This window comes from Tenebrio molitor, chromosome 2 (assembly GCF_963966145.1).
Source record: "Tenebrio molitor chromosome 2, icTenMoli1.1, whole genome shotgun sequence".
In the NCBI taxonomy this organism is placed as follows: Eukaryota; Metazoa; Arthropoda; class Insecta; order Coleoptera; family Tenebrionidae; genus Tenebrio; species Tenebrio molitor.
Window position 1 is genome coordinate 21,093,465 of NC_091047.1, and position 136,167 is coordinate 21,229,631.

The 136,167-nt window shown below is 34.3% G+C and overlaps 11 protein-coding genes, 4 long non-coding RNA genes, 1 other non-coding gene and 2 pseudogenes across 21 annotated transcripts; 6 read left to right on the top strand and 12 right to left on the bottom strand.

Moving 5' to 3' along the window:
* Positions 1 to 2,798: 2,798 nt before the first annotated feature.
* LOC138124872 (uncharacterized) lies at positions 2,799 to 96,344 on the bottom strand. Of its 5 annotated transcripts, none has more exons than XM_069040057.1 (2): positions 95,483 to 96,344; positions 2,799 to 3,332 (listed from the first exon to the last, which is right to left on the bottom strand). In XM_069040057.1, exons 1-2 carry the CDS (start codon positions 96,278 to 96,280, stop codon positions 2,889 to 2,891), a joined length of 1,242 nt encoding a protein of 413 aa, XP_068896158.1. In that variant the 5' UTR covers positions 96,281 to 96,344; the 3' UTR covers positions 2,799 to 2,888. The 5 variants fall into 5 exon arrangements, with proteins under 5 accessions (XP_068896158.1, XP_068896154.1, XP_068896157.1 ...); XM_069040053.1 differs by lacking the exon at positions 95,483 to 96,344 and adding an exon at positions 3,385 to 4,209; XM_069040056.1 differs by lacking the exon at positions 2,799 to 3,332 and adding an exon at positions 11,094 to 11,615 and having other exon boundaries at positions 95,483 to 96,341.
* Positions 5,678 to 6,859, bottom strand: LOC138123879 (uncharacterized). The gene is made up of 2 exons (XM_069038708.1): positions 6,364 to 6,859; positions 5,678 to 6,312 (listed from the first exon to the last, which is right to left on the bottom strand). Exons 1-2 carry the CDS (start codon positions 6,790 to 6,792, stop codon positions 5,869 to 5,871), a joined length of 873 nt encoding a protein of 290 aa, XP_068894809.1. The 5' UTR covers positions 6,793 to 6,859; the 3' UTR covers positions 5,678 to 5,868.
* Positions 9,309 to 10,722, top strand: LOC138124876 (uncharacterized). Its single transcript, XM_069040061.1, has 2 exons — positions 9,309 to 10,161; positions 10,230 to 10,722. Exons 1-2 carry the CDS (start codon positions 9,373 to 9,375, stop codon positions 10,674 to 10,676), a joined length of 1,236 nt encoding a protein of 411 aa, XP_068896162.1. The 5' UTR covers positions 9,309 to 9,372; the 3' UTR covers positions 10,677 to 10,722.
* On the top strand, positions 14,856 to 18,861 carry LOC138123968 (uncharacterized). The gene is made up of 2 exons (XR_011156959.1): positions 14,856 to 15,711; positions 15,771 to 18,861. It is a non-coding gene; the product is annotated as an uncharacterized lncRNA (long non-coding RNA).
* On the bottom strand, positions 21,281 to 23,613 carry LOC138123630 (uncharacterized). Its single transcript, XM_069038396.1, has 2 exons — positions 23,330 to 23,613; positions 21,281 to 23,155 (listed from the first exon to the last, which is right to left on the bottom strand). The coding sequence occupies exon 2, from the start codon at positions 23,153 to 23,155 to the stop codon at positions 21,296 to 21,298; it is 1,860 nt and encodes a 619-aa protein (XP_068894497.1). The 5' UTR covers positions 23,330 to 23,613; the 3' UTR covers positions 21,281 to 21,295.
* Positions 25,375 to 27,598, bottom strand: LOC138123631 (uncharacterized). The gene is made up of 2 exons (XM_069038397.1): positions 26,671 to 27,598; positions 25,375 to 26,620 (listed from the first exon to the last, which is right to left on the bottom strand). The coding sequence occupies exons 1-2, from the start codon at positions 27,445 to 27,447 to the stop codon at positions 26,177 to 26,179; spliced, it is 1,221 nt and encodes a 406-aa protein (XP_068894498.1). The 5' UTR covers positions 27,448 to 27,598; the 3' UTR covers positions 25,375 to 26,176.
* LOC138124937 (uncharacterized) lies at positions 37,351 to 39,198 on the bottom strand. Its single transcript, XM_069040133.1, has 2 exons — positions 38,398 to 39,198; positions 37,351 to 38,345 (listed from the first exon to the last, which is right to left on the bottom strand). Exons 1-2 carry the CDS (start codon positions 39,166 to 39,168, stop codon positions 37,923 to 37,925), a joined length of 1,194 nt encoding a protein of 397 aa, XP_068896234.1. The 5' UTR covers positions 39,169 to 39,198; the 3' UTR covers positions 37,351 to 37,922.
* Positions 61,056 to 62,544, top strand: LOC138124878 (uncharacterized). Its single transcript, XM_069040063.1, has 2 exons — positions 61,056 to 61,992; positions 62,042 to 62,544. The coding sequence occupies exons 1-2, from the start codon at positions 61,195 to 61,197 to the stop codon at positions 62,471 to 62,473; spliced, it is 1,230 nt and encodes a 409-aa protein (XP_068896164.1). The 5' UTR covers positions 61,056 to 61,194; the 3' UTR covers positions 62,474 to 62,544.
* Positions 64,107 to 65,788, bottom strand: LOC138124880 (homeobox protein extradenticle-like; annotated as a pseudogene).
* Positions 74,813 to 76,373, top strand: LOC138124492 (uncharacterized). Its single transcript, XM_069039537.1, has one exon. The coding sequence runs from the start codon at positions 74,881 to 74,883 to the stop codon at positions 76,252 to 76,254; it is 1,374 nt and encodes a 457-aa protein (XP_068895638.1). The 5' UTR covers positions 74,813 to 74,880; the 3' UTR covers positions 76,255 to 76,373.
* LOC138124881 (uncharacterized) lies at positions 78,818 to 79,515 on the bottom strand. The gene is made up of 2 exons (XR_011157302.1): positions 79,392 to 79,515; positions 78,818 to 79,343 (listed from the first exon to the last, which is right to left on the bottom strand). It is a non-coding gene; the product is annotated as an uncharacterized lncRNA (long non-coding RNA).
* Positions 84,644 to 86,867, bottom strand: LOC138123835 (uncharacterized). The gene is made up of 2 exons (XR_011156920.1): positions 85,972 to 86,867; positions 84,644 to 85,920 (listed from the first exon to the last, which is right to left on the bottom strand). It is a non-coding gene; the product is annotated as an uncharacterized lncRNA (long non-coding RNA).
* LOC138124877 (uncharacterized) lies at positions 90,822 to 92,286 on the top strand. Its single transcript, XM_069040062.1, has 2 exons — positions 90,822 to 91,674; positions 91,742 to 92,286. Exons 1-2 carry the CDS (start codon positions 90,886 to 90,888, stop codon positions 92,186 to 92,188), a joined length of 1,236 nt encoding a protein of 411 aa, XP_068896163.1. The 5' UTR covers positions 90,822 to 90,885; the 3' UTR covers positions 92,189 to 92,286.
* Positions 96,345 to 97,622: 1,278 nt separating the features above from the next.
* Positions 97,623 to 100,599, bottom strand: LOC138124874 (uncharacterized). Its single transcript, XM_069040058.1, has 2 exons — positions 99,680 to 100,599; positions 97,623 to 99,630 (listed from the first exon to the last, which is right to left on the bottom strand). The coding sequence occupies exons 1-2, from the start codon at positions 100,475 to 100,477 to the stop codon at positions 99,187 to 99,189; spliced, it is 1,242 nt and encodes a 413-aa protein (XP_068896159.1). The 5' UTR covers positions 100,478 to 100,599; the 3' UTR covers positions 97,623 to 99,186.
* Positions 100,600 to 103,314: 2,715 nt separating this feature from the next.
* On the top strand, positions 103,315 to 105,047 carry LOC138123629 (uncharacterized). The gene is made up of 3 exons (XM_069038395.1): positions 103,315 to 103,565; positions 103,643 to 104,482; positions 104,548 to 105,047. The coding sequence occupies exons 2-3, from the start codon at positions 103,691 to 103,693 to the stop codon at positions 104,992 to 104,994; spliced, it is 1,239 nt and encodes a 412-aa protein (XP_068894496.1). The 5' UTR covers positions 103,315 to 103,565; positions 103,643 to 103,690; the 3' UTR covers positions 104,995 to 105,047.
* A 3,026-nt stretch (positions 105,048 to 108,073) lies between these two features.
* LOC138124879 (uncharacterized) lies at positions 108,074 to 109,528 on the bottom strand (annotated as a pseudogene).
* Positions 109,529 to 110,336: 808 nt separating this feature from the next.
* On the bottom strand, positions 110,337 to 111,889 carry LOC138124835 (uncharacterized). Of its 2 annotated transcripts, none has more exons than XR_011157290.1 (5): positions 111,211 to 111,889; positions 111,010 to 111,150; positions 110,806 to 110,946; positions 110,598 to 110,742; positions 110,337 to 110,537 (listed from the first exon to the last, which is right to left on the bottom strand). It is a non-coding gene; the product is annotated as an uncharacterized lncRNA (long non-coding RNA). The 2 variants fall into 2 exon arrangements; XR_011157291.1 differs by having other exon boundaries at positions 110,598 to 110,745.
* A 439-nt stretch (positions 111,890 to 112,328) lies between these two features.
* On the bottom strand, positions 112,329 to 112,491 carry LOC138125129 (U1 spliceosomal RNA). Its single transcript, XR_011157350.1, has one exon. It is a non-coding gene; the product is annotated as a U1 spliceosomal RNA (small nuclear RNA).
* Positions 112,492 to 136,167: the final 23,676 nt, after the last annotated feature.

Sequence of the window (136,167 nt, forward strand, 5' to 3'; positions counted from 1 at the left end):
TCCACACTCGATAACCTTTTGGATAATCTGAGTAACCAACAAATATTCCTTCAACAGTTTTCGAGTCAAATTTCCCTCGATTAGTTGATTAATCCAAAACGTAAGCTTTGCAACCAAATATTTGTAGATGACTAACATCTAGAGACTTCCCAGTCCAACGTTTATAGGGAATATCTCCGTCGATACTTTTGGAGATGCATCTGTTTCGAACGTGATTTGCTGTCATTATGGCTTCTCCCCAAAATGATGCAGGAAGACCAGATTCTAATAACATACATCTGGCAGTCTCTACCAGCGTTCTTTTCTTGCGTTCTGCCAAACCGTTCTGTTGAGGACTGTAGACCGTAGTCAAACGACGTTGAATACCAGAGTCTCGGAACAACTTGCCCATTTCCTTGTTGCAATATTCTTTTCCATTATCTGATTGAACTGCTTTGATTTTTCTTTCCAATTGTGTTTCCACAAAGTTCTTGTACTCTCTGAATTTTGATGCTACTTCGGATTTGTTCCGAATCAGATACGTCTGAGTCCAGCGACTGTAATCGTCTGTAAAAGTAACAAAATAACGAGCACCACCCTTAGACTCAATTCTCATAGGCCCGCATACATCTGTATGTACGATGTCCAGCAGATTTGAGGATCGATTAGGGCGTCTTGGAAACGGGGCATAGCAAACTTGCCAGAGATGCAAATTTTGCATGGGTTATTGGTACTCACAGCGCCTTTTAATTTCGCACCAGTAACGAGATTTTCCTTTATCATTACTTCCAAATCTTTGAAGTTTAAATGACCAAAACGTCGATGCCAATTGTTAAAAATGTCACATGTCATAGTGACAGATGTAGCACATGCTTTCTGGTGATTTTCTCGAAGATAGAATAGGTCTCCATCTCGATCTGCTATCATCTTGACACGTCCACGACGATCTTGGATGAATGCCCGATTCTTCGTAAAAAGAACTTCACGATTCTTGTCCACGATCTTCGCAATTGACAACAAATTTGTTCTAAAATCAGGAGCATAGAGAGTATTTTTCAATTCGATCTTCTTTGCTTGATTTCCAACGGAGGTTAGTATGTTCACGCTTCCTTTCGCAATTGCCTGAGTTGTTGCGTTACTTGCCAATTTCAGCTGGCATTGAGCTTTTTGTGAATCGATGACAAGTCCTTGTCGTTGCAAATGTGTGATGTACATCCGCTGTCCAAACACCACTTATCGTTAGTTTTCCCCGAAAAATAAGCTTCATGAACAAGTCCAGCCTTTTGGTTTTCTTCTCTCTTCCTTTTGAAGCAATCAGCAGCCTTGTGACCACGTTTACCGCAATAATTACACTTGTAGGTAATTTTGAGCTTCGAAGATTTTTCGTCTTGTTTCTTGTAGTTGTCTTTTGACGAGTTCGAATCCCTTGAGAAGTGTTTAGAGAACATGACACCGCCGGTTGAACTTCCGTCAAGTTTCTGATTCCGTGCGTCATTCTCCTCGACAATCTTCACCTTTAGATTTTCCACGTTAGGTAAGCTATCTCTCGACTCGATAGCGCATCGAAAATTCTCAAAACTACTAAGTAAACTGTATAGCAACATGATGGACAACAGATCACCATTTATCTCGATGTTCGTTCCTTGTAATTTATCGACTGTGTTCATAAATTTTGCTACGTGTTCACGAACGTCGTCATCTTCGCGCATCTTGTGTTGTATCACTTGCTTTAATAACGTTGCCTTGCGTGCCGGTCCTTTGGATTCATATATGGATTCTAGTTTCATCCATATCTCCCTCGAAGTCTCACAACTGCGAATCTGCCTAAGTTCCGATGCGTTCATGGCGAGGATTAAGTCTGATTTCGCCTTCCGATCGGCGGCGATCCATTTCTTTTGCTCCTCTTCTGTGACAGCACGAGCTTCACCTTCACCGGTAACTTGGGGTTTAGGCTTTTCGCCGGATACATACGACCAAGTATCATTCTTGATAAGGAGAGCTTCTACCTGGATCTTCCATGTATCATAATTGCTTTTGTTTAACATTTCAAATCTTGTTGAATTTGTGAAACTCATTTCCACTAAATTGCGTTAGATTTTGCGTGATAGCAGTCTTCAAATTTAAGTTAATCGTGAACCTGTTTGTACTGGGCCCGTAACCTGTGAGAGTTTCAATGAATCAGAAATACAGGTTCAGCGAACACGAAATTCTTTATTATGACAACTCGTTAAAAGTACAATTGTTTATTATTATGTGCCTACTATATAACACAACATATGGCAACACCAAAGGGTAAAATTGCCAAACTTCAACAATTAGGAATACAGAACTTTACAAAAAGAGAATGCGCCACATTATTGAATATGTTGTCAAGCATGACTTAATTTAATTATGGTGTTGTTTTTCTAGTTATTTTAGAATAAATAATCTGTTAATAAATGGTTACAATTTTTTTTTATAAACTCTATCTGCTCTAAACAAATCCAAATCAGCAGCATGACTGCTTCTAAATATGTATAGTAATGGTGTTGACATCGCATTCCTCAGAATTGTACTGTACCGTATTTTTTTAATTATAACTCTTCCTATGTAGGTAGTTCTAAATACAAAATATGGACGGCCCCAGTATAAAGCTGCATTTCCAAGAAAGAATTATTTACAAGTTACAACAATCTACATACAAGTGATCAAGTGAACCAAAGAAAAGACTGGATGCACAGAAAAGTGCTTTAAGCACATAAACTTAAAGACTTTTATTTCTTACACTGTACTCGCACTGTATATTGTTGTTGTTGTTATTATAAAATGATACTAGAATAAAACATAAAATAAAAATGTTTTGTATTTATAAGAAAGTAGTAAATAAGTACTTGTGCTTTTACATCTAAATAATTTAATATGATAATAAATTAGATAAGACCATTTTCTACCACATATTTTACAACATGTCTTGCTCTATTCTTATAACTGGTTTTGTCTTTAACATTGTACGAAAACACTGCACCAACATCTCCCCCATTTTCAGCAGCATCGGCGAAATCAATCACTTCGTCGGAATCTGTTGCACAAACCTTGAACGATAAATTACTCATTAAAGCACCAAATCTACCGAATTTCTTCCAGTCTTTTAAAAAGGTGTCCAGTGGATACAATTTCTTAGAATCAGCTCCCATTCTTTGTAAATGCGATGATAAAGATTTGTGATAGAGTCGTAAAATTTCATCTAAATCTTCTATGTCTTCTTTGGATATGCAAACGAACAAGAAGTATGACAGATCAAGAATCGGTGAGGAATACTTTGATATTTGCCAGTCCAACATTGCTACTTTAACCGGTTGAATTTCATTGTCAGCCTGAAAACTTAATAATTATTAGCAATATTTCAAACAGATTTTGTAAACTCACAGAGTATTTATACATGAAATTGTTATTCCAACAGTCTCCATGGAGAATTACTTTTTTCACGTCCGGTTGTTGGCACATTTCGGAGAAAATATAATTGAGTTGATTTCTAAAGTTTTTCCATGTAATTAAAGTTTCATCTTCGAGGTCACCTTTCAACAAGTCGCATACCTCGTCAAAACATTTTGAAAACATATTTTCGAAAGCAGATGACGATGTCATAAACTGCTTAAAAACATCCTGCAATTCACTATGTAATTCTTGAAATTTTTCTGGTTGCTGATCTTGCATCGCAAAGGAAATAGCATGAAATTTACCATATTCCTCCACAACCATATTTATATGTTTTCTCGTTAACGGATTCTTCTTATTCCACAAAGAATAGCCAACACTCTTCAAATTTTCAAAAACTAGAACTTCCGTATTTTCGTCGGTAAATTTGCCATAAAACTTTGGAACACTATCAAAGGGATTCTCAATTCCATGTTTGCGTTGAAACTGAGTAAAAACTGGCAACACTGTGTTGTACACGTAGATTTCGTTAGTAAAAGCTTCTTTGATTGGAGTTGTTTTTCTCAAGGTTTCACTTTGTTTGCTACATTTTAACACAAGATTGTATTCCTTTGGAGAATAAGCAATAGCACTGGTCAAACGTACGAAAACTACGTCTCCAGCGTATCCATCGCCTTTTTCAGAATTCCCCAGTATATTCATGGAAAAATCATCGAGAGTTTCTTCCGTTAAAACACTTTTTAACCAAAAACGAATTTCATCTTCGTTTCTAATCATTGCTTTTGCTGCCATCTAAAGACAAACTAGAATGAACTGTAATTTGGTTTAGTGAGCTGTATTTATACAGGTCGACCAGAACAGCTTGGCGAGTGACGCAGTGGACTGAAATCCCTTCCACTAGCGGAGCGCACTTGTCTGTTGGATCTGGAAGTGTTTAGATCGTGTACAAACGGGCGAAAATCAGCGCTTCAAGCTTCAAGTGAACAGCATGTCCGGGCTGTTTTGAGCAGATTTGCTTCGTTGGGTGTACCATACCTACAACCGTAGCCATATCCTTGTCTTACAGAGACTCGCTCGTTTTCTCTGGTGCGCATCTCATCCGCCAAGCTATTCTGGTCAAGCTGTACAAAATTAAAGATAAGATTTATTTAATGACGTACAGCTCACCAAACGTAGCTTGAGCTCTGTGACCTTGCTGCGCACTAGACGGATCCCCCTCTAAAAACTTTTCGTCACTTCTTTCGTGTAAATAATAAATTTTAATGTGTACTAGACTAACTGACTCAGACTACCTGACCCTTCTGAGAAATGTATTTGTTTCCTCTTACTCGAACAGCGATTCTCTTGCTTCCCGTTGTGCGCAGCTCGCGGCTCACGCTACGTTTGGTGAGCTGTAACGGAAGTCTGATGACTTGACATTTTAACCAATTCGGCAAGTCATTCTTTAAAAACTGAAGCTGATAATAATATTTTGACCATCTAATCTAAACTTGCAAATAATATTTATTACGTAATAATTTAATGCACGAGTCTTCAGAGATAAATGTTGTCTTGAATAAATTGTATTCTAATTCTTGTCTTTATGTTCACTACTCTCATATCGTAACTTTTTTCTCTGTATTAATTTTTTGTCATTTTCTCTAAAAGTTAACCAAAATTTTTCATTTCCTTTAATTAAATGTTTCCATTGCAATTTTATTTCTTTCTCTTTTTAGTTTGTTAGTCAACTTTAACTTGGGCATACCACTTTTATGCTTACTTAACATTGTTACAAATGATGCCAAGAGCCTTTAATGTCTTTAAAATTATTAATTATTAAATATTTCGTATAATTGATAAATTAATTTTGACAAATGCTTCAAATGACCTTACATTTGACCCGGTCAAGCCGCCTCTGGGACACTTCTACTCCTAGGATTTGATGTACTTCTACTCCGCTCAGAAAAAATGACAGTCTCTATGGAGATACACAAAGGCGCGATTTTCGACCGCTTGAAGATAAATAAAGATTTGTTGATCTATGACCTAAACATATGGTGATAATTGAACTCTTTATATAATACTTTTTAGTACGGTCCTGTCCACAAACAGTCGCTTCAGAAATTTTATCGAAACATAGACATAGATATTATAGTACAGTAGAAACTCGATGATTCGTCACGTCCGGGACCAGGTGGGTGACGAATTACGGAAATTGACGAATTATAGAAAATTCCAGGAAAAATAACTAAAACACATTCTGAAGTAGTGTTTTAATTTTAATTGACGTAACTACGTAACTTCTTCATCTGTATATAGGTACAGGGTATGTATTTTTTTAAAGAAATTTAACAATAATTTCTAACGAAAAAACTACAAACACTTAAATACGGTACGTCCATATGTACATACATACGACAGGCACAGGCTATTTCTTTCTCTATCAGTCTGACTGTCTGTCTCTGCATGTAGGTACATGATTTGACGTAATAAACATTATATAAGACCATTTTCTACTACATACTTTACTACATGCCTTGCTCTATTCTTATAACTGGCTTTGTCTTTAACATCGTACGAAAATGGTGAACTGACATCCCCCCCATTTTTGTTTGTTTCGGTGAAATCAATCACTTCATCTGATTCCGTTGCAGAAACTTTGAACACTAGACTGCTCAGTGCAGCACCGAATCTACTATATTTCTTCCAGTCTTGTAAAAACGTGTCCATTGGATATAACAAATTAGAATCAGCCCCCATTTTACTTAAATGCGACGTTAAAGATTTGTGGTAAAGTCGCAAAATCTCATCTAAATCTTCTATGTCTTCTTTGGATATACAAGCGAATAAAAAGTATGACAGATCGATAATCGGTGAAGAATGATTTGATGTTTGCCAGTCCAAAATTGCTACTTCTACTGGCAGGATTTGGTCGTCAGCCTAAAAAATTGGTATTTAGGAGCAAATTTCAAATATAAATGGTAAACTCACAGCGTACTTAAACATGTAATTATTATTCCAACAGTCTCCATGGATGATTACTTTTTTCACGTCTGGTTCTTTGCACATGTCATAGAAAATATAATCTATTTGGCTTTTAAAGTTTTTCCATGTGCTTAAAATATTGTCATCGAGGTCACCTTTCAACAAGTCAGATACCTCGTCAATACATTTCATAAACATACCGTCTAAACCATTTGATTTCAAAAACATTTTAAAAACTTCCTGCAATCCGCTACTTAATTCTTCGAATTGCTCTGGATGCTGGTCTTGCATCGCAAAGGAAACAGCATGAAACTTACTATATTCCTCGACAACCATATTTATATGTTTTCTCGTCCATGGCTTCTTCTTGTTCCACAAGGAATAACCAGCATTTTTCACATTATCAAAAACTAGAACCTCTATATTTTCGTTCATAAATTTACCGTAATATTTTGGAACACTGTCAAAAGGATTCTCGATTTGATTTTTGAGTTGAAACTGAGTAAAAACAGGGAACACTCTATCGTATACGTAAATTTCATTAGTAAAAGATTCTTTGACTGGAGTCGTTTCTCTGAAAGTTTTATTTTGTTTGCTGCATTTTAACACAAGATGGTATTCCTTTTGAGATTCAGCACTATTCAGACTAACAAAAACTATATCTCCAGCGTATCCCTCACCTTTTGCAGCGTTTCCCAATATATTCACGGAAAAATCATCAAGGTTTTCTTCGGTTAAGATATTTGTTAACCAGAAACGAATTTCACTCTCCTTCGCAATCATTGCTCTTGGTGCAGTCTAGAAGTACACAAATGTTACTGATACAGATGTGTGTCTCGTGTAATACTGTGGCAATACCGTGATATTAAGCGGTATTGCAACTAAGTCAGCGTGTGACCAACACAACAATGTACTTATCGGTAACATTACGTTTTTAATGTTTTTATACCTTAATTTTCTTTCGTATCATATTGTTTGTTGTAGGGTATAAAATTTCTTACAATAAAGTTGCAAATGCCCACTTTATAACTATAACTGCATTCTGCATTATAATAATGTAATTAGAACAGGACAGAAGTGAATACATGGTACTCAAAATTGAAAAATTATTTTATAGGTACATACTCGTATGTAAATGAATCTTCCTAGCTTTTTCCTCAAAATAAATATTTTCCTCAACAACACTTTTTGATGGAAATCTTTAAACAAAACTTATAACCCATGTATGGAAAAAGTGAAAAGAAAAATTAATTTTTCCTCTGAAATATTAGTTTTGAATAATTCAATTGAATATGACTAATAAAATATGATAAAATTATATACCATTCACGATTATTTCAAATTCGGACTATATATGAAAATCTGACATTTTAGTTCGCAGTATTGTGATTTGTCATGATAAATCTATTTTAGGTTATAATTCAACGGAACACTGCTCCCAGGTTGTTACATTTTTTACACAATTGAACGCATTAGGAACAATGATCGTAAAATTGTAATTGAAATGAAACATACATATTTGTAGGGCAGTTCTGGGTAAATTCTTATTAACTAAATTAATGACGGAATTGACAACAATGCGAATATTTAAAAACGAAATGTCATATGACAGAACCTGACGCCAATCTAACAAAAAAATATCATGGCCTGCTGCGTGTTTAAAATAATCGTGAACAGCATATAGGTAAAAATTCATAAATATTTAGAGCTCTCCGTTGCTATGAGAAATCTTTGGTGTTTAGAAAAAATTTCGATTTTACCTCTAATAATTTCAGCAACGGGAATAGTACTACAATCTCTTTTTAAAAATTTTAAAATTCTGGATTTAGGGAACACATTGATAGTTGAAATTCAAAAGGTATATTATTATACTCATACACAGAACATAAAACACAACAAAGTCAAAATGTGAATGCGAGACACCAGTAATTATGTTGATAAGCACTGCACTATTACGTGATAGTAGGTACATAGTAGCAAAATTGCCGTGCCGCCGGTTGGTGAAGGGAGGGTAAATGGATACAATTTTAGGGTTTTTATATTTCCTATGAACAATAACAGTTGTCACTATAATTTAGAGCACAAAATATCTACGTAGTACTATTAAACAAAGGAACTTTCATTTTGCGATAAATTAAACACAGGTGTTTGTCAGTGTTGAAAATCAAAACTGACTAGAAATTACTTAGAATTGGCATTAAAAATATGTTTCTAGGGTCGAGATAATGTGTGAACTTTTTTAGAATTTTTATTCACATCCCAATACTCACATTTAAACAATAATGGCTTCTGTTGTTATTTTTTCTCTTTTTGGTCTACTTTTAACTTATAAGTAGGTGTTTTATTCCTACTCTCTTAAAATTCCTTTTAACATGGTAACAATAGCCCTTGATGACTGTTTAAAATTAAATGGATAAGGGTTACTCATCTAAGATCAATGTAGATACTTAAAAAATAATAGTAATTCTTATCTAATCACGACTAAGTACAAATTAATATTTTCTCAACAATGCAACAGAAAACTGAAATTCCACACTTTTACAATTAGCAAAACACGTTATCTATTTATCAAAATTTATCAAAATTGTTAATTTAACAAAACAATAAAAATCAATTATTACGACATAGAATTTCATATTGTGTTAATTGTCCACAATTACACAATTCTCCAAATATGAAATTCTTTGAATTTAATCAACTAAATTAATAGAATTTCATATTTGGACAATCGACAATTATTATACAACTGTCGATTTTTAAAATTCTTTAAATTTAATTGAATTGTATGATCTTTTTAAATCACAATTGTAATAGTTTATCATTTTAAAATAGACACATGTCGTTAAATCATCCTTATTATCATCTAAGATTACTTATCCACCCAATAGAAAATGATCTGTACGAAGTCCCATCAAAATCAATGATGATATCTGATAATGAATAAAATTATCATTTAAAGTTACTTCAGTGAATTAGATGGTAACATTGGTTAGTGGTGTGAGCGTTTGAAAAGCTATGGCGTCTCAGAAAAGTGACATTAAGAGTGAAATAAAATCATGGCTGAAAGTAGCTTTAAAAAAAGAAAATTTAAAAGATATTGTCGTCAATGAGGTAGGAACTTCAGAAAAAGGTGATGGTTACATGGGAGACATCATCTTTGCTTCTGTATCTGGAAAAACTGAAGACCAATCAACAAAAGACTACGACTTGGTTCTAAAATGCAGCAAACAAAGTCAAGCTCTACGTGAAAATCCTCAAATGATCCTAATATACTTGAACGAAATTTTGATGTACGATCATGTATTTCCCACTTTCCTCAAATTTCAACAAGATAAGGGGATCAAGGATCCTTTTAATAGTGTACCCAAATGCTACGGAACTTTCAAGGGAGAAAACATAGAAGTTATCGTTCTTGAAAATTTGAAGAAAAACGGATACGAATTGTGGCCGAAAAAGAAACCACTAGAAAGAAAACATATTGACTTCGTAATAAAACAGTATGGGAAATTCCATGCCATTTCAGCTGCAATGAGAGAACAACAACCGGACAAATTTGAAGAATTAGTCAAAAGAATAGAAGAAAATATGAAAGGCATGGCGGCTGGTCCCATGGTCTCTCTTTTCGGAGGATGTATAGATGAGACTTGTGAGCTATTAAAAAATGAACTCGATGAAAATATTCTCTCAAAATGGAGAAGCTTCAAAGATCAAATTGAAACTGTAGTTGGTACCACATACAGCGAAGGATTCAAAGTAATAATTCATGGTGACTGTTGGAATAACAATTTTATGCACAAATTTGAAGTAAGTGATTTATTAAATATGTGCTGTTCAGATATTTTTTAAATTATCTTGTTTATTTTGTTCTTTAGAATGAAAACACCAAGGAACCTTTGAAAGTTGCTATGTTAGACTGGCAAGTATCTCGTTATGCGTCACCGATAGCTGATCTCTCATATTTCTTGTTTACCTGTATATCCAAAGAGGATATTGAAAAGTTGGATGAGATTTTAAGTACTTACTACTCGAGTTTTACTAATTACTTACGTAATTTAGGAGTAGAAGATCCGGATGTTTTATACCCCTTTCATAAGTTTTTAGATGAATGGAAACTTTACTGTAAATATGGTATCCTGATGAGTAGTTTACTCATGAAAATATGTTCCACTGAAAAAGATGAAGTTGTTGATATAACCGAATCTGTTGACAGTGGCAAAGATTTTTTCGACACATTTTCAGGAGGGATTAGGAATACAGAACTTTACAAAAAGAGAATGCGTCATATTATTGAATATGCTGTCAAGCATGACTTAATTTAATTATGTTTTATAATAAATAATCTGTTAATAAATGGTTACAACTTTATTTTATAAACTCGATCTGCTCTAAACAAATCCAAATCAGCAGCATTTCTGCTTCTAAATATGTATAGTAATGGTGTTGAAATCGCATTCCTCAGAATTGTACAGTAATTTTATTTTAACTATAACTCTTCTCATGTAGGTAATTCTAAAGACAAAATATGGACGGTCCCAGTATAAAGCTGCGTTTCCAAAAAAGAATTATTTACAACATTCTACATACAAGTGATCAAGTGGACTTAAGAAAAAGACTGGATCCACAGAAAAGTGCTTTAAGTACATAAACTTAAAGACTTTTATTTCTTATACTGCATTCGCACTGTATATTATTGTTGTTATTATAAAATGATACTAGAATAAAACATAAAATAAAAATGTTTTGTAAATATTTATAAGACAGTAGTAAATAAGTACTTGTGTTTTTACATCTAAATAATTTAATATGATAATAAATTAGATAAGACCATTTTCTACCACATATTTTACAACATGTCTTGCTCTATTCTTATAACTGGTTTTGTCTTTAACATCGTACGAAAACACTGCACCAACATCTCCCCCATTTTCAACAGCATCGGCGAAATCAATCACTTCGTCGGAATCTGTTGCACAAACCTTGAACAACAAACTACTCATTGAAGCACCAAATCTACTGAATTTCTTCCAGTCTTTTAAAAAGATGTCCAGTGGATACAATTTCTTAGAATCAGCTCCCATTCTTTGTAAATGCGATGATAAAGATTTGTGATAGAGTCGTAAAATTTCATCTAAATCTTCTATGTCTTCTTTGGATATGCAAGCGAACAAGAAGTATGACAGATCAAGAATTGGTGAGGAATACTTTGATACTTGCCAGTCCAACATTGCTACTTTAACCGGTAGAATTTCATTGTCAGCCTGAAAACTTAATAATTAGCAATATTTCAAACAGATTTTGTAAACTCACCGCGTGTTTATACATGAAATTGTTACTCCAACAGTCTCCATGGAGGATTACTTTTTTCACGTCCGGTTGTTGGCACATTTCGGAGAAAATATAATTGAGTTGATTTCTAAAGTTTTTCCATGTAATTAAAGTTTCATCTTTGAGGTCACCTTTCAACAAGTCGCATACCTCGTCAAAACCTTTTGAAAACATATTTTCGAAAGCAGATGATGTCATAAACTGCTTAAAAACATCCTGCAATTCACTATGTAATTCTTGTAATTTTTCTGGTTGCTGATCTTGCATCGCAAAGGAAATAGCATGAAATTTACCATATTCCTCCACAACCATATTTATATGTTTTCTCGTTAACGGATTCTTCTTATTCCACAAAGAATAGCCAACACTCTTCAAATTTTCAAAAACTAGAACTTCTGTATTTTCGTCAGTAAATTTGCCATAATACTTTGGAACACTATCAAAGGGATTCTCAATTCCATGTTTGCGTTGAAACTGAGTAAAAACTGGCATCACTGTGTTGTACACGTAGATTTCATTAGTAAAAGCTTCTTTGATTGGAGTTGTTTTTCTCAAGGTTTCACTTCGTTTGCTACATTTTAACACAAGATTGTATTCCTTTGGAGAATGAGCAATAGCACTGGTCAAACGTACGAAAACTATGTCTCCAGCGTATCCATCGCCTTTTTCTGAATTCCCCAGTATATTCACGGAAAAATCATCGAGGTTTTCTTCCGTTAAAACACTTTGTAACCAAAAACGAATTTCATCTTCGTTTCTAATCATTGCTTTTCCTGCCATCTAGACGGATACAAACTAGAATGAACTGTAATTTGGTTTAGTAAGCTGTATTTATACAAAATTAAAGATAAGATTTATTTCATGACGTAACGGAAGTCTGATGACTTGACATTTTAACCTATTCAGCAAGTCATTCTTTAAAAACTGAAGCTGATAATAATATTTTGACCATCTAATCTAAACTTGCAAATAATATTTATTACGTAATAATTTAATACACGAGTCTTCAGAGATAAATATTGTCTTGAATAAATTGTATTTTAATTCTTGTCTTTATGTTCACTACTCTCATATCGTAACTTTTATCTTTGTATTAATTTTCTGTCATTTTCTTTAAAAGTTAACCAAAATTTTTCATTTCCTTTAATTAAATGTTTCCATTGCAATTTTATTTCTTTCTCTTTTTAGTTTGTCAGTCAACTTTTAACTTGGGCATACCACTTTTATACTTACTTAACATTGTTACAAATGATGCCAAGAGCCTTTAATGTCTTTAAAATTAAATGAATAAGAGGTTATTGACACAAGATCAGAACATACTTAAATGATGATGGCCATTTTCATCTTATCAAGAACCAAATATGTTTACTTTAGTACATTAAAAAAAGAATTAAGATTACACAGTTTTGATTTTAGCAAAATACAATGTTATCAACTTTAAAAAATTGTATTTGATAAGAGACCAAATAAATATAATACTCCATCATGATAAGGATCAAGAGGTACACAATTTCATTCTTTTTCAAAATCTTGAAGCACTGAAATCATAAAAGGAACTAATATCAGTATTGTAAGAAATAACAGAGAATTGCTAAAGAAGTGTGATGAATATTTTTTAGGGTGAATTTTTTGCTCTACGGGCTGATTCACGTAGCCCGTTCATTAGAAACTTTCTGATTTCCCCAAATCATATTAATATGAAAATTAGTAGTTGACTATAATCGATTGCTCCAAGTTCAAATGAAATATTTTCAAAATGGTGGCACTTCCGGAAATACCGGAAATCGACGCCATTTTTATTTTTTTAAATGGAAAGGCGTCATTTTGACTTCACATTTCGATTCTACGTTAAATTTTGAGTTTAGAGCGTCTTTTTATCAACACTTATCTGTCATCGTTTTTGACCTTTCATCTTTTTTGCAAAAAAGCGAGGTTGCAGGGCTTTATTAACAAATTTATAACTCTTGAACCATCTGATAGATTTTTTTAAGTTGAATTCTTAAAGACCTGGCCGATCTTTTCCGCTATTAGTGAAATTTTTTTAATGTTTCATACGCCTACTGAAATTTTTCAAAATTGCTAATCAAAAAATGTCAAAAACTTTATTTTTTTAAATGGCAACCACCATTTGTGACACTAGATATAAATGTAAAATTTAATTCTAAGCCTACTTTTATTAACATTATGTATGCCGATTCCCAGCCGTTTTGGCGTAATTTCGATTTTTTGAGTAAAATATTGTTTTTTTATCAAATAATTGTGTTATTTGAATTTTTATTCAAAAATCACATGCAATAAACAGTAAATAACAACGAAATAATAAAAAATAAGCAAATTAACAAAAAAATATTTTCAATGAATTCATTTACATTAAAATATTTTTTTGTTAATTTGCTTATTTTTTATTGTTTTGTTGTTATCTAATATTTATTGCAATGCTATTTTTTAATAAAAATTCAAATAAAACAATTGATTATAAAAAATAATATTTTATTCAAAAAATTAAAATTACGCCTAAACGGCTGCAAATAGGCATACATGATGTTAATAAAAGTGGCCTTAAAATGTAATTTTACATTTACATCTAGTATCAGAAATGGTAGTTGCCATTTAAAAAAATAAAGTTTTCGACATTTTTTGATTATCAATTTTAAGAAATTGCAGTAGGCGTATGAAACATTAAAAAAATGTCGTTGATAGCGCAAAAAAGCGGCCAAATCTTTGACAAGTCAGTAAAGTAAAAATAAATTATTTATTTCTGATGGTTCAGGAATTATAATTTTTTTAATGAAGCCCTGCAACCTCACTTTTTTGCAAAAAAGATGACATAGGTCAAAAACGATGACAGATAAGTATTGACAAAAAGACGTACTAAACTCAAAAGTTAACGTAGAATCGAAATGTGAAGTCAAAATGGGGCCTTTCTATTTAAAAAAACAAAGATGGCATCGATTTCCGGTATTTTCGGAAGTGCCGCCATTTTGAAAATATTTCATTTGAACTTGGAGTAGTCTGTTATAGTCAACTACCAATTTTCATATTAATATGATTTTGGGAAATCAAAAAGTTTCTAATGAACGGGCTACGTGAATCAGCCTGTATAATATCTATGTCGTCATGTTCAACAACTTTGTTATCTTGTAAATTTGTTTTTATTTAGCTTCTTTTATTTTAAGAGATAACTCTGTAATCACTCATTTGATAACAACTGATAATGAAAAAATGTACGTAATAGGTGTATGCGAAGGTAATATTGATTAGTGATGTGAGCGTTTTAAAAGTTGTGACGTCTACAAATTTTGATATTAAGAGTGAAATAAAGTCGTGGCTGAAAGCAGCTTTAAAAAAACAAAGTTTAACAGATATTGTCGTAAATGAGGTAGAACCTCACAAAAAGATTATGGTTATATGGGAGACATAGTCTTTGCATCTGTATCTGGAAAAACTGAAGACCAATCAACAAAAGACTACGAAAAAATGTACAAATGGTTCGAATTTATTTGAATGAAATGTTTGTGTACGATCACGTATTTCCTAATTTTCTCAAATTTCAAAAAGAAAAAGGGATCAAGGACCCTTTTAACAGTGTGCCCAAATACTACGAACTTTTAAGGGAGATAACATAGAAGTTATCGTTCTTGAAAATTTGAAAAAAAACGGATATGAGTTGTGGCCGAAGAAAAAAGCACTGGAATGAAAACATATTGAAATGGTGGTGAAGCAGTATGGGAAGTTCCATGCGATTTCAGTTGCAATTCAACATCAACAACCAGATAAATTTGAAAAATTGGCTAAAACAGTACAAGAAAATATGAACAACTCCAGATTTGATTCCGTGACAACTATTTTCAAAGGATGCATAGATGAATCTTCTGAGCTGCTAAAAAATGAAGTCGAAGAAAATATTATCTCGAAATGGAGAAGTTTGAAAATCAAATTGAATCCATACTCGGTCACAAGAAGTTAAAAGGATTGAAAGTAATAAGTCATGGGGACTGTTGGAATAATAATTTCATGTACATATTTGAAGTAAATATACCTATGGTATTCAGTTATTTTTACATTGTTTTAATTATTTTGTTTTTTAGAATGAAGACCCCAAGGTACCTTCGAAAGTGGCTATATTAGATTGGTAAATATCTAATTATGTGTCACCAATAACTGATCTCTCATATTTCTTGTTTACCTGTGTATCCCAAGAAGATATTGGAGACTTAGATGACATTTTAGATACTTACTACTTGTTTTTTACTAATCACTTACGTAATTTAGGAATAGACGATCCGGATGTTTTATATCCTCTAGGGCAGTTGAGTAATTTACTATTGAAAATATGTTGTACTGATAAAGATGAAATTGTTGATGTAGCTGTATCGGCTCACAGTGGCAACGCCAAAATTTGTCAAGAGGGATTAGGAATGGCGAACTTTATAAAAACAGAATGCATCCCATTGTTAAATATACAGCATATTTAGCGTAACCTAATTTAATGGTGTTGTTTATTATTAAAGAATGCCTTTTTTGGAGCTCGGACTACTTTCAAACCTACAATAGCCAGTGAATATCCTGCTTCTTTGAGTAAAAATAACAAAATTAATATTACGAAGTGACAGCGTGTCTAGCACTCTACTATAGGGCTTTCATTACAGTGAAGGGTCGAGCTGTAAAACTATAAAATTCAAATTATCAACAAAAAGATAACGGTTACTTGTTACATATTTAGTCAGTAAATTTATTTGAAATACAATATTTTAACACAAGGGTCATTTTTCTATTTTAATCTATTCTAATGATATGGGGAGAGTCAGAAAATCGAAACTTCAGGTTTTAAAATGTTAGTCTATGAACCTTTACAAATAAGGATGCTCTTTGTTGCACAGTGACGTCATTGCGCAAGGGAATTCTGCGTCCTGTGAGACAACAAAGATGTTGACCGGTAGGTAAAAAACTTCGACGAGTTAAACCAATGGAAATAAGTGTAGCGGTCAACTGTTCTCTCACAATGCGCAGATCTTACGCCCATGTTTTCCATCTCTTATAAATGTAAAGGTCTATTCAGTCCCTTATATGCAACGAGCGGCACTTGCAAAATTTAAGTTTAGCTAAACTCACTACAGTAAAATGCGGTTTCGTTGATTTGGTAATTAAATTAATATAGGTAGTTCTATAGGTGGGCGTGTCAGAGCCACATGAAAACACTATTCGAATACCTCCTGGAAATTAGCAGAAAACAGTAATAATAAAATCTAAGGAATCAAAAACATAAAAGAACATTTATGATTAAAAATTTGAGATACAGATATTGCGTTCTCATTGCTAATTCTCAAATGAATTGCTATTTTAACCTATTTTATCTGAAATCACAGAAAAGGAATCACTTTCGGAAACAGAGGTACTAACATTAAGTAAGCTTCGTCCTGCGAGAGACTGGGAGATTTTAAATTGTATTAAATTAACCCAACACTACAAAATGCACTAGAATACATTAATTAGAAACTAGATCATAATTTCAGGGCAAAAATGCTACTGCTTGAAGGATATATTTCAAATTTTACGTGCGCTAGCTACTCCTTTTTCTACGTAGAATTTAGTGACTTTTATGTCAACCAATATTTCGCTGGACAAATTATATCTAATATAAGCGCATGCGCTGGCTACTTAAGGCCAGTCATGACTGAATAACGCCTCACCATATTCGTACGTATTTAGACCCACATCAAAAGTGGTGACCGCCCTTGTGCAAACATTAATTTTGCTTCATATTTGTTTATAATATTTGCTTAGGTCAAACGCAAATAAAAAAAAAATTGTTCAATAAAATTTAAATGTCTTACATAACTCTTCCAGTTGTGCGACTTAGGATAAATACATTTTTCTTTTCTTACAATCTTTACTTAGCTTTTTCTCGCAAAAATATTCGTTGCATATTACTAATAGTAAGTATAGTAATTTTTTTTTTAAATAGTAGGTACTGTTACGATTTAAATTTCGCGGTAAATCGTAAAGGCGAGAACGTTCTGGAACATTCCAGAACGGGCTCTCGGACCCCGACTTCCGGTACCGGCCGCGTCAATTCGGCGAGAGGAGGGGAACCGACGCCATGTTAGAGGTTCTCGACTAGTTCAGGTCAGAGGTTACGACCGATCCGTGTGTGAGTGTTGTGTTCAAAGGGGGAGATTAGGGGGTGTTTTTAGTGTGCAACAGGTGCTGGCGAACCCGTGGAGGAAGACCGAATCGGCTGGGAAATCATCCTAGAAGAATCCCAACCGAGACGTCGCGGCGGATAAAGGCTTCCTTCACGAGGGTCATCGACCCTACGCTCAAGCGGATTAATTTCGTCACCCTGTTGGACCGGCGTCATCCCCAAGGACCCCACCGGAGAACAGGACCTCACACCGGACTGTCCCTGGCCGAGGAACCCGAGTCCAGGAGCAACTAGTATCTGGCAAGGTCCTTCCGCGTCTTCTTTTTGTAGTCCGCCATCTTGGCTCATTTCTTTTACGTTGATTCACGTTATCAGACCGGGAGTGACCTCGCCAGAAACGACGCGCTCGCTGGCTCACAGAAGTCTTTTTTTTTTTTTTGTTATCATTTTATCACTTTACTTTATAGTTTTCCATTTTTTTCACCGGGGCTAAACCCGTTTAGTTCACGCTTACCCCTAGGAAGTGTCGAGGGGAGGAAGGACCCCGAGGACTATCCGAGGATACGGACGGCGTGATAGACCAGCGGCGGAAGAAGGACTCGGAGGACCTTCCTCCAGCTCCGCTCTTCCCAGGACTCTTCTTTTAGATTCCAAGTCCCAGGCCCGGTGTAAGGGAAGTTTTCGTTAAATTTTCATCGTTAATTAGTCACTTGTTAATTAGAAGTTTAGCCTGGTAGTACCGGCACTTTTTGTAAATTTCACTAGAGTTTAAGCGCCTTCAGCGTGTTAATTTGTGAACCTTCAGTTCGTCACCTACTTCATATTCATTTTGTTAACCTTGGCTAGATAAATTTAGTTACAAGGCCCATATCTTTAATTTGTTCATTTTCGAGAATACCACTTGGTTTATATCCTAGATTCACTTTACATAGACAACTGTGTTTCGCCCGCAGCGGCATCTAAGTTGGAGTTTGTTAATTAAGTGTCGTATGTAAAGGCTGGGAAAAACGACAAATTAAACACTGTTATAATTACACCTGTGTTTCTGTCCAACACCTGATACAACACCGTGTTTGTGAGAGATCATTCCTACTTCCGACAGTCTTGCTCTCGAGACGTAAGTGTGTTTAGTGCAGGACCTGGAACCAATCAGTCTCCGAAATCGTTATTTAAATTTCCCCCGGTGAAGTTGGGAGATTTAAGTTTTCTCTTGTGGTCGTTGGAGTAAGTTTTAAGAAAGAGAAAATAATAACGTAACAGTACCTATATTATATCATAAAGAGTAGAAGTGAGTCTTTTTGTGCCAAGCCCAGAGATTGAAGACCGAAACGCAGTTGAGGTCGCCAACTGGGCCAAGTGGGTCAAAAAAAAAGTCGGACAAACTCATTTTTCTTCAAACGTCCGTAAATTATGATATTATCCTGCTGCACTGATAATGCTAAAGTGTCATTGTCATGGCATCTAACGAGCTGACGAGCGGCAGATAAAGTTATTATCTCCGCTGAGAGCGGCAGATAAAGTTATTATCTCCGCTGAGGGCGTCCGTAAAGTTATTATCTCCGCTGATGAGCGGCAGTAAAGTAAACTAGCTAAATCATTTGAAATTCCTACCTGGTTTCTTAACATGTCTTAAATAATTTGTTATGAAGGTTTGAAGAAAAAATAGTATATGTTATTCGGAGCAAAAATGGTTTTATGTGCTTTGGCTGGTTTGTCTGCCTCACTGCGTTCGGCAGCCAATCTACCAGCCGCAGCACATAAAACTTGATTTTTGCTCCTCATAACATAATATACTATTATTTTTATCCAGCAGTTGCATTAATATTACAATTTTCAAATTTTAAGGCAACAGTAATTTCTACTTCCCTTGTAATATTATTGGTACTTACTTGAAATTTTCATAATATTAGGAAAGTGTACAACACTACCTAAATTATCCGATGTACCTACTTTCAACAAATTTCCAGCTAAAACTTTCTCAAAATGGTTAATAATTGCGATTTGTAGCTATTAGTATCCTGAATTTTAACTAAGATAGGAGAGCCCAAATCTTCGATATTTCTCATTGTCAAATTGGTGAATTCATCGCATTAGAAGCGCTGGTCAGACATAAGTGACATAACCTACAATAATTAGAATTCTTCCTCTAGGGAACTCAAAAATTTTACTTTTGTAGCCGGATACTTTTCATCACGAGCATTATGCAGCAATCATACAATTTTCGGGACTTGGGTGGGACTATATCCTACATAGTTTGCCGCGATCTGCGTGGATTATTCTGTTATTCTCAAGGGGCGGAATGCATTTCGTTTTCAACGGCATCAGTTATTCGCTAAATATAACAAAAATTATCAAATCGTGAAAAGCAAACGATTACAACTTACAGCTGTTTACTTTTTTACACTGAACGGTCATCTTGCGTTATTTTTTAATTTTGACATCATGATATCTGACTATATCCACGCTGTGGACACGCCCACAACGGATTCACAGCGGGAGGCTCGTGAAAGGCCGTAGGGGAAGCGGTTAAATATTGGGTAATAATTTTGTTATTTCGCTTTTTTAGAGGCTTTTCTTTAATAGGGATAATTTAGTTATTACATATTTCGTATAATTGATAAATTAATCTTGACAAATGCTTCAAATGACCTTACATTTGACCCGGTCGAGCCGCCTCTGGAACACTTCTACTCCTAGGACTTGAAGTACTTGTACTCCGCTCAGAAAAAATGACAAAGGCGCGATTTTCGACCGCTTGAAGACAAATAAACATTTGTTGATCTATCACCTAAACATATAATAATAATTGAACTCTTTATATAATACTTTTCAGTACGGTCCTGTCCACAAACAGTCCTATTACAAGCTTCAGAAATTTTGTCGAAACATAGACATAGATATTATAGTACAGTAGAAACTCGATGATTCGTCACGTCGGGGACCAGGTGGGTCACGAATTACGGAAATTGACGAATTATAGAAAATTCCAGGAAAAATAACTAAAACACATTCTGAAGTACTGTTTTTATAATTTAAATTGACGTAACTACGTAACTTCTTCATCTGTATGTAGGTAGTATGTATTTTTTTAAAGAAATTTAACAATAATTTCTAACAAAAAGACTACAAAAACTTAAATACGGTACGTCCATATGTAGGGGAAGTGGGCTTAAAATGGGATACTTAACGTTTAACGTTATGTATAAAAAAAAATAAGTGTTGTAAAATTGTGTAAAGTAAATCTTGCTATAGTATAGTTATTGATTTAAACATATATTCATCAAAAACAATCTAAAATAAAAAACAAGTAGTTACATGTGGTTAATTAGTAAATGTCTGCAATTTCCCATTTTACCTACACAGTGTCGGTAAAATGGGAAAGTGCTGGAGGTAAAACGGGATATGGATTTAACACGGGAAATTATTCCTATAATAAGATTTATTTAGAAAATATATTTTTCAAAAACTTTATTTTTGTAGGCAAATATCACATGTGAATTCGTCATCATCATCACTTTCTACACCTGCACATTCATCATGGGCCCATTTGCCGCAACGACAGCACATTATCCATCCTTCTCCGCAGTGGTCTTTAGAATAGTTATTACCGCAAAACAGGCATTCCACATCAACGTCAGATTCGCTGCTACTGGATTGGGTCCTTGATACTCGTGCTTTGGTCACATTAGACTCCTGTTTCTTACCTTTCGATGAGCTGTTGTTTGCAGCGTTTTTGTTTTTGAAAGTTATTCTATTCGTTTTCATTTTGTCTGCATTATTTTTTCTGTTTTTCTGAACCAGGGATTTTTCTAACTCTTCTTTATAAGGGGTACTGGTAAGGATTGCAGCTTTACCCTTTCTGCTGACTTTCTTTTTTGATAGCTTTACATTCTTAGCTTTCGGATATGGAGCAATTGTTTCAGGACTGATTAAATTGCACATGCTGCTAGTTGATGGTTTTTCAACTTGAGTGATTATTTGCTCATCTGGTGTAGACTCTCTTACAAAGTCACGTTGAATTTGTTCCATTGCATCTTCCATTTCAGGTGACACAGCTGCAACTGCATCATTTTCAGTACTGTCATTGTTTTGAGGTGGGTCATAACTAGTTGGCAAAGCTGCAGCATACATATCTTCTGTAAATACTGTGTGGTCCAATGGATATAATCCAGTTTTCTTAAAACCATTAATGGCGTTTAAAGGTGTTGAGCCTCTTAGATATGCTTTAGCGAACAAAGATCCAACTTCGTTTATAGTAATGCGGCGTCCTGGATGGTTTCTCAACCATATTTCCACTTCTTGAGTATAAAAAGTGGTGAGTGGCCCCATAAACGAAACGTCGAGCGGCTGCATACGGTGACTGGTATGCGGTGGTAAACATAAAATTGTTACTCCATTCTGCCGTGCTTTTTCTATCGTTGCTATATTTTGGGTGTGTGTTTTATGCCCATCCAGTATGAGTAATACTGGATTACTTTTCGAAGTTTGAGTGTGATGAACGAAATGATCAAACCATTTCTCAAACAACTCTAATTGCATCCACCCAGATTTATGGCAAACTGATAGTGAACCTGGCGGAGTTCCATCAGCAAATTGAGGTTTCATTCGCACTCGAGGAAAAATTAGCATAGGTGGGACAAAAATGCCACTTGGACTCATACAAATTACTACAGTCGTTAACTCCCCACGTTCGGCTGATGTTAGGGAGCCTACTTGTTTTCTTCCTCTGGCAGCAATAATTTTTGATGGTCGAGATTGGACAGTAGTGATACCTGTTTCGTCCACGTTAAATATTCTTGATGGCGGGAAATTATGTTTCTCTTGGAGCGATTTCAAAATATCAAAAAATGAGCCAACTGCTTCTCGGTTGAAGCCTTGCGCTCTTGCCGCAGAAGTTGCTTCAGGACTGCGAAGAGACAAATTGTTTCTCTTCAGAAAGGAATGTAACCAGTGCCATCCTGCCAACTTAGTTTCATTATTAAAGTGATGAACGATATTATTTCTAACAGCAATTTGATACGCAAGACTTCGAATACTTCTTGTTGTTAGTCCATATAACATAGCTTCCATGTTTTTAACATAATCTACTAACTGTTTCTCTAGTTCCATTGGAAACGTTAATTTTCTGCTCCCCAGTTGTTTTGAATGGTCAAGTGCCTGTTTATTTTTGTTTTTAAAACGCCTTTCTAAAGTCGACTTTGGAACATTAAATTGTTTAGCAGCTTTTAAGTAACCACATGTTCCATTTCGCAACGCCTCTAGTGCCCTAGACATAGCTTCTTCGGACCAAGATTGGCGGTCGGTTTTTCGTTTATAAGTGGAAGGCATCTGAAAACAAATAAAAATAAATACTGGGCTGGTGTAGGTAAAACGGGATACTATCCCGTTTTAAGGCGTAAAAATTTCCCATTTTACCTACATTTGTCTTAAAATTTTTAAAATTACCGCGTGAAAAACAAATGTCTTTCAGAGCAATTTGGCCTGCATCGCTTGTTAACTAACCTTTGAAGACAATTTGATGCGCAGTAACAACCCAAGAGCACGAGTTGTTCTCTTCCAGGAGCTTATTCCGTAAACACTAATTATTACATTCACAACTTCCGAAACCAATAAAATCACTCTCTCTGTTTAAAACACAAGCGGATCGCACTTTTGACAGCAGACCACTAACACTAGCGTCCACACACACGCATTAGGTGCTAATACGAGTAGTTGCCAGCTCTCGTTGCGGGTTAAACACTGATATCCCGTTTTACCTACATACCCCATTTTAGGCCCACTTCCCCTACACTTTTATTCAAAAAAAAAAGCGTACAAGTAGTGAGCACAATTTTGGCTAGATTGCCATATTGTAAACCTATCCTTAAATTGTTGTTACTTAGAAACCTGTACCAAAACCCATGCTGATAGCTGGATTTTATCGATGTATTTTTCAGAGATTTTAATGTGTGTAAATGTTTTGCCTTATTTATTAAGCAAGTATTACCAATTACTGAATTACTACAAACAAAACTCAACCTTTTATTCGTAAATTTATAGAATAAGGCAACTCTCAACAATCTAACAACAATTTAAAAATTTATAAAAACCAATTTTCACACATTTGACATACAAAATGTCAGTAATACCGTAATACGTTTTCTTGGAAACGATTAATTAATTTTATCCCCATTTACATTAGCTCTCAATAGGTGTACGCTTTTTTTTTGAATAGAAGTGTACATACGACAGGCACAGTCAGAGGTGACGAATTATAGAATTTCTACTGTATAATCAGTTTCTGTCCTAAAGCACAATACTACTACAATAATCAGATTAATAATAATTCTTTTATCTATTCATAGCTATGAATAGATAAAAGAATAATAAAATATATTTTATTATTGTCCATAGCTATGAATAGATAAAAGAATAATAAAATAAATTTTACATATTATTCTTTTATCTATTCATAGCTATTTCTTTCTCTATCAGTCTGTCTGTCTGTCTCTGCATGTACATGATTTGACATAATAAACATTATTTTTCACTTTAGTATAATTGCATGATAACTAGAGAGAGAATTATATGAAATTTGCATATCGAATAGTTTTGATATGACAACCAAACTCTTTGGTACTCTTACGAATTAGGTAATTTGCAAGCGATTGACGCAAATTAATTTTTGCATATTTTGCATATTTCCCAAAAATTTGCAATATAATGCATATTTGATATTTTTTTGCATGTTTTGCATATTTTACAGACTTTTGGTACAAAAGGAAAAAATTTCCGCTTTAAGTTTCGCTACCGGTGTTTTTAACATTCAATTATTTTCGTGGAAAGATGACAAATGACATGGGTCCTATTGTTCACCATTGTTGGCGATTTCTCATAAATTATGTCATACGTACAATAAAAGAAGACCGACAACAGGCGCTCATAAGATTGCTAACGTTTCTAACACATTTCATTACAAATTTTAATTCTTTCATTTTTCTTTTTCATTTTCTTTCTTTTTTTTTGTAATTTAAATATTAAAATGTCATTTCTCCAATTCTTTCGGAATTATTGGTTTGGCGACTTCAAAGATGCGGGATCGGATGGGGCACGGCCTTATTTTTTATTTACCTAAATAAATTTTTCAGTTTTTTAATTTTCTTCTTTATTTGTGAATAAATAATTGAGTGCTGAGTAGGTACAGCTGCGGCCGTTGAAATCTCAGATAGGAAAGATTTAAACACTCTGTACAAATTCCGAAATTTGATTAGCGTAAACAGAATTTTCATCAAAGATTATACAGTCAGTGTCAGTTTTTGACATATTACATCGGAATCGAACGTAACTTTTGGAATGCCGCAATTATCTGATTGGCAAAAATGTGTTAGACTGAGGGACGGTGTGAGTATAAGAGCCATTGCGAGAGAAATTAATGTGGATAATGTTTGAGTGACATTTTGAGAAACGTCACTTTCAATACCATTTACAAAGCCAAAAGTTTGGAGTTGTCAGAGTGTCTGAGTAGTGTCAACGTTGTGCTTAATTAATAATAATAATTGTTCAACATGTTTTAGTAGAATAAGTTTGGTTTTTATTAAATTTTTGTCGTGCATATACATATGTATAAAAGTATGCATATTTCCCAAAAAAATGGACATATTTTGAAGATATTGTATGCATATACATATATGCGCATATTTTAGTGAAATTTTGTGCATATAAATCCGCTCTTTAATGATAACTCCAAGGATACGAAATACGTAAACATGTCCATAACAACCGGGGAATAATAACAGGGCGTAATAAGAATAACCGGGCGTAATGAATTCATAACGCCCTCATCAATTCATAATTGCAAAGATGCCAGTTTTTTTTTAAAGGACACGTATAGAAAAAAATAAAATCTTTTATTTTTCACTTTAGTATAATTGCATGATAACTCCTAGGATACGAAATACGTAAACATGTCCATAACAACCGGGGAATAAAACAGGGCGTAATAAGAATAAGCGGGCGTAATGAATTCATAACGCCCTCATCAATTCATAATTGCAAAGATGCCATTTTTTTTTTAAAGAACACGTATAGTGAAAAATAAAATCTTGTATGCACCACAGCGTCACCGAATGATTACGCCCATCGAACGATATCCATCTCTCGGGCTAAAGCTCTCGAGCTGGATTTATCGTTCTCCGGGCGTAATCATCGTTGTAACGCCCTTGGTGCATAAATAGCTAGTATGCACCACGGCGTCACCCAATGATTACGCCTATCGAACGATATCCATCTCTCGGGCTAAAGCCCTCGAGCTGGATTCATCGTTCGCCGGGCATAATCATCGTTGTAACGCCCTTGGTGCATAAATAGCTATTATATAAGACCATTTTCCACTACATACTTTACTACATGCCTTGCTCTATTCTTATAACTGGCTTTGTCTTTAACATCGTACGAAAATGGTGAACTAACATCCCCTCCATTTTCGTTTGTTTCGGTGAAATCAATCACCTCTTCTGATTCCGTTACAGAAACCTTAAAGACTAGACTGCTCAGTGCGGCACCGAATCTACTGTATTTCTTCCAATCTTGTAAAAACGTGTCCATCGGATATAACAAATTAGAATCGGAACCCATTCTACTTAAATGCGACGTTAAAGACTTGTGGTAGAGTCGCAAAATCTCATCTAAATCTTCTATGTCTTCTTTGGATATACAAGCAAATAAAAAGTGTGACAGATCGATAATCGGCGAAGAATAAGTTGATGTTTGCCAGTCCAAAATTGCTACTTCTACCGGCAGGGTTTGGTTGTCAGCCTAAAAATTGGTCCTTAGGAGCAAATTTCAAATATAAATGGTAAACTTACAGCGTACTTAAACATGTAATTGTTATTCCAACAGTCCCCATGGATGATTACTTTTTTTACGTCTGGTTCTTTGCACATGTCATAGAAAATATAATTCATTTGGCTTTTAAAGTTTTTCCATGTGCTTAAAATATTGTCATCGAGGTCACCTTTCAACAAGTCAGATACCTCGTCAATACATTTCATAAACATGCCGTCTAAACCATTTGATTTCAAAACCATTTTAAGAACTTCCTGCAATCCGCTATTTAATTCTTCGAATTGCTCTGGATGCTGATCTTGCATCGCAAAAGAAACAGCATGAAATTTACTATATTCCTTGACAACCATATTTATATGTTTTCTCGTCAATGGATTCTTCTTGTTCCACAAGGAATAACCAGCATTTTTCACATTATCAAAAACTAGAACCTCTATATTTTCGTTCATAAATTTACCGTAATATTTTGGAACACTGTCAAAAGGATTCTTGATTTGATGTTTGCGTTGAAACTGAGTAAAAACAGGAAACACTGTATTGTATACGTAGATTTCATTAGTAAAACATTCTTTGTCTGGAGTTGTTTCTCTCAAAGTTTTATTTCGTTTGCTGCATTTTAACACAAGATGGTATTCCTTTGGAAACTCAGCACTAGTCAGACTAATAAACACTATATCTCCAACGTGTCCCTCACCTTTTGCAGCATTTTCCAATATATTCACGGAAAAATCATCAAGGTTTTCTTCAGTTAAAATATTTTTTAACCAGAAACGAATTTCACTCTCGTTTCTAGTCATTGCTCTTGATGCAGTCTAGAAGTACACGAATGTTATAGATACAAAGCTGTGTGACCCACACGCCGCGCCGTCTCGTGTAATACTGTGGCAATACTGTCGTATTAAGCGGTATTTATTCAAAAATAAAGATAACATAATTATCTGTGGCGGTCCTGAAAAAGTAGGTAAGTCGAAAGTGTTAATTTTTTAGGGCAACAATTCAAAGTTCGACATCATTCCTAAACTGCTGTCATTAAATTGTAACTTCTTTCTACCTGTACTTGCTTTCAATATAAGTAATTTTTAAACTGTGAAAATCTGAATTATTTAATTCAATGATTTATTATTTTATTTAACGTGGAAACGCTGCAAGCATTCGGGGCATTTTTTCAGATTCCGCATTATTATCGGAAATTTTTGCATTGTAAATCAAAAATGTTATGTAATTATGTTATCAATACAAATATTATTTTATCTAATCCCGTGGAATAAATGACACTTATCCCACTCATTTGAGTGGAATAAGGAACTTCATTACAGGACGCATTTCATTACTCCACTCAGTGGGATAAGTGAGCTTCATTACCCCACTCAGTGGGATAAGTAAGTCATTATTCCACTGAGTGGTGTAATGAAACTGGCTGAAATAAATAAGATTTACCTTTTTTTTTTAATTCGGGGCGGTCTTAGATAAAATTTTGTACATAACACGTGGGCTAAAGCATATTACAGGAAACTCGTGTGATTACAGATGAACTCGGGCTAACGCCCTCGTCATCTGCAATCTTCACACTCGAATCCTGTAATATTGCTTTTATCCCACTAATTGTGTAAATAACTATTATTTAATAAGTATATTTTTTAATTAACATTAGACAGTAGTATTAACATTGTTAATTATGAATTACCCATTTTTGCACCGTTATTTTACTCCTTCATGAATTGATATTATTAATGTTTTTTATTGTTGTGTTGTCAGTTGATGTAAACTTTAGTGCTTAGGTGAATTGGGTAAGCTATTTCCAGATCGTATTTTATTAACATAATACTTCTAATCATGACATGACCTGCTAGATAGTCTGAGTGTCTATAGCGGCCTGGGCGTAGACCGAAAAATCCTATTGTTCTCATGATTCTGACATTTGGGGTTGTTTTCGGGGGTTGCTGTTAGCAACTAACTGTCATGCTGTCAAATGTGTGACAACGTGACAATTTAGACATGCAGTCCACACACATGTATCTGCATGATGCATGCAGTCACGCGTAGTTGTCCAGTGATAAATGATACTTTACAGTTTGGATATTCTAAATTGGCAGAAGTAAGATGTTGCGCACTGGTTCGGTTGTGCGGGAGGGACAAAGTTTGGGCGCCGCGTTTTTTGAAAATATCTCGGCAATGGCTAGTGCAAATTCCACTCATCTCCACCAAGAATGGCTCGGATTAATTAGCGAATGTAATTGTTTTGTTATGGACTCATCTTTATCTGAAATGACCCGCTTAGGAAATAATGTACCTACTGCAAATCCAAGATTGAGATTATAATGTTAATAGATATTATTCTAGAAATAGGTTTACAACTAACGGAATTTGTTGCTGCATTTACCGCAATATCAGTTCTAATATGATAAAAAAAACAGTTCATAAACACTAACAGCAAACTACTAAAAACCAGAAACACAACACAGAACTAGCATCAGCAAAATCAATAAAAATCTTTTTGTTAGTAGTAGTTTATTTAACGAGTTTGTGTGTAAATTGGGCATTTTTTGGTATGAGTGACAGTGACTAACAAAAAAGGTATTTTTAAGCTGTAACACTCTTTGACACTGCAGTTTGACAACTTCACTGAATTCATTAAATTTGTTTGTGAGGTTATGATTATTTAGTGACATTCCCCCTAAAGTGGCGCCGGCTCCGTAAAGATCACAGGCACTAAAGCTTCGCCCAGGCAGATGTACTATTGACAGCACGGAATTTCGGGCAGACTTGAAATTTGACTGACATAAAATGTGAAATAGGCTTTAGGTGCTAGACGTATTAATAACCTCATTTTAATATCTACTATTCTCTCATATTATTTTGGAAATTGCATTCATCAATTCTGAAAAGCTGCAAGTCGCTTAGATGTGATTTTCTGAAAACAAAACCGTCTTTTTTATTAAACTTTGGAAATCAATAACTAAAGTGTAAAATAACTATGCATAATTGTGACAGTTTACTTTGAAGTTCTGTCAAAATTAATCATTATGCCATTTATGACAATTAGGCTTAGACTACATTGGGTTTTTTTAAATGACAGGTAAATTGCTGCCCGAAATTCCATGCTCCCAATAGTATTGTGAAATATGTCAATCATCAAGTGCTTCTAATATTTTACAAAAAAACAAACTTGTGAGAATTATTATCAAAATGTTATTAATACAAAATAAAAGAAACAAATTTTGTTAAAATAATAAATTTAAGTGTAGATAAAGTCCATTCACGTTGGATTTTCCTCTCAAGGTCAAATAATTAAATTTTTTGGCCATGTAATTATGTTTTGCAAATAGTGACAGCTAACCAACATAATACGATTTAGCAATGCTCAATCCAACCTGTACGGTGTTTACCTGCATGTCACTATTTACAAAACATAATTACAAAACCAAAAAATTTAATTATTTGACCTTGAGAGGAAAATCCAACGTGAATGAACTTTATGTACAGTTAATTTCAAATTTATCGAGTACACGTCAAAAATCAATAAGTCGATTTATTACAGATTTTTCCACATGTAAAGATGCCTTTTTGAAATTTGAGCGTCATATTTTTTATAGGTTAGGTAAGTTTGACAACATAAAAAGTCGCTGATATTTTAGAACAACATAATTTTGTCTGTTTTGTCCTCTGCATGGTGCTCTTCGTGATGTTATAATACTGGGCTACCCTCCAGATCGACCACCCTTCTTAGAATTCGGAAAGAATGAGCACTTTCGCGTTTTCGGTTAGATTAGGCACTTTGTTTGTCAAAATTGACATTGATTATTGACAAAAAATGTAAGTGCAATTTACACTGTAGAAAATTAGGTGTACTCTATAATTTTGAAATTAACTGTACCTACTTTTTCACGACCTCCACAGATATATTTTTTGACTTAACTGGATATACATATAATTAATGAGGTAATGAGTTCATATTTTAATCGACAAATCTGTTATTAGACAATGGACATCATTTACGTTGAATGTAATAGTAAAAAACAAGTACATAATATAAATAGTAGAAATGGGTTCATTAGACCCTATTGGACTATTACATTGGAGAATACTTCAGAGAATTTTTTAACACATAGATTGCATTAAAGTCAGCGTGTGACTTACACAACCATGTATCGGTAATATTGAGTAACCTTGCGGCAGTCAAATTAATAGTTATTTAAGTACTTAACAACGAATGTAAAGACTTGATAATATTCGATTTCAGACAGTAAAAGTGTACTTAATGGCCCCTCTAATAACACTGTTATCAATATTATAGGTATTATTTTTTATTTTCAAGGTTTATTGTTCGTCTGGTATAATCAAAATTCGTTTGTAAATTCTTACCTGATAACTTAATATGGGTAAATATGGAAACAAACATCAAGTAAATTTACACAACTAAAAAATCGCAAAAATCTCTCTCAAGACTTGTATGTTTTTTCCGTGAACAAAAGTGTACAAGCCAAAGGTGTAACCGCGGTTTGTTGCCTACCGAAAAATGTTATAGTCGCTATGTTACGGTAAAAGTTCAAAAAGGGTCGATGTGCACATTCACCGGCTTATTTGTACATTGACCAGCAGAACCGGCCAATGTGCGTAAATTATCTCTTATATATACTTTGACCGGTAAATGTGTTCAGTGTCCTAGTACTTCTGGGAAATGACAATTTAGTAAACTGGAGCAGGCTTCAGCAGGTTTATCGAAACCGGTCACGATGAACGTTTGCCGGTAAATGTGCACATTCGCCCCCTTACGCACTATTTCCGTAACAAATACATTCCGTGTTATCTTATTATATTTTTCCCGCTGCCACCTCGAAATTTACCCAAATTTATGAAGAAATCGTTTTGGTTTGTCACCTGTCATCGGAATTAATTTTGATTTCAACCTCATTTCGTGAGAATCGTCTAGGCTGTTTTGCCATGTTACGTAGACAATTGCAATTATAAACAAAATTATTGAATGACATGAAAAGTGTTTGACATCGTTAAATTAAGAAATATTGAGGTAGAGGAAATTAAAGAAGCCGCAAATATTGCCTCCACAAGTGCACCGCCGGAAAAATCGCGAAACCGATATGAGTGTACGTACGAATAATTTAAAAACTGGTGCGGCAGGAAAAATGTGTCCACTGTTATGCATAAGGTAATGCTTGCTTACATCCTGGGACGATCACAACTAAATACTAAAATCACCGACAAGCCTGTGGTGCGACTGGGGCGAGTATTCAATATTCAAGGTACAGAATCCTTCGTTTTTTATTTCAAATAAATTTTTGAACTGTCATCTTTGTCAAAATTATTATTTTCCTAGAACTTTCGTGAAAATATTAAGTTCCGGCGTCAAAGGAAACAATACAAATGAATGTTATTGTCAACTTACACGACATGTTGCTATGACTTATAAAACTGATTTACATGACATCAAAGACACAGTTTTTTGATAACAGGCTCTAGAGCGTTATAAGGTCTTTATTGCTTAAGTTACAATAATTTTTTTCTTTTCTACACCACTTCTGATAAACTGTTGATTTTTCTTCTTTGCTCTTGTCAGGATAATTCAGGAATAACAATGATTTGATTAAATGATGAATATACACGGTGTTTTCGAAGTTGAGGCGTTCCTTTTTAACATGTGATAGTATGCGTTGTTCTAAAGAGTTTTAGCCAAAATCACCTTAGTAAAATGTGTACGGCAATGAAGATACAATAAGTTAATTTTTTTGAAAATTTTGAAACCGGTCCTGCTCAAATTTGCGCTGATTCGTTAGAAATTGGAATTGACAAAAAAAATCAAATGAGCATGGACGTTAATCAAAAATACTGTCAGAGTTGTCATCTAATTAGTCGAAATGGCTTTATTATTAGGAAAATAATGAGCTCACAGATATGTTGCAAATGTTTGGGCAATGTCATCAGGTTATCACTATCAGAATGCAGTTGCGGCGTCTCGAGAGTACTGCAGAGCGATTTCCGGAAAGACATCATCCTGGGCCAGATTAGTTTTTAATCTAGTACAGCGGAAATGGACAGGACCGAACTCAAAATTTTAGAAACCAATATATAGTGAATAAAACTTAATATAAATAACACAAACACACATAATATTTTACAATGAACTGAGACAATCGGTAGAACTCTTATGACCTATTTCGATAACTCTTAAGACCCTTGTTTGGGACTCGTCTCCATAGCTTCCGTTCACATCTTTTACTCAAATTCAAACATCCCTCTTACCATTCTTTCATTCATTCAGCATTCATTCTTTACAACGGCTAAACTGGAGCTCCAATCAGAGGTTGCATCATTTTTAACCAAATTCCAATTTGACCGTTGCCTTACTCATACAATTTATTAGACCGTGTATCCACCGTTGGTCCGATTCTCGCAAATCTCACGTTTGCCACAATTTTACGACAAACGGTCTTCAACGGTCTTAACAAACTTTCCACATTTGTCCCATTTTTATGAAATTTTCAAAATATTATAACACTTAGTTACGACGAAATTTTGAATGACTGGTATAAATTCATCATTGTCAATCTAAAAACACACGAAACTAGTCGCCATTACCTAAACGATGAAGGCACCACGAGTGTTTATCAACCTTATAAATAACACCCTTGATACCTTAATGACTATAAGAGTTTTGGAAATTACATTTGTGTGGAACCGTACCCGAAATGAGCACTCCGCGTGCGTAGAACAGGCCGCGAAATTGAATTTCGCAGCCGTTGCCTTCACGACGGCCGTAAAAATAAAAGTCATTTCAATATTTATAATTTATCATCACAATTACAACATATCTATCTGCATATTTGCGGTGTAATCTTCCAAAATCAGGATTGGTTACAGTTAAAGTTTGATTTATGTCAGTTTTTGTGTCAGGAACGGCAACTATTAGTTTTCATCCGGTTTGAAATTCCCGCCAATTTCAAATGGGGCCGCCTCAAAGAGTAGGGGTCGGTAAGAAAGAAGATTCCCATTATCGATCTATCTACGTAAACTAGTTTTCAAGTTTTCACTAGTTTTTCACCAATTTGACCGATCAAAAAGAGAAATATCTAAATACCAACAGGTACATAAGGTTCTTTGTTTAACCGATAGATCGTTACAAACAAATTTTCAGACAGTGATTAGAATGGATTGTCTCTGACATGAAAAATAGGTCTAGGTAGAAATGTTCCAATTTCCCCAACTTCTAGGGTTCCAATTCCAGCCAAATTTACCACATCATCGATTTTTTGACCGAAAGAAAAAATTCTCTTTTATTAATGTGACGTTTTGCGCTACAATATTTTGTTATGGCCTCACCGATCGACCGATCGCACGATGTGAACAAGTTTCACATGTTGTGGACCACTCGCAAAATAACGCACGAAAATATTCGAATACGAACTGTTTCGATCGTGCGAAAATTATTCGAGAATACAGTTTTTGTAAAACGCACGAAAATTTTGTGATTTTCGATTTCGAACAGGGGTCGTGTGATTTCGAGAATCGCACCCCAGCTATTCGAATAATTCGAATACGATTCCCAGCCTTATTAAGAATATATCCAGCGGAATTGGAAGTGATATACCAAGAAGAAAAATGATAAATAACAAAAACGCTAGAATTTTTGAACTAGGTATATCTGCTTGCGATTTAAAAAAAAAGCCGTATTCTTGTTTTATGTCATGTGTGAAACAACAAGAGAGAAACAATCGCTTTGTACGTAAATGACTATTGATTATTGGGGTCCACGTTTCTTGTGATTATCTTAATTATACGCTATCAGTCCCTTTGGCCATAAACGACCATTTAGATAATGCAATCGGAGACACCACCTGAAATGTTTAATTTAGCGTCTGTGACCGTTTATCTCACCATCTACACTCTCTACGAATTTAACAAAAATCAACTCATATCTATGAGTACGTGTGGAACATACATTTTCTGTATTAAGTACGTCTACAACTTCTCATTTTTACGGATTGTGTTTAACGTTCTTATTTATAACTGCTTCTCTTCCTTTATGGAGATAAAACGGACACTTGAACAGCTTCCTTCACAGCTCTAACAAGATTACAGCCCCCGGAGACTAGGTCAATGGGGTAATAACTCTGTCCAATTACAATTAACATTTGCAGCGGCTGGATATTTTAAAGTGACGAAACCTAACAAACAACAGAACTACTAAGAAGGCCCTTTCAGCACACACCATTTTTTTAATCAAATCTACCCCGTTTTTCAAGGTACCTTTGTTAAAAGTTGAAATTCGCCTTTTTGCGCTGCTTTTCTATTGGGCCACTTCAGCACACATATGTATGAATACGATTTCGGCCAAACAAATTCACCTTTGAAAACACTTAAAATTCGCCTTTTTGCCTTGTTTTTTGTTGGGCCACTTCAGCACACATGAATGCGATTTCGTCCAAACAAATTCCGATAAGGTCCTTATGAGCGAAGCAAATTCACACCCCTGTTTTTAAAGTATATTTAAAAAGCAGATATTTCAAGAATTCTGTCCTATTTTTATAAGGTAGAAGGCATGCTATACAAACTCACATAGATAACGATTTTAAAAGAAAATCGATAGATTTTTCCTCATTTTTCTGGGCTAACTTCACGCACCTATTTTTCCGACGGAGTAAAACATCTTCTTTGTAAAATTGATATAAAAACTCTATTTGTTAAAGTTGCTTCATTCCCTGCTAATTTCTTCAAGTCCCTCAAAAACAATTCTTTTTTTATTATTAAATACGACTTATGAGTTAAAGGTGAAATCAGTTATGTTTTTATCATCTTATCTTTTGTTTTCAACTACTTACACAGACAAATAACTTTAGCATTGATTAATCTATTTATAATTAATTATAAATACATTGTCAGGTTTCTTTTTCTGGACTAGGGGTCCAATTAGCAGAGCTGTAACAAGAAAGGTGCAAAATTAAAAGTAAGTTGTTCACTTTTACATATGTACCTACATTTGCTGATAAAATGACTTCTTTAACTTTGTTGACTCGAAGGTAACATCCATTTCCATAACTCCAAAAAGAGTTAATGAAATTTTTTGTGAGCCTCGATTTCTGTACTGATTTTTAAGTATATAAAAGGAATAGTCATCTAGTGTCACTTGTTGTTCTGTAACGAAAATTACAGTGTCGCGCTTACCAGCGAAGGTTTCAACCTCTACGTTGTAGTACAATTTCCGTTTCTTTTTTAACGTCAACTGGAATAATCTCAGTTCTTTCAGAAGGCTGGTTTTTACACCGAAACGTTTTGCTTCCATTTTTTGCTACCTGCAATTGATAAACTGATATACTGAAAAGGTCGGGTAGGTATAGGTATATTTTATAATGGCTTCGATGAATTCTGCATATTTTATTGGGATTCCATTTTATATGTATATAAATAAATCTAACGCCCATTCAAAAAAAAATATTTGGAGCAAGTCATTGAAATTCATGCATTTTTACAGGGTTCTTTTAACAAGTTTTTTGTAATATCTAGTTGTTAAAGGTGGCTTTCCGGACTGTTTGTCACCATGTAAATAACCTCATACCGTCCGGAGTCCGTTAAGGGTGTCCGTTCTGAGCGGGAGCGGCCGTTATGAATGACTAAATAACTATAGCAACGTAGATCTAAACTTTATTTTTCAAATTTTTTACAATTCGTTCAATAATTAATGTTTAATGTTATGGGACACACCTTGAATTAATCGAATTCCGTATGCCACTAACACATGTAGACGAGATCGAAGATGATGGTTCAGAATTTTAATACCAAGACAAGCGCGATTTTGCAGGGAATAACCATCACCTCACTTGCTTTGCGCCCATCCGGACATCGGGAATATCTTGATCGCGATTTTTTATTGATTTCAGTCGTTTATTTTCAACGGAAAGTTAAGTGTTGAACAAATCTGACAAACAGCAGCAAATGTAGACAAGATCGAAGATGATGCTTCACAATTTTAACACTAACACAATAAAGTGGACTGCTCCAGTCTTTTGAGTGGTCTGTGCATCAGTGTTCCTCAGATTTTATCAAGATTGCCTAGATACTTCTATGTTCCTAGAGCTAATACAAATGTTCTTAATCATTCTCCTTCGTTCAGAATGTGTTCCATGTTTAACTGTTTTAATGATATTTGTGATCTTCATGCTATGCCACTTCCGAGTATACTGGTTGTTATATCGTGTAATTTGGATCGATTGCAACGGTTTATTTGACATGGTTTTTATTCAGTGTTATCTCCCTGCATGGGACAGCAGTAATAATTGTAGCTGACTGTTGCTAAATTCTGTTTTTCCTGTTTTAGTCAACTTTTATTTGGACAGTAGTCTGTTAGTTGACTTATTCAATAATAATAATAATAATAATAATAACAAGCGCGATTTTGCAGGCAATAACGATGACCTCACTTCCGGACATCGAGAATATCTTGATTGCGATTCTTTATTGATTTCATTCATTTATTTTCAACGAAAAGTTAAGCGTTGAACAAATCTGACAAACAACATTGAGACTTTTTTTTTCACAAACACGGTTGACATGACGTCCTCGGCACACTTATTAATCATTCAGTTTTTTCGATGGCGTTGAAAAACATGTATTTCAAAAAGATAATTGTGAACGAATCGTAGAGATATTACACAAAACTTAAATAGTACCTACCTATTATAAAAGACGGTATATCTATAACGAAATATTTATAAATAAGATGATTATGTTAGAATCACAATTTAATTATTTAAGTTGCATTGCGATGTAATGAAAATTCTTACAAAAATTGTCCCCAGAAAAAAAGTTAAAAGAACGCTGTTAGAAAGATGAGTTATCTACGTTTACTTCGGTTTCGCTAGGCTCATCCGGAGACCTTTTATTAGTTATTACTATCAGGTCTACAGAAAAGCGCGGTCGCAATCACTTTTTTGAACAATGCGCCCTCCATCACTCTCTACGAGAAGTACCTACTCATCTCACGAATGAAAATCCTACGGGTGAAGAAAAGCCAGTGGCATATTTTTCTGCGATTGCCTACTAAAAAAAAAACATGCAACATCAAAACTCAAATTTAAAATTTCAGAGATTTTTAAAGTGAAGACTGTTTTCGATGCACTATTATGATTCAGCTATTTGGGTGCATGTGTCTGAATAACGCCAGAATGAAATAATTTTTCACATTTCTTGCCATTTCTGAAGAGGGTTTTTATAAATATGTATTCAAATTGATAAAAAATATAAAAATAAAATATGTAAGTACATACTAAATTAGATTATTTTCCACTACATATTTTACAACGTGTCGTGCTCTGTTATTGTAACTAATCATGTCTTTAACTTCATATGAAAACATATCTTCAAAATTTTGACCGTTGTCAGCTATTTGACCTACTTCAACCGCTTCATCTTTGTCGGTGGCACAAATTTTAAACAACATACTGCTCATTGCAATGCCGTATCTACAGTATTTCTTCCAATCTTCCAAAAATATGTCCAACGGATACACACTCGAATCGGTACCCATTCTGTTTAAATATGATGTTAAGGACTTATGATAAACTTTCAAAATTTCGTCCAAGTCCTCAATATCTTCTTTGGATATACAAGTGAATAAGAAATATGAAAAGCTCTTCGCTATTTGCCAGTCCAAAATTGCTACTTCTACCGGGAGAATGTCATTGTCTGGCTAAAACAATTGACATTTATTTATATGTAGAAAAAAAATATATTACACTTACTGCATGTTTAAACATGAAATTGTCTCCGTGAATAATTACTTTCCTGGTATCTGATTGCTCATACATATCCTTGAACATGCATTTTATTTGGCTTTTGAAGTTTTTCCAAGTCAATAAAGTGTTGTCATCGAGATCTCCTTTTAACAAGTCGTACACATCATCAATGCAATTTCTGAACAAACTTTCCATGTCCATATTTTCTATAGACATTTTGAACACATCAATTAATCCTGTACTTAACTCTTCAAACTTTTCTGGTTGTTGGTCCTTCATAGCAAAGGAAGTGGCATGAAATTTACTATATTCCGTCATGACCACGTCTATGTGCTTTCTCGTCAATGGTTGTTTTCTGTTGCACAGAGTGTAACCAACACTTTTCAAATTTTCAAAAACTAGAACTTCCAAGTTTTCGCTGGTGAATTGTCCGTAATATTGTGGAACACTATCAAATGGTTTATTAATTCCCCTTTCAAGTTGAAACTGAGTAAAAACGGGCAACACTGTTTTATATATGAAGATTTCATTAAAAAATGATTCTTTCACTGGGAACTTTTCTCTTAAAGCTTGACTTCGTTTGCTGCATTTTAACACCAGATTATATTCCTTTGGGGGATGAGTATCAGCACTTGCCAAACGGGCGAAATGTATGTCTCCATTGTAGCCATCACCTTTTTCTGAATTTCCCAATATCTGCACCGAAAAATCATCGATGTTTTCTTCTGTCAAGACACTTTTTAACCAACAACGTATTTCTTGCTCGTCACCAATCATTGCTTGCCTACGCTACTCTCCCGACCTACACAGACTGGAATGATGGAATTTATTGTTAGGTAACTTATATTTAGATATTTGTGCAGTAGGTATATGACCTTCAATTGACGACAGCAAATATACAATCACGACGAGGAACTAAATGATTATTATACCTAGACTCTAATCTAAACGCGAGTCTTTTGTCGAATAGACAGTTTAAATTTATTTATGGGATCTGACGTAATTATTTCGCAGTAATTGTGAGGATAATCAGTTTAAATACAATATTACAATTTTTTTGATATCTTCTTTTTATTCAAGAGTACCTAACCTTAAAATCTAAATTAATCTGTTATAATTTTTTTTGGCGGAGAATTCAGGAATAAAACCGATTTAATTAAATGATGAATATATCTATTAAATGAAACTCAACAAAAATAGCATAAACACACACATTACATTGCAATGAACTGTAACAATCTGACGGATCTAAAACAAACGGTAGAACTCTTATGAGTCTTATGACTTATTTCTTATTTCGATAATACTTTAGGGATGTCTCCAAAGCTTTCATTCACGTCTTTTACTCAAATTCAAACATCCCTCTACCATTCTTTCATCCATTCAGGATTCATTCTTTACATTACAACGGTTAAACTGGAGCTCCAATCAGAAGTTACTTAGTTGCATCATTTTTAATACCTGATCCTAATGTAAATTCTCTATTATGCAGGATTAGATATTGGTAGTGAGTAATCTTGTACTTTGTGATAATATGTACGATTAGAGGTAGCTGTCATGACAATTTAATACATATATTTCAAAATAATTTACCTGTTAAGTGCCACTTTCAAAGACCTTCAAATCAGCAAATAAGTTCAATAGAATTTTTTTAACATTTTTCTGACGTTTACGGTAGTCTCTTCTACACCGTAGTGCACCGTTAGTACGCCATTTTTGGGACACTCTGTATCTATAAAGCAAAAACTTACGAAAGTTGGACAGGAAAAAAAATATGTTCTCTGTCCAATGATACAATAAAGTATATTTTAACTTTTTTGAGGGTTACGACAAATTACGGTTGCATGAACGATATGTTGAATTCTATTTTTAAAATGACCGGTATTTCTAGTCTTACTTAAAAATCTATCAGTGAAATCTTTCCCACTTTCAACAGTTTGACTTATATCAAGAATTTCGATTTTGGAACAATATGGAGAATTTCATGCAAGTTCAGCGGCAATGCGGGAGCAACAGCCAGACACATTTGAACAAATTGTTGAAAGAATCCAGGATATCTGGGGGATATTTACAGAAAAAACTGATGCAGAAGAGTTTTTTCGGCATCCACTAGATGAAATTTATGAATTGCTGAAGCTTGACTTGACAGCAGAAGTAGCAGAAAATTAAAATTAAAATAGAGACCGCCTTGGGAATGGTATAAAAAAAAATCAAATTTAAGGAAATGATTTCAATGCTGAGTCAGAACATCACTACAAAACGTCCAAACGGAAGGAAATGGGTCATAACAATTTAGGGCCGTTTTTAGTCACCCAGCACACTGTAAGAGTTTGTCGGTTGAATTCGGTTACACCCTGTATAAAAAAAAGTTTTACATAATTTTGACAATTATTTTTTTATATGTTATTATATAAATACAAATATGTCGTTGATTAATCCAAAATTAGTATAATTTGAACTGAAAAAGTAGAATTTTTTTTGTCCAGTGACCAATCGGAAGTCGATCCAGAGCAGTGTAAAATTGTCGACTAGTTTTAATGTGTAAACGCTTAATCAAGTGTCTCCTGCATGCGTCTCTGCTTAATTGTAGCATCGAAGGCACTTTTGGCAGTTGCTTAAGTCTTTCCAGGACTTCGTTGACATTTACCGCTATATCAAGCAACGCTTTATTAAGGCTTGGATCACAAAAGTAATCCAAATACACAAGTCCAACGTTACGTGATGCAAATCTAGAACTATGCATGTAATTTATGATTTTGTATGGGTTAATGTGGATATCATATTTGAGAATGACTTCACTTGGAAAGGATGTAGTGAGCAACGCCATCTCATGTAAGGGTATGATATCTGCTTGACTTATCATGCGATGCATCTCCGAATTTTTGGCAAGAGCGTCTGCCATGAAATTTAAGTCCATAAAGGTCACGTGCACTCCCTCTTTCAACATTCGTGTCACTAAATCGGTTAAATCGTCCAATTTATTACGAGTATCTGGGAAAGTAGCCTCAATGACTTGAGCTATAATCGGATCCTTGATCTGCAGCCGTTCGACAAATTTGGACACAATGCGGCTCTTGAATATAACTTGAAGCAAGCCAAAATATCTCTCATTTCTCTTCACTCTATGTGCACCATGGGTGTGCCAGAACATTTGGTCTATGATATCATTGATCGGATTGGCAGTCTTGATATTGTCAAACATTGCAACCACTGCATCTTCGAAAACGTCCAAAAACAAAGCCAAATTTTCTGGCTCAGCATGAGCGATTTTAGTACATAGGTCAATTAAATCGCAAAACTTCCATGTCACGTGGAAAGATTTTTGGCAAAATTTTTGAAATGCGGGTGAATTCCGGATCAACCCCCTTGTCAACCAAGGAAGTTTCAGGGTTATCTCGGTGCGATCTCGGAAAGTGTAATCAAAAACGACGTCAAGTAAAGCTTGTTTTCGAGGACTTAATGCAGCTAGAGGTATAACGCAACAATCCGATTCAATGAAGGGGTCGGCTTTGTGTCTCATCAGGAAATATAGAGCTTCATTTGGAAAGGAATCGTCGCTGCAGGCCAAGTATAGTGGTGTCCTTCCCCACACGTCTTGTGCGTTGATGTCGCCTCCGTGACTGACGAGCATCTCCGCTACCATTTCATATTTGTAAGGAATCTTGCAGTGGAGACACGTTTGCTGTCCTACATTCCTCCTGTTGACGTTGGCGCCCTTTTTCAACAACTTCGGAATGATTCGAGTGATGACAGGTGCATCGCAGAAGTGTAACAGTTCCATCATCCACGAGCTAATATGGTTGACTTTTCTGTCTTCGTTTTGGAGACACAACTCAGGCGAATTTTCTAAAGGTGCCCTCAAAATGGGAATAAAGTTTTCTAAATGGTATGGGTCATCCTCATTCGCGTCATTATATTTGCAGCGTGCTAGTTCTTCGTTTGGCACGTCGAAAAATAACTGAAATAGAAAAGTAACAAGTTAATCCTCAACTATTCAATTTTGTGATGTGTGATTCTTGGACTGATAGTTCCTAAGATATGTATTTTTAAAGTGGAAACAAGGTGGCAGCGAAATTCTCATTTTACATCGAAATGTACTTACTTACACCTAAAAAATCTTTAATGAAAAATTATTACTCATATGACTGGTTTTCGATAATTATTGCAATATTACAATATTGGCAAAATAAATTGGACATTATTAAATTAAAATCAGAAAATAATGCACCTTTTTGTAACTAAGGGCCCCATTTCAAGTCATGGTCGCAAATAGGTGATGCAACGCAAATGTGTAGCTATCTCTATCCTACACATTAATTACCAATATGCGTCATCTTTCTCTCTTGCGACGTTACCATGACAACAACAAGTGCGACCGTCGCAAGTCAACTTGAAATCAGGCCCTTAGAAGGCATTTTCCAACCAAAATGAATGTTCAAAGTTATTTTCATTTTTTTTCTTGCATTTTTTATAGGCGTTTTTAGTTACTTACTAATATCTGTTGATAATACTGGCCTTTTTAAACTTTTTTTTACTATGACTCGATGAAAAATTTTGTTAGAAGAAAATAACCAAGTCGACCCCCGACTTAACACCTTTAATCCTTTTTAATTTCTTACTTAAAAATGCTGTTTTTAAAAATTGAGTTGAATTTATCTGCTGAGAAAATTAGAGGAAACGAATATTACCCCTGAAGTATGTACAGTCACGATCACGAATTTCGTCAGTCGTTGTCATTCAACTGACATTAGCTGTAAACCAGGTTTTATATATTTCTGACTGGAATTTTTGACATGGATGTCAATTTGTCAATCATTTTTATTGTGCGTGACAGAATTTCTGTAACAAACATTTTAAATGTCAGTCATAATGACAATAAAGCTTAGGCTACACAATTTTTTTCGAATTGACAGTAAAATAACTGACGAATTTCCGTGATCGTAACTGTACATACTTGTAAATATATTCAGTAAAATAAAATACAGAAGCATACCGTGCGATCAACAATTATTTAGATCAAAGAACACTTTGAGATTCTGGACGTATTTCCACAGATATTCTGGAATGAATGGAAGTAATTCTGGTTGCATAGCACATACGTGTACCAATCTAAATTTGGAAATTTTTGTCAAAGCTCGGTTAAATAGGCAACAGCGCTATATCTATGTCCATTCTCCGTTATTACAAACACCATAACGAAAGTAAGATGAATCCTTTATATTTTAAAGTAAAAACGATTTTTGCATTAAAATTTGATTCATAGAGATAGTTGTTTGACGTTTATTAGCTGAGTTAGCAAATATACGAAAAATTACTATCTAAGTAATTGTTCGTATGCAGCAAGGGAGATCATATTCCCAACATCTCTCTTGTAATATCATTGCTCTTCTTTAATAATATTCACTTAACATTTGTTATGTATTGAAATTTGTTGTAATAATTATTTATTGATAATAAATTATTCCTGTTACCTACCACACTGGTTATAGTACTATAAAAAATGTATCTCATTTATTGTTAACCTACTAATTTAAAATTTCGTTTTACCAACTGCTCATGGGTGCCAACCTACTTCAAAATTTCCACCTGTTCGGTCGCGGATGTTTCCGACGCCGATCTAGTCTGGGGGTTTCCTCCAGACACGTTTGGGGTTCCGTGTTCGGAATTAAAACACTCACGGTGTTTTTGTATTATATTGGTACAACTTACGACAACTTATTTACAACAAGGTTTTGGTTGAAAAAATGAACAATTGACCTGTTGGTCGTACTGCTAAGAGTCTGAGTGTCAGAGTGTCAGCACTGTCAGCGTGTCAGCCCCTTTTACATAAACATGGGTTTATATAGACGGTCGTCCAGGTAGTTTTCTGGCGCCGTACCTAACATTTCCTCCCCCCCCTTGAAAGTACCTCTTTCAACGAGATAATAATAGTACATGTGATGATACTAATTAATTTGTACAATGATGATGAATTTCCTAAACTAATCTGATATATGCTAACTACCTTACACATGATAAAATGACAAAGAAAATAAACAAACAGATGAAAAAAAGATAGTAGACATGTTCCAGTGTGATTGTTGGAGAGAAGAAAGAACGAAAAAAAAAGAAAATTGTTTTTGAAAAAAGATCCTACACTAAGAGTTTATGAGTGGCCGCAACGATTGTCTTCTTTAACACAGTGGTAGCACGCACACTTTTGTCACTGGTCGTTTCACTACACCTCGCACTGTTTTCACTGTCACCACCCTGGTGAATCCGTCAGTCCCCGGGTGTAACGTCGTGATTCTTCCAAGAATCCATTGCAAGGCTGGAATGTTGTCTTCTCGGAGAAGCACCAGACTGTCGACTTGGGGTTGTTGCGTGGCGGTGTTCCACTTCGTCCTTTGTTGCAATTGGTGCAGGTACTCTCCGGACCACCGTTTCCAAAAATGTTGGCGTATTTTTTCCAACAATTGATACCTGGATAATCTGTTGCTCGGGAGATCGCTGACATCTGGTTCTGGTGGCGCCGTCAGTGCGTCCCCAATGAGAAAGTGGCCTGGGGTCAGTGCTTTTAGGTCGGAGGGATCACTGGATAGAGGAGTGATGGGTCGGGAGTTAAGACAGGCCTCGATCATTGACAGCAGTGTGTATAACTCCTCGTAATTTAATAACGTCTCCCCTATGACGCGTTTTACATGAAATTTGGTCGACTTAACAGCGGCTTCCCAAAGTCCACCCATGTGTGGAGCACGTGGGGGGATAAAATGCCAATTTATTTGTTGGTCTGCTAATGAATTGATTATCTTGGTTTGAAAATCATTTGTTTTGAATAACTTAGCAAGTTCGCGGTTCGCACCCACAAAATTTGTCGCATTATCTGAATACAAATTTGAAACGTTTCCACGGCGAGACATAAATCTTTTGAGCGCATTGAGGAATGTTGCTGATGTACAATCACAAACTAATTCAATGTGCACAGCTCTAGTTGAAAGGCAAATAAAAATGGCGATGTAACATTTGATCTTTCTGTTGGTTCGTTTGAAGCCATCTTTGATGAGTATGGGTCCCGCATAGTCAATCCCTGTGTGAGTGAATGGTCTAGACGGTGTTACTCGTGGTTCAGGTAAATTTCCCATTAATTGATTTTCGAATCTGGGATTAACCCGAAAACACCTTACGCAATTAAAAATGATTTGACGTACAATGTCCCGACAAGAGAGTATCCAGTACCGTTGCCTAGTTGCTGCTGTGGTAGCTTGACAACCAGCGTGCAAGTGACTTATGTGATAAGATTGAATGATAAGTTTTGTTATATGATGATCTTTCGGTAGGAGCAGCTGGTGTTTTTGTTCATACGCGATCGAAGCATGTTTGAGCCGACCCCCTACGCGTAGTAAACCATTTTTGTCTATGAAGGGCTGCAAAGTTATTAGTTTGCTTGTTTTTGGCAATGTTTTATGATTGGTGAGATGGTGAATGTCCTTACTGAATGCTTCGCATTGTGTCATTTTGATGATTACGTCATGTGCCCGTTTGATTTCGTCACTAGTTAATTGCCCCGTGTTTTTGTTGTTCGGTTTTTGGGAATTGTTTACGAATCGTAAGACATACGCCGTGACTCGAATTGTTTTGGAAAATGTGGAGAATTTTGTCAAGGCTGCAAAATTCGAATTAACTCTGGTGGTAGCCAAACAGCATTTCGGTTTGATTTCAGGGATGTCAGACAAAGAAACTGAAATATTGTCATCGGAACCTTTGAAATTGGCGTTTCTTAAAAACTGCGGACCGTGCCACCATAGCGTCGAATCGTTGAGTTGTTGTGGTGTAACCCCCCGTGATAGTGTATCTGCGGGATTCTCAAATGTTCGAATGTGATACCAGTCCTCAACTGATGTTAAGGATTGTATTTCTCCTACACGATTGGCAACGAATGTTTTTAGCGAAGATGACGGCATTTTCAACCATGACAGAACAATTGTTGAATCTGACCAATAAATGAATTTTTCGGCGGGAATATTTAATGTCTTCTTGATTTTGCTCATGAGTTGTGCTAATAATAAGGCAGCTGATAATTCGAGACGAGGAATGGTGATGGCTTTGAGTGGAGCAACTCGATTTTTCGAACATAAAAGATGTGACTCGGCGTGTCCATCATTATAGAGAGTTCGCACGTATACGCACGCACCGTACGACTTTTGACTGCTATCACAAAACCCGTGAATTTGAATGTGAGAATACGATCGGTCGTTAATCACCTTCCTGGGAATCCTTATGTTGTTTATCTGACTGAAAGTACTTAGAAAGTTTGTCCACATTGTATGTATATCTGCAGGTAGAGACTCATCCCAATCGAGCTTTAAGGTCCAGATCCTTTGTAAAATGATTTTCGCACTTATTGTGATTGGCGTTACGAGTCCGAGGGGATCAAATAATTTTGCAATTACGCTTAAAATGCCCCGTTTTGTGTTTTTGACGTGATGAATGTTCACTGAATACCTGAAGTTATCTGAACTGCAGTCCCAATTGATGCCTAGTACTTTATTTTGACCTTGCTTGTCTAATGAGATGATTTCGTTTGATGCTATTTCATTGGACGATTGCAGTACTGCTTTGGCATTTGATGAGAATTTTCGTAGTTGAAAGCCCCCTTCCGAGAGGATTGTTGTTACTTCTTCGCGAATTTTTATGAGCGCGTCAACAGAGTCTGCTCCCGTAAGCAGGTCATCTACGTAAAAATCCCGAAGAATTACTTGATGAGCTTCGGGGAATCGTTTCGCGTTGCAAACCGCTAGTTCTTGTAAACACCTCTGGGCGAGATAGGGTGAGCAATTTAGACCGTAGCTCACTGTTAAAAGCCGGTATGTCTCAATGGCAGTATTCGTTTGATCTCGCCATAAGATTAATTGGTAATTGCAATCATCAGGATGCACCCGTATCTGCCGATACATTTTCTCGATATCACCTGTGATGACATATTGATGTGTACGAAACCGAGTTAGGATGCAAAATAATTCCTGTTGCAACGCCGGTCCCACGAATAAGTTATCGTTAAGACTTTTGCCGTTACTCGATTGACAGGAGCCATCGAAAACAACACGCAATTTTGTGGTGGTACTCTCAGGTTTGAAAACTGGATGATGCGGTAAAAAATACGTGAGTGTGGCAGGTAAATTTGCCAAGGTGCCTTCCGACAAACGTTCTAAATGTCCGCGTGCTTCGTAATCGTCTAAGAATGATTTATAATCCCGGTGTAAAGATTTATCCCTTTTCAATTTGTTTTCCACCGAGTAGAACCGTTTTACCGCTATGTTCCTGGAAGGACCTAGGTTTGGAGGATTTGTCCGAAATGGTAATCGCACTATAAACCGTCCGGTAGAGTCTCTTTGTGTAGTTCTCCGAAAAAACTCTTCACAAATTGCTTCGTCAGCCGATAACGGTTTGGAATGGTCAAAACTTTCTAATTCCCAAAATTGTTTTAATTGTTGCTCGAGTGAAATTTGAGCTAGATTGCAAACAACTGGTTTTGATTTGGTTGGTGGTATCTCACCCGCGATAATCCACCCTAATTGTGTTTTTTGCAGCGTTGGGGCTTTGTTTGAACGTATTTGACCTATGCAGATTAAATTCCAAAATTGTTCGTTTCCTATTAAGAGGTCGATCGGACGCGAAACGTGGAATTGAGGATCAGCGAATCTGATGTTGTTTGGTAAATTTAAACTTTTTACGTCGAGTGATACCAATGGAAGATTCTCCGTGATTTTGGGCACTATTAAACAGAACAAGGATGTTTTAAACGAACTCTGGTTTGAATGAATTTGAATATTTGTGGCTTTTTTGACCGTTGTCACGCCTTGATTTATTCCGATGATGGGCAAGTTCAATTTGTTAAGATGACATCCTAATTTTTGCGCTGCGTTTTCCGTTAAAAAGTTTGACTGCGATCCGCTATCCAATAAAGCTCTTAGCTGATGCTTATTCCCGTTTTTGTCAGTGACCTGAACTATGGCTGTCGATAGTACGATGTTTTTGTCGTGTGTTTGAACATGATGAGTAGCTGACGCAACCGTGAGTGGTTGATCAGAAGAGACACTTTCTGTGGTTTGAAAATGCAACAATGAATTGTGTTTTTTGTGACAAGTTTTGCAATTGCCTGCTAAACAGTTCTCGGATATATGCCCGGCTCTCAAACAATTTAAACATAATTGATGTTTTTTAATTTCACCTACTCGCTGAGTTACAGAAAGTGCTAAAAACTCCTTGCATTGGTACAAGTGGTGTTGTTGTTTGCAGATCACACATTAATTTGATGAACTGGCTCGTTTATTTGCGCTTACGTGAGCTGTTGAGAACTGCCGTGAATTTGTATTTTTGTTGATTTTGTTTGTTTGATTCGCTGACGCGTTTCTATGCGCAACATTAATTTCTAGTGATTCTAGCATTTGACATCTTTGTGTTAAGAATTTCGTTAACGCATCTGTGTCCGGTGGTTGATTTGTGAGATTGGTTTCCCATGCTACCGTGGTTTGATGATCAAATTTTGTTGTTATCAAATGAACCAATAAATCATCCCAATGTTGAACAGGTCGATTAATCGCTTCTAGTGCTTTCATGTTTGAAGTTAAACCGTGCAGTAACTGTCTCAGGGATTTAGACTCTTTGTTTGCCGCGGGTAATGCAAAAATCGCGCGCACATGATGCTGTGTAATTAATCGCGTGTTCTCGAAACGCGATTTTAGTAACTCCCATGCAGCGACATAATTATCAGCGGATAACGTTAGGTGCTCTATTGTTTCTAATGCGACTGCCTTTAAGCTACTTCGTAAATAGTGGAATTTTTGAATTGAACTTAAATGCTGATTTTCGTGTATAAGCGAGATGAATGTGTCTCTAAAAGTTACCCAGTCTGTAAAATCACCACTGAAACCCGGTAGTTGAATGTTTGGTAATTTTACCTGAACCGCGAGTTCCGTTGCATTAGTGACGCCTGAGGGGTTGCTACCTGCTACCTGATTGTGATTTTGTGAACTTGCGAGGTTTTGAGCTTCACAAATAAATTTAAAATACTCGTTTTCAAATTCTTCAATGTCTGCTTCGTCGACTTCTGATGGATCTAATGACTCTAATTGTGCATGTACATCCTCAAATTCACTCAAAATGACTCGTATGCCATCTAAACGTGTTTTGATTTCACTTGGTTTATGATGATTCGCAGAATTTTGAATGAAAGTGGCAAATCTTGTGAGTCGCGCCCTTAGCTGTGCTCGCTTCGATTTTAATGACTTAATTTCGATTTCTGCCATGATTGTTTGTTTTGATTGTCAATTTTAAATTAATGTAAACAATTTGACACACTGCTGAGAATGATCAATTGGAATGGAAATGGAAATGATGAAAAGGAATGCACTGACCTTTGTTGTTGTGTTGACGCGTTGACTGTTTCTCCAACGACGGTAGAAGTATTGTTGATGGAATTCTTCTTCCACGCTGAAGTGTGTATGTGGTGGATCTGCTGAATCCGGCTCTCGAAGGACCATATGTTCGGTCGCGGATGTTTCCGACGCCGATCTAGTCTGGGGGTTTCCTCCAGACACGTTTGGGGTTCCGTGTTCGGAATTAAAACACTCACGGTGTTTTTGTATTATATTGGTACAACTTACGACAACTTATTTACAACAAGGTTTTGGTTGAAAAAATGAACAATTGACCTGTTGGTCGTACTGCTAAGAGTCTGAGTGTCAGAGTGTCAGCACTGTCAGCGTGTCAGCCCCTTTTACATAAACATGGGTTTATATAGACGGTCGTCCAGGTAGTTTTCTGGCGCCGTACCTAACACCACCCATTGTTGATCACTCGGTAGTGCCAAACGGAATTTGATAATCTATACAACTATGCAAAAAATAGGGAAGTGTCATAATAGTTATTTATGTATTTAGGGCGTAAGACGGCTTTTATGGCCTGAGGTGTGATTTTGAATCCGAGTGATAACGAGGGCTAAAAACGCGCTGAAGGCCATAAAAGCCAGTTCACGCCCGCAGTACATACATTATTTTATTCATGATTAAGACCTAAAACCCTAACATTTAACAAAAATTAATAAATAAATGTCTGCCCACACCACGGGATGTTTGCACCGCGTAGTCGTAGTGCTCCCGTCAAGTTTTTAGTTTTGCGCGTAACCTTGGGAACGGTGAAATCACCCGTAGCCATTGTGCCAATTGCAATTTTCGGTTATAAACTCATTAACGAAATGATAAACGAGTATCGAGTAATCCCAGGGATTAGGAAATTTAAGTTAAGTGGCAATTTTTTTCCTAATTTCACCAAAAATGTTTTTGACTTTTATTTGACATATCTTTAATGCCCACGGGCATAAAGTGATCCGTGGGCCATAAAAAGACGTTTATCTCAAGAAAATTTGTGCATAATTGTCAAATTATAATATAATCGTGCATAATAGTTATTTATTATACGAGTCTTATAAGACACCATTTTGTCGCACGTGTTTTTTATACAGGTGTCCCAAAAAAAAGACGAGTCCATAGCTCCCTTATTTACCGGAGGATTTTAATTATCTATACACCAAGTTAAATGGTTGTTAATAGGCTACAAAATGACCTAATAAATTCAAGTACAGCCCTATGGGCTTCAAGGGTAAACTGTCAAAATATTTTTTTTCAAATGGGATTACATACCTTTTATTAGTAATTCTGATAGAGATTTTAATTCTGACAACAACAATGTATCGCAAGTATAACTTCACATTAAAAAAAATAACACTAACTTTTGAAACAAAAAATGACGAGCATCAAGCGAAAAGCTATCAAAATGCACTGCGTTACAGTGTAATAACCAAATTAAGGTAGCTGGAAAAACAAATGACAAATAATAACATGTGGGATTGCGCAGATATGCCGCCAATGTTTAGCGCAAAATGGAACATAGACGATAGTAGCGTTTTTTAAAAAAAATTTTTGTGAATTTTTGGTATTTAAGTGTATATTTGTGATACATTGTTGTTTTTAGAATATAAATCTCTATCAGAATTAGTACAAACAAATACGTATTCCCATTAAAAAAAAAAACATTTTGACAGTTTACCCTTGAAGCCCATAGAGCTATACTTGAATTTATTAGGCCATTTTGTAGCCTATTAACAACCATTTAATTTGGTGTACAGATAATTAAAATCTTCAAATAAATAACGGAGTTATGGACTCGTCTTCTTTTTTGGGGACATCTGTATATACAGGGTCATTATAAATGATTGTAGAAATACCATCGTAGGTGGCTGTGCACAATGTTTTAGGTGCGCCGCTACGCCCACTAGTTGTTACAAACATTTATAATGACCCCGTATAAAGCAAACAAGTGCGACAAAATGGCTTATAAAACGAGTATAATAATAATGTATTATACGCCAAGGTAGAGAAGACATTTTTTTAAGCCGAGGTAGTTTATTCCCCGAGAAGCGAAGCTTCGAGGGGAATAAAGAAGCGAGGCTTAAAATTGTCTTCTCTAGCGTGGTGTACCGGGTGTCCCATCACTTGTGTCTCGTAGGAAAATGACTTTAAAACTAAATTATATTTATATGAAGGTATTATAGATGCATAAATACTGTTCACCGCCACAAAAATTGGGTATTACTTTTTTGTTAAAATTAATTACCTAGGTACAGCAGGCAAAAAACTATCACTTTAAAAATTAAATTTAAATTAATTAGAATTTAATTAAAATGTTTTGATGTAAAGATATTTGGTTAATTTAATTTGGGTCCTTCTACTTTATAAAAATTTATGGAAGACAAAGTTAAGTTTGTGGGTATTATTCTTGTCCGCAATTTATGGTACGAAGACCATTCAAGAGGGTTCCAGCGGTACCTGCCTTTGTTACGCCGTCAAACACACTGCAACCCCTCATAAATCTTCGTCTGCAATAAATTTTCATAAAATAGAACGGCCCAAATTAATTTAAGCAAATATCTTTACATCAAAACATTTTAATTAAATTCTAATCAGGGATTTTATTGCTCTACCATTTTTTCAAAACGTATACTAAATTTGAACTGCATTGAACAAAATTTAATTTTTAGAGTGATAGTTTTTTGCCTGCTGTACCTAGGTAATTAATTTTAACAAAAAAGTAATACCCAATTTTTGTGGCGGTGAACAGTATTTATGCATCTATAATACCTTCATATAAATATAATTTAGTTTTAAAGTCATTTTCCTACGGGACACAAGTGATGGGACACCCGGTACCTAGGTAATTAATTTTAACAAAAAAGTAATACCCAATTTTTGTGGCGGTGAACAGTATTTATGCATCTATAATACCTTCATATAAATATAATTTAGTTTTAAAGTCATTTTCCTACGGGACACAAGTGATGGGACACCCGGTACCTAGGTAATTAATTTTAACAAAAAAGTAATACCCAATTTTTGTGGCGGTGAACAGTATTTATGCATCTATAATACCTTCATATAAATATAATTTAGTTTTAAAGTCATTTTCCTACGGGACACAAGTGATGGGACACCCGGTATACAGGGTGGACCATCGTATGGCATTTTTAAATTTAACCTATTTAAAATGGTCCAAAAAAGATGAAAATTGGAGGAATTGATCTTCAATTTTGATACTACAACATGGCATAATTATTTTTTAGAAAACAAAATTGTGGTGAAAGTTGATTTTGATAGCAATTTATTATCAAATTATTAAAGCTATCAGTTTTTTTTTTCTTCCACTGCATCTACGTAGTGCGTACATTATGATGATATGCAAAACGGAATTTAGATTGGTATAGTGATTGAATAAACCGAAATATTAAATAATGTAATGGATAACACTTTTATTTATGGCCGAGTTCTTAAATGACAACCCTCATCAACTTGTGTCAGGCTGATTTACAACTGTCCCCAGTAAAAGTGGTTCTGAGGTACAATCGACACGAGCTATGAGTAATAAGATCCAGGCCCGTACTTAAATCTTCTATAAAATTTAAAACTCTCTATTTTAAATTTTTGAAAGCGACATTGTTAAAACAGCTTTGCTTACTCATTTAATATTAAGCATCGAAGACAAATTACATTTATCTAGTTATTTTACCCACTTATTGAAATCCAGGTAAAAACAAGATTAGTTGAAAATTTAAGTAGCCACTATTTAAATCTTATCTACTCAAGCGTATTTTCTGGGTTTATTAGATTTGTTAAGTACTAGGAAAAAGGATTTATTTGAAAATTTACCTGCCTGCTGTTATTTTAAGAATTTACCTGATTGTAACAAAATTGAACTTCCAACAGTCTGGACGTGCTTTTGAGGTATGTAGTTTTTGTGAAATTAATTCTGAACAGTAATTATGCCATTTCAATATTCATTTGAAGAAAATACTGAAATGATACTAATTTTTGGTGAATGTGGCAGAGACGCTACTCTGGCCGCTGAAACTTACGCCGCGAGGTTTCCGCAAAACCGTGCTCCAAATCATCAAATTTTTAAATTATTATTATCTTCTTTACGTGAAAGTACAAAAATTGGATTGGTAGAGGCGGACCCATACCTTGGCCAGCGAGATCACCTGATCTTACACCACCAGATTTTTTCTTATGGGGTGCCATCAAAGAACGCGTTTTCCGGGAGAGACCGACAACAAGAGATAATATGACGGAAAGACTAATTACCGCCTTCCGCGAATTTAATGACCTGAATGTTGCGGCTACCGTTCAAGCAAATTTTAAGAGACGCTTGCGACTTTGCATCGAACAGGAAGGTCATCATTTTGAACATCTAATGTAAAATAAAATAAATTAAAAATCAACTATGTATTTGTTTATTTTATCTAAATCGGATTAACAATAGTTATTTGTATCACAAGGCCAGAAACTGCACGTTTGCGAGCATGAGTACGGTTTGCAGTACGAGTCGATAGACGAGTAAGTACGAATGCTCGTAAAACAGTTTCTGGACGTGTGATACACAAAATTTTTCATGGCGACTTCTGCGGATTTTTGTTAAATGGAAGTTAAAACACTTGTTTTAATAATTGGTATTAGGGACTTTTTTTGTGTTGGCAACACTTACATTATTTAAACATTTAAATTTTAAAATCAACATCGCTCTTGTTTCGTGACATTTATTAAATTTAATTAATTTGTTTTGTTTTTGACATTTTCCTGAAACATTTGTTGTAATAAATACACCAGCCTATATTCAAGAAGTGGCTCCAAACGTAATTTTAATTAATTAATTTTAGTTAAATTATGCTTCTTTGTAGTTTGTACGTTGTTATAAATAGAAAAACATTTTTAACGAGCCATCCACAGAACAAACATTGACGTTTGATAGAATTCTGATAACAAATGCCAACCGAAACCGATGACAACTCAAAATCCCTACTTTTAGCCGGACTAGGCCGGCAATGCATGTGTTTCTGGACGATTTCGAGATCTGTAATTTACCAAATTCCGGCCGGAGGCACGAAAAAATTTTTTAAGTCCGCCCCCGAAATAAAGACTACCCTCGGCTCGTCAGAGATACCTTTTGTGATTTATGGTTGGTTGTAATACTTTACAGCGGGCATTGTGAACGCAAATTTGTTGTGGACAGAAGTTACAGCAATAAATCCCTTATACTTTGCCGACAAAAATCACAAAATCTCAATTCATTTAAAATCAAAGGTTCCTATCAAATTTTAAATTTCGGGAATACATTTTCCATAATATTTTAAATGTAATTATTCAAAAAAAATTTTTTGAATTTCTGAATTTTTTCACTTTATAGCGTCCCGACGCTGTTTAGAAACTTAATTCAAAAAAATAAAACTACCATGGTGTAGTACTTTAATTGAAGATTGTTACCTGTAAGTTTAATTTTTTTTTTAACAACTAGAAATAGGTTAAATCTCCAAAATGCCATACGATGGTCCACCCTGTATATTATTTTTTTCACTACTAGATCCGTTAAAACCCTTTCTAATAATAATTATTAATTAAATTTGTTTGTCCGATGCGACGATCCGAGTTCTCATTTTTCAACGGTTGCTATGAAAATTGAAAATCGTCTGTCTACGTTAACCAATAAAATCAAAGAAAATCTTTCGTTGCTAAGTGACGGCTGTTCATTGTTGACCTTGGTTAATAATGAAAATTATTATTAACCAAGGGAGAGAAATTCTACTTCTGGGGTCGGTTCGAGAGTCAATAATGACGCCTTCTGAGACTAGTAGTGAAAAAATATTTTTTCTATTTTGCCCTTTAAATTTAAAAAAAGTTTAAAACATAATGCTAGGAAAATTATACTTAACCAGACGAACAATTTTATGGTTTGAATTTAAAGTGTCGTGAAATGCAGTGATCACGTAGCAACAACTCACTACAGGTGGCCCTGAAATGCACGGCAAAATTTTAACCACGAGCTACTGGCTTCATGTAGAACTCGGAAAAAATATTTAAAAAATTCTGTCCAAAAATAAAATGACTTACTTTTTGAGATACAATTTCTTTAAATTGCTTTTAGTCTTCTAGATTGTCCCACAACCTCGGAAGTAAAATTTCGGCACATTTTAAAAATACACCCTTGTATATCATATTTTATAAAATGTATGTACACTTGCTTTCAAAACTTTCCCGTACAGCTATTTTTCGCTGTTTTAAATCAGGGCTGTAATTAATCAACTCTGACATTTAAACTTTTAAAAAGTCAAAATGAGTCGACTGACAGAACTAGACAAAGTTTTGATGCTTTCCAAATTAGAAGAAGAGTGGTCCATCAGAAGGGTTGCTACACATAATGGGCTAAATAAAAGCACTGTTCTACAAGTAAGTATGTAAAGAAGAGGTGGAAAACAAGAAGGAACCGTGAGTAGAAGACCGATAATGATTTTTTTAATTGCTGTCAATGTCACCTTTAACCTAATTTCAAAATTACCCGTTCACACTGCTTAAATTTTGCGAAATCGTTGTTACTTGATTTTGAATGTGTACGCGAAAGTTTTGAAAGCAAGTGTACACCAATGTGGTTTTCTTGTTTTAAAGCATATTTCCTTTGTAATAAACTGAATGCACAATGTCAATTGCCTATGTTCGACTTTGAGAGTGGACACCCGGTATATGTTATATATTATTATACTTACTGGCAAAGATTCATCGCCAGAAGCCATATTTTGTGAAAACTAGGAACTAAACACAAATCACTCACTCTTGGAGAACCTAAATTATCTGTGACTGTGACCGTACTGTTTGTAAAGAAATGATCTCGACGAATAGTTTAGGGCGGCCAAAGCAAATTTTGGAAGGGGGTAAGAACATTTTTCCTGTCAGGGTTGAAAATTTGAAATTTACCGTTAGGTACGGTGAGTAGCTACAGCTCGTCAAATCTTGGGTGGCCCCTGAAAAAATGTAACGTCAACATTAATTTGTAAGAGAGTAGTTTCTTGTAAAAATCTCTTCGGACATCGTTTACAAGATAGTTTAATTGGACAAAAATTAAAAAAATAGAATTTTCATATGACACTGAAACTGTGTTCAGAGAATTCTCAAACGAAATTCTTTTATTTATTGTTAAAATAAATATACTTACAGGGTATTTCACGAACGATAATGAGCCCGGTGGAATTGAAAATACAATCCACAATACATTTCCAAATTTAATGTGGCTATTTTAAATATCTTATTGTTTTAAAATGAAATTATGAATCCATGATGGCTTTGCTCGAAATAATTTTATTTGCCACAACTGACATTTACGAAAAAGTTAAAATACGACAATTAAAATGTATTCGAACAATGTTGCGCGTTTATGCAGACAATAGACATTTTCCCAAAAACTCTTTGTTTTTTCACAATTTCATTTAACCAAGCGAATGACGTTTTTGTCAAAATTTACGAAATTCCACAGCTAACTATGTTTTATGTTTTTTAAATAAAAAAAAAACGAACCTCCTCGTTAACTTTGGAAATGTATTGTGGGTTGCATTTTATACACGACGATAAAATTTAATTATCGGCTCGAGGAAATTAATCCACCCGCGATTTCATCGCTCGTGAATTAAAACTTTTCTCTCACCGATAAAATATATCTAATGATGATACTTAAAATTACTATTTAGTTTAGACGTGCTGAAAACTGCTTTATCACCAACAAATCCTGCTTGAATAAAGGCAAAATAAATTGTATTACCTTTAAAAACAAACTTGATAAGTTTTCAACTCTAAATCGGATCAAGACTAACGATGTAAATGTGATTACGAAGGAGGAAATGTTTGTTTCGCTAGTTTTCAGGCCGTTATCGTCATGAAACACGGAATAATTTTCTATAGAGAAGAAGGGGAATTTTTTTTAAATATCAAATAGGAACATTACATGGGATTAGTCAACACGGAGCGTCTTGTAAGACTGCTTTTTAAAGTGTTCGCATGTAGGTACAACTTACAATGTTTTGGGATTACAATAACGCAACCTCTACACATCTATACAATTTTTTTATAATCAATTTGGATCATTCGTCAAAACAGATTCAACAGGCATCAAGTTTACTTCATTTACTCTATTTAATTGTTGGCTACGCTATCCATTACTGAAACAACTTATCCCTTCAGGCCAATCCAATTTCTTTTTAAAAAATATGATTCCATTTCTATTAATTTCCAAAACCATATCCATATCAGCTGATCTACACAATGAGTTATTAAATAGAAGTTCGGTGTCGGTTTGTCTATGACCGATGTACTAATTGTGGGTCTTCTCATAATCAAAAATTTAATTTCTAAATTACTCCTTAATCCCTTAAACAAACTTCCGTAAAAGATTTGCCTCCGCAATTTAACTTAGACCCGGTTTATTCACCTTCAAGTGACTTTATTTGAACGGTAATTACCATGGATCCACCAATAGCAGATTCTAAATTATAGCAACTACTGGCCAGATAAATTTACTTGAAGGTGAATAAACCGGGCCTTAATTTAATAATAATAAATAATTAACTAAATAAGAACCAGCTCTGCTCGTAAATATGGTTGTTCCCCTGAACATGGGTTTCGTTAATCTCCTTTGTTGTCAAGCTGATACCTGCTTTGGGCACTTCGATTGTAAAAATTTCTAAGAAGGTGAACAAATGTAACTTCCACTCAGCCTAAAAACCACTTTAAAAAGAAAGAGTTTCACCAGTATAGTTTAGCACGGTTTAAGAAAAACGTTAAATATACTGGTATTTAACTAAAATTTAACGCCCAACAAAACAAATGGTTCTCAATAATTCGACAATTCAGCGTATGACGATTCGGCGCTACGATGATTCGGCGCTAAAGTCCGTCTATCGATATTTTGAAACGACTTTTTAAACACTAAATAACATTTTGGGCCGTTTATGATGGTCTCATTACTAGGGGATTATTTACCTACCCTGTAACAAAAACTCTCGATGGTACAATGAGGGACATGGAATCCTGGGCAATCTGCTATTGTCATTTCAAAAAGTGTCAATGTAAATGCACCTTTACTGTCATTGTGATTGATATTTTCAAAAAAACTGTCAAATTAATTTCAGCTTGGTTATGAGTAGCTAAGGTATGGTTTAGAATTTTTAACAACTGAATGACAAATCTGCCCAGTTTTCCGTGTCCCCAATAGTACCTGCGAATTATTGAGGATAAGTTACTCACCACTTTTACGACAATCTTTGTTAGCGGGCAATAAACCACTGAAGGAAGCAAAAGGTCGTTTTAAAATATCGATAGACGCACTTTACGACAATTCGGCGCAACGACAATTCGACGCTAATTTCGAATAGTCAAAATATGAAGTGCTTATTAATTATTTTATTCAAAGTAATATAATAATACGACGAGTGGGTAATGATGAATTACACATAAGTTTCGTTATTTGACAAACTGACTTTTACAATTATTACTTTGTATACTTGATTTCATTGCATTAAAATTTGGGATTGAACTTCATATACCGTGGGATCAACAATTACCTACTTAGATAAGGGGCGACTGTTACTTTGACAGTGTCAGATCTTTCGTATCTTTGCTAACTCAGCTAATAAACGTAAACTACTGTCACTATTCATGAAATTTTAACGGAAAAATGGTTGTTACTTTAGAATATAAAAGATTCATTATTGAATCTTACTTCCATACATAATGGTGTTTTCCAAGTTTTCAATAACGAACAATGAACATATGTACTATCGCGGCCAAAATACTTTGGTCGTCACTTTTTGACACTTCAAATGTAAATCAAGTATTAATGTCAATATACATGACAATTTCAAATTCTTCTTGTCAAAAATATGGCACCTTCAGTTTTTGATAAATATAGAATCGTCTTACTTGCTTCTGAAGGTTGTCTAAACCGCGACCACGTTGATCTTTTGCTTTTGAACCCTGCCTCCGCAGCTGGGATTTACCCCACCCGTATGACACTGATAGATTAAAATAATTTTGACAGTAGTAAAAAATAAGGTTAAACATCCTAAAGTTTGCTTTACAATTGAATGTCATTTATGTCATATTGACGACCAAAGTATTTTGGCCGCGATAGTACATACATAGCTGCTGACTATTTGGCCGAGTTTCGGCAAAATATCCAAATTTAAATTGGAACAGGTATAATCGCGTGCAAAGAATACTGGTACAGTATGTTACTATAAACACTTCCAAAAGTCAATCAACAATCAAAATTTGAGATTTGGAAGTGTCTGTTGTAACATACTGTACCTACCTACCAGTATTCTTTCCAGAGCAATCTGAACGTCTGAACTTCTCATTTGGACATATATACGTCCAAAATTTCAGAGGCTTCTTTGATCTGAATAATTGTTGATCGCTCGGTACTAGTTGCTATGATATTTGCAGTGAGTTTTGAAATTTTTATTCACTGGGTTGTGGGTAATGAACTCTGTTACCTAATAAAAACACTTTAATAGAGTAAAAAAATAATTGTCAATATAATAAAATTAATCTACCTAGTTAAAAGAACTAATTAATGAAACATAAAATTAAAATTTAGAATTAATTATTAGCCTGCAGTGCAAAATTATAAACAATTGGTAGTGACTGACGGGGTGAGTTCTACATGCGAAGAAACTACGCACCAATAGATGGCAGAGCTAGTGCGCCGATGTCAAGGTTGGTAGAACTGACTAATTTGTATAATAGGTTGCCTCGTTGCCATTTAAAGTAATAGTCTGAATTTTTTCCCCCCACAAAAGTTACAGTGTACTAAACTTTTACGACAGAGTCTGTCGATCATGCATTAGGTGTTCCCTCGCTAGAATAAAGCCAAAAAAGCCACCCAATAAACTCCACGGAGCTTATAAACCTTGGGTTCTATTCGAACACCCACGAGTTACTTTCCCCCCCGCCCCGCAATTTTCAACGAGGCAACCTATTATACAAATTAGTCAGTTCTACCAACTTTGGCCGATGTGTCATTGCGGCCATTGCGCCGATTTGTCTTGGCGCCGATTTGTCTTGGCGCCGATTTGTCTTTGCACCGAAATGACATAGCGCCAATATGACGTGATACCATTTTGATTTGCAGCAACCGTGAACACTATCAGCAAAATCTTTATCTGATACTTATAGATATAAGACTGTACATTGTCATGTAACATACATTGTGTACATTTAATTATTTTGTTTTAAAATAAATTCTGTTATCATTGTCATGATTACTAAAAAGAAACTTGACATTGAGGAGATAACAAGTGCGTATATAATAGTAGATCAGAAGAGAACGAATTTAGAGCATCGTCAAGAGATAATTAATAATTACAACGATCAGTTCGCGTTGACAGTTTGAGTTAAAATGAATACTGCATCAAACAGTGGAGAAGATGAAATAAAATCATGGTTGAAATGCGCTCTGGCAAAGGAAAATCTTGTAGATTTTACCGTAACTCGCACAGGAAATTCCGAAAAAGGTGACGGCTACATGGGTGAAGTTATTTTCGTTACTGTGTCTGGTTTAACTAAAAATAATTCGTCGCAAGTGTATCATTTGGTATTAAAATGTAGCAAGAGGAGTCAAGCATTGAGGGAAAGTGTACCAGTCAAAGCAAGTTTCGAAAACGAAATTAATTTGTATATGGACATATTACCCGTTTTTCGGAAATTTGCAGCAGACAAAGGTATTACCGATGTTTTTGACAGTGTTCCCAAGTGTTATGGAAGTTTCACGGCCGAAGACTTAGAGGTCGTAGTTCTTGAAAATCTAAAAATCAAAAATTATTACTTGTTTGATAGAACAAAGCCACTGCCAAGAGATCATCTTAAACTGCTTCTCGAACAATATGGAAAATTTCACGCAACTTCGGCGGCAATTAAAGACCAACAGCCGGACACATTTAAACGAGTTGTTGAAGGAATCCAGGATGTTTGGGAGATATTTACAGAAAAAACTGACGCAACAAAGTTTTTTCAACATCCACTAGACGAAGCTTATGAATTGCTGAAATCTGAGTTGACACCAGAAGTAGCAGACAAACTGAACAATTTCAAGAACCAAATTTTATACATCCTGAAGGAATTAATATATGACGCAAGACATTTTTTTGTCGTTACTCATGGTGACTGCTGGAATAATAACTTCATGTTTAAATCTGAGGTGGACAATCTTACTTTGAATGATCATGTATTAATCCATCAAATTTTAGGGAGAAAATGGAAAGCTAAAAGTAGCCATGTTGGATTGGCAGACTACCAGAGTGTGTAGTCCAGCTGTTGACGTATCTTACTTCATACTAGCTTGCAGCTCTGAAGAAGATCTAATTCATTGTGATGACTTGTTGAAAATATATTACAATAGCTTTTCCAAACAATTGAAAAAACTAGGAAGCGATGCCGAAACAATATTACCATTTTCTCAATTTCTTAATGATTTTAAGTTATTTGGAAAATACGGGTTCATGCTTACGGCGTTAGCGGTTAAAGCTGCTCTCAGTGATAAGGACGAAGCTCCCGATATGGCTGAAACTGCAGTAAGTGGTTTTGAGAAAACATTTTCTTATAAAAGTAAGAATCAGTCTAGTCTTAAAAGCAGAATGTTGTATATTGTAAAACATGCCGCAGAGCAAGGTATTTTGTAATTATGTAATGTAATGTAAATTAAAATGTTTTCAATAAAAGTGTGGGTTGAAATCGTCGGTGAAAATTTAAATGATCTTTATATTTAACAATTAATTGGTGAAGACTACCTAAATTTTTGGCCAACACGCTAGGTGAACTCCTAGAAAACGTTTCTCTGATAACGTAAGGTGGTATACAGGGTGTAATCGAAATACACGGAAAAAATATTTAAAAAATTCTGTCAATAAATAAATCGACATTTAATTTTTGAAATACAATTTGCTTTTAGTCTTCTACGTTGTCCCACAACCTCGTAGGTAAAATTTCAGCACATTTTTAAAATACACCGTTGTACTTATATCATGTTTTATAAAATGTACGCCAATGCGACGTGACCTCTAGGAAATATGCTTTAAAACAAGGAAACCGCATTGGTGTATTATCCGTTCACCTGACATCCGCACTGTCAGTGTCATTTTTTATCCAAAATGGTCGAATGTACGGTCGGTGGACAAATAAAACTGGGACACTTAAAATTTAATCTATGTAAATCAGATCATTGAATTGTCAATATATTTGTCAGTGTCTATATAATATGTCATACCAAAGTTAACCTATTTGTGATAAAGCCGTAATTAAACGATGCAAATTTGTAAATTTTGACTTATGTGATTGTCATTTTTGTCCCAGTTTTATTTGTCCATCGACTGTACATCAAAATTTCGACTTTTCTTTTGAGTGTACATTAAATGTAGTGATAAATAAATCACTGCTGTCAGATAGAAAGCAGTTGGGTTATAAACGTTATTTAAGGTATTGCATCTGAATCTTCCTCAGAATAGAACTCCAATTCTGATTCTGAATCGGACGCGGCAAGAGAAATAATTATTGCAGGAACATCAGCAATAGATAAATGACTCATATATGTACTTCTCTAATTCTGAATCGGACGCGGCAAAAGAAATAATTATTGGAGGAACATCAGCAATAGATAAATGACTCTTATATGTACTTCTCTAATGTGGCAGCATTATTGTACGTAAATTACCAAGATAGCATAATAGGGATTTTAAATATTTCCAACAGCTTGTCAACCTGACAGTGCGGATATCAACGGATAATACGTTTTATAAAACATGCTATACAAGGGTGTATTTTAAAAATGTGCTGAAATTTTACCTACGAGGTTGTGGGACAACGTAGAAGACTAAAAACAACTATAAAAAATTGTACCTCAAAAATTAAATGTCAATTTATTTTTTAAATATTTTTTCCGAGTTCTACATGAAGCCAGTAGTTCGTGGTTAAAATTATTCCGTGTATTTCGATTACACCCTGTATAGTATTTACACCATAGTGTACTTCCTGACTTTTTGCGTTGTTTGTCTTTTTTAACTGCAAGTTGATGACAGACTGATGAGTGGCTCGTTCACAATCGAGTCTTTAACGGCAACTTTGAGGATAAATTTAAATAAACGCCCGATATAATCTTGGATTAATTTATTAGTTTTGTATCACTACAATGCTTTATGAATTTTTTTTTACAATTAGCGCAGCCAACAGAAAATCAATATAATTTGACGAGTTGAAATGGCAGAATTTTTTTGAACCATCTTTCCAAAGCAGAGTGAAATTGCCGATTAGTTTTAATATTTAAACGTTTAATTAGTAATTACCAATACAAATATCTGAATTATATACATTCTCGAAAATATTGAATAACGCCCTTTTGCACAGGACAATTTTTTGATAACTTTTTTTTGAAGTTTAGTTTTTCTTTTTGTATCCGCAGCTACTGGGTTCGCCGGCGGAATTCTGGTGGAACATGGAGTACCCACCGACTCCTGGGTCCTGGAGCGGCGCTGGAGACATCATGGGTGTAGGGGTGCCGCACCAGCCGCCATGTTCGCCGCGTTCTTCCTGTACCGAATCCTCTTGTTGCCGAACCAGTTGGACACTTGACTGACTGTGATACCGCATTTTCGCGCCAACTCCTCTTTATCCTCCTGGCTGGGATACGGAAAGGATAAGTGCAAATAAAAATACTCGTTGAGTATTTCGGTGGCCTGTTGGGCGAAATTGTGCCGTCGTCTTCGACCGTCCAAAAACCGCGACCTTAGGACCATGATCGCTTCGCAGGTCGACTGTTTTAGCTGCATCTGGATCGTGACGAATTTCCTTTGAACGATCTGGACCATCCTCTTCATTTCTTTTATGGTGATGGGGCGAATTTGCGATTGTTCTTGTAAAATGTTCAGCATGAGCGTCGTGAACCTATTGCATGCATGTTCGTAGTTCTCGAGCTCTTGGTGGTAGATCTGTGTGATGAGCGCTAGTTTGGCTCTATAATCTTTGTGTTTGATGACGTTGCCTGGTTGGAACGATTGCGCGGCCGCCCCCTCGACACCACCTTTCTCGGGTATAATGATGCCTTCCGCGATCAGTATGTTGTCTAAGTCTAAACCCATGAGTTGCCCGTTTGGGAGTTCCTGTTTCCGCTTGTTGCCCGAGGACAACACGATTTTCTTTTTGATCTCGCAGAGGACTGAGAACAGGGCCGGTTTCATCCGGTGGTAGTTGAGCATGTATTTCGGAGCTTGCGCCTCCTCGAGGTCTTGGTCGGTGATGTTCATTATTTGTTGCAAAATGTCATCGAAGACTTGTTTGCGCAGTTGGGTCTCTTGGGCGTTCATATACGGTTGAGGCAGCGTCAATTCTTCTTCAGGGTGTCGAATCGTCCTGCCCGGATCCTCCATTTGCATCCACACACTTACAAATTCAATTAGGATCCACAACCAACCAAGACCAAAATACAATAAAATGGACGAAGTCAGTTACAGCAGACAAATGGCAGCACAATTGATGGGGACGTCGTCGGTGAGCAGGAGTTGTTTGATGGAGTCGAAACTTATCTCCTCGAAGATGGCGAGATTGCAGTATTTTCCTTAAAAACAAAAACATTTTACTCATGTGGGAAAAGATGTAAAGTGGATGCGTCAGGAGCAGATAAGCTACTATTTATTATACAGGGTGCGTCCCAAAAAACGCCGCAACCCATATCTCCGTTATTTATGGCTCGATTTAATTAAAACAAAAACTGTAATAAATTAATTTAAAAACACTATAAGCACAATATAGACTTTTTTTTCAAAAAGTAATTCAAGGTCAGATGAATGTCAACTTTTTTTTTCAAATAGCTTAGTATATTTTTTATGCCGATTTGAAAGAGATTATTTTTCTGAATCCAACGATATGCCACATGTTAGAATGCATTTAACAGTAACCGCGAAAATAAATAAATAAAATAGCATTATTGGAAATTTTTTCTTCGAAAAAAATCAGATATAATATGGAAAACAATCCTAAACGCAATAACAATACTTTCTGAAGATAAAAAATAAAACAATATGACAGAACGTGTAATAAATACATATTGCGTTTAGGATTGTTTTCCATAGTATATGTACTATCGCGGCCAAAATACTTTGGTCGTCAATGTGACATAAATGACATATAATTGTAAAGCAAACTTTAGGATGTTTAACCTTATTTTTTACTACTGTCAAAATTATTTTAATCTATCAGTGTCATACGGGTGGGGTAAATCCCAGCTGCGGAGGCAGGGTTCAAAAGCAAAAGATCAACATGGTCGCGGTTTAGACAACCTTCAGAAGCAAGTAAGATGATTCTATATTTATCAAAAACTGAAGGTGCCATATTTTTGACAAGAATAATTTGAAATTGTCATGTATATTGACATTAATACTTGATTTACATTTGAAGTGTCAAAAAGTGACGACCAAAGTATTTTGGCCGCGATAGTACTTGGTTTTTTTCGAACAAAAAACTTCCAATAATGCTATTTTATTTATTTATTTATTCCAACATGTGGCATATCGTTGGATTCAGAAAAATAATCTCTTTCAAAATCAAAATAAAAAAATATACCAATCTATTTGAAAAAACAAAGTTGACTATCATCTGACCTTAAATGACTTTTTAAAAAAAAATTTACATTGTGCCTATCTATAGTGTTTTTAAAATGATTTATTCCAGTTTTTGTTTTATTTAAATCGAGCCACAAATGACGGAGATATGGCTTGCGGCGTTTTTTAGGACGCACCCTGTATTATAAGTGATAAAAAAAGAACCATAAAAAGTATGGCATAAGTCAACATGAGGAACTGTACGAAAAATCAAATCAAAAATCAAATACTTACTGCAATCAAATTCAGTTTATGCTATCGTTAGTAGTTAATTCAAAATTCTCAAAGATTATTTATTTTGAATGAAAGAAATAAATTTACAACGACTGTCAAAGTTAAACGGGAACAAAAATAAAAGAATTAGAGAACTCATTTACCTTGCAATTTTTATAACACGTGCATAAAAGGTCACTTTCGGTACTGACGTCTTCAATCTGCACAAGATCAAAACTGAAGTGATTTGTAGTGGATTCGCCTTCTTCGATCATTCCCCCGAAACACCCCACTTTCTCAACCCCTTCTTGACCAAATGGCCAATCAATTGTCTTAAATCCGTAATTTGATATTGTAACAATCACGTTAACCTTTTTACTATTTCTAGAACTTTCTGTGTTTCCACTTTTCCAGCAAAATTTGCATATTGCTAGACCGGATCAAATTTATACAAAGTATCTATAAAAGAACGTATATCAGGAGTTCAGTGGAATTCTAATAAACAGTAGAAACCCGATAATTCGTCACTCGCTAATTCGTCATGTTCTGTAATTCGTCACAGTAAATCCGTAATTATAACCGATGTTAATAAAGTGAAAAAAAGACACAATACTACGTACATATGTAGTTACGTCAACAAAAATTCTAAAAACAGTACATTATGTACTTCAAAATGTTTTTCAGTTATTTTTTTTTGTACTTCTCTATTCGTCAATTTTCGTAGTTCGTCACCCAGCCGGTCCCGAACCTGACGAATTATGGAGTTTCTACTGTATTTGATTTTTGGCCGTTCTGTAGCATATTGTGACACCAAATAAGTACATAATGGTATATTATGATACAAGTTTATAATAATAATAATAATATACAGGTGTCCCAAAAATGGCGTACTAACTACCGTATCCAGGATGTTTAAATGTACACGAAAAAAATATGGAAAAAAATATTCAGACAAAAAAATAAATTATAAAAATTAAAAAAATTTGTTACACAGTCTAGGACTGGTTTACAAATCTATGAGGGGCATGATGACCAACTCAATAGACCGGGACCAATGGCTTAACGTGACTTCCGAATCACGAGACAGAATATAGCCTTTTTTTTTTAATTTTTTAATTTCGCCGTGGGTCGGAATCGAACCCGCGACCCTCGCGTCCCGGAGCCGAAACGGACTCCCTTAGGCTATATTCTATATTTATATTTTTATTTTTAACGGTAATACAATGTAAACAAAGGTGTACTCGTACATCATTACCTTGCAATGTTACCGTAGTGGATTTAAAATATTTTTTTTGTTCGACACTGTCAGAATTTGAGAATTTTCTCCTGTGTGAAAGGATTTTGATGAATTTGACAACTTGTCAAAACGAAACGTCAAGCTAATTTTAAAGATTTTCAGCCATTTGGAGCTTTTGGGGGGGCTCGTCGAACAAAAAAACGTTGTATTCAACTAGTTCTTGTGTAATTTGCGCTTTTTTGGCACTCGTGGACCTTTAAAACTCTCGTTTCACTCGAGTTTTAAACTGGCCCACTCATGCCAAAAAAAGCCCAAATTACACACGAACTCGTTAAATAAATAACTATTTTCGATTTCCAAAGGTTCTAAATTCACTATTGTGCAGGATTAGATATTGGTAGTGAGTAATCTTGTACTTTGTGATAATATGTACGATTAGAGGTAGCTGTCATGACAATTTAATACACATACCGGGTGTCCCAGAACTGCCGCATGATATTTTAATAACGTATTCCGGAGTGAAAATTAAGACTAAATTTGAAAGAATAAATGTCGAGGGCCGTAGGGTATTTAAATGGTAAACTATTGAAATTAACCAATCGTGTGAAGCTTTTTTCAACCTGTTTTAAGGTATATTAAGTAATCTGACTAGTTGCTAGGAAACAACTTACATTTACATTTTTCAAAATTCTTATAAATTTAGCTGGTCCACTGTACTTGACAGAAATGAAGTGTCAATGTGACATTATTTTTTAATAGCTGCGTTGAGGCACGTCACCCTAAGATGAAAGCGTAAATGTTGAGCTGACAAACGTTAATACACTCCTTGAAACTAGGGACAAATATTGAGGTTCATGTTTGATTGGAATAATGCCTTAACAAAAGCTGGTTTTTAAGCAGGGTAAAACAGAAAAGCAATATTGTTTTGATTTTTTAGAATTAAAAAAAAAGTTTAATAAACAATCAAAAACCATAACAGTTAACAATTCGTAGATATGTACTCTTATAATAATTGCTCAAAATGACCTCCATCAATTTGAATACAAAGGCGTGCTCGTCTTATTAAGCTTGCTTGGGCGCCTTGAATCATTTGAGGTGTAATTGTTGCCAAAGCTTCATGCAATCTATCATCCAGTTGTTCTAAAGAGTTCACCGGTTCATGATAAACATAGTTTTTCATGTAACCCCACAAAAAATAGTCTAAAGGTGTGAGGTCAGGCGACCTAGCCGGCCAATTTATTGGCCTGCCACGTCCTATCCAAGAATCAGGATATCTTCTATCAAGGACTTGTTGAGCTTGAGTTGTATAATGCACTGGAGCACCATCGTGTTGAAACCAGGGATGTGCCAAGAGTTGCAATGGCACATCGTCTAGAAGATCAGGCAATTCATCATTAAGAAAATTGGCATAGACTTCACCATTTAATCTTGGAGGAAATTCAAACAGACCAACCTGTAACTCTACAGTCAATATTTTATCTGATAATCGTTTGTTTATCAACACTTGCCAATGAATCTCCTAAAATCCCAGCCCACAGATTAATGCTAAACCGATGTTGAAATGCATTAACATGAATTGCATGATGTGGATTTTCGTCTACCCATACATGATAATTATGAATGTTAAATGTTCCGTTTCTTGAGAAAAAACATTCATCCGTAAATAAAATACTTTTTACAAAGTTGGGATTTGCTTCATGTTGTTGCAGTAACCATTCACAGAACTGCACTCTGAGAGGAAGATCTTCAGGCAAGAGATTCTGTACACGCGTATAATGATAAGCGTGTTGTCGATTATCCTTTAGAATCCGCTGTGTTGTGCTTTTTGAAATGTCAAAAACATACTAGCGACGGTTCTAATACTTAACGTTCCGTCTTCCTCAAAAGTCTGAAGAACAGCCTCTTCATTTTATGGAGTGCGAACCTCTCGTGTAACACCACCAACTCCTTTAGTTTGAGGTACTAAATTCCCCGTATTCCTAGCGCGATTCACCAAATGCAAAAATACATTTGCAGGAAAACGTGCAGCGTAAGCTTCTACGGCTGTATATTTCCCAACAGACCATACAGTCCATAAAAAGGATACACAAATCTAACGTAACATCGTATCAGAAAATACAAAGAAAAATACTGAAAAGAAAACCCTACAAGAAACAGGATAAATACAATAATACAATAATAACTTAATTACTATACATAAGTAGGCAGCTACAGTTAATTGTGACGATGAGTTAATAAGGAAGCCTTTAAAGCACGCGCGACCAGTTTAAGAGCACGACGCGTAACAGAGAGCTTTTTACGTCGCAAGTGCTTTAAAGGCCCTTATAAACGTATATCATACCCTATTTTTTATTATATCTGCACTACAATCTGAAAATTATAACAAAAAAAGTAAATTGAAATACCTTCTTCGAAGTAATGTGGCATTTATCGTTGATATAGAAATGGTCAATTTTTGTTGTTTCGTTGCCATGTATATTTGCTATAAATTGTGTATAAATGTGTATTTATCATTGTTCAAAATGTAGATGAATTTGTTGTTACCTAAACAACTTTTAAAGCTTTAGTCTTTTAAAGGTCCTTTTTCGCACGCATTTTAGTGTCAAAAACAGGGATTATGATTCAGGTATAATAAAAAAATAGTTAATTTTTTAATGATAATTTAATTCATGTATAAAAAATCCCATAAGCCGCGATGTATTTGTCACTTTGACATCGGATAAAGTTAGCCCTAACTTTGCATCTGGATAAAATGTGCTTAAACTTCCATGGCAAACTTTTTCGATCCTGATTATTGTTTGTTGTTATGATAACGAACCAACAATCTTAAACATTGACACAGCTTGTAATAAATTGACGTGCAAAATGGCCAATTCAGTTTTTCATAATTACCTACCTATTATTATTCATTAAATTATCTCATCGAATTACGTTCGAGGTTTTTTTCGTCCACGATAAAATTTCATTTTTTAAACTCTAATTTGGTTTCTTTTTGGTAAATTGACTTTTTTTACCAATTTACCAAGCAACCAAATTATCGTAAAAACATTCAATTTTATCCGGACAAAAAAAGACCTCTCGTGTAATTACAGTCGATATTTACGGCATTTTGCAGTTTACAGATTACTGTATGAGTAGTAGAGCTAAATTTTGCCGTTGTGGATAATGGATTGAGGAGTCGAGACTCGAGAATCCAGAAACAAAAGGTTTCCTACCTCCCAGCATTTAAATGGATTTTAAACAAAAATGACACTTGTGTTAAGACATTTTTAAGATAAATTTGCTTAGTATGTAAAAGACAACCGCTAACCCTTTGCTGACAATTAAAACTTAATTTAAGTGAGCTTGTACTAAGCATTCATTCCATCATAAAATCAATTTTTCTCAGAACGGATAATTTTCTTTATCCGACTACTCAGAAAGGTCGGTCGACTTAATCTTAGACAACAATTTCTTAGTTGTGGCTCTTTTTTATTGGAATAGGTGCATCTAACGTCTTGAGATTTTATATAAAGTGTCTATAGAAGAACGTACTTATATGAAGAGTCCTGTGGAATTGCGAGGCTGTACAATTTTATTATTCGAACTATGTCGAGCCGTTGAAGCCGTCAAATCAGATGTCAACATTCAAATTGTAATTTTAACATATTTTTAACAAAATAACTAATGTTTTTTTGAAGTGGAAACTGTTAATTTGAATAATTTTTTTGTGTAGACACATGTGACGAATAACAATCGGACACTAGTTTTGTGAGAAATAAAGGTAAATGTTTTAAAATTACATTTTTTATTAATCGGGCACTTTATTACCAGTAATTTATTCTTCATTCACTAGAGTACATATTTTCCAAATTCAAATTCCACAAAAATCGGTCCATAAATAATTGAGATTTAAGACCTGAAAATCTTAGGTGGGACACCCTGTGTATTTATTTTAGCAATAAATGATATATTGGGTGATTCAAAATGATTGTGGATAAATATGGCAAGTATGTACGAAAATGTACGTGGCAACTGTGTGGGTAGAGGTAGGATAGAGTTGACATTTCTTTGGCAGTTCATAGTCGCGCAATTTTGAAAATTGTCAAATCAATGTGGAATGGTATACAAAAAATCAAATGCACGCTTACGAAATGTCATGCAAATGTCAACTCTACTTCACCCAAACAGTTGCCACATAAATTTTCGTACATAGGTGCCATACTTATCCACAATCATTTTGAATCACCCAATACATTGTACATTGTATACTTTACAAAGAAAATCAATGTAAGTATATAATGTACACTCAATATAATCAAAAATAAATTTTAAAAATGTTTATTCCACTTAATTAAATTTTCTCCAAACTGGCTTCTTGTCCTATACCTGACATCGCTGACAAGACAGCGAAAATTATACTTTACCCCACCAAAATTTTATTTCACCACCCTAAACTACTTACTACTCGTTGATCAGTTCTCTACAAAACCTCTTCCAGTTTTCACGAATAATGTCTTCTCGCAACGGGTCTTTACCAGTAAGTAACACACTCATTTTACGAAATTATTTTATTTATTTATTTTAGTTTTTAGATTTACTCTTTGGTGTTTTTTATTACCGAACAATTTTGGCTTTGCTGTCGAACATCGGCTTCACTTTTAAGAAATAAATTTCATATTTAAACAATTATCGATAAACCGTAACAAAACTATAAAAGGATTACCTTTATTTTCCAATTTTGCAGTGCGCGCCAAAAATCTTGATAAATGGATTTTTTTTCGTTTCTTTCAAAAAGAACTTCAATTTAGTTTTTTTAAATGAAATGTTTTCAAGTTAGGATAAGTTGTAAACTGAAAGCACCACAAATTACAAAAGCAGCAAATTTTCATTGTACGGCTACCGTAAAGTACCGGGTGACTTTTAATGATTGAGACAAATTTAGTGGGTTGGCACTTCCGAGAATAATTGATACGCCTAGTTATTTGTCAAAGAGTTGTCTATTGATTCGCTTTGTAGGTTAGGATTCTACAAATAAATAATAACAATTTGATTTATTTTGACTTTTGAACTATCATATTTGAATCTGATAGTCAAGTGTACCAACATAAAATCGCAAATGTGTTGCCAACCGAACAAAAATTACAATCATTAAAAGTTACCCTGTAGTAATCTCTCTGTTTATATAAAATTAGTGCCACGTAGTACTTTCGGGCGTATGGAAGTTGGACCACGTTACCTGTGTTTTCTAAGTATTCTGAAGGGTATGGGATTAAGTGCATATACGGGTTGGACCACGCTACCTGACTTATCTAATTACCCAGGGGATCGGATTTTACCTGTTGGTTCTGGACTAGTAATACAACAATTTCACAAGAAAATTTAATGTGGTAGAAATTTACAAGATACACATTCTACAAGGTTATTCTAAATGATTGTAGTCGAAGTAGGCGTGAAAACTGAATGTAAAATTTATGGTTGCCGCTCCACATAAAAAAATCATCAAAATGATGTGTTAAATTGGGTGCAAAACAACTCAATATTTTGAAAATTGATTGTAGAACAACTCAATATTTCTGGATTCAATCGTTAATTTAACAAAAATAAATAAAATCCTCATCATCGCACTTTACACCTAAAAAATGACAGTGGCAGCGACACAACTGACGGTTCACATGAAAGCGGCAAAAACGTAATAACATGGGCATGGCCTACTTCGACTACAATCATTTAGAATAACCCTGTATAAATTCGAATTTAGTAATAACATTATGTACATAACAAGCAGCAATTTTAGTGTTTACTAATTTTTGCTTCTCAGCTATGTCTTTACGTACTTTTTTTACAAAACGGTTAGCAGTGTGTATTTTAATATAAACCTCACACTGGAAATCTTTTAACACAGATAGGAATTGAAATATATTTGGATGAGTGTTATAAAAGCATTCATTAAATTTCGAATGAAATGATTCGCATATCTAATACAAAACTAAATAAAATCAGTAACTGCTTCTACATTTAAATATGCCAACGTCCCACCACTTATTTTTTCAACCCCCAAGCTAATAGAGTGAATTTGATGTCTTTGGCCCCCCGTCAGTACCTGGAAAATCTTAATCCTTTTGGTAGCGATCGGTGGCCGAACTCGACCATCAGATTAACACAAATTTGGGATCGTGGTCGAACTCGGTGACTCCCGTACTTTCACCATCTTATCGACGAGCAAAAGAAAGAGACGTTAAAATATCCACATGTAAAAATTAAAAAATAAAATAAAAAAATACATAAACAAATAAAACATTAATTGTCATCTGAATCAAATTCGTTATCGTATTGGTAATGAATATTTACGGTTCCACTTTTTCACATTTCTGGGGTAATTTGTTGTTTGTTGGATATGTTCCACATATCTAAAACATTATTTTCCGCATAGCCGTCTCTTCCAATATGTCTGTCGTAATGTATTTTCATTTTTCCGCTCATTTTCGTTTCGGCATATTTTTCTAAATGATAATCCCCTATCTTTTTGCAAATTTGTTTACACATTATATGATCAAATTAGATATACTCGTACATTATTATGCGATTAGTGTATCGAACAAGAAAATGGCAATCACTTTGAACATCTACTTGAGTTGTTTGTTTTTGTTGGAAGAAACGTTTTTAGCTACAAAATGGAGGAAATGGACATTTTCTAATTTGTTATTTTAGTTTGACAATATCAGAATTTGTTTGCCGATATTGCGTTTCACTTTTTTATTAAAGTTCCACGAAAACAGAAATGGGCGGAAAGTAAAAATTATTGAAAAATATTAATTTTGAAAAGGTTAACGAGAAGAAAATATTCCATTATCAATATATGTAATATAATCAGTGTAGGTTCAAATTATGTTAACAAAATTGAACAATTGAGGATTTAATTGTTGCTTTTCTATTTCAGTTGCTTTCCGAAAGGAAAAACCAGGGACCTTCCACAAATGATTTAGATAAATCGAATTTCCAATACAAAGGCATGGAACTCAATCTTATCAACTCTTGGATGACGAACCTGTTACAGTTCTGCGATAAACCTATCATCACTCAAACAGTTTCAAATTTGTTAAAAAAGGGAGCCGACGCCAAACGGAGAAATAGAAGACAACAAACGTATCTCCACTACAAAATTCCTTACAAATACGAGATGGTAGCGGAGATGCTCGTCAGTCATGGAGGCGACATCAACGCACAAGACGTGTGGGGAAGGACACCTCTATACATGGCCTGCAGCAACGGCTCCTTTCCAGATGAAGCTCTACATTTCCTGATGAGACGCGGAGCCGACCCTTTCATTGAAACGAATTGCAGCATCATACCTCTGGCTGTATTAAATCCTCGAAAACAAGATTTACTTGATGTCATTTTTGACTACACCTTTGGAGATAGCACCGAGATCACAGTGAAACTCCCTTGGTTGATAAAGGGATTGGTTCGGAATTCACCTGCTTTTCGTAAATTGTGTGACAAGTCTTTCCACGTTGCATGGACGCCCTGCGATTTAACTGATTTGTGTACTAAAATACCAGATGCTAAGCCAGGAAATTTAGCTTTGTTTCTAGACGTCTTCGAAGATGTAGTGGCTGCAATGTTTGACAATATGAAGACTGCAAATCCGATCAGTGACATCGTAAAAAATATGTTCTGGTATACCCATGGTGGATGTAGAATGAAAAGAAAGAGATATTTTGCCTTGCTGCAAGTTATATTCAAGAGTCGCACCGTGTCCAAATTTGTCGAACGGCTGCAAATCAACGATGCGATTATAGCTCAAGTCATTGAAGGTAGTCTTCAAGATAATGCTAATAATTTGGACGATTTAACGGATTTAGTGGCACGAATGTTGAAAGAGGGGGTACATTTGAGCTTTGTTGACGTATATATGGCGGGCACTTATTCCAAAATGTCGGAAATGTATCATATACTGAGTGAAGCAGAAGTCATACCCATAGCTGGAACAGTGTTGTCTTCTTGGTCCATCCCAAGTAAAATCATTCTCAAATACGATATGTATATTAGCCCATCCAAAATCATAAATTACATTAATGAAAGATGTAGATTTGTAGATGAAAGTTCACACGATGTTGGTCTTGAGTATTTGGATTACTTTTGTGATCTAAGTATTAAGGAAACGGTGCTGAATAACGCGGTAAATGTCGACAAAGTCCAAGAACGAATAAATCGACTGCCAAAAGTGCCTTCGCTACTCCAATTAAGTAGAGATGCTTGCAGGAAACAGATAATTAAATGTTTAAACTATAAAACTAATCGGGAATTTAGTGCTGCCCTGGATCGACTTCCGATTGGTGAGTGGACTAAAAGAATTCTGTGTTTTCAATTCAAATTGTATTGATTTTGGATTAGTTGTGGTAATTAGTAAATAAATGATTCAAAATATTTGTTGCATACTGGATGTAATTTCGACAATGTCAATTTGATAATACAAAACCAATAAAGTAACTCGAAATTGTACTGATTTTTTGTATTCCCAATTTACCGTTTTACACGTGCTAAAACAATGCAGGATTGATGATCGGAATGTATTATTTAATTTTGTTATCTTAACCAATAATTGAAAATTAATTAACAGTAAACAGTGATTATTTTTCTGCTGTTACATGTTCAAATAGAATAAACATAAAATAATTTCACGATTCCATAATAAATATTGTTTAGAACAATAAGTTAAAAACCGACAAAACGAATTTTGAAAATTTAATCTACACCTGCAGATATTTATTGCTCAATAGTTTAATGAAAAATTCTTCAGAGATAACGTTTTAAATAGCTTAAACTTAAAATTAATATTTTTCTTTTAATTTAATGGTACTATTAAATATTAATGAAGGATTAATTCTGATTATGAAATCGGCCCTTAATCTAATTAATTTTTTTTTGTCATTTTTAACACTTTTTTTTCTGTTTCAATTATTTTAAAGTTTCTCTATTTAGGTACATATTCCGGCATTGTCATCTCAACCAGAATTATATTGAATTTTACAATAATGCAATTACAGGAAATTTGAGATTATACAGTTTTGGTAGATATCAACAAAATGTAATGTCATCCACTTTAGGACAATTACAAAATTGACAATTCATCATGATAATGTACAAATCACTAAAATGATAAAAGAATGACAAGCAAAAAATTCATATTTTGTTAAAATGTTCAAAAAGAATTTTCACGATGAAATACTGTTCTTTTGGTAAAACTTAATCGAAATAAAACATCCCAAAATAATGATAAAAAAGCAAGATTCTAAGGTGTAACGTTTTCATTTTGTGAATAAAATTTTGTTGCCACATTTTGATTGAAAAGGCCAGAGTAGATCCACTATCCGGAGGTGGCGGGGTTCAAAATTCAGTTCTTCACGAGCGCCATGGATTTTAAATTCTCAGGAACTTTACCAATCCAGAGAGAAGTAAACTAATTTAAATCCGAAAATTAGGGATCACAAGGAAAAACAATTTAGCCAAAACTTCTCCAATTCATTACAAAACTAAAAATAATCCAAAACAAAGTGTATCAAAAGAAATTAAAAATTAAACGAGGCGACCTAGACGCAAGCCACAGCTATGGCACAATTAGTCTCAAACAAATAATTAAACGTTAAAATTAACTCACCTGACCAAAAACTAAATTTTAACGGATGTTAACAAAATGGAGTTTGGTTCGAAGAATTGAAAAATGTAAACGTTAAAATTGAATAATTAATAAACGACTGAAATTTACATATTCGAGGGTAATACGTAAGGGTTTCAAGGTTGCAAGGTTTATTAACCTTGCATAAATAAAACTGAATCACTAGCAAATCTAAGTCTTAACGGATGTTCACAAAGAAAGATTACTAACATATTCAAAATTTTAAGAAAAATTACGAAGAAGGGAAAACAGGTGAAACAAATTGGGGAGATCTGACCGTGACTGTGTAGTAGGCGGGCAAAGACGTCGCTCGATGGAGGATGGTGGTCAAAAGAATCTCTTAGAGGTAGTCGGCGTACGGCGTCGGGAACGGCGAGATGACCTCAAAAGGGGGCTCCAGATTCCAAATCGGATGGAACGAAATGTCTCCACGATTAGGTTCACATCCTCAGATGGTGGTCGGCTTTTATGTAACGGTGGTCGATGTAGAGGTGTCTTTCTTATCCGACCCAAGGTCGAGTGCTCAAAAGCTTCACAAATTCCAAGTGCCAGAATTTTTGAAAAAACAGCACAATAACGGCTGACTGATAATTTAATCCAGCATAACAAGCTCCGATGAGATTAACCAACCAAAATTTAATACCAGGACCAACAAAACACGCTCAGTTGAGACCAGAAAACAAAAAAGTGACATGGCTCCTACGAAATAAACCATGTTGAAGAAACAAAGCCGATTTTAACCAATTTACTCAAATTAAAAGCAACGAACAACCTCCCAGGAACACACATACCGATCACACATTGAGGAAACTTGAGGTTATCTTGTCAATCAAGGCAAACGAGACTAAAATAACACGTTACAAGTTGTTACTCCAATTCAATGGATGATTAGGTTTTTGACATCTTGTTCTTCGCACATGCGGTAGAAAATATAATCTAAATGACTTCTAAAGTTTCGTACCTATTATCATCGAGGTCATCTTTCAACAAATCGTATACCGTGTCAAGAGCTCTTATAAACATGTCCCTTAAAGCAGAGAGTTTGATAAATATTTTTATTATTTCCAGTTATAACAAGAACCACAATCATACATGATTTTAAAAATTAGCACATATAATATTAATTCTATTTAATTTGAATTGAAAAGGGAATTTTTTTTGATCCGGAAGATCCAGAAGAGTGACCGGCATGCCTAAAGGTGACGACTTATAAATGCAACTATTTGTCCTATGATAAATTTGTTAATAATACCACAATAAAACATTAAAATTAAAATAAAATTATATTTATTAGTAGTAGAGGAGTACTTTGTTTCTATATGTACATAATTTAATGTGATAATAAATTACGAGCAGATAAGACTATTTTCTACCACATATTTTACAATATGTCTTGCTCTATTCTTATAACTGGTTTTGTCTTTAACGTCGTACACGAACGCTGAAGCAATATTTCCTCCATTCTCTACAGCTTCGGCTATGTCAATCACTTCGTCAGAATCTGTTGCACAAACCTTGAACGATAAATTACTCATTAAAGCACCAAATCTACCGAATTTCTTCCAGTCTTTTAAAAAGGTGTCCAACGGATACAATTTGTTTGAATCAGCTCCCATTCTATGTAAATGTGATGATAAAGATTTGTGATAGAGTCGCAAAATTTCGTCTAAATCTCCTATGTCCTCTTTGGATATGCAAGTGAACAAGAAAAATGACAAATCAACAATAGGTGAAGAATACTTTGATATTTGCCAGTCCAAAATTGCTACTTTTACCGGTAGAATTTCGTTGTCAACCTGAAAACTTAGTCATTACCAATATTTCAAACAGAAATTGTAACTCACAGCGTGTTTAAACATGAAATTGTTATTCCAACAGTCTCCATGGAGGATCACTTTTTTCACGTCCGGTTGTTGGCACATTTCAGTGAAAATATAATTAACTTGATTTCTAAAGTTGTTCCATGTAAAATCTGTTCACTTTGTATTGAACGTCAGTGGTGCAAATGACTGACCTGTTACTATGACAACTCATATGAAAGTTAATGCCAAGTGTGTGCGATTTGCACCACTGACGGTCAATACAAAGTGAACGGATATTACTTAAAGTTTCATTGTCGAGATCATCTTTTAACCAGTCGCACACCTCGTCGAAACTTTTTGTAAACATATTGTCACGGTTCGAAAATTTCATCCCGTTCGTTTTTCGTTTTTTTTGCGGATTTGGCCGGAGTGGAAGGCCCATGGGTTCCACTAATGCTTGGGGATGCACCATCATTACTCGAACACCTCGAAAGTAACCTTAAAAGTAACGAATTCAGTAAACTCTCGCTCGCAGTTAGGCTGAGAGTAATCGCATGTTACCGCGACCGTTTTGTTTGTGTCTTTTTCCTTCCCGATCCCTCATCCTCCCGTTCGCTTGTCGTTGTCGTTAATCCTTTCTACCTTGCCTTCTTTTTTTTTGTTTTCCTTGTCGGCTTTTCTTCGTTTTCTTTTCGTTTGGCCCCAGCTGAAGAGGCAGCTGGAATCGTGCCCTTATCCTCACAATTTCAGCGGGACGGTAGCTATATACCGTCGGGTTTGTCAGGTCGCGAACCTTGGCCCTACGCCAGAAAAATTTCGCTCTTTCCTCTTTTCTTCTTTCTTCACGGCCTAGAGTTTATCGGAGTTGAGTAGGTCTTCTGAATGTACCGTTCACTTACCTTTCCCCTTTTTTTAAGACACCAACTCCATAAATTCCCTTCACCTTCTCGTCCCTGGACATTTTTTTTTCCTGTCCTTCTTTCACGGAACTCTCTTCATCTCCCGAAACACCTGGAGACAGTCTAGATCGACGGTTCTCATCGACGATCGACGGCGTAGGCCTTTTGGTCCCTTTGTTTTGATTTTTCTAACCTATCTCGGTCCCGCCGTTGCGCGTCAAAAATTCGAAGCACGCACGCACCTGTCGGTTCTCGATGTTCCTTCTGTCGACAGCTGTTAAGGTCTGTTTTCCTTCACCGAGACTGGTTAGACTTTTTTGGGCAAGGCGATAAGTTCGCGTTTCGATGCCACTCTTCCTCTTTCGCAAAAGTACCGTGACTGGGTGAACTTCGTGTCAGCGTTTTTTTGTGGATCGCACCGATTTTCGGGATTTTCACGAAGTCTCCTGTGCCCGTCAGAAGAGTTGCGTGGTTCTCCGTTTCTGGCTGGATAGCGTACGTTTTGGAACCCCAACTCTGTCGGAATTTCCGGATCTTGGGAGTCACGGACTTTTTTTGGCTTTTCGTCCCCCAAAAAAAAAAGACCTCACGCCGACTGAGTAAGTCACAGTTTTCCCGTCGTACGTTAACTTAATGGCGCTCTCTTCTTTCTATGAAAGGGTCTTTTAAGCGGATCTCTTACGAGGACCTTTTGCCGGACCCGTTCCAGCGGATCCGTCGAGTTTCCTGTTTTTCTGGCCTTCTTTTTTTCATCTCCACCGGAGTCAGCAGCGGCCTCAACGGCAGCAGGACCGCCGAGCGGCGAACCCCACAGGACGCCGAAGGACGACGCAGGAGGCTCAGGTCACAGGTCAGATCGTTCACGACTATCATATCGCACCTACAGGAACAGAGCCTCCATTTTGCTCGTGCCGGGTATCTCCTCTCTCGAGGCCGCAGCCGTTTTTCGGCAAGGAGATAACGTCTCTTCTTTTGTTTTACTGTCTCTCTCTCTTGTGTCGCGTGTTTTATCTTGTGTGTGTGTGTAATTTGGAATTCAAACTTTTTTTTGACAATATTATTTGTAAATCCGACGCCGGTAACTTAGAGTTGCGTTTTAATTCGATACCGTTTGTTTTGCGGTCGCACCGAGCTTGTACAAGTATCGTCGGCGGCTCGCGGGAATTTCATCTTTAGTTTTAATTTATTTTGTGCGTTACCGGTCAGGACCGTTCCTTGAATTTTTTTTGTTTGCTGCAATCGAACATCGAACAGTAATTTTTTTTTTTTTTTTACCAACAATCAATTGTACACATTATTTTTTTTTAATGTTCACTTATTGTAAATATTTATTGTACCAGAGGATCTAATTTGATTAAATTTGTTAACTGGGACACGTGTGTTTCTTTTCGGGTATCGGCCCCGGAGTATCGTCGGATCCGGATACTCCCGAAGCATCAGTGCCGGAGGATCCTGGCGCCCTTATCTTCTTGTCTTTCGGGTCTGGCTAATTCGTTCGCTTACCCCGCCCAAGACTGAGCTACCGGCAACAATTGCCAACCGCCGACCCAAATTAGAAAAATACCGTGGCAATATCTTGGAAAGAAGCTAATGTTATAAACTGTTTAAAAATATCCTGCAATTCACTAATGAATTGTTGAAATTTGTCTGGTTGCTGATCTTGCATTGCAAAGGAAATAGCATGGAATTTACCATATTCCTCCACAACCATATTTATATGTTTTCTCGTCAACGGATTCTTCTTATTCCACAAAGAATAACCAAAAATCTTCAAATTTTCAAAAATTAAAACTTCCGTATTTTCGTCCATAAATTTGCCATAATATTTTGGAACACTATCAAAGGGATTCTCAATTCCGTGTTTGCGTTGAAACTGAGTAAAAGCTGGGAACACTTTATCGTACACGTAGATTTCATTAGTAAAAGCTTCTTTGATTGGCATTGATTTTCTGAAGGCTTCACTTCGTTTGCTGCATTTTAACACTAGATTGTATTCCTTTGAACAATGAGCAATAGTACTGGTCAAACGTACGAAAACTATATCTCCAGCGTATCCATCGCCTTTACCTGTGCTTCCCAATATATCTACGGAAAAATCATCCGAGATTTTCTTCCGTTAAAACACATTTTAACCAAAAACGAATTTCACTCTCGTTCCCAATCATTGCTTTCGGTATCGCCTGCCCTAGAAGTACGTAAATTTGATCGTAATTTGTTGTTGTTTAGTACGCTGCAACTGGCGCGATATTACGCAACGTTACGGATACTAAACTGTGTGAGATACGTCGTCTAATTTTAAGTAACAAGTATCAAAGCGCATGCGCTGACTACTTAAAGCTAGTCATGACTGAATATCGCTTCACCATATTCGTACGTATTTAGACCCACATTGATAGTGGTGGCCCCCCTTGTGCAAAAATTAATTTTGCTTCATTATTTACTTTTGCTTGTAATATTTACTTATAACGCAATCTCGAAGAACCTGAGTTAAAAAACTTTTTTTACAATTTTTATTTAGCTTTTCCTCGCAAAAATATTTGTCGAAGGGGAAGTACTAATTTTTTTGAAAAACTCTTTTATCTGCAAGCGGTCGAACATCGCGCCTTTGTGTAACTCTATAGAAACGTTTGAAATGGATTTTTTTGTAACTGGACTTCAACACTTCAAATCCTAGGAGTTGAAATATCCACAGGCGAAGCGGCTCGACCGAGTCAACTGTAAGGTTGCTCTAAAAAAGCGAAATAATGAAATTATTACACAATATTTAACCGATGCAACTGTGGTGTAACACGAGTCTCCTAGGTGCATAGATGATACATGTTAGATTTTAGTAAACTTTACTAATGCACGTTCAAATAAAATCCTGGGCTGAGTAGGCGTTGAAAAAATTAAACCGTTTAGAACAATGTAAAGTTTGAATTTTCCGCCGTTTGACACGAATGATATTTGTTTATGTTTAAACGGCACATGTTTGTATTCAATAAAGGGTGCCTTTAGATATTTGCTTCGAGAATAGGAATCGTTACGTTATTCTATTTTTTTTAAATTGCAAAATATTGCAAAGAAAGAAAAAAAAACAGAAAAATTGTTTGGCTCTAAATCTTAAGTTAGCCGTCAACATGCTTGAAAAAAGCACAACAATTGACGGTTTGCAACGCCTTCCCAGCCCAGAATTTTATTTGAACGCTCGATATTATTGAACCTTCAAGTACTAACAATATTGCAAGAGAAGTAGGAATTACTGGTGCCTTAAAATTTGAACATTATTAAGTTGAAAATTGTCATTTTACTTTAATTGCAACAAAAGAAAATAAATGAGTTCAGGTCCGATTTTTTTTTGTTATCCGCTTGAAAATAAATAGTTAACTAGGCAAAAATGAATAGGGAATTCCACAATCTTTCTTGGAAAGCAAAATAATTGCCCCAATCCTCCCACGTATTCTTAAACACTAGATAAATTTAAAATGTTACAGGTACTTGAAACATTACATTTAGGCCCGGTTTATTCACCTTCAAGTAACTTTATTGGAACGGTAATTACCATGGATCTACCAATAGCAAATTCTAAATCATAGCAACTACTGGTCAGATAAATTTACTTGAAGGTGAATAAACCGGGCCTTAATGTGTATGTACACTTGCTTTCAAAACTTTCGCGTACACATTCAAAATCAAGTAACGACGATTTTGCAAAATTTAAGCAGTGTAAACGAGTAATTTTGAACTTAGGTTAAAGATGACATTTAAAAAATTATGATCTATCTTCTACTCACGATTCCTTCTTGTTCCCACCCACCTATTCTTTACTTATTAGTTTTGTAGCACGACCTGCTGTATAATAACCGGCCTGTTCATTTCATTAAAAAAGCATTGCGAAAATGTTTCCGAGAAAGAGCCAATTTTCGCCGATGAGGGCGCCACAGTACGGGCGCTTCTAAAGAATAAAAAATCGGAAAAATATGTTTAGACACGATTTTAGAGTTAAGATTGAGTACAGTAAGTTCATATTTTCTTTCTAAAACAATACTGAACACAATTGTATTTTTGTGTTTTTGATTTTAATTTCGAATGTCATTTGAACTCTCGGTGACAAAGACTTAAGATGAATATAATCCCCAAAAAGCGCCCGTACACTAGCGCTCTGCGGGGATCACTCAAATTACACTTTTGAACGGGCCGGTTATAATACAGCAGGTCGTGAGTTGTAGAACAGTGCTTTTATTTAGCCCATTATGAGTAGCAACACTTCTTATGGACCACTCCTCTTCTAATTTAGAAAGCATCAAAACTTTGCCTTGCTCTGTCAGTCGAGCCATTTTGACTTTTCAAAAGAGTTGATTAATTACAACCCTGATTTAATACAGCAAAAAATAGGTGTACGGGAAAGTTTTGAAAGCAAGTGTACATATTTATATTTCTAACACATTTCATTACAAATTTTAAACTGTATTTCTAAAAAATTCAAACATGAAAAAATTTCCTACTCATTTTTGCCTAGTTTATATACTAATATCATTCAGAGCAGAAGGTCTTTTTGTAATTCGCCCAGTTAGCGACAAAAAGAGTTACTTCTGATGATAATTAATTACATAATCTACTATTATTCACAAGGGCAACGATATTTTTTTATACAATTTGCAATTTTATTTTTTGTAGTGACGCCCATATTAAGATAAACCTGGTGGCCGCTTGTCATGGCAGACTCTGATCTAAACGGAAAAAATACAAATTTACCATCTAAACACAGATTTGTTCATCTATGACCTAAACATATGGTGATAATAATTAAACTCTTAATAGAATACTCTGATTTTTGTCAAAACAAAACATAGATATTATAGTACAATCAGTTTCTTTTTCAAGGTTTAGCTTTTGAAACCTTAGGCCCTTGGAGCAAAGAAGCCATCGATTTCATTAATGTCATCGGAAACCGACTCATTTTCAGAATCAGGCAATTTAAAATCAAAGAAATTCCTTTTCGAGAGGATTTCCCTTGCTATTCAACGTGGAAACGCTACAAGCATTCGGGGCACTTTTCCAGATGTTATGTACTTAAGTTGATTAATTACATTTATCTTTGTTTCTTTTTTAAAGTTAAATATTTTTAATACGAAATACAATACAATACAATAATCAAATTAATACTCGTATATTCTTGTATCTATTAATAGCAGGTACTTCTGTTTCTGTCTGTCTGTCTGCATATACATGATTAGACACAATAAACATTATATAAGACCATTTTCTACTACATACTTTACTACATGCCTTGCTCTATTCTTATAACTGGCTTTGTCTTTAACATCATATGAAAATGCTGTACTGACATTTCCCCCATTTTCGGTTGCTTTGGTGAAATCAATCACTTCTTCTGATTCCGTTGCAGAAACTTTGAACACTATACTGCTCAGTGCAGCACCGAATCTACTGTATTTCTTCCAGTCTTGTAAAAACGTGTCCATCGGATATAACAAATTAGAATCGGCACCCATTCTACTTAAATGCGACGTTAAAGATTTATGGTAGAGTCGCAAAATCTCATCTAAATCTTCTATGTCTTCTTTGGATATACAAGCGAATAAAAAGTATGACAGATCGATAATCGGTGAAGAATGGTTTGATGTTTGCCAGTCCAAAATTGCTACTTCTACTGGCAGGATTTGGTTGTCAGCCTAAAAAATTGGTACTTAGGAACAAATTTCAAATATAAATGGTAAACTCACAGCGTACTTAAACATGTAATTGTTATTCCAACAGTCTCCATGGACGATTACTTTTTTCACGTCTGGTTCTTTGCACATATCATAGAAAATATAATCTATTTGGCTTTTAAAGTTTTTCCATGTGATCAAAACACTATCATCGAGGTCACCTTTCAACAAGTCGTATACCTCGTCTATACATTTCATAAGCAGACCGTCTAAACCAGTTGATTTCATAAACATTTTAAAAACTTCCTGCAATCCACTACTTAATTCTTCGAATTTCTCTGGGTGCTGGTCTTGCATCGCAAAGGAAATCGCATGGAATTTACTATATTCCTCGACAACCATATTTATATGTTTTCTAGTTAATGGATTCTTCTTGTTCCACAAGGAATAGCCAGCATTCTTAACATCATCAAAAACTAGAACCTCTATATTTTCGTTCATAAATTTACCGTAATATTTTGGAACATTGTCAAAAGGACTCTCAATTTTATTTTTGCGTTGAAACTGGGTAAAAACAGGGAACACTGTGTCGTATACGTAGATTTCATTAGTATAAGATTCTTTGACTGGAGTTGTTTCTCTCAAAGTTTTATTTCGTTGGCTGCATTTTAACACAAGATGGTATTCCTTTGAAGAATGAACACTATTCAGACTAACAAAAACTATATCTCCAGAGTGTCCCTCACCTTTTGCAGCGTTTCCCAATATATTCACGGAAAAATCATCAAGGTTTTCTTCGGTTAAAATATTTTTTAACCAGAAACGAATTTCACTCTCGTTTCCAGTCATTGCTCTTTATGCACTCTAGAAGTACCTACACAAATGTTACAGATACAAAGCTGTGTGACACACACGCCGTCTCGTGTAGCACTGTGGCTCTCAATGTATCAAGTGATATTTATACAACAACGAAGATAATATACTCGTATAATTTATGACGTAATTGGAAATCTAATGAACTCATATTGTAATCGGTAAATCTTTTATGGACAACATTTACCTCGAATGTAATGTAATAGTAAAAAACAAATATAGAATATAGAAATTGGTTCATTAGACCCTGTTAGACACTTCCATTGGAAAATACTTCAGAGTCAGCGTGTATCGGTAACATTGCGTAACCTTGCGGCAGCCAGCGTGTTTATAAAGAAATTTTAAAAATTGTTAAGAATATTGAAAATTACCTTTTGTACCTTAATTCGATTTCGTATCGTGCTGTTTGTGTAGAGTATAACATTTTTTACAAAAAAAGTTTCGAATGATTATTTTATAACTATGGCTCCTTTATTATACATATAATGTAATTAGAGCCGGCCAGATGTGAATACTCCAAATTCGAAAATAATTTTTGAAATAAATAAATCTTCTCTACTTCTTCCTCAAAATAAATACTTTCCTCCATAATACTTTTTGGTAGAGATCTTTAAACAAAATTTTTAACCTGTTTGGACAAAGTCTTATTTAATTTTTTTACAGGTGCATTACTTACATCTATAATCTGAAAATAAAAAATTATTTTTCTTCTGAGAAATTAATCACGAAATTGGCTATGACTATGATTAAATGGGTAAAGAGATGGTACTTTATGGTTTTTATATTTCCTATGAACAGTAACAGTTCTAACCATCATTTAGAGCACAAAATATCTACATACTATTAAATAAAGAAACTTTCCTTTTGCGATAAATAAAATAAATAAGAAATAAAATTGGCATTAAAAATAACTTTCTAGTGTGGAGATAATATGTGAAATTTTTCTGAATTTTATTAAGATGTATTAACATGATAACAATAGCCTTTGATGACTGTTCAAAATTAGATGGATAAGAGGTTATTCATCTAATGGTAAGATACTTAAAAATTAATAGCAATTCTTATCTAATCACGAGTAAAAATATTTTCTCAACAATGCAACACAAAATTGAAATTCCACACTTTTAGAAATAGCAAAACACAATGTTATCTATTTATCAAATCCTTTTAATTTAAAAACCATTCAGATCAATTCAATTGAAAGAATTTTATATTCGAACAATTACATAATTGTCCAAATATGAAATTCTTTGAATTTATTTAATCGATTTTAATGGTTTTTAGAACAATTACACAATTGTCCAAATACGAATTTCTTTGAATTTAATTTTAATCGGTGTGTATCGTTTTTTAAATTAGCAATTTTGATGGTTTATCATTTTATAATAGATACCTGTCGTTTAATCAAATCGTCATCACTATCCTCTAAGATTATTTATCCACCCAATAGAAACTGATCTGTACTAGACCCCACTATAATCAATGATGATAACTGATAATTAAAGACCGGATTTATATGCATTTGCATATTTTTTTGCTAAACGTCTTCGGATTACTTTGCAGTTTTCTTGGCGTTTCAGATAATTCTAAATAAAATGACACCATTCTTATTATGCATATTATTGCATATTTAGCAATAAAAGCATATTTTACAATAAATGCATATTTTTTTGCATTTTACGGACCCAAGGAAACGCACATCTGGTCTAGCCGCTTCAAGGAAATGCCGCTTTTGATGTGGAAGTTGCAAAAATGTGCCGATACTGCCGACATAGACAGCATAGTAGCACCTGCTACTGTGCTGCCGACAAAAGACAAAAGTCGGCAATAAAATAATATAATTTATTTATTGGCATGCACTCTAAATAATATAATATGACTGTTTCTCTCATAATCACAGCGTCTTTCGTATGTTCAACAGCTTACTGGAGATATATTTCTGTTAGATAAGATTTTAGTTTCCAGTGTTGATTTTAGTTTGGTGTTGTTATTTTCAATATGCCTAAAGTGAAAGCGTGCAGAAGTGAACAAATCCGTGGATGGATATCAAAATCGGAACATCTTACTACTGACGGGAAAGTCATTTTTTGTCAAATATGTTCCAAACACGTAAGTTAAATGAATAATTCGATGTCTGTTACAAAATTAGATTAGGTGTTAAATTCTTATTTAAATATTTATTTTCAAATGAAAGGTATCAAGCGAAAAAAAATATTTAGTCGACCAACACCTAAACACAAATTTACATAAAAAAATGCAAAAAAACAGAAGATGCCTTTAAGACAATTATTTTTGGGCCAAACTCAAGTAGTACAAAATGATTTTACTTTTGATATGTGTGAAGCATTTTTGGCAGCAAATATACCGTGGACGAAAATAGAAAATCCCAAATTTAATTCGTTTTTGGAAAAATATTGCAAACGCAAAATTCCAAACAAATCCTCCTTACGTAAAAATTATTTAAATAAATGCTATGATTCGATAAGTTTCATAAAGTTGAAGCAGTACCATTATTTAAATTTTCCATTCTTATACACAGCAAATACAGAAGATTCGGGACAATATTGGTATAAGTGACATTTGGATTTCAGTTGACGAAACAACTGATGTAAGGGGAAATGCTGTAGCAAATTGTATTGTTGGGGCACTTAGAGCAAGTGAATTTTGCAAACCGTATCTACTTACATCAAAAGTTTTAGAGAGAACGAATTCTAACACGGTAGCAAGATTTGTTAATGATTCGCTGCGTGAGTTAACTTATTTATTTATTGTATGCATTTTTCTTTCAGTTTTGAATAAAAGCTTAGTCACAACCGCTTAAAACGTATTCATATTAAGAAAAGTTAAAACATAGGTACGATTTCAATGTCTACCCGCTAATTCAGTTAACTGGAGTACGTTAAAGTGGTTGTGATTGCGACGGACCTTTTAAAAATATTGTTTTATTCAGGAGTGCTATGGCCTACGGGAAGTAATGAAGAAAAAGTTAAAATTTTATACACGGATGGAGTCGCCTACATGTTAAAAGCCGGCAAAAATTTGAAAGTGTTTTATCCAGCTATGCTGCACGTTACTTGCCTTGCACATGGGTTAAATTTAGTCGCAGAATTGGTGAGGAATTAATATCCCATGGTAAATAAATTGATATCAAACACCAAAAAGGTATTTTTAAAAGCGCCACTTCGAAGAGAAGTGTACACAGAAAAGTGTCCGAATCTTAAACTACCACCAGAACCAGTTCTAACTCGTTGGGGCACTTGGCTCGAAGCAGCAGTTTTTTACCAAGAAAACTTCACAGCCATAAAAGATGTAAGTACGTATGTTATACCTTATATAAAAATAAAAAAAACTTTCATTTTAGGTTGTTGATAGTTTTAACAGTTCGGACTCAGTAGCAATACAAGAATCACAGCATGCATTTAATAACGCCAGGATACAAAACGAATTAGCGTACATTGCCACTCACTTCAAAATTCTAGTTCAGACAATTAAAGCACTGAAATCAACAGGAGAAACCATCGTCAAGAATATGGAAAGAATAGCGACCATCCGAGATTCTTTTAAAATGGCACCAGGTGTAGTTTGTAAAAAGGCATATACCAAACTTGAAGCTGTTTTAACCAAAAATCCGGGATTTTCCGTTTTATACGAGATATCTCAAGTGCTGAATGGCTTTGGTTCCACTGACTGCACCATAGCAGTAGAAAAGATCCCACAGTTTGAATACGCACCGGTAACATCTTGCGATGTCGAACGATCGTTTTCAAGATATAAAAATATTTTGTCTGACAGAAGACAAAATTTTACTCCAGAAAATTTAGAAAAGTACCTTGTTTGTCATTTTAATAGTAATTAAAGCAACATTGTATTATAATTGTATTATTTTTTAATTCATATAAATTTTAAATTAAAAAAAACGTGCCTCTTTCGATTTTTTAAAGCATATTTAGGTGCATATTTTGTAATCTCGGAAGCATATCTTGCATGCATATTTCGACTTTTTTAGTGCATATAAATCCGGCCCTTACTGATAATGAATAAAATTATCATTTTAAAGCTACTTAAGTGAATTCGTTGGTAACATTGGTTAGTGGTGTGATCGTTTCAAAAGCTATGGCGTCTCCTAACAGTGATATTAAGAGTGAAATAAAGTCGTGGCTGAAAGTAGCTTTAAGAAAAGAAAATTTAACAGATATTGTCGTCAATGAGATAGGAACTTCAGAAAAAGGTGAGGGATATATGGGAGACATTATCTTTGCATCTGTATCTGGAAAAACTGAAGACCAATCAACAAGAGAATACGACTTGGTTTTAAAATGCAGCAAACAAAGTCAAGCTCTACGAGAAAATCCTCAAATGATCCTAATATATTTGAACGAGATTTTTATGTACAATCATGTATTTCCCACTTTCCTCAAATTTCAAGAGGATAAGGGAATCAAGGACCCTTTTAATAGTGTACCCAAATGCTACGGAACTTTCAAGGGAGAAAACATAGAAGTTATCGTTCTTGAAAATTTGAAGAAAAGCGGATATGAATTGTGGCCGAAGACGAAACCACTAGAAAGAAAACATATTGACTTCGTAATAAAACAGTATGGGAAATTCCATGCAGTTTCAGTTGCAATGAAAGAACAACAACCAGACAAATTTGAAGAAATAGTCGAAAAGGTAGAAGAAAATATGAAAGGCATGGCGGCTGGTCCGTTGGTCAATCTTTTCAGAGGATGTATAGATGAGACTAGTGAGCTCTTAAAAAATGAACTCGATGAAAAGATTGTCTCAAAATGGAGAAGCTTCAAAGATCAAATTGAAACTGTAGTTGGTACCACATACGTGGAAGCATTTAAAGTAATAATTCATGGTGACTGTTGGAATAATAATTTTATGCACAAATTTGAAGTAAGTAATGTATTAAATATGTGCTGTTCAGCTATTTTTTAAATCGTTTTGTTTATTTTGTTTTTAGAATGAAAGCACTAAGGCACCTTTGAAAGTTGCTATGTTAGACTGGCAAGTATCTCGTTATGCGTCACCGATAAGTGATCTCTCATATTTCTTGTTTGCCTGCATATCCAAAGAGGATATTGAAAACTTGGATGACATTTTAAGTACTTACCACTCCACTTTTACTAATTACTTACGTGATTTAGGAGTAGAAGATCCGAATGTTTTATACCCCTTCCATCAGTTTTTAGATGATTGGAAACTTTACTGTAAATTTGGTATCCTGATGAGTAGTTTACTAATGAAAGTATGTTCCACTGAAAAAGATGAAGTTGTTGATATAACCGAATCTGCTGAGAGTGGCAAAGATTTCAGCCACACATTTGCAGGTGGGATTAGGAATACAGAACTTTACAAAAATAGAATGCGTCATATTGTTGAATATGTTGTCAAGTATGACTTAATTTAATTATGGTGTTGTTCTTGTAGTTATTTTAGAATAAATAAATTAAACTCAGTCTGCTCTAAACAAATCAGCAGCATGAGTACTATACGACTGCTTCTAAATACGATGCTACTTTCGGTGTTGAAATCGCATTCGTCAGAATTCTAAGTGTGTAGGTACTCCTAATAGTAATTTACGTTATAAGTCCGGTAGGTTACTTGTAACAGTACGAGTTAGACATTATGAACGAGGCGACGTTAGGAGCCGAGTCAAGAATGTCTAAACGAGTACCTGTTACAAGTACTACCGGATGTATATCGTAACGTATTTTATTTCATACTGGAAGTCTCTTGTGCATCATCATTTTATTTCAAAAATTAAAAAATTACATTATATTGTGAAAATAGCATCACCTTTTTTCCTGTGGCAACGGCCGTTGCTATTGTTTTTTTAGATCGAATATTTTTTGACTTTTTCACTTTTCCATGTCAGATTTGATGTATAAAAGGAAAACAGTCCGGTAGGTGTTGCTAAGTGACACTTTCCGGCTCTGATACTGTTATAACTCATCTACCGGACTCAAATTGATGATGTAATCGAGCATCTACCGGACAGTATGAAATAAATATTTTTTTTCAATTTTTTTTATATAGTTCTAAATACAAAATATGGCTTGTTCCGGTATAAAGCAGCTATATCTAAAAGAAAAAATTATTTACAACATTCCATATACAGTGAGTTTTTTTTAAGACTGGCCATAGAGTTTTACAGTGTGTTTCTTTTGGTTTTCCTTTTTTGTCAATTGTATTTGACTATTTCTCAAAACTATTTCCTATCTCTATGTCAAAGTGACGTAAATATGAAAGTTTTGAGAAATAGTGAAATACAATTGACAAAAGAAGAAAACCAAAAGAAAAACAATGTACAGTTAATTTCAAAATTATCGAGTACACCTCAAAAATCAAGAAGTCGATTTATTACAGATTTTTCCACATGTAAAGATCGCTTTTTGAAATTTGAGCGTTATTTTTTTTTGATAGGTTAGGTAAGTTTCACAACATAAAATGTCGCTGATATTTTAGAACACCATAATATTGTCTGTTTTATTCTCTGCACGGTGCTCTTCGCAATGTTATAATACTGGGCTACCCTCCGGATCATCTTCTAATTTGGAAAGAATGAGCACTTTCCCGTTTCCGGTTAAATTCGGAATTTGTTTGTCAAAATTGACATTGATCATTGACAAAAAATGTAAGTGCATTTCACACTGTAGAAAATTAGGTGTACTCTATAATTTTGAAATTAACTGTACATGCTAATTTTTCAATCCCCTGTTAACTCTTATTTTTGTAAAAAATACAAAGCTTAGCGCTGTTTTTAGATTAAACAATAATATTAATAATATTATCTAGTCATTTACCACAATTTACTTCATTTTGTGATACCAAAATGGTTGTAATACACAATTTACAAACAAAACGTTATTTGCAAAAAATAGTCTGAACATTACTTCAACAACGATAGATTCATTTTTTGTTATAATAAGGTTCTTTACTTCAATAAAAATTAAATGAAATGTTCAAAATGGCCTCCATAGGCAGTTAAGCAATTACACAATCAATTACCTATCAAAATTACAAATGTCAGGTGAAGTTTTAGCCTACTGAAAATTTAAAATAGAAGCAAACGGAATTCAAAAAACTTCTTTTTGCTAACTTATTCCTTGTTTCTGGGTATTAAATTGAAATTGTTTCAATACATTATCATATCCCACAACTTTACTACAAAACTAGGTTGAATATTTTCATGAGGACAAAAGTTAACAGGGGATTGAAAAATTAGTATGTAAAATCCTACGGCCAGTCTTAAAAAAACTCACTTTATGTAATTTAAATTGAAAACGGAAAACTTTTTTGGTCCGGAATTCCATCTACACAGAAGTGTCAAAGAATGACGACTTGTAAATGTAGCTTGATTTGTCGTATGATTTTTGCCAGATATCTACATTAATAGTTAAACTTAATAGTTATTTATGTAATAAAGGCGTAAGAAGGTTTTATGGCCTGAGGTGGCCGAAGGGCACAAAAGCCAGTTCACCCCCGCAGTACATACACTATTTTATGCACGATTAATGCCTAAAACCTAACATTTAACAAACATTAATAAATAAATGTCTGCCCACATCACAGATGTTCGCATCGCGTAGTGCTTCCGTCAAATTTTTAGTTTTGCGCCTAACCGTGGGAACAGTGAAAACAACCGTAGCCATTTTTCCAGTTGCAATTTTCGGTTATAAATAAATTAATAAACGAAATGATGAACGAGGTTGAGAAAGCGCCAGAAATGAGTGCCCAGTATATAATTCTGGATTAGGTAGTTTAAGATAAGTGGCACTTTTTTTCGGAATTTCACCAAAAAGATTTTTAACTTTTATTTGACATACCTACCTATCTTTATAGCCCACGGGCGTAAAGTGGTCCGTAAAAAGATGTTTATGCCAACAAAATTTGTGCATAATTGTCAAATTATAATATAATCCTGCATAAAGTATTTTATTTCTTACTTTACACTCGCACTCTATATTATTGTTGTTGTTATTATGAAATAATACCAGACTAAAACAATAAAATAAAAATGTTTTTGTACACATTGTAACTATTATAACCTGTTCACGTTGGATTGAACATTAGTGGTGCAAATCGCATACATTTGGCATTCACTTTCATATGAGTTGTCATAGTAACAGGTCAGTCATTTGCACCACAGCTGTTCTTCCCAACGTGAACAGGTACTTTTGTTTCTTCATAATATAATATGATAATAAATTAGATAAGACCATTTTCTACTACATATTTTACAACATGTCTTGCTCTATTCTTAAAACTGGTTTTGTCTTTAACATCATACGAGAAGGCCGTACCAACGTCTCCCCCATTTTCAACAGCTTCAGCTAAATCAATCACTTCGTCAGAATCTGTTGCACAAACCTTGAACAATACACTACTCATTGAAGCACCAAATTTGCCGTATTTTTTCCAGTCTTTCAAAAAGATGTCCAATGGATACAATTTCTTAGAATCAGCTCCCATTCTGTGTAAATGTGACGATAAAGATTTGTGATAGAGTCGCAACATTTCATCTAAATCTTCTATGTCTTCTTTGGATATGCAAACGAACAAGAAATATGACAGATCAAGGATCGGTGAAGAATACTTTGATATTTGCCAGTCTAACATTGCTACTTTTACTGGTAGAATTTCGTTGTTAGCCTGAAAACTTAATAATTAGCAATATTTCAAACAGAAATTGTAAACTCACAGCGTGTTTAAACATGAAATTGTTATTCCAACAGTCTCCATGAAGGATTACTTTTTGCACGTCCGGTTGTTCGCACATATCGGTGAAAATATAATTAACTTGCTTTCTCAAGTTTTTCCATTTAATTAAAGTTTCATCGTCGAGGTCACCTTTCAGCAAGTCGCACACTTCGTCAAAACCTTTTGAATAGACATCTCCGAAAGCTGATGATGTCATAGTCTGCTTAAAAATATCGACCAATTCACTACTTAATTCTTGAAATTTTTCTGGTTGCTGATCTTGCATCGCAAAGGAAATAGCATGAAATTTACCATATTCCTCCACAACCATATTTATATGTTTTCTCGTTAACGGATTCTTCTTATTCCACAAGGAATAGCCAGCACTCTTCAAATTTTCAAAAACTAGAACTTCCGTATTTTCATCGGTAAATTTGCCATAATATTTTGGAACACTATCAAAGGGATTCTCAATTCCATGTTTGCGTTGAAACTCAGTAAAAACTGGCAACACTGTGTTGTACACGTAGATTTCATTAGTAAAAGCTTCTTTAATTGGAGTTGTTTTTCTTAAGGTTTCACTTCGTTTGCTACATTTTAACACAAGATTGTATTCCTTTGGAGAATGAGCAATAGCACTGGTCAAACGTACGAAAACTATGTCTCCAGCGTATCCATCGCCTTTTTCTGAATTTCCCAGTATATTCACGGAGAAATCATCGAGATTCTCTTCTGTTAAAACACTTTTTAACCAAAAACGAATTTCATCTTCGTTTCCAACTATTGTTTTCGCTGCCATTTAGACTTATACAAACTAGAATGCACTGTAATTTGTTGTTAGTTAAGCTGTATTTATACAAAATTAAAGATAAGATATACCGTGCGATCAACAATTACTTAGATAAGGGGCCGCTATGACATTGACAGTGTCAGGTTTTTCGTATCTTTGCTAAGTCAGCTAAAAAAACGTCAAACAACTGTCACTATTAATCAAATTTTAACGCAAAAATGATTTTTACTTCAGAACATTAAAGATTCATCATTGAATCATACTTTCGTAATTGTGTTTTCAAAAACGAAGAATGGACATACTCACGTAAATCGAAACAGGTATATGCAACCAAAAATACTTCCATGCATCCAGAGCATCTGAACATGTAGATTTCGACATACGTCCAAAATCTCAAAAACTTAATTGTTGATGACACGATATTTAATAACAATGATGTAACGGAAGTCTAATGAGCTGACATTTTAACCTACCGGCAAATTATTCTTTAAAAACAAACTGATAGTATTATACAGGCTGTCCCAAAAATGACGTACTAACTACTTACTACCGTATCGAGGATGTTTAAATGTACACGAAAAAAATATGGAAAAAAATGTTCAGACAAAAAAATAAATTTTTATTATTATTATTATTAACGGTAATACAATGTAAACAAAGATGTATTCGTACAACATTACCATGCAATGTTACCGTAGTGGATTTAAAATAATTTTTTCGATTTTCAAAGCTTCTAAATTCTCTATTATGCAGGATTAGATATTGGTAGTGAGTAATCTTGTACTTTGTGATAATATGTACGATTAGAAGTAGCTGTCATGACAATTTAATAAATATATTTTGAAATAATTTACCTGTTAAATGCCACTTTCAAAGACTGCCAAATCAGCAAATAAGTCCAATAGAATTTTTTTAACATTTTTCTAACGTTTACGGTAGTCTCTTCTACACCGTAGCGCACCGTTAGTACGCCATTTTTGGGACACCTGTATATTTTGATCATCTAATAATTTAATGCATGTGTCTTGAATAAAATTTTAAATTTAACTTCTTGTCTTTATGTTTAGTACCTACTCTCATAGAAAAAATTATACTCTTATTATTTTTTTGTCCTTCTATGTATTTAAAAATTAATCTAGAATTTTTCATTTCCTTTAATAAAAAATGTTTCCATTGCAATTTGATTTCTTTCTCTTTTTAGTTTGTTAGTTTACTTTTAACTTGGGCATTAACACCTTTATTCTTACTTTCTTAATTTTCTGTTTTACGTTATTACAAGTGATGTCAAGCGCCTTAAATGTCCTTAGAATTAACTAAATTATTGAGACAAGATCAGATCATACTTAAAAGATGGTGGCAATTTTCATTTAATCAACACACAAATATTGTATTTATATACCTTAATAGTAATAAGTACAATATAGTTATATACCTACTTTAATACAATAAAAAGGAAATTAAGATTACACAGTTTAGATTTTAACAAAACACAATGTTATCTATCAACTTTAGGACATTTACAAAAATGACAGTCTAGTCATCTACAAAATTGTATCTGATAAGGGACAAAACAAATATAATACTCCATCATGATAAGACAAAAAGATACACAACAGTTTAATTAAAAATCTTCAGCACTGAAATAATAAAAGAAACTGATATCACTGATATCAGTATTGTATCGATTAACAGAAAATCTTCATTTTGTTAAAGAACTGTCACAAATATTTTTTTAGAGCTAATCTTTTGTTCTAGCATGTCTATGTCGTTATTTTCAACAACTTTGTTATCTTGTTAATTTGTTTGTATTTAATCTATAATTATTACTACATTTTGGAATTGTTCAAACATAAGCTTCTTTAATTTATTTCTTAATACATAACTCTCTAATCCCTTATTTGATAACAACTAATAATGAAAAAATGTACGTAGATGTATAGGTAATATTATGGAGTAATGCCAGAATAAAACAATAAAATAATAGTATATTATGTTATGATGAGCAAAATGAAGTTTTATGTGCTGCGGCTGGTAGCCGCATGTTAAGAAGCCAGGTAGGAATTTCAAATGAGTTAACTAGTTTACTTTACAGCCGCTCATCAGCGGAGATAATAACTTCACGGACGCTCTTCAGCGGAGATAATAACTTCACGGACGCTGGTCAGCTCGTTAGATGCCATGACAATGAAGTGACACTTTAGCATTATCAATGCAGCAGTGCAATGTCATATTTACGGACGTTTGAAGAAAAAAATGTTTTTTTCTACAACCGTCAAAAAAACGTGACATTTATGCATCGTTATCAAGTCGCAAAGTATGTCATTTTTGATAGTGAAAAAATATTTGTCAAAAAGTTTCCTTGGATGCTAAAATAGTTATACTCGTATTTTAGCATCCAAGGAAACTTTTTCACGAATATTTTAGCATCCAAAGAAAATTTTACAAAAATGTAAAAATTCAAAAATTTTAAAATGTGGTTGTAGAAAAAATAGTGTTTGTATTTCGTGCGAAAGATGATTGTCTTGTTGGCGCATTCGAATGAGTTTGAAGTCTCGACCTGACGGTCTCGACCAAAAACTCATTCGAATGCGCCAACAAAAAACAATCATTTTGCGCACTTAATACAAAAATAACTATTGTATTTATAAGTATAGTTGACTCAAGTTGCAAAAAACCACTTGTCATTCGCAACAGCGTTTTTTCAATATTTTTGAACCAAATAAAGGCACAAAGGTACCAGAAAATCATAATTTGGATTGAATATTTTCCATATAAGTATAGTTTTAAAGTAATTTCAAATGACTAATGCCATAAAAGTGCTGTTGCAAGGATAAAGTGTTTTGTTGCAACTTGAGTCAATATAAATAGATAAGTACTTCTGTTTCTACATGTACATAACTTTATAAGATTGCAAACTAGATAAGACCACTTTCTACCACATATTTTACAACATGTCTTGCCCTATTCTTATAAGTGGTTTTGTCTTTAACATCGTACGAGAACACTGAACCAACATCTCCCCCATTTTCAACAGCTTCGACGAAATCAATCACTTCGTCGGAATCTGTTGCACAAACCTTGAACGATAAACTACTCATTGAAGCACCAAATCTACCGAATTTCTTCCAGTCTTTTAAAAAGATACCTAATGGATACAATTTGTTAGAATCAGCTCCCATTCTGTGTAAATGTGATGATAAAGATTTGTGATACAGTCTCAAAATTTCATCTAAATCTTCTATGTCTTCTTTGGATATGCAAGCGAACAAGAAGTATGACAGATCAACAATCGGCGAAGAATACTTTGATATCTGCCAGTCCAACATTGCTACTTTTAACGGTACACTTTCGTTCCCAAACTGAAAACTTAGTAATTAGCAATATTTCAAGCAGAAATTGTAAACTCACAGCGTGTTTATACATGAAATTATTATTCCAACAGTCTCCATGGAGGATTACTTTTTTCACGTCCGGTTGTTCGCACATATCGGAGAAAATATAATTAAATTGATTTCTAAAGTTGCTCCATGTAATTAAAGTTTCATCGTCGAGGTCACCTTTCAACAAGTCGCACACCTCATCAAAACCTTTTGAAAACATATTTTCGAAAGCAGATGATGTCATAAACAGTTTAAAAACATCCTGCAATTCACTACTTAATTCTTGAAATTTTTCTGGTTGCTGTTCTTGCATCGCAAAGGAAATAGCATGGAATTTACCATATTCCTCCACAACCATATTTATATGTTTTCTCGTCAACGGGTTCTTCTTATTCCACAAAGAGTAACCAACAATCTTCAAATTTTCAAAAACTAGAACTTCCGTATTTTCGTCTGTAAATTTGCCATAATATTTTGGAACACTATCAAAGGGATTTTCAATTCCATGTTTGCGTTGAAACTGAGTAAAAACTGGCAACACTGTATCGTACACGTAGATTTCATTAGTAAAAGCTTCTTTGATTGGTGTTGTTTTTCGCAAAGTTTCACTTCGTTTGCTACATTTTAACACAAGATTGTATTCCTTTGCAGCATGAGCAATAGCACTTGTCAAACGTACGAAAACTATGTCTCCAGCGTATCCATCGCCTTTTTCTGAATTCCCTAGTATATTTACAGAAAAATCATCGAGATTCTCTTCCGTTAAAACACTTTTTAACCAAAAACGAATTTCATCTTCGTTTCGAATCATTGCTTTTGCTGCCATCTAGACGGATACAAACTAGAATGAACTGTAATTTGTTGTTAGTTAAGCTGTATTTATACAAAACCGAAGATAAGATTTAACGTAACGGTCTGATGAGATAACTTTTCATTATCGGCAAGTCATTCTTTAAAAACTGAAGCTGCAAGCTGATAATATTTTGACCATCTAATCTAAACTTGCAAATAATATCTATTGCGTAATAATTTAAAACACAAGTCTTCAGAGATAATGGCCCGTATGCATAAAGACTAGTAATAGTTATTTATGTGACGAGCTTAGTAAATTAATCTTTACGGGCGCGCTGGCACTTGTTGGACGAGTGACGTAAGGAACGAGTCTCCATAAGCCAGTAAGCCCAGTAAAGATTAATTGCTAAGCGAGTTGCATACAAACTTTTATTTCCACCTTCAGCCTTTAAATTTCGTTTTTTGATTGTTATTTATGTTTATAAAAATTTTGTAATGAAAGGCGGTGGGGCAATTATACCTACGTCGTCATGGTGTTGAGATAAACAACAAAAATACTGTCAGAAGTTTTGTGAAATTTGTTGCAAAAAGAAAGAAAAGAAAGAATGGCTTTAATGCCCGATGAAGACTTTGAAAGCGATTTTCTTGAAATGCAAGAAAATAACCACGGAATTACCAACGCTGCAAGCGCGGCTCTCTACTGATTCGATCCCAGGAACGATATGAAAATGACTTGCGAAACGGATCAAAATGCATTATTAACGTATGTAATTGCAACAATTGATAGTTAAATTTGTTTGTGTTTGTAATAAACTTTTTTTAAAAATCATTTAATTAGTTTTGATTATTTATTTTTTGATGAGCCTTGTAAAGTCTTTACAGGTCTCTTCTACGTGCCTGTTAAATATTACAGGGCTATGCCTATAATTACCCATTTACTTAGTTACCACAAATACCTATAAAGTATCATTTACTTAGAAGGTGGAAATAAATGCTTTTACTAGCAATTTTTGAAGTAAATACTAGCTTTCATATGCATAAAAATAAGCAAATGCTTATACTTAAAAGTAATTACTAATGATTTCAGGATTTACTGAATTTTCCAGTAAATACTTACATTGGTATGCATAACAGATAGCAACTACTTATACTTTGGAGTAAATCTTTATAATTTTTCAAGTCTGGTAATTAGCAACCTTAAAATAACTTTCGGTCTTGATTATGGCTGCGTTTGTGCAAATATGTGCGCCTGAAGATGAGCGGGAATCATTTTAATCGTGATCTTGGTGTAGAACTTCTTGAAATTCATAATTATCATGATGATTTTTCTTACTTACCCTTATTTGACATCCCAGGAACAATTTTTATTGAATTTTTGCAGAAAACTTCAGACGATTAGGTATACATATTTATCAATTTTTTTACCAGGAATTTTTTGAAATTCTGAATTTTTGCCGTCAGTCTCCAGCAGTTTCAACATTTCTTCTTCTCACGGTTTCAACAATATTTTCTTTTTATTTCCCCTTGCTTTCAAATCGGTTTTCTTCTTCAAATCAATTTTCAGGTCAGGTCAGGTCAAGTAATTTTTTTCTTTATTTGGTCGGGCGAAATTGCTTTACCAAAATTTGATTCGAATACTTTGCTGCTTCATTTTTACTGTTGGAACTTGTGACTTATTAAGAAGTATTTTTTCTTCTTTTAGCAAAAAAACAAACCCCATTTGAGATAGTAAAGATTATTTAGTTTCTACTTCTGAATCGGACAACATTTTTCTTTCGTATTTTGGAAGCGACTAATACAAGCAAAATTATCAAAAATGACAAAAACGACCTTACCGCTGCAGCTGGGTTTTAATCATTAAAGTTAAATTTCTGATAAACAACTAAGTGAAGAAGACCGTAGTAAATACTACACCTTTGTAAGTTACACGGAAAATGGTAGTATATACTTCAGATTTCCCTAGTAGGTACTGGTAAGTAGAAGTAAAAGCTTATGCATACGAAATTAAGTATTTACGTTTACTTTGATCTTTTACTACAAGTAAATACTTTTACTTATAGTTTATACTTGTAAGTTTTTACTAAACTTTATGCATACGACCCATTGTCTTGAATACATTAAATTTTAAACTTAAATTCTTGTCTTTATTATGTTCAGTACTCTCATAATATTTGTTTAAGTTAATTTTTTTTCATTTTCTTTAAAAGTAAATCTAGAATTTTTCATTTCCCTTAATTAAAAATGTTTCCATGGCAATTTGATTTCTTTCTCTTTTCATCTTATCAAAACCCAAATATCTACCGTGAGTTTTTTTATTTTACTGAACATACGATTCATGGTCTGTAAGTCTGGTTGCCTATTTCAAATGAATTGACTTGTCCATTTTAGAACTGAACTTAGCCATTTTACATTGTATGTTCAGCGAAATAAAAAACGCAGTGTATGTTTACTTTAATATATTAAAAGGAAATTAAGATTACACAGTTTTGGTTTTTACAAAACACAATGTTATCAACTTTAGGATAATTACAAAAATCACAGAGTTTAATCAGCTACAAAATTTTATCCGATAAGAGACCAAATAAATACGAGTATAATACTCCATCATGATAAGACAAAGACATAGGTGTTTTACACAGTTTCATTCTTCTTGAAAATCTTAACGCACTGAAAACTGAAACTATAAATGGGACTAATATCAGTATTGTAACGATCAACAGAAAATCTTCATTTTGTTAAAGAAGTGTCACAAATATTTTTTAGTCAGCCAGCTACCAATTATGCGCCTGCTGAGTAGGCAAGCAGCTATACGGTTGTGCGCCGATCCAGCTAAAGGCCATTATGACATGCGCAATGTACTTCTAGAATTATTGCACCATGTTGTGTTCTGTTTAGTTTTGTATTCTGTTCTACAACTGTAAAATATGTAAATATAATTGTTCAACCGAACTGTGGCCGTGATTTTGAACCGAACAAAAGTCTCCCTCTACATTAGGGTGAATTTTTTGTTCTATACATATAATATCTACGTCATCATTTTCAACAACTTTGTTATTTGGTCAATTTCTTTTATTTCATCATAATTCGGACTACATTTTGCAATTGTGCACACATAATAATATGTAAGCTTCTTTAATTCTAATAGATAACTGTGTAAACACTCATTTGATAACAACTGATAATGAAAAAATGTACGTAGGTGTATTCGAAGGTAATATTGATTAGTGGTGTGAGCGTTTTAAAAGTTATGGCGTCCACAAATTTTGATATTAAGAGTGAAATAAAGTCATGGCTGAAAGTAGCTTTAAAGAAAGAAAATTTAACGGATATTGTCGTCAATGAGGTAGGAACTTCAGAAAAAGGTGATGGTTATATGGGAGACATTGTCTTTGTCTCTGTATCTGGAAAAACTGATGACCAATCAACAAAAGACTACGACTTGGTTTTAAAATGCAGCAAACAAAGTCAAGCTCTACGAGAAAATGCCCAACTGATTCGAATGTATTTGAATGAAATATTTATGTACGATCACGTATTTCCTAATTTTCTCAAATTTCAAAACGAAAAAGGGATCAAGGACCCTTTTAACAGTGTGCCCAAATGCTACGGAACTTTCAGGGGAGAAAACATAGAAGTTATCGTTCTTGAAAATTTGAAGAAAAACGGATATGAATTGTGGCCGAAAAAGGAAGCACTGGAAAGAAAACATATTGAAATGGTGGTAAAGCAGTATGGGAAGTTCCACGCGATTTCAGTTGCAATGAAAGAGCAGCAACCAGACAAATTTGAAGAGTTGGCCAAAACAGTAGAAGAAAATATGAAGAACTTCGGATTTGATTCCGTGACAACTATTTTCAAAGGGTGCATAGATGAATCTTCTGAGCTGCTGAAAAATGAACTAGATGAAAATATTATCTCGAAATGGAGAAGCTTAAAAGATCAAGTTGAATCCATACGCGCTAACAAGAACTTAATAAAAGGATTGAAAGTAATAAGTCATGGTGACTGTTGGAATAATAATTTTATGTACAAATTTGAAGTAAGTTATTATAAATATATGGTATTCAGTTATTTTTATATTGTTTTGATTATTTTGTTTTTTAGGATGAAAACACCAAGGTACCTTTGAAAGTGGCTATATTAGATTGGCAAGTATCTAATTATGCGTCACCAATAACTGATCTCTCTTATTTCTTGTTTACCTGTGTATCCAAAGAAGATATTGGAGACTTGAATGACATTCTAGATACTTACTACTCGTCTTTTAGTAATCATTTACGTAGTTTAGGAATACAAGATCCAGATGTTTTATATCCTTTTGGTCAGTTCTTAGATGATTGGAAACTTCACAGTAAATTTGGAATCCTGATGAGTAGTTTACTATTGAAAATATGTTGTACCGAAAAAGATGAAATTGTTGATATAGCTGTATCGGCTAACAGTGGCAATGACTTCGGGCAGAATTTGTCAGGTGGAATTAGGAATAGCGAACTTTACAAAAACAGAATGCATCACATTGTTAAATATGCTGTAAAGCATAACTTAATTTAATTTTGGTGTTGTTCCAGTAGTTATTTTCTAATAAAAAATTAATTAAAAAATAACACTAATTTTTTTTTTGGAACTCAGACTAGTTTCAAACCTACCATGGTCAATGTCCTTTGATTCAAAATAGCAAAATTAGGATTACAAGTGACAACTTAAAGTGTGTCTAGCACTCTACTGTAGAGTTTTCATGTGAGAGTGAAGGGTCGAGCTGTAAAACTATAAAATTCAAATTATCAACAAAAAGACAACGGTTATCTGCTACATGCTTAGTAAATTTATTTGAAATATATCTCAACACAAGGGTCATTTTTCTATTTCATTCTCTTCTAATAGAATGGGAAGTACATTTGGCTTCAAAAAAAACGGGAAATAAATTTGACCTAATGTGAATTGGAAATTTAATTTGTCAATTTGTGTCTGTTTGACAGTAGTATTTCTGACACATAAGTGCAGTTTTTTAACCTAAATTCTAAAAGGCCGTTTCAAACTATAAAAATTTAATAAAATCTGACAGTTCCCGTAATTAAATCGAAACCCCAGGTTTCTAAATAAATACATATTAATCTGTTCAATCCCTTATATGAACGAGCGGCACTTGCAAAGTTTAAATTTAGCTATACTACAGTAACCTGCAAAAATGCAAAATGCGGCTTCGTTGATTTGGTAATTACTATAATTTTATAAGTGGAGCCACATGAAAACACTATTTCACGCCTAGAGGGATATGGAGGGAGCACTCTTCAAAAAAGTGGATACGACCGCGCTTTTCTGTAGACCTAATAAAAGGTCTCCAGATGAGCCGAGCGCGTGGAGGGAGAAAAGACTGGAGATGACACTAATTCAAATAAGTGTACCGGCCCGCGAAAACTACAGAGTCATAAAAGGTTTCTGAATATAGGCGCTAGGCCAATAGTTTCCTTCGCCTTCCTTCCAGGAGCATTGTGCTTCTTTATCTAGCGCATTATGGACTGGGTCATAAAAGGTTGTTGCACGTGCTTTTAGAGGGTTCGGATTTTTAACATGGGAAGCATAGGAAATGCCATCTCCAGTCTTTTCTCCCTCCACGGCCGAGCGAAACCGAAGTTAACGCAGATATTTCATCTTTCCAGTGGCGTCCCTGTAACTTTTTTTCTGGGGACAATTTTTGTAGGAATTGTAGGAAGACGACCGTAAATATTTAGTTCAAAATAAAAACAGATCAGAGTTATACAACTGAAAAAATACAAAGACAATTCACCAACCGGTTCACGTGTAAAAAACCAAATCCCAGTAAAATGACGGAACACCGACGCCTATGAAGCATCTGATGCCCAACGACCCTCGTCACGAAATTTCACGAAGTACTGGCGGTCATTTTAAAAGGCGTCATAAAAGGTCTGCGCACAGGTTTCGCGACGTGCCGCTTTCTTTACATTGCCAGCATAGGCAGTGCTCCCTCCATATCCTTCTACGATTTCACGTTATCTACTTATCACTCGTCAGTCTGCAGAGTAAAAACACAAACAATGCAAAAAGTGAGGTTAGATTAACAGGCTTATTTTATAATAAATCGTTATGGTACGATCCGTTGGCTAACGATAATCGTTCAGAGTTTGAATTACGATCTTGCTAACGATTTGGATGAAAATGTTATTTTGTAACTACCATCGTTGAGCTCTGACCTTCAACCATCGTTCGGAGCTATGAACTTTTGATTTTAGGACGAATAGTACACTCGTAGCTTACTTAATTCTTAAGAAATAAACTGTATTTTGTCATTTGACAGCCATTTTTAAAGAAATTAGGATTTTAGAATTAAAATTAAAATATCCAGAAGCAGAAATTCAGTTCTTAGATGATGCACAATAAATAATATAAAATAAAAATTTATTTTTATTTTATATTATATTATATTATTATATTAACCCTCCACCGCCCGGCGGCACGGCAATATTATATATTATTATTTTTATATTCTTTTATATCTGATATTTTTTGTTTTGTATAAATAATATAAAATAAAAATTTATTTTTATTTTATATTATATTATATTATATTAACCCTCCACCACCCGGCGGCACGGCAATATTATATATTATTATTTTTATATATATATTATTTTATATCTCATATTTTTTGTTTTGTTTTGTATAAATAATATAAAATAAAAATTTATTTTTATTTTATATTATATTATATTAACCCTCCACCACCCGGCGGCACGGCAATATTATATATTATTATTTTTATATTATATTATTTTATATTTCATATTTTTTGTTTTGTTTTGTATAAATAATATAAAATAAGAATTTATTTTTATTTTATATTATATTATATTATAATATTAACCCTCCACCACCCGGCGGCACGGCAATATTATATATTATTATTTTTATATTATATTATTTTATATCTGATATTTTTTGTTTTGTTTTTTATAAATAATATAAAATAAAAATTTATTTTTATTTTATATTATTATATTAACCCTCCACCACCCGGGGGCACGGCAATATTATATATTATTATTTTTACCATGAAATGAATAAAATAGATAAAGTTAGTTGTCAAAATAGATATTACCGCTTCGTAACGACTGCCAGTAAAGGTGCCGTTCTGTAACGATCTTATCATAACGATTTCATCGTTATGCAACGATGACGAATATTTACAAAATTGATTTTCGTTGCAATATCGTTGGCGGAACGAGAATCGAATTGTAACTGGTGCTTAACGACATCGCTACGAGTTATAAAATAAGCCTGTAAACAGCTGATCCGTGATCTGTTATCCGTGGTGCGTTCACAATCGACTCTTCAACGCCTACTTTGAGGATAAATTTAAATGGAAACCCGATATATTTCTTTCATTCAAAGTAGATTAAAAACCCCTCCAACAATGATAAAATGTTTCTATTTTCAGTGTCAAGTAATTGGTACATTAGTTACAATCGTATACATAGGTACACAACGCAGACAATCAAACTACAGTTTAATGATAGCCGATTGCACCGTCGTAACTTAAAATGAAGAGGAGCTTAAAACTTTGGTTACAATTATTAAAATCGTAGCAACAAGCTTGGTTTAAAAATAAGGAACGTCGATGCAAACGGCCATCAGTTGCAAGATTTTAATACGAGCAACAAATTGTTTGAGAGTGACTGGTATAGCACAATTTACTGCGAAAAATTTACATTAAATTAAGTCATTTTTAACAGCATACTCAACGATGGGTCGAATTCTATTTCGGAAGGTATCTTTATCTTTAATTTCTTTTAAAAAAGTGTTACTAATATCCTCCCCTTTTTCAGCAAAATGAGCCACATCAACAACTTCGTTTTTATCAGTAGCACAAATTTTCATAATTAAAGTAGCAACCATAACACCAAATTTGCAATATTTCTTCCATTCGTCTAAAAATTGTTGAAATGGATACAGCACATCTGGATTATTTACACCTAATTGTTTCAACTGATCTGCAAAAGAACGGTAATAAATGATTAAAATGTCGTCCAGATTTTGTAAATCCTTTTTGGATATACAAGCAAAAATGTAATAAGACAAATCCACAATCGGGGAAGAACATCGTGCAGCTTGCCAATCTAAAATGGCTACTTTAAGTGGTATATTTGGATTTCCATTCTAAAAATATAGTAATAAAGTGAAATAATTTTTTCAATCTCATAAATCAGTTACTTCAAACTTGTACATAAAATTGTTGTTCCAACAATCCCCATGGATAATTACTTTTAATCCATCTATATTCTCAAACATGTCTATTAGCACATAGTGAACTTGTTTTTTGAAATCTTTCCACTTCATCAAAATGTTTTCGTCGAGGTCGTTTTTTAATAACTCGTATGTTTCGTCAACTGTCTTTCCAAATACATTAATAAAATCAGTTGATTCAGCAAACTCTTTAAAAAGGTCGCCCAACAGGTCGACCAACTCATTAAACGTATTTAATTGTTGCTCTTTCATGGCAACAGAAATGGCGTGAAACTTTCCGTATTCTGAAACGACCATTTCGAGATGTTTTCTCGTCACCGGATTTCTCTTGGGCCACAAATCGTAACAGTTTTTCTTCAAATTTTCAAGAACAATCACTTCCATATTTTCACCTCTGAAAGTTCCTAGCACTTGGGTATGCTATTGAATGGGTTACAAACCCCTCTGTCTTTTTGAAATTTAACAAAAGTGGGTATTACAGTGTTGTAAAAGGACATTTCCGTCAGAAAGGTTTTTTCTACAGGCATACTTTCTCGTAAAGCTTGACTTCTCTTACTACATTTCAACACAAGATTATATTCTTTACTTGAGTTTTCCTTAGTTTTTCCTGTTGCATCTACAAATACTACGTCTCCCATGTATCCATCACCTTTTTCAGAATTTCCCAAAATGTTAACAGAAAGATCTTGCAAATCATCGTTCTTCAAAACTTTTAATAACCAAGATTTAATTTCACTTGTCATTATTTATAAAAATATTAGTACTGCTCAGTGTTGTTTCTTCGATAGACACTACACTTATATTATAAATATATCTACAAAAAATTATCATACGGCTATGTGACGTCTACTCTTCTTATCGTCCAATGATTGATTGTTGTAAGATGTAAGTAAGGTCATCTGCCACCTATTTACAGCTTGTTACATAACTTCCTTAAATGGCGTATTATTTATAAGTATTAAATATTATCGTTGTTTTAATACAAGTCATTTTCTTTTTTACAATTTAATTTTTCTCATCATATTTTAGCATCTTAATCTTAATTAAGATCAAACACAGAGAAATAAGAATCTTAAGAATTCTCTTATTGTTTTCAAAGTTGAGGCGTTCCTTGTAACAGAAGATACTATACATTATTCTTAATAATTTTAGCCTAAATCTTCTTAATACAATTTTGTATTAACGGAGAAAATTGATTCTATATTTTTATTGTTTTCTAAAATTTTGAGTCCGCTTCTGTCTATTTCTCTGCTGTACTAGATTAATAATTGATGTGGCCCAGGATGCATGGTGTCTTTCCGGTAATAGCTCTGCGGCCTCTCTGGACGCCGCAGCTGTATTCTGATAACATTGCGCATACATCTGTGAGCTCATTATTTTCGTAATGATAAGCCATTTCGACTAATTAGATGACTGACAGTATTTTTAATTAACGTCCATGCTCATTTGTTTTTTTTTTGTCAATTCTAATTTCTAACATTGCCGTACACATTTTACTGAGGTAATTTTGGCTAAATCTTTTAAGAACAACGCATACTATCACGTGTTAAAAGGAACGCCTCAACTTCGAAAACACCCTGTATAATAGTTTTTTTGCGCGATTGTACTCTATTTGGTTGTTTACCAGATCTGTTTCCAAGATGGTAAGCTCTGTTTACTCGTTGCTAACGATAAACTCGATGGTAAGTAATTTTTGGTGTTCTAGAACGGTAAGTAAAGTTTATTCAAAATTAATCGATTATTATAATAATTTTTATGTAGACAGAAGTTGAAGACAAGATGTGGGGGCACTTTCTGGAAACTCATAAAGCTCTTGTAGTCGGGTTTCCTTGACGCTGCAATGAAATAGCATTAGCAAACTTTTCGCGACATTGGCATTGTCAAAATTTTCATACCCCGCATTTTCCTTGTCTTCTTGATTAGGTACACATTGAGGTTGTTGGTTTCGAAAATAATTCTTCATTTATGTAGACAGAAGTTGAAGACAAGATGTTAGCACTTTCTGGAAACTTACACGGCTCTTGTAGTCGGCTTTCCTTGCTGCTGCAATGAAATAGCATTAGCAAACTTGCCGCGACATTGGCATTGTCAAAATTTTCATACCCCGTATTTTCCTTGTCTTCTTGATTACAAATTGAGATCGTTGGTTTCGAAAGTTCTTCATTTATGTAGACGGAAGTTGAAGACAAGATGTTAGTACTTTCTGGAAACTCACACGGCTCTTGTAGTCGGCCTACCTTGCCACTGCAATGAAACAATGTTAGTAACAGACTTGCCGCGACAGTAGAATTGTCAAAATGTTCATACCCCGGATTTTCCTTGTCTTCTTGATTTCATATTGAGTTCGCTGGTTTCGAAAATTCTTGATTTATGTAGACAGAAGTTGAAGACAAGATGTTAGCACTTTCTGGAAACTCACACGGCTCTTGTAGTCGGCTTTCCTTGGCGCTGCAACGAAATAGCATTAGCAAACTTGCCGCGACATTAGAATTGTCAAAATGTCCATACCCCGGATTTTCCTTGTCTTCTTGATTACATATTGAGTTCGCTGGTTTCGAAAATTCTTGATTTATGTAGACAGAAGTTGAAGACAAGATGTTAGCACTTTCTGGAAACTCACACGGCTCTTGTAGTCGGCATTCCTTGCCGGTGCAATGAAATAATATTAGCGAACTTGCCGCGACATTAGTATTATCAAAATTTTCATACCACAAATTTTCCTTGTCTTCTTAATTACACGTTGAGGTCGTTAGTTTCAAAAATTCTTTATTTGTAACGCACCCCACATTCAAAGTTTCTTCCACAATATTCACTTCGTTTTCGGAATCACTAATATCACTCATTTTACTGCTTGTTTTTCAACACAACTGGCGATATTTGCGCACAAAAACTGCAATGGCGGTAGTTGTTTGCAGATTGCCTTAGAAACGCGATACAAAAATCGACATTGTGGCAACACGATGTGAAGGGCGTCGTATCGCATTGCATTCTAGTTAGGAATGTTTTGTAATAAATATTCAAACGCGCAAAAAATCTCATAAGCATGACGAACGTTAATGACAATGTACGGATCTCAGACAATATTGGAGTCGTCGCAAGCTCCTCCTCCAAACAATTGTCTTCGATCCGTACATTGTCATTACCGTTCTTTATACTTAATATACTATTTATTACAGCTTAACAATGACATTTACGGTTGGATGATTCAAGTTCTTTTTGTAAGAGCCAGAAATTCGACAAATTTGGACCTCCGGCTATTAGTAGGTGATGCTCTCAATTAATTTAAATATCGCTAACTCATCTTTGAAGAAGGTGGTGGACCTAATTGTGAGAATCTACTTTGCTGAGATTTTTTTACTTGTATTAAAATTTACTGGTTTCTTTTTCGTTTCGTCGTTTCGTGACAAGATATTGATCCAATTTTATAAACCAGATTGAACCGCCCTCTGCTGAAGAGAAGCCAAACTCTTGGTATATGAATCACTGACCTTTTATAGAGGTCAGTGATATGAATACGTATACAAAACAGACAGGGTAACGTGAAAAATAAAAATACTGAAAACTGATACAATTTTGGATAACTATTTAGTATTTACGAATAAATATTTTAGTTAGGATTATATTAGACCGGGACAGCGCGCACGCAGTCCCGACTACCAAAAATTGTGCGCCCGAGTTATCCGCATTAGGGATAATCGCAGGGGTCAGCCCGACCTCGGTGCAATGGAAGGGCCTCACCCTGGGGGAACCGCCTTGTTGATCACGGTAACCCCTACGCCAGGTAAGTATGCCTTGCCGATGTCTGACAGGGGTAGTTATAGTGTAACGACAACTTCACACTCGTTACCACTAGAAGGCCAGGACATCTACTGACGTTTGGCCACACTAAATTCTGTGACTGAAACTAAGCTAGAATAATCAATAATCAACAATCAGGTTCCCTTTTTCAGCTTTGGAAAAAAATATTATTGTGCCGCCTTTTCGAAACAGATGCCCAATTTTAATTAATTATTAACTGTCACTTCTGACATTAATGGCGTTATTGCCATTTTATTCGCCCTTTTCATTCAGTTTTAGTAGCATAGCATAGCTCATAGCATAACATAGATCCCGATTTTGTACCAAAAACTGTTCTGCACCTTTCAGTTAAAGAAAAAACTCTTAGAAAGTGAAAATGAAAATAGCAGCAAAGCAATAGGTAACTAAAAACTACCGTATGTAGTTGTCATGATAGTTTTTTTTTCATTCGTTGGTCAAAACGCCTAATAACATTCACATTCCGTTAGGTAAACGCATGGTGTATGTCGGTCCAGTTAAATGCCGCGTTGTTTTCTGAGGCACCAAGAGTTGAGAATATTTAATCCAAACTATGCTTTTCTGGTCCCTTTGTGCCTCTATTTGGATCAAAAATATTGAAAAAATGCTGTTGCAAATGACAAGTGGATTTATGCAACCTGAGTCTACTTTAGTTTTTTTTTGCTTGTAAGCTGACGTGGTCGCTTTTCTTAATTAATGTGTAATTCTATATCCATCTAATGACCCTGACTAGGTAATAATGGTTTCTTTCATTAAGTCATCAAGTCCACATAATGACAGTTAATGGTTTCTTTAATGACAACACTTCGAATTAATAATTTCATAAGAACGGCATAGTTACAGCACAAACAATTGCCGAATTATCTCTACTGTAGCTTCGCTAAAATTGGAAAACTAGAAGAAAAGACAAAAATTGAAATTAAACCAAAAGTATATGTGTGTCCCAGAACTGCATCCCCAAAGAACAAATTTGGGAAAATGTGGTAATCTGAATTTTAAAGGAAAAAAGTCCTATCCCAAGTGATAATCGAGAAAAGACATCCTAAACCTGATCAATGATAATTGAGCACCAACAAGGTAGGATGACCGCAAATTTGCGTTACCGGGATTCCACATCAGAAAATTCCAAGTAAACTTTGCGTTGATTGTTGCGGTATCGATAATTATTTTTGCTGTCTGGCAACCTGGCCGATTTTTTAGTAATACCTGAGAACGAGCTTCTGGGATTTGTGAAATTGAAAACTTCATAACTCGGTTATGTGAGCTATAGGAAAATTTATTTTTTCGGCCTCCTTCTAGAAAAACTGATTTTCCATTTGTCTAAAATCTAAATCGTCTGGAAAATAGCATTTTCCTACAATCGATGTAGAAAGTAGGTCTTTGCGCTTGCATTTGACAACGCAAAATTGACGTTTTCCGAGGACTGTCACTTTGTCGCTCACGCGCGAAAAAATGTACAAAACGCTCGCTCTTCGAATTTTTTGTTAAAATCAGATGTCCAGTGATTATTGTAACTAGTGACAACGAATAAACAGAAAGAATTGTTGTGTCAGTTTTTGTCGGTGTTCTTTGTGTTTTTACAAAAAACATTGCTCAAAAGCCTGTAGAAGGAAGGGAAACTGTCGAGGAAGCGTTTTCGTGTACATCTCCCGAAATTGTAAGTGCAGCAAAAGAACCAGAATGCACACTTCCAGAGCATGGATTACTTTTCAAAAACCGTAATTATTGTACTTTTAATATCAATATTGTGAATAATTAGTTTCTGATTTTACGAAGGTATTACATTGATTTGGTCCAAATAAAATAATATGTAGTAGTCATAGTTGCGATTATAGGAAAAATCTTGTGTGTGTTGCGAGCGCAAATGTACAGTTGCGGCCGTTGAAAACTCAGACACTTTGACAACGCCAAACTTTTGGCTTTGTAAATGGTACTGAAAGTGACGTTTCTCGAAATGTAACTCAAACATTATCCACATTAATTTCTCTCGCAATGGCTGCTATACTCACACCGTCCCTCAGTCAAACACATTTTTGCAAATCAGATAATTGCGGCATTTCAAAAGTTACGCGCGATTCTGACCTAATATGTCAAATACTGACACTGACTTTATAATCCTTGATGAAAATCCCCTGTTTACGCTAATCAAATTTCGGAATTTATACAGAGTGTTTAAATCTTTCCTGTCTGAGATTTCAACGGCCGCAACTGTACATTGTCGATTTCGAGAAAATGCCGCGCGACGCAGGAGCGCAGCAACAATCTCTTAATACACAAATAGCTATTTCATGCCGCCGGCGCCGGCCGACCGTTATCGACGGTTTTGCATGATTCAAAATCCGCCGGGAACGTTAAATTCCCGGCCTAGTATGTACCTACTTACAAAAGTGACCTTGGTTAAAAATTCACTTGAGAATGGGCTGGCAGCATTGATTCTTAAATGGTAACGTAGAAATGGTAACAAAGTTTGACATGGAAGTCACTTTGGTTGAATTAATTAATAATAATTTTTTACTTTTTAAAAATGATTTAAATATGTCGGCATGAAAAATTTTGTGGATTACACGTCCAGAAAATGTTTTGCGAGTGCTCGTGTTGCTGTGCCTCGGCTACGCAATACACTTACATTGCAAATATAATTTTCTGGACTAGTAATCCAAATAACTATTCCCTGCCTAGGCAAGAAAATCGATACAGGAATTTTTAATGAAAGATTTTAGGTTGGCAGCGCAAAACGTCAATGTCATGTGGAATTTTTGTACAATTTTTTAAGTATGAAATACATATTGATTTTGGGCAAATTTGTATTCTTTATCGCAAGCTGGACATTGTGTATCGATATTTTAAAACGACCTTTTGCTTCCTTCAGTGGTTTATTGCCGGCTAACAAAGATTGTCGTAAAAGTGGTGAGTAACCGATCCTCAATAATCCGCAGGTACCATCGAGAGTTTTTGTTACAGGGTAGGTAAATAATGCCCTAGTAATGAGACCATCATAAACGACCCAAAATGTTAACTAGTGTTTAAAAAGTCGTTTCAAAATATCGATAGACGCACTTCAGCAGTAGAGGCCGAGGGGGTTACCAAGCGACGGCAATGAGATAAATGTCCTCTCATAAAACCATTTTCTCTTCTCGTAAGCAAAGCAATTTGTAAATAGAATTTTGACATAAAGCAAAAAGACAAAGGCATTTTAATTTTCATTCATTTTGCACTTACGTAACTACACAAACTCACCCTGCAGCCTCGTTGTGCTAACCTTACACTTATGCCTGCATAAATAACTAACTGTTAAAAAGACTGTTAAAAGTTAAAAGACTCGACAAAGGTTTTATTATTATAACATAACAGTACTACAGAGTGGTTACGAAAATTGGAGTCACTTTTCTTCATATTGCCAAGAGATCTCGCTGTTTTTACAAAACAGTTGAGGACCAAAAAAATTTATTTAATCAAATGGCAACATCGAATTCAATATTTCGTGCAATTGACACTATTTTTAACAATTGTCAATGACACTGTCAATTTAAAATTATGAATTTACCACCGCCGTCTTGATGATTGACATATTTCACTATACATCTGCCTGGGCGAAGCTTTAGTGCCTGTGATCTCCACGGCGCCACTTTAGGGGGGAATGTCACTAAATAATCATAACCTCACAAACAAATGTAATGAATTCAGTGAAGTTGTCAAAGTGCAATGTCAAGAGTCTAACAGTTTAAAAGTAACTTTAATAACAAAATTTTTATTAATTTAGTTGATGCTACTTCTGTTTGGTGTTTCTGGTTTTTAGTATTTTGCTGTTAGTGTTTATGAACTGGCTTTTTTATCATATTAGAACTGATATTGCGGTAAATGCAGCAACAACAAGTTCGGTTAATTGTAAACCTATTTCTGGAATAATATTAAAATTATAATCTCAATCTTGGATTTGCAGTGGGTACATTATTTCCTAAGCGGGTCATTTCAGATGAAGATGGGTCCATAACAAAACAATTATATTTGCTTAATTAATCCGTGCCATTCTTGGTGGAAATGAGTGGAAAGTATACTTTAAGTTTTGTACTTACAGTTTTGAATGTAATTATATAATTTTGGACAATTATTATTCTATGAATTTGCACTCGCCACTGACCAAGATATTTTCAAAAAACGCGGCGCCGAAACTTTGTCCCTTCCGCAAAACCAAACCAGTGGACCAGTGCGCAACATCTTGCTTCTGCCAATTTATAATATCCAAAATGTAATTACAACTACGTATGACTGCATGCATCATGCAGATACGTGAGTGTGGAGTGTGGACTGCACAGTGGACTGCATGTCTAAATTGTCACGATGCACATGACGTTGTCACATACTTGATAGCATGACAGTTAGTTGCTAACAGCAACCCCCGAAAACAACCCCAAATGTCAGAATCATGAGAACAATAGGATTTTTCGCTCTACGCCCAGGCCGCTATAGACACTCTGACTATCTAGCAGGTCCTGGAATTTACATACTGAGCAGCGAATAAGTATCATAAAATGATATTATCCTGCTAATGAAGGTCGATCTGGTAGAACAGCAGCTGTAAGAGTGCAAGATCATTAGCGGGCAACATATTCTAATCGGCTACAACCAACATTTAGCTACATTTTTTGAAAGCTTAATTACATAAAAGAAAACAATGTTGCCAGCAATTGCATTTCAATGTTTCATTTTTTCTTGCAGTTCCATCTTTTGGTCAAATGTGGAAAAACGAATCCAATTTTCGTAGCCAGTCTGTACCGGGTGGGGCATCGTATACGCGCACGCGAGAAATCGCGACTTCTAATTAAATAAAATTGTCGAAATTTTCCAGACTTACCTGGCTATTGGTAAGGTACATTTCATAATTTTTTGATAATTTTTCACTTACAAACAGAGCCAAAAAAAATTAAAATGTAAATTTCAACCAAAAAGTCAAATTCTGATTTTTATACTAACCTATCCAGATTCACTTCCTATAATTATTTACGAAATCTACGGAAAAAAATACCAATTAGATTTTGAATTAAACGCAGTTTTACATTTCAACTTTCAAAATCATTTTTATTTATGACCTGCTACTTGTGCTGTCGTAAATTTAGGTGACAATGGAAACTGTCAATTTTATGGCAAAAAGGTTTAAAACGGTCGGCTATACCTTTGTTGGGAAATTATACCATTGTGCCGTAAATCACCCGTCTGGTTTACGTTTAAATAAAAAAGCGAATTATTTAGCTAACCAAGTCAAAATTTGTAATTGTGCCAGCAGGGTTTGATGAGCTAGCAGATACAGATTCATTTAGTGTAAAAACTTTATAGGTAAATTAACAGTTAATTTCAGAAAAGTAATAAAACTGTTACGGCCTTATTTATTAACAAAAAATTTTTTAAAAATTCTCAAATATACCTTATCAATAATTAGTCAGGTATATAAAATTTCGCCAATTTTATTTAATTAGAAGTCGCGATTTCTCGTGTGCGCGTATACGATGCCCCACTCGGTATAACAATACATTCTTAAATCAAGTCACAATCTATAAAATAAATTACAATCGCTGGCCAAAAAAAAAACTCGTATAGTCAAAATTTTAGTATTGTAAATCAAAGTCTATAACGTCAAACGTCATTGTCAGTTTTAAATTCAAATTTGTCAAATTTGAGCGATTTTAACATCTGAGTCGGTCCTGTCAAACCTAAAATTAGTATATTAAAAAAGAGTTGGCTCCATCCTGATGGTTCCTAGGGGCGTTTGTCCGATGGTTAATTGGCTGCACTGTTATTGTCAAAATTGTTATTATCTGCGTTTAAATAAAATTGCTCATTAACAAAATCAAAATTGCAGTTATTAGGTTGGTTTAATCACTAGTTATTTTTGTCCGATTGGTATCTACATTTTTTAATTTTTCAAACTACTCATTTGTTTAAATTGACATTGTCTCGATGCATTGTCAAATAAATTGCAAAATTATTTAACCCAACTATGTGGAAAAATAGTATCTTGAATTGTGAACACCTAATTAAAGCTAATTACTTAATTATGATGGCTAACTCTGATATTAAGATGTTCCACCCATAATTATATCTTTAACGGAATCTAACTCAGATATGGAAAGTACCTAATATGAGACAGATTAGTTCATTTTTGAGGATTTCGGTTGTTGTTTAGTTTGTTACCTGTTTTCAGTTTGTCGTGTGTCCCCTTCTGTTTTTCTTTGTGTTTTTTATAAACTTTATTAAATTGCTCCATTTCTTTTAGCTGCTGCATTTCGCTTCAAGTGTTTAAAACATTTTTAGTTCAATGATTAAAAATGAAAACATAACCTGAATACATTTTTTTGTTCGACACTGTCAGAATTTGAGAATTTTCTCCTGTGTGAACGGATTTTGATAAATCACAACTTGTCAAAACGAAACGTCAAGCTAATTTTAAAGATTTTAAGCGATTTGAAGCCTTCAAAGGACTCGTTGAACAAAAAAACGTTGTAGTCAACTAAATCGGTCTCTTTATGGCACTCGTGGCCCTTTAAAACACTCGTTTCACTCGCGTTTTAAATTGGTTCACTCATATCAAAAAGAGCCCAATTTACACACAAACTCGTTAAATAAACTACTATTGTAACTAGATTTTGACGTGGGTACACTCTACCGAACAATTTTTAAACCCAAGTACAGTGAAAATAAATATTTTATTTAAAATTTAATTTTGACAGTCCAGAAGTTTTTTTGAATTTACTATACATACATAGCAAAATGATTTTCCAATGCTTGCTGAAGGCTGAAGGCCTTTTTCTTGCCACTCTTCAGGAGAATCATTATAAAACCATTACATATACAGGGTGTATATGTAATGGTGCATAATATTTATGTCACACGAATCTACAGGGTGTAACAGAAATAGGTGCATTAATTTTAACTGGTAATAGAACTCGCCAAAAGGAACAACTTTTCTATCTACCATTTTTCCGAAAAACGATGTTTAATTCCAAAAAAAAAAATGGAGAGATTTTTCACTAAAGTAGCCCTATGCCACTAAATACTGCAATGGCTAATTGAGATCAGCGCTAATATGAAAAAAACGTCCATTTTTATTCAGAAAACGTGTTTTAGCTCCGAAATCGAAATTCAAACAAATCTACCGTATAGCAAAAAATCCACTTTGTAAGAATCTGGTTGTTTCACGTTTTCAGGTAGCTTAGTTTTGGAGATATGAACGGTTTTAGGAAAATCTTTCCTACTTTTTTAAGCCATTACGCAACGTTTTTCGCCAAAATGGCAGAGAGAAAAGTTGTTCCTTTTGATGAGTTTTATTACCAGTTAAAATTAATGCACTTATTTCTGTTACAGCCTGTATATTGAATACCAAACAAAAAATTCTAATTCGAATTTGGTCTTAGACGAATAGTTTTTAAATTATAATTACATATTATCAAAAATGACATTAATGACAATCCTTGTTACTTTCGGACTTTACTCAGGTTCTAACTTGCGATGTTGCAATCGATTCAAAATTATGTATAAGTTTAAGTAAAACCCAAGCATTATTCTACTGATCAAGACTCTAAATCAACGAATCAACATATTTCATTTGTAGTAAGTTATATACAGGGTTATTCACGAGAGGGGTACTTCTGAATTTGTATTTTGCCTCAACCAACAATACCAATGGCAGTAACTACTAAATCAAATGTGTTATTTCTTTTAAATTAGAAATCAAAGTAAGTTGGATAGATTTGTCAGAATTTGGTACGAGTAGATAACCTGAATTTAATCAAAATTCAACAAATAAATTAACAAATTAAGTTAATGTAAAAGGTGTTCAAAGTATCTGCCATAGGCTTGTAAACATCCGCAGCGGCCACAGAATTCTTTCCAGGCTCTCCATAAATGAGGAGCATATCAGTCTTTTCGTCGTTATTGTAAAAACAAATTTTTCGAATTGACAAAGATTTTTTGCTTTAACGTCAACGAGACAGGACTGGACAGGACTGAGAGCCATCGTCGATTCAGTTATAATTATTTTCAAAATTTGAAATCAAGATATTGTTGCAATGTGTATAATGGGTTGTGGCAAAAAGAAATTTAAAAATACCCCGCTCGTGAATAACCCTGTATATTGTAAAGTGAACACGTAACAATATATCGGGTGTTTTTTTAAATTTTACCTCAAATTAGGCGTTGAAGAGTCGACTGTGAACGCACCACTCGTGTAAAAACGTAAGATTTAAACAGCTGATCCGTGATCCGTAATCCGCATAGTGCAAAATATTCCAAAATTTCAAATGTGATTTATTGCGAAGGGATGATATGAATGCAAAGTAGAGATTGAAATTAAAAAGGAGCTAACAAAAGCAAGTCACAGCTAGTGTTGAAAGTGGCCACCAACGTTTGTTAATTCAATTTAGTAAATTGTAACAATTGTCAATTAGATTGATGACATTTATTGACAGAACTAATAGTTCGGCACTTCAAAAAAAAAGTAGAGCGGTACAGGAAAATTTACATGTGCAAAAATTCCAAAGGTAACTAGATGTAAATCATTTTATTCCACACTGTAGTATAGTGCAATGCAGAATTTTTGCTATAACAAGTAAATAACGCATGTGCCAGAATTACATATTATTAGGTGTGGTGTTGTTCAATAAACTTGTTGTATGAAATTGTCGATGTAGTAAGCTAATTACTTTGTCTTAAATTATGCAGAACTAAGGCGTAACTAGTGGCTGTCTTTATTAGCTAGAAAATTTATAAAATGTGAAAATATAAAATTTTATATTTTGATTTACCGACAGAAAAAGCAAAGTTGTAATCCAAAACAATCGAAGCAAACTCCACTTTAAACGGTTTTAGGGAATTTGCCAAAAAAATCCGCAAAATTTGTTTGTTTCTGAAATCCCAGTTGTACCAAGAGCACTTCATCAAAGTGTCTAAAATTTAAAAATTATTGAGTCTTCATACCTAATAAATAAATTAAATGTGGTGCAACCCAAACTACACACTTCGTCAATGAGCATTTGTCCAGTTTTACAGAAGACAATAAGAATTAGGATGTCGAATGTGGCAGTTACGCCCAAACGAATTGTCAAAATAGTACTTGAGTCTTTGTTAACCTAGGTTGAATAAGCATATTAAAATAAATATTATTTAACGTTGAGAGTTACTTACAAATTCGGTTAAAAATAAAACGCCGATTACAATCAACGCTCCCATTAATACAAATGCAGGTAGTACCGTAGTCACAACTTGTAAACCTTTTTTAATCGTTCTGAAAATATATATATATACGAGTATATGTATGTGGAAAGGGACTTTCGGGGAGCTTTTTTATTCGTTGTCGTACGAAGGTGAGGATTTCACTAAAATTCATCTAATTTTTACCTGAAGCCATTTTTATAAAGAAAAGTAAAGAAAAGACAATTTTTGCAAAAAAAGTACGCAAAGATACTTATGGGGTGTTTTTTTGGTTTGTAGCAAAGCTAGACGTTTGAAGGAATTTTGGGGAACCTTCAGGACTTTCGAGGACTTTCGCAGCAAAATTGGTTGCCTAAAATTTCAGAACTTTTTATACTCTATTGGGACTTTCGAAGAACTTAAGTAAAAGCGAAAATAGTTGCCTAGCTTATGCAGTCTTAACTCCAAGAAAAAAATCAGCAGTATTAATTAGCCTCTGAATTAATTAAAAATACGTCAGGCAATTCTCTGCCTATACCGCGTTACATTTCGGCCAACTTTATAAAAAAATATTCCTCTTTGTGAATTCACTTTAAAAAAAGATACTTTTGGGGAATTCGTGTTCTTCAAAAGTACCCCTACGTGATATCAATTTTAAGGTTATGTTCTATTGGAAATGATGTTACAGACTATGCTGGCCTATCTGAGACTTTTTAAAAAGATCTAATTATTTTGGAGACAAAGCTGACATTAAATTGCTATCCACAGGAATCCCGCTGCAACCCCATTCTATAAAATGTTAAATGTGAAACGGAATCGGGTGACCCTTCTAGTACAATTTGGCAAAATATTTTTTACAACCGATTTTACTTGATTGGTGATTAAAAAATACTCAAAATTCCTTGAAATTATCCCAATCATAAACGAATAAAAAAGCCGGATTCCGAATCATCTTTCAATTCCCGCAAAGGTACTCTTGGGGAATTCGTGTTCCTCAAAAGTACCTTTACGTGATATGCGTTTTAGGAGTATGTTCAGTTGGAAATGATGTTACAGACTATGCTGGCCTTTCTGAGCCTTTTTAAAAAGACCTAATTATTTTGAAGACAAATTTGTCATTAAATTATTATCAATAGGAATCCCGCCGCAACCCCATTCGTAAAAATGTAAAATATGAAACGGAATCGGGTGACCCCTCTAGTATTTGTCGAAATATTTTTATAACGGCTTTTACTTGATTGGTGATAAAAAAATACTTACTCAAAATTCCTTGAAATTATCCCAATCACAAACGAATAAATAAGCCGGATTCCGTATCATTCTTCAATTCACGCAAAGGTATTTTTAGGGAATTCGTGTTCCTCAAAAGTACCTTTACGTGATATGCGTTTTAGGTGTATGTTCAATTGGAAATGATGTTACAGACAATGCTGGCCTTTATGAGCCTTTTTAAAAAGACCTAATTATTTTGAAGTCAAAGTTAACATTGAATTGTTATCAACAGGAATCCTGCTGCAACCACACTCCTAAAAATGTAAAATATGAGACGGAATCGGGTGACCCCTCTAGAATTTGGCGAAATATTTTTACAACCGATTTTACTTGATTGATGATTAAAAAATACTCAAAATTCCTTGAAATTATCCCAATCACAAACGAATAAAAAAGCCGGATTCCGAATCATTCCTCAATTCCCGCAAAGGTACTTTTGGGGAATTCGTGTTCCTCAAAAGTACCTTTACGTGATATGCGTTTTAGGAGTATGTTCAATTGGAAATGATGTTACAGACTATGCTGGCCTTTCAGAGCCTTTTTAAAAAGACCTAATTATTTTGAAGACAAAGTTGTTATTAAATTATTATTAGTAGGAATCCCACTGCAACACCATTCGAAAAATGTAAAATATGAAACGGAATCGGGTGACCCCTCTAGTATTTGGCGAAATATTTTTATAACCGATTTTACTTAATTGGTGATTAAAAAATATTCAAAATTCCTTGAAATTATCCCAATCACAAACGAATAAAAAAGCCGGATTCCGAATCATTCTTCAATTCCCGCAAAGGTACTTTTGGGGAATTCGTGTTCCTCAAAAGTACCTTTACGTTATATGCGTTTAAGAAGTATGTTCAATTGGAAATGATGTTACAGACTACGCAGGCCTTTCTAAAGACCTAATTATTTTGAAGACAAAGTTGTCATTAAAGTATTATCAATAGGTATCCCGCTGCAACCCCATTCATAAAAATGTAAAATATGAACCGGAATCGGGTGACCCCTCTAATATTTGGCGAAATATTTTTATAACAACCGATTTTACTTGATTGGAGATTACAAAATACTCAAAATTTCTAGAAATTATCCCAATCACAAATGAATAAACAAGCCGGATTCCGAATCATTCTTCAATTCCCGCAATGGTACTTTTGGGGAATTCGTGTTCCTCAAAAGTACCTTTACGTGATATCGATTTTAAGGTTATGTTCTATTGGAAATTGTGTTACAGACTATGCTGGCCTTTATGAGCCTTTTTAAAAATTCCTAATTATTTTGAAGACAAAGTTGTCATTAAATTATTATCAATAGGAATCCCGCTGCAACCCCATTCGTAAAAATGTAAAATATGAAACGGAATCGGGTGACCCCTCTAGTATTTGGTGAAATATTTTTATAACCGATTTTACTTGATTGGTGATTAAAAAATACTCAAAATTCCTTGAAATTATCCAAATCACAAACGAATAAAAAAGCCGGATTTCGAATCATTCTTCAATTCCCGCAAAGGACTTTTGGGGAATATTCGTGTTCCTCAAAAGTACCTTTACGTGATACGCGTTTTAGGTGTATGTTCAATTGGAAATGATGTTACAAACTGTCCTGGCCTTTCTGAGCCTTTTTAAAAAGACCTAATTATTTTGAAGACAAAGTTGTCTTTAATTATTATCAATAGGAATCCCGCTGCAACCCCATTCGTAAAAATGTAAAATATGAAACGGAATCGGGTGCCCCCTCTAGTATTTGGCGAAATATTTTTATAACAGATTTTACTTGATTGGTGATTAAAAAATACTCAAAATTCCTTGAAATTATCCCAATCACAAACGAATAAAAAAGCCGGATTCCAAATCATTCTTCAATTCCCGCAAAGGTACTTTTGGGGAATTCGTGTTCCTCAAAAGTACCTTTACGTGATATCAATTTTAAGGTTATGTTCAATTGGAAATTGTGTTACAGACTATGCTGGGCTTTCTGAACCTTTTTAAAAAGTCCTAATTATTTTGAAGACAAAGTTGTCATTAAATTATTATCAATAGGAATCCCGCTGCAACCCCATTCGTAAAAATGTAAAATATGAAACGGAATCGGGTGACCCCTCTAGTATTTGGTGAAATATTTTTATAACCGATTTTACTTGATTGGTGATTAAAAAATACTCAAAATTCCTTGAAATTATCCAAATCACAAACGAATAAAAAAGCCGGATTCCGAATCATTCTTCAATTCCCGCAAAGGTACTTTTGGGGAATTCGTGTTCCTCAAAAGTACCTTTACGTGATATGCGTTTTAGGAGTATGTTCAATTGGAAATGATGTTACAGACTATACTGGCCTTTCAGAGCCTTTTTAAAAAGACCTAATTATTTTGAAGACAAAGTTGTTATTAAATTATTATTAGTAGGAATCCCACTGCAACACCATTCGAAAAATGTAAAATATGAAACGGAATCGGGTGACCCCTCTAGTATTTGGCGAAATATTTTTATAACCGATCTTACTTGATTGGTGATTAAAAAATACTCAAAATTCCTTGAAATTATCCCAATCACAAACGATTAAAAAAGCCGGATTTCGAATTATTCTTCAATTCCCGCAAAGGTACTTTTGGGGAATTCATGTTCCTCAAAAGTACCTTTACGTGATATCAATTTAAAGGTTATGTTCAATTGGAAATTATGTTACAGACTATGTTGGGCTTTCTGAACCTTTTTAAAAAGTCCTAATTATTTTGAAGACAAAGTTTTCATTAAATTATTATCAATAGGAATCCCGCTGCAACCCCATTCGTAAAAATGTAAAATATGAAACGGAATCGGGTGACCCCTGTAGTATTTGGTGAAATATTTTTATAACCGATTCTACTTGATTGGTGTTTAAAAAATATTCAAAATTCTTTGAAATTATCCAAATCACAAACAAATAAAAAAGCCGGATTCCGAATCATTCTTCAATTCCCGCAAAAGTACTTTTGGAGAATATTCGTGTTCCTCAAAAGTACCTTTACGTGATACGCGTTTTAGGTGTATGTTCAATTGGAAATGATGTTACAAACTGTCCTGGCCTTTCTGAGCCTTTTTAAAAAGACCTAATTATTTTGAAGACAAAGTTGTCTTTAATTATTATCAATAGGAATCCCGCTGCAACCCCATTCTTAAAAATGTAAAATATGAAACGGAATCGGGTGCTCCCTCTAGTATTTGGCGAAATATTTTTATAACCGATTTTACTTGATTGGTGATTAAAAAATACTCAAAATTCCTTGAAATTATCCAAATCACAAACGAATAAAAAAGCCGGATTCCGAATCATTCTTCAATTCCCGCAAAGGTACTTTTGGGGAATTCGTGTTCCTCAAAAGTACCTTTACGTGATATCAATTTAAAGGTTAAGTTCTATTGGAAATTGTGTTACAGACTATGCTGGGCTTTCTGAACCATTTTAAAAAGTCCTAATTATTTTGAAGACAAAGTTGTCATTAAATTATTATCAATAGGAATCCCGTTGCAACCCCATTCGTAAAAATGTAAAATATGAAACGGAATCGGGTGACCCCTCTAGTATTTGGCGAAATATTTTTATAACCGATTTTACTTGATTGGTGATTAAAAAATACTCAAAATTCCTTGAAATTATCCCAATCACAAACGAATAAAAAAGCAGGATTCCGAATCATTCTTCAATTCCCGCAAAGGTACTTATGAGGATTTCGTGTTCCTCAAAAGTACCTTTACGTGATACGCGTTTTAGGTGTATGTTCAATTGGAAATGATGTTACAGACTATCCTGGCTTTTCTGAGCCTTTTTAAAAAGAGCTAATTATTTTGAAGACAAGGTTATCATTAAATAATTATCAATAGGAATCCTGCTGGAACCCCATTCGTAAAATTGTAAAATATGAAACGGAATCGGGTGACCCCTCTAGTATTTGGCGAAGTATTTTTATAACCGATTTTACTTGATTGGTGATTAAAAAATACTCAAAATTCCTTGAAATTATCCCGATCATAAACGAATAAACAAGCCGGATTCCGAATAATTCTTCAATTCCCGCAAAGGTACTTTTGGGGAATTCGTGTTCCTCAAAAGTACCTTTACGTGATATCAATTTTAAGGTTATGTTCAATTGGAAATTGTGTTACAGACTATGCTGGGCTTTCTGAACCTTTTTAAAAAGTCCTAATTATTTTGAAGACAAAGTTGTCATTAAATTATTATCAATAGGAATCCCGCTGCAACCCCATTCGTAAAAATGTAAAATATGAAACGGAATCGGGTGACCCCTCTAGTATTTGGCGAAAACTTTTTATAACCGATTTTGCTTGATTGGTGATTAAAAAATACTCAAAATTCCTTGAAATTATCCCAATCATAAACGAATAAACAAGCCGGATTCCAAATAATTCTTCAATTCCCGCAAAGGTACTTTTGAGGAATTCGTGTTCCTCAAAAGTACAGTTGCGGCCGTTGAAAACTCAGACACTTTGACAACGCCAAACTTTTGGCTTTGTAAATGGTATTGAAAGTGACGTTTCTAAAAATGTCACTCAAACATTATCCACATTAATTTCTCTCGCAATGGCTCTTATACTCACACCGTCCCTCAGTCAAACACATTTTTGCAAATCAGATAATTGCGGCATTTCAAAAGTTACGCGCGATTCTGACCTAATATGTCAAATACTGACACTGACTTTATAAACCTTGATGAAAATCCTGTTTACGCTAATCAAATTTCGGAATTTATACAGAGTGTTTAAATCTTTCCTGTCTGAGATTTCAACGGCCGCAACTGTACCTTTACGTGATATCAATTTTAAGGTTATGTTGAATTGGAAATTGTGTTACAGACTATGCTGGGCTTTCTGAACCTTTTTAAAAAGTCCTAATTATTTTGAAGACCAAGTTGTCATTAAATTATTATCAATAAGAATCCCGCTGCAACCCCATTCGTAAAAATGTAAAATATGAACCGGAATCGGGTGACCCCTCTAATATTTGGCGAAATATTTTTATAACAACTGATTTTACTTGATTGGTGATTACAAAATATTCAAAATTTCTTGAAATTATCCCAATCACAAACGAATGAAAAAGCCGGATTCCGAATCATTCTTCGATTCCCGCAAAGGTACTTTTGGAGAATTCGTGTTCCTCAAAAGTACCTTTACGTTATATCAATTTTAAGGTTATGTTCAATTGGAAATTGTGTTACAGACTATGCTGGGCTTTCTGAACCTTTTTAAAAAGTCCTAATTATTTTGAAGACCAAGTTGTCATTAAATTATTATCAATAAGAATCCCGCTGCAACCCCATTCGTAAAATTGTAAAATATGAACCGGAATCGGGTGACCCCTCTAATATTTGGCGAAATATTTTTATAACAACTGATTTTACTTGATTGGTGATTACAAAATATTCAAAATTTCTTGAAATTATCCCAATCACAAACGAATGAAAAAGCCGGATTCCGAATCATTCTTCGATTCCCGCAAAGGTACTTTTGGAGAATTCGTGTTCCTCAAAAGTACCTTTACGTTATATCAATTTTAAGGTTATGTTCAATTGGAAATTGTGTTACAGACTATGCTGGGCTTTCTGAACCTTTTTAAAAAGTCCTAATTATTTTGAAGACAAAGTTGTCATTAAATTATTATCAATAGGAATCCCGCTGCAACCCCATTCGTAAAAATGTAAAATATGAAACGGAATCGGGTGCCTTGGCGAAATATTTTTATAACCGATTTTACTTGATTGGTGATTGAAAAATACTCAAAATTCCTTGAAATTATCCCGATCATAAACGAATAAACAAGCCGGATTCCGAATAATTCTTCAATTCCCGCAAAGGTACTTTTGAGGAATTCGTGTTCCTCAAAAGTACCTTTACGTGATATCAATTTTAAGGTTATGTTGAATTGGAAATTGTGTTACAGACTATGCTGGGCTTTCTGAACCTTTGTAAAAAGTCCTAATTATTTTGAAGACCAAGTTGTCATTAAATTATTATCAATAAGATTCCCGCTGCAACCCCATTCGTAAAAATGTAAAATATGAACCGGAATCGGGTGACCCCTCTAATATTTGGCGAAATATTTTTATAACAACTGATTTTACTTGATTGGTGATTACAAAATATTCAAAATTCCTTGAAATTATCCCAATCTCAAACGAATAAAAAAGCCGGATTCCGAATCATCCTTCAATTCCCGCAAAGGTACTTTTGGGGAATTCGTGTTCCTCAAAAGTACCTTTACGTGATACGCGTTTTAGGTGTATGTTCAATTGGAAATGATGTTACAGACTATCCTGGCCTTTCTGAGCCTTTTTAAAAAGACCTAATTATTTCGAAGACAAAGTTATCATTAAATTATTATCAATAGGAATCCCGCTGCAACCCGATTCGTAAAAATGTCCAATTTGAAACGGAATCGGGTGACTCCTCTAGTATTTGGCGAAATATTTTTATAACCGATTTTACTTGATTGGTGATTAAAAAATACTCAAAATTCTTTGAAATTATCCCAATAAGCCGGATTCCGGATCATTCTTCAATTCCCGCAAAGGTACTTTTGGGGAATTCGTGTTCCTCAAAAGTAGCTTTACGTGATATCACTTTTAAGGTTATGTTCTGTTGGAAATGATGTTACAGACAATGCTGCCATTTCTGAGCCTTTTTAAAAAAAGCCTATAATATTGTAATTAGCATGTACAACATCTCTTCGGTGCAGGCGATGTTTTTTTTATTTATTTATTTTTTTATTGTCGTGTGGATGACAGACACTTTTTTTTTCTTTATCCTCGAACGCTACACTTCCGGATTGGCAAGTTTTAAAGTTCGTACATTGTCAAAGAAAAATCCGTTAATTCGGTAATTAAATACATAGGATGCTGCAGTTCCGGATATTTTAATCATTTTACGGTAATATTCAATGTTCTATTGGAAATGATGTTACAGAGTATGTTGGCCTCTCTGAACCTTTTTATAAAGACCTAATTATCTTGAAGACAAAGTTGACATTAAATTAGTATCAACAGGAATCCCGCTTCAACTCCTCTAGTATTTGGCGAAGTATTGCTTACAACAGATCCTACTTGATTAGTGATTAAAAAATACTAAAAATCCCTTGAAATTATCCCAATCACAAACAAATAAATCATTCTTCAGTTCTCGCAAAGGTACTTTTGGGGAATTCGTGTTCTTCAAAAGTACCTTTACGTGATATCAAATTTGAGGTTATGTTCTATTGGAAATGATGTTACAGAGTATGTTGCCCTTTGTGAGCTTTTTTAAAAAGACCTAATTATCTTGAAGACAGAGTTGACATTAAATTATTATCAACATGAATCCCGCTACAGCCCCATTCTTAAAAATGATTGAATGAAAGGGAATCTGATTGGAATAGCATAAACATAACCGGCATAACCAAAAATCTATTTAATGTCATCTCAAGTTAAAAAATCCGGTCAGTGCCAATTACGAGACAAAAAAACACCAGTACTTTTCAACTGTTTCATTGCCAACAGACTCAGTCATTGTTCATCCCGTGAAAATAGAAATTGATCTTTCCGAAGATTTTTTTCACAAATTGTTTGCATTTTATCGAATTTAATCCACGGTTTATGGGTGCACTTTACATCGAAAGGAGTCTAGGGGTTCTTTTTTCTCAACAGTACCAGTCTGAATGCGCATTTCAACACCTTCTGTACATTATATAAAATAACACACCGATACGTTTTAATAAAAAAATATAAATAAAAATAACACCCTGTATAAAATAACACCCCGATACGTTTTAATTGTTATTATTTAAATAAAACAAAATGCAAATTTTATTTTCAGTAAACAATCAACTGCTTGTAAGAAATACTGCTCAAAACCTAAAAAATTAACATTTATTTCATCAGAGTACAAGATCGTTCCTAAAAATCTTGCCCGACTTACTCCTCCTTACAACACCTAATTAGGCCCCACATTTTAAACAAAGGCTACATTACATCTCGATTCTAAATCTATAAATAGTTCATTCTCTCGAAACCAGGGTCAAGCACCGATCAGGTGTTCCACATCGCCGTCCTTGCAATGGCTCGTAAGGTACTTTTGGGGAATTCGTGTTCCTCAAAAGTACCTTTACGTGATATGCGTTTTAGGAGTATGTTCAATTGGAAATGATGTTACAGACTGTGCTGGCCTTTTTGATCCTTTTTAAAAATACCTAAATATCTTGAAGACAAAGTTGACATTAAATTATTATCAACAGGAATCCTGCTGCAATCTCATTCTTAAAAGTGTTAAATATGAAAGGGAATTGAGTGACCCCTCTAGTATTTGGCGACAATTTTTTACAACTGATATTACTTGATTAGTGATAAAAAAAGAACTAAAAATGCTTGAAGTTATCTCAATCACAAACGAATAAATAAGCTGGATTCCGAATCATTCTTCAATTCTCGCAAAGGTACTTTTGGGGAATTTATGTTCTTCAAAAGTACCTTTACATCATATCAATTTTGAGGTTATATATGTATGTTCTACTGGAAATGATGTTACAGAGTATGTCGGCCTCTCTGAGTCTTTTTAAAAAGACCTAATTATCTTGAAGGCCAAGTTGACATTAAATTATTATCAACAGGAATTCCGCAGTAACCCCATTTAAAAAAATATTAAATATGAAATGGAATCGAGTGACTCTTCTAGTATTTGGCGAAATATTTTTTACAACCGATTTTACTTCATTAGTGATTATTAAACAGTACTAAAAATACTTGCAATTCTCCAAATCACAAACGAATTAAAAAGCACTGATTCCGAATATACCGATTCAATTCTCGCAAAGGTACTTTTGGGGAATTCGTGTTCTTCAAAAGTATCTTTACGTAATATCAATTTTTTAAAGTTATGTTCTATTGGAAATGATGTTTACATAAACATGAATTTATATTATTAAAAAAACAAATCTTAAAGACAAAATTGACCCTAAAATGATATTAGGAACTAAAAATTATAAATAGAAAATGGAGTCGACTAACCTTTCGTTTAAAAATTCTTATCAAAGTTTTTGATTCAAATCTTTTTTGTAAGTATAGACCACCCGGAGTCTCCTTGACATAGATTAAAGATTGCAAAAGTGGATAAAGTGTCCCTCAATAATTGAAATTTATTTTAATATTTTACTTGCATTTTTTATTTTCTTAACAGTTTTCACAAAAATAATTTTTAATTTTACAAAATTTACAAACGGAGTAGTTTTTCAAATGGTTGAACGCAAAACGGCAAAAAAATACCCTTTCCCGTAAGGGAACAGAAACTCCTTGAAAGCATCATTAGATACATAGTCAATGAAGATTATGTTCCTGATGAAACTTTTAGGGAGTTTCTGTTTCTCAAAAGTGCCAATTCGTATGCACACAGATGCGGCACAGATTAGTAAGCCAGTTATGAGGAAAACAAAATTTTTGATTAGCCATTAATGTTGTGACAGTTTTTAAGATGATCGCATCATTTTAAAAAACTTCTACGAGATTTTGGATTTTGAAAGGAAAAGTGGAGGGTGAAAATTGAAAAAAAGTTACTGTTTGTTCGTCATCTGAAATTAGACAGTTAAGTTTTGTAGTATTTTGCTTTTTTGCACATAAAAAAAGTTTGGGGGTTGAAAGAGGGTGGGAGGGTATTTTCTTGTCACACTGTTAACATTAAAACTAAGAAGTCTTAGTGTGAACAATCAATGCTAAAAAACAAAAAAATTATGGGAGCAAATTTACAAAAGGGGGTAGTTTTTCAAAGGTTTGAGCGTAAAAGAACAAAAAAATATCATTGCTCTTGATAATAGAGTTTATGTATCTAATGATACTTTCAAGGAGTTACGGTTTCTCAAAAGTACCAATTCGTGTGTAGGGGGTTGCGGCGCAGATTTGTAAATAAGCCAGTTATGAGCAAAACAAATTTTTTGATTAGCCATTAGTGTTGTGACAGTTATTAAGATGATCACAACACTTTAAAAAACTTTTACGACATTTAGAATTGTAAAAGTAAACGCAGGGGGTGAAAGTTAAAAAAAATACCGTTGATCATTATCCGAAATTAGACAGTTAACGTTTGTGGTGTTTTGCTTTCACAAACATAAAAAAAAGGTTGGAGGGTAACTTCTTATCAAAATTGTTAACATTAGAACTAAAAATTCTTGGGGTGAACGATAAATATTGCTAAAAAATATTCATTATTCATTGGATTTACAAATTGTTGATTAAAACGGGATGAAGGATATGATTGATCATGTGTAAGAACTTATTTAAAGGCAGATTTTTATTATGCCAAAATAAGGATTGAAAAGCTAATTTAGAGTAATAATAATAATAATTTATAAACATTTTGTCAATTAAAATAAGGGTTGAAAACCAGTTTTATGGCAATGAAACTGCTGTCCATATTTGAAAATAATTTCGTAATGTATTTCTCCACCTGGGGGACAATAGCCTAGTTAAACTCATTACAGTGTCGATACAGTGTTAGTTCATGTAGTGGGCAGCACATCCCAATGAGATTTTGATACCTCAAAAGTACCTTTCCGTTGCATGGAATTTCGAGGAGCTCCTCGAAATTCCCAAATTCTCCTCGAAAGTACCATTCCGTGCTAGAAATCTCCTCAAAAGTATCTTTCCCCATACATATATATATATATATATATATATATGTGTATGTATTTTTTTTTTAATCAAAAATTTTTTAATCCTACCTTCCCAAAGCAACGTGATGCTCGATACAAAAACATAACTTTTTGAAAATCTTGTTATGGTAGACAATCTTTTCACCGTTTGACATTTTCTCGAAACGCAGATGTGTAAAATGTGCTGATTAATTAGAAAAACTTGCAAATATATTTGGACTATTGCGTAGAACATGAAACCAGCAAGGCGAAAACTTGTATATATGGTAAAAGGAGTGGTCGAGTAAACAATGAAGGTAATAATATTTGAGCACCAACCGAAATACTCCTCGACAACTAAATCGTTAAAAAACCATTCTCTGTTGCTACCAAAAATGGGTAAATATACAGGAATGCAAATTATGAAAACTGCAATAACTAAATATGCGCAAATGTTGATTTGTCTTGCTTTTTTCATGATAAATCTCTCTGCTTCTAGTCCCGCAGTATTTATCGGCAAACTCACATAATGTATTTCGTTTACTAGTTTCAACAAGGTATCTTCGAAGATAACAACCATTAACATGACCATGAGAATCTGATCAACCAAATCTCAATGTTCAAACTGGTTCTGACTTAAGATTACTTACGTATGTAATTATGATTGTATGAGTAGTGTACCTCATTATCAAACCCACCGAGAGATTTTCGACAACGTACATAATGAACAGCAAAAAACCAGATGAGTACATGAGTATGCGCAGAAATAGTTGAAGCATTTGGTAATTTTGCTAAAAGCCCAAATCACGAATAGCTTTCTTAAGCCTAGAAAGGGATCCTTGAATTCTGAAAATAGAAACTCTTATTAGGCGAACACAAATGTTTATAAAAAATTACCGCTAAGCATTGTTTTTTGTCTGCTCTTCAACGTGTTCGTTGCACATTCGATTCGGACTAATGGATTATTTCTCGAATGATGTAATTATTATCTCTTTTCCAGTAATGATACATTTTTAATAGTTTGTGCACGAAGACGATTAAATGGAACTATAATTATTATTATCGATACGTATATTACATGTATTACAACACATGAACGTACCATTTCGAATTTAAAGAAAAACCACAAAAGCATTTTTCACAAAATTTACCAAAATAGATTATATCAAGCCAAAATAATCTCTTCTCGAGATAAACTCTTTAGGTGTACGATTTATTTAGCAATAAACTTTTGAATAAATATGTAAAGTTGCCATAAAAAATATAGTGTAATTCGATTTTTTCTTCATTTCTTAATTAAAATATAAAACCAATTCTTTACTTAATGGATATTCTTAATGGTCTCAGTAATGGTTTTTCAATAACCCTCCACCACCCGGCGGCACGGTTTTATTAATGATGATTTTTAAAGTAGGTATAATTAGAATTTCATCTTAAAACAGATATGACAATCGTAATGTTTCTTTTTTGATAAACTTATAAAAACGATTAAGCTGAAACGCAACATTTATTTAATTATTTGTTTGTTGATTTTCTTTAAAATATTCTGTGATGAGAGGAATGTTATGTTACACACATTAAGTAATTCAATAAAAGTGCTCAAAATCACATAATTTTAATTAGACAATAGTACGGTGTGATCAATTAAAAAATAAATCGAGTCGGCGTGTTACCTATGGCAACCCATGCTATAGCATAGGCTCCAAAGCAAACTCGATTTATTTTTTAAATGATCGCTCGGTATATTATATTATAAGTGATAGAAATGCATCATTATAGGAGAGTGAAAATTTTGATCGACGAGTGCGCTTGCGCACGAGTGGAACACTTCTCACGAGTTTCATAATGGCATTGCGATCACGTGTGATATACGAGGTTTTATCTTACAGGTGCAACTATTGCAGAAAAATTCAAGAAATGAAGTTTCATTCAAGTAAAATGACAGCTGTCAAATTTACTCACTTGTGAGTACTTTATCTCACTTGTGAATAATATTTGATTTCTATCACCGAAAACAATGGTCTAAGGTAGCTCAAAAACTCAACCTGTAAGATAAAACATTATATTTGTGACCACTAAATATTACTATTATGTTAAATTTAGATGTTGAAAAGTTACAATATCTAAATAAACTATGTACTTATACATACAGAGTGGTGCAACACTTACCATTTTTGCGATTATACATTTAATAATTGTCCAAAAATTCTGAAATTCGGTAGGCACAATCTGCAATTAATATTTTATAATTGAGCATGATCAACTTCTTTCAATTAAATTTGTGTGATGGAGCTAACTTTACAGGGATTTAATATCAAATTAGTCCAAATATTGAAAGGTTTTTTTTCTCTCTACTAGTTACAGAACTCCTCACTTTTTGGATTGATTCACTTCCGACTTTGAATTATAATTAGGTAATAGTGAAAATTGCGATCAAATAATCAAGTTAAAGAAAGCAAGACCGTAGAGATGGTATAGTCCTCCAAAGTAGCTAAGAGCTCATAAAATTTTAGGGATGTAATGAGCTATTATAAAAATATTGACTTATTTT

Coding starts and splice junctions, on each gene's coding strand:
- LOC138124876 (XM_069040061.1), top strand. CDS start 9,373: ATGGCGTCTCAGAAAAGTGACATTAAGAGTGAAATAAAATCATGGCTG. Junction 10,162..10,229: donor ATTTTATGCACAAATTTGAA/GTAAGTGATTTA, acceptor TTTGTTCTTTAG/AATGAAAACACCAAGGAACC.
- LOC138124878 (XM_069040063.1), top strand. CDS start 61,195: ATGAATACTGCATCAAACAGTGGAGAAGATGAAATAAAATCATGGTTG. Junction 61,993..62,041: donor ACTTCATGTTTAAATCTGAG/GTGGACAATCTT, acceptor ATCAAATTTTAG/GGAGAAAATGGAAAGCTAAA.
- LOC138123629 (XM_069038395.1), top strand. CDS start 103,691: ATGGCGTCCACAAATTTTGATATTAAGAGTGAAATAAAGTCATGGCTG. Junction 104,483..104,547: donor ATTTTATGTACAAATTTGAA/GTAAGTTATTAT, acceptor TTTGTTTTTTAG/GATGAAAACACCAAGGTACC.
- LOC138124937 (XM_069040133.1), bottom strand. CDS start 39,168: ATGATTGGTGACGAGCAAGAAATACGTTGTTGGTTAAAAAGTGTCTTG. Junction 38,346..38,397: donor ATTTCATGTTTAAACATGCA/GTAAGTGTAATA, acceptor CAATTGTTTTAG/CCAGACAATGACATTCTCCC.
- LOC138123631 (XM_069038397.1), bottom strand. CDS start 27,447: ATGACTAGAAACGAGAGTGAAATTCGTTTCTGGTTAAAAAATATTTTA. Junction 26,621..26,670: donor ATTACATGTTTAAGTACGCT/GTAAGTTTACCA, acceptor ACCAATTTTTAG/GCTGACAACCAAACCCTGCC.
- LOC138124874 (XM_069040058.1), bottom strand. CDS start 100,477: ATGGCAGCAAAAGCAATGATTCGAAACGAAGATGAAATTCGTTTTTGG. Junction 99,631..99,679: donor ATTTCATGTATAAACACGCT/GTGAGTTTACAA, acceptor CTAAGTTTTCAG/TTTGGGAACGAAAGTGTACC.
- LOC138124877 (XM_069040062.1), top strand. CDS start 90,886: ATGGCGTCTCCTAACAGTGATATTAAGAGTGAAATAAAGTCGTGGCTG. Junction 91,675..91,741: donor ATTTTATGCACAAATTTGAA/GTAAGTAATGTA, acceptor TTTTGTTTTTAG/AATGAAAGCACTAAGGCACC.
- LOC138123630 (XM_069038396.1), bottom strand. CDS start 23,155: ATGCCTTCCACTTATAAACGAAAAACCGACCGCCAATCTTGGTCCGAA.
- LOC138124492 (XM_069039537.1), top strand. CDS start 74,881: ATGGAACTCAATCTTATCAACTCTTGGATGACGAACCTGTTACAGTTC.
- LOC138123879 (XM_069038708.1), bottom strand. CDS start 6,792: ATGAACGAAAATATAGAGGTTCTAGTTTTTGATAATGTGAAAAATGCT. Junction 6,313..6,363: donor ATTACATGTTTAAGTACGCT/GTGAGTTTACCA, acceptor CCAATTTTTTAG/GCTGACGACCAAATCCTGCC.
- LOC138124872 (XM_069040053.1), bottom strand. CDS start 4,185: ATGGCAGCAAAAGCAATGATTAGAAACGAAGATGAAATTCGTTTTTGG. Junction 3,333..3,384: donor ATTTCATGTATAAATACTCT/GTGAGTTTACAA, acceptor TTAAGTTTTCAG/GCTGACAATGAAATTCAACC.